The sequence below is a fragment of the Leptodactylus fuscus genome, chromosome 7, assembly GCF_031893055.1.
Source record: "Leptodactylus fuscus isolate aLepFus1 chromosome 7, aLepFus1.hap2, whole genome shotgun sequence".
NCBI lineage: Eukaryota > Metazoa > Chordata > Amphibia > Anura > Leptodactylidae > Leptodactylus > Leptodactylus fuscus.
In genome coordinates, this window is record NC_134271.1 from 51,218,481 (window position 1) to 51,362,659 (window position 144,179).

The 144,179-nt window shown below is 41.4% G+C and overlaps 1 protein-coding gene across 1 annotated transcript; it reads right to left on the bottom strand.

Annotated features, from left to right (window-relative positions):
- Positions 1–14,786: 14,786 nt before the first annotated feature.
- CDYL2 (chromodomain Y like 2) lies at positions 14,787–89,744 on the bottom strand. The gene is made up of 7 exons (XM_075281915.1): positions 89,646–89,744; positions 32,170–32,746; positions 25,307–25,524; positions 20,216–20,388; positions 19,540–19,750; positions 18,991–19,134; positions 14,787–15,730 (listed from the first exon to the last, which is right to left on the bottom strand). Exons 1-7 carry the CDS (start codon positions 89,667–89,669, stop codon positions 15,572–15,574), a joined length of 1,506 nt encoding a protein of 501 aa, XP_075138016.1. The 5' UTR covers positions 89,670–89,744; the 3' UTR covers positions 14,787–15,571.
- Positions 89,745–144,179: the final 54,435 nt, after the last annotated feature.

A 144,179-nucleotide genomic window follows, 5' to 3' on the forward strand; every position in this document is an offset into this window, starting at 1 on the left:
TGGAAAGTCAAGAGCTTGGTTAAAATGATTAAATTGTGTGTCAAACCTTGGATAACGTCAGGTTGGCTTCTGGCTTTTAGATTTTTACTATCTGACTTTAGCCAAAATATATTGGACCCAATTTTATTATTTGGGAAGAATACTGATCTTATAGCCGATAGAGATGCCATGTGAGGGTGGATAAGAATCCAAGTACCGTATATACTCGAGTATAAGCCGACCCGAATATAAGCCGGGGCCCCTAATTTTACCACAAAAAACTGAGAAAACTTATTGACTCGAGTATAAGCCAAGGGGGGAAATGCAGCAGCTACTGGAAAATTTCAGAAATTAAAATGGTCGGAGTTTTTGGGTGCAGTAGTTGCTGGGGAAAAGAAGGGGGTGTTTTGGTTGTCTGTCTGCCCCTTCCCTGAGCTTGAGGACTGGGTTTTTCTTCCCCCCCCACTTGGAATTCAGTCTGGCTGAATATAGGGTATCTGCGGTGCTCCTATTAACCCCTTCCCAACCAAACAGGAGCACTACAGATCCCCTATATTCAGTAGACCGGGCACTTTCAGACACAGGGATACCTAATGTGTATGTGTTTCACAGTCATTTTCTACTTTTATATGTATTCTAGGGAAAGGAGGGATTTAGAACTTTTATTCTTTTATTTTTTTTAAATCTTTTTTTTTTTTTGCACTATTTTATGGGAGTTTTTATACATTGATATTGTGGCTGGTCATAGACCCCCCCCCCCCCCCCTTAAAGAAAAAAAATAAAAATTTTTTTTTTTTGCTGACTCGAGTATATGCCGAGGGGGGCTTTTTCAGCACAAAAACTGGGCTGAAAAATTTAGCTTATACTCGAGTATATACGGTATACAGTGTTTTTTTTTATTGGATTTCCAGTAATTTGATCTGAAGTAAATGCGGCTAGGTGTCTCACAGATTGTGACTATTGGGATCAGCCCTAGTTTGCACCTCTATTAGGCTCAATATACATTCATTTACTGTAATGTTCAACACAGAAGACGTTGATATGTTTGCAATCTCCAAATGATCTGAAATCAGAAAATTCTTCCATGTTCTATTTCTGAACTTGGGAGATTCTTATCCCATTAGTTTTTCAGGCAAACAATGTTTAGATGTTATCTGCACTTTTACTTTGTCTGCACCTGTATAGTGAAGTCATCAGTTAGGCCACTTCAATCGCTGCTTTCTGAAACGTTTGATATCTTTCAACAGGATTTTTATTTATTTATATTTTTAACGCCACCTCATCTATAAATTAAGATGGAACTGTGGGTTAACCCTTCATTTTGTGGGTTGGTACGATTATGGCAATATCAAATTTATAGGATTTCTTTTATGTTTTACCTGCTTTAAAAAATACAAAATTTAGCAAAATTCAAAAAAGCTCTAGGAGTCACCATATTCAGACACATAACTTTTTAAAAATATTTTTGTATACAGGGATGCATAAGGCATTTTTTTCTTGCAGGGTTTTCCTTTTTATTTACACCAGTTTGTGCGGGTTCACACCTGCGCCCGCGTGTGCATTAGGCAATCCAGCTTGGTTTCCGTCTTCTGTCTTGAGAAACTGGACAGGAGACGGAAACCCGGCAGTCAGTTTTCAAACCCAGTCAAGTGAATGGGTTTGATAAAATGGGAGCCAGTGAGTGTTTTGTACCTCTCCACTGCGAAACCCTGCATGTCTGAGTTTTGTGTCCGTCTAAAAAAACCCAAAAACCCGGTTTCGCCACAGACAGGTACAAAACACTCCCGGGCGCTCACTTTTTCAAACCCATTCACTTGAATGGGTTTGAAAACTGACTGCCAGGTTTCCGTCCCCTGTCCAATTTCTCTGGGCAGAAGACGGAAACCCAGCTGGATTGGCTGAAGCGGACACGGGTGCAGGTGTGAACCCTTCCTTTGGTGAATGTTTATTGTATTAATCTCATTTTATTCAAATTTTAGCAGGCGAAATATTAAAAAAATACAGCGGTTTAGATTTTTTTTCACTACGGCGTTCACTGTGTGGGAAAAATATTTTTGTAAGTTTGTAGACTGGCCATTTTCAGACACAGGGATACCTAATGTGTGTGTGGGTTTCACTTTATTTTTATAGGTGTTCTAGAGAAAGGGGGGTGATTTGAATTTAAAAAAATACATTTTTTTAAAACTTTATTTTACTTTTAGACCTCCTAGGGGTCTATAACCCCAGGGGGTCTGTTCACTAATTCAATACAATGCAAAGTTTTGACCAAAGCATTGGGGAGGGGGTTAATGGCCATCAGTGTGGTAATTGCTGCTGGGTATCAGCTGTATAATGTAGCAGAAATTCAATAGAACTGGTGTTCCTGTGTGTCTGCCATATTTAAATACCTGGCATTTACCATAATAGTACAGATGTTGGGAAAGTGTTAAAGGGTACGTGAATTTTTCATGAAAAGTTGAAGTACTTGCAGAGAAGTCTGCTATCTGGCTGTATAAGCCTTCATACATGATGTTCTATAATTTTTTCTACTGTGAATACCCCCACTATAGCTTCAGCACATTTACATTTGTCTTTCAGGGTGTGGATGTGTAGGACCAGTATGTCACCCTCCCCTATCTACTACTACTACTGGTGTAATTTACATGTAATTTTGCCAGGAGTAACTGTAAAAAAAAAAAAAAAAAAAGCAAACAAATAGCTGAAAAAAAGCTCAAGTGACTACTATAGGAGATCCAGGAACACTGAACTGCAAATACAGGGCATGATGCAGCTGAAAAGACGCTTGCCACAGACAAAGAAATCTATAAGCACAGTCAGGAAAGCTGCTTGCTGTCTGTGATTATCATCTCATGAGCACTTGGAAGTAGATACAAGTATGTAAAGTAAACTTTTCTTACATTTGTAAGCTGTAAGAACTTGCAGAATGCTGTCAGTCCAGTGTACAAAGAAAACTGTTAGCAGAGATGTGGAGAACGTGTGGAAAATCAATCTCCAGTCACTTTGTGAACAAAAACAATCCCTCCCCTCCACTCACTGTCTTGTTTTTAAAGATTACTAAAGATAGAAATCCCCTAGTAACAGAGAGTGAACAGCAAATTAGCTAAGAGATACAAGAGTTCCAGGTTGCTGAGGTATGGTTGTGCAGCTATTTGTCTTCACACTGGAGGGCTATTGGTCACTTCTAATTCTCTCTCAAACTAGGAGATTCAGTTCCTTAGTGGGAGAACCCTGTTAAAGATCTTACCATATCTGAGCTTCCTGGGATAATGTATGATATTTGTGGGCAAAAACTCAGACCTAAGCACTTCTGAATGTCTACCTGTCAGCTTCTCATCGGTGCCCATATATTTCACACAGCATGGCCACAGTTACTGTGCAAAGTCCTCTGAATCCCCCAACCAGATACTCTATGGTCCATGCTGAGGCATACCCAGGGCCGGTGTTGGGAAATGAGGGCGGCGGGGGCAAACTGGGCAATTGCCCAGCGCCCCACCACTATTAGGCTCCTTACAGTGGGACACTACTCCAACTGTGAATATAGTACATCTAGAGGATAGGACCTGAGCAGCAGCTGCAGCATATGGCAATCGCTGCTTGCACTTAAGATTGTTTTATGAAGCTGGAACTATCTATGCGCAGCTTTAAGAACATCCCCTCCTTCCTCTTCACACACAGAACTAACTGGCTATTCAGACGAAGTGTGGAAGAGGATGTGTACGGGGACAACACAGTTATCAGTCCTACCATTCAGCAAGTTGCACTCATCCTCAATGTATATGACTTTTTATTGTATAAAAACATGTATATTTATTATTTATGTGTGCAATATGTAAATTTGTTTACAATTAGTTCTATCTCTCTCTATGTGTGTGTGTGTGTGCGTATGTACAGTATATATACGCACCTTAGTAGTCTGGATGTACACCCCTCCATTACCTGACCAGCTATATATATTTTTTTACTGGGAAGGACATTTGCCTTGCTGCTTGTGCCAGTGATCTTTAAATGCCCCTGGAAGCACCAAAGATCAGCAGTACAAATTGAGAGAATGTGACAGGGTGGTAGGTACAATATGTTAGCATTTGGGGCCCCATTTTTTAATTTTGCCCAGTGCCACACTTAGTCTTAAACCGGCCCTGGGCATACCTGGGACAGATTCTGTTCTAATCTTTAGAAATAATATCTACGTAAATCTCTTCTTTTAGCTGCAAGGAATGGTAACCTACAATACTTACTTACCTACAAGCTTTAAGAAATAATCCGGTATTGATTTGTGTTACAGTCACAAGAAGAAACGTGCACTTTCTGAAGTATTAAAGCTTACCTGCAGGGTTTCTAGGATGACTTGAAGCATCTTTAGCTTACAACATCTTGCAATAACAATTGAGATCTAAGCTTCAATTGCCTCCAAGCCTTACTCATACCACCTTCCAGTGCCAGCTGTAAATTGCCCTTTTCAAATGTTTTTTTTTTTTTGTATCAAGCAGTTTATATTCTTAAATATATCCTTGGGGGTGGACATTAGAGATATATACTTCTTGCCTTGTGTACTGTCAGTAGATAGTACAACAGGGGATGTGCCATGCTTTATGGGAGATACAATGAATGAGAATGAATGGACCACTCCAAAAAGTGTTTACTAATACAATCTGTAGGAAGTGAAGAAATACAGCCCCTCCCCTAGAGACCATGGAGGGACAGTCCTGTTTTACCTGTGTATAACTATATACTATCCTGCCCTATCTAGAACTAGGCCGGTGGGAAGGCTCATGATGTCATAACCTGCACAGTCCTCAGGTTACTTTTCCTCCTCAAGTCAATAATGAAGTGTTTTAAAGATCTCTTCTTGCATTCACTCAATGGTTTATTCTAACAGATAAAAATCTGTTCTGTACATGAGGCGGACACACCGATAAAGCACTGAATACAGTTAGGGTGCGTTCTCACTGTGCGTGCAATGTATGAATTAGGAAGGCAAACTTATCCATAGACCCCTATAGACCCAAAGTGAGTTCTTGAAAACCGTGAAGAATTGAAAAATAAGTAAATTGGAAAATTGTGTATAATAAAAAAATATCCTTAATTTTCTAAAGCCAGAATTCCCTCCAAAAATAAATTCAGGTCAAAATTCACCATGTTATAGTGCAATTGGGTTGCAATTGTGTTCCAAATCAAGCAAAAAATGAGTGAGTGGGTGCTAAGATTCACAGGTGGCCACCAATTCCCTTTCTCAAACCTCAAATATCAAGTGAATATAAGCAGCACTCCAATATAAATCAATCCAGAAAGGATTTATTCACCCAACGAACACCGATTTATATTGGATGGTTCCTTCTACTCAGTGGACATTTATATGTGTGAATGAAATATTCAAAACCTCTCCCCCTAAGGATTCTATTGAGGACAAACCACTGGTTCCTGGGCGGTTTCCAACCCTGGATCTTGTAACAGTACTGAGCCCCCGAGTCGCTTTCCCTCCTTTCCCATGTTCATTGCTAGTTACTTGTACTATGCAAAATGGGAGGCTAGAAACCAGGACAGAACCTGATAGATCTCATGGTTTCTCTCATTCAACAAATGTGTGCACCTCACTGTTGTTTAGTTATAAACAGAGTTTCTTCACAATTCATAGAAATTTTATGAAACCATCTAAATCAGGGGTGCCCAATACGTTGATTACGATCTACCGGTCGATCGCAAAGGACGTATGGGTCGATTGTGGGATCGGTGTCTGCTTGTTGACAGCGCAGGCTGAGAATCATCTCCGGACACTGGCAGGCCGAGGCCTTGCACTCGTTCGCAGTCAGGGCTGCGACGGCCCCGCCTGCAAGTGTCCGGAGATGATTCTCAGCCTGCGTTGTGAACAAGGAGACACCGGAGAGCTGTCTCCTGCTTTCACGCTCTGCCCCACCCACAGGCCCGCCCCTGGCCCCGCCCACAAGAAGTGGGTAGTAGATCTTATCCCTTGGTCAGTTTAGAAAGTTGCTCACATGCTGAAAAAGTGTGAGCACCCCTGATCTAAATTATTGCTAAAAATGGACTTTCCCTTTGATTCAAGGCATACAGACACCAATAAAACACAACACTCCATTAACATTGATTGGAAAATATTAATACATTCTGCTTTCAAAATTGTACTTCAAATAAATATATTTTTGACATTGAAACAATGACAGTTGCACAAAACACAACTAATCGGCCGTCTCAGCTTCACCGCTGGTTTGAAAAATAAACATTTTTTAAATTTTTTAACTTTTTACATTTCCATCAGTACAACTGAAGACCAAAGGCCTCTAAAGCCTCAAATATCTAATCTAGTTATATGCACAGAGCAGACAAGTAAGTTGGTTATACAGAGAGATCTGCTAACAAACTGCAAAACCTACTGATGGGAACAAGATTTAAGAGGCAAAAGATTTATTTTACAATTTTGAAAATTATTTCATCAGAAAAACAAGTATTACTTTACATAAGAGATCTGCCTGACACTTCCCTGGGTTGTTACTGGTTTTATTTATTATTTTTAATCAGGATCTAAACTTTTTGGGCCTCCTCAGGGCTTAGGCCCCACATTGCGGAAATGCAGCTTTTTTTGTTGCAGATTTTTCTGCAGTGTTTTCAGCCAAAGCCAGGAGTGGATTGAGCAGAAGAGTAAGTATATTTCACATTCATTTTGATGCCATTCTATGTTTTGACTCAAAAACACAAGCTAAATCTGCAACAAAAACAGCTACGTTTCGGCAATGTGGGGCGTCAGCCTAAAGCGGTGTCCATACCTTGCATATTTACCATAATTTCACATCAAAATAAGTCATACAGCTACCGTATATTAACAGTGTCTATTTGGTGCTGTAACTAACTACTGGAGTCCTGTAATGAATTAACTGTATGGGGAAAATAAAATGTGGTTGTAAATGAGAATACCAATTTCCTCAATTCTGAGACATCGTCTCCTTAATGAAATAACTATACATTGTCCAGCTTTCCTGTTTTAATCACATTAAGTGAAGCCCATTGTCGATGGCACAATATATAATAAAAACAATGATCTATTTATTTCATGGGTTCAGTATAATGAAAGCCGATGCCACAATAAAATGTGCATACCCTATTTTTCTGTTATGAGCAAATAAAAAAAAAAAAATCAAAAAGACTACATTGAAGTTCAGGCTATAATCACACTGTCATTCGGAAACTCTGTTGGCAGGGACGTCAGATTCAACAACAAGACTAGAGCAGCACACAGCACAATTCTTGCTCACAAAATGATGAAAAACATGAAGGAACCCTACTGTAAGTCAATGGGATCAGTCTAACAATGGATAACATCAGCCACAGAGTTCTCTCCTCTCCAATTATATGTAGCGGTGCCAGTTGAGATACCTACTTTGCAAAAAGCATAAGGTATAACTCTCACGGAACTTCACACAACTTCCATAGACTGGGTGACAAATCTATCTAGTTATACTGCCCTAGAAACCTAACAATAGCCATATACGGTTGTCATTCAGCTTTACCAGAACCACTGAGTAGAGATTTGGGTCGGTCAAGGTCAGATGTGTTTAAGTCAGGAGGATGGGTTTACTAGTTATCTATGCAATCATTCAATGACCTGCAAAGTAGACTTGGTCAAATGTGTTATTTGGGACTAATCCCTTGGACTAGATCTATAGGGGTCCAAGTCTAAGAACTTCTGATGCTCAGCTGTTTGAAAGGGCTGCGACTCTCCGGAAAGCACTAGGTCACCAGACACACCTTCATACATTTGTCAGCAGATGCATCTGATATTACAATTCACTACAATTCAATTCAAGTGAACAAGGACTGAGCTGTAATACCAGACATAGCTGCTACTGAAAGTGAAGGTGATGTTTGCAAGAGTGCTACCGTCCCTTCACACAGCTGATTGGGGTGGGTGCAAAGAATTGGATCCCCACATTATTACTGATGGCCTATATATATTTTAAGACTGTTTTAGGGTCCCAGAAGCTTCTTTTAATATAGGATCCTTATTACCGTCCATACCATTCCATCATTTATGTAAATTGATATAATAGCAAGGCAAGAACGACAAGCAGCATATTACATATATTCTACTGAGATTACATTTTAGGGTCTCCAATAATGAATGACTGTCAAATTGAAAATATTTAGATCAACTAATTTAAAATGCTTTACTTTATTATTTGGGTAAAAAACCTTTAAAATTTTAATTCAACTGCAATGTACCGGATGCTATATGCAACACCCTCCACCGTTTTCTATAATAGCTTTTATTCTAAAGACCAAGTATCTGATAACAGAATATATTGCATATATAAAAATTCCCGATTCCAAGCCTAACTTTATGTAGGAACTTGCTTTTTTATGCTTGGCAGTCCCAGCATGTGAGCTTCATTTAGACTTTTATGAGCATTTTATATATAAAATTATATATTAAGTGAAATGTGGGAAATCACAATACAAATTTAGGGCTAGTTCACACGTGGGCAAAGGGGCGGATTTTGACAGTGGATTTCGCTTCAAAATCCACCCCTTTACAATGGTAGTCTATGTAGACCACCGGGCTTTTTTTTTCCGCTAGCGGCGGGCTGCTGCTAGCGGAGAAAAGAAACGACCTGCCCTATCTTCAGGTGGAAGCCGCGCGGGCTCAGCTGCGCGGCTTCCGCCCCCGGCAGCTCCCTCCTATGTCAGCTCATTCATTTGAGCTGACAGCGGAGGGGAAAGCCGCGACCGCGATGGTCGCGGCAGGTGGGTTTTGACAAGAGAGAGATGCGGCTCGGTGTCAAAACCCGCACGGGCAGTTCACGTGTCAACTGACCCTTATGGCTCCAGTGACTATTGGCTAAATTGTTATAACATGGCAGGTGGCAGACTGGGAAGTAATGTGATTACTGTGGCTATAAAATCGTGTATGTATTCATAGTCATTAAAGAGTTTGGCCACTTTCAGACCAATATTGAGAAACAAATATTATTGTTTGTACAATAAAAAGTTGTACAATTTTCCAATATACTTTCTGTATCAATTCCTCACGGTTTTCTAGATCTCTGCTTGCTGTCATTCATTCTGTTACTTCTAGTGGATAAAACTCTGACCATGGTCATGTGATTTACGGTCCATGGTCATGTGATGAGGACAGATGATTACCAGACAGATGTCTGATTACTGTGCTGTGACTATAACAAGCAGCACCTGTGTCCTCATCACATGACCATGGTCAGAATTTCATCCACTAGAGGTAAGCAGAATGAATGACAGAAGGCAGAGATCTAGAAAACTGAGAGGAATTGATACAGAAAGTATATTGGAAAATTGTACAACTTTATATTATACAAACCATAACATTTGTGTCTCAATATTGGTCTGAAAGTAGCCAACCCCCTTAATATAACATTGAAGCCCTGTATTCATTTGTGGTCATATCTGTATATTTAGCAAAATATTTTACAGGATCGCAGTTTACGGGAGGGTAATTGTGTATTAACATGTGCATTTCTATAAAACAACTAAACATACATACATGAGCAAACAAAGTCCCACACACCTACAGTAGTGGAGATTCACACTCTTCAGTGGCTTGTTATAGAAGCTCTGATAATTAAAAGATCATGTAAACATTACATACCGGTTACCTAAAGTGATTAGCTTATGTCTATGGAAAATCTGGAGGTGCTTGGCTCTAGACCTTGATGGATCTGTATTCTGACTGTACAATTTGGAACTAAGTAAGGTAAAAATAGAGTCCCATTTGCCAGATTTTTTTCAAGTCCAAACCAAAAGTTAAAACAGTAGGTATGAAAGAGTGTGAAATTCCTTGAAGACGTTAAGCAAATGTCCACCTTTGTGCTTCTTGGAGGTTGAAGCTCTATTTTGATACAGCGCTGTAAATTCACTGCATAGAAAACAGGCTTACCCCTCGTTCACATCTGCGTTGGTATTTCATCCGGGGAAGTCCATATGGGGATTGTCAACTACTTTCCTCTCCGCATGTTCTGTGTGGAGATCTGGCGGCAAGCACACAAACCCCATTATAGTCTATGGGGATCCGTGTGCTTTTACTGCACAGCACCTGCAATTGCGTTTGGTATTCTGTTCGGGGGGGAAGGGGTCCCCATGAGGACTCCCCTGAACGGAATACCAACGCAGATGTGAACCAACCTTTAGAATAGGCTATGTAAAACAGAAGAAGTCACCTCACCAATTCCCTGGAGCTCCCTTTCTGATAATTACACGGGGCTCTAGGTTCTTAGCCTGTCTCAACACACAAACATACCACCTGCGCCAATCACTGGTTGAGGTGGGCCATTGATGTTGCCAGTGATAGGCTGAGTAAGCTTTTATTGTGAGTCAAGATGGGGCGAGAAGAACAGACTAAAGTTAGCTTGGGTATGCGGTGCGGGGTCGCTGAGGTTAGTATTGCTTTTTTGTGCCTTTAACCCATTTTGCATCTGTTTTAAAAAGATTTTTGCATGCTACAAAACCCCTTCATCTCTACAGAGTGCTATGAACCTGTCTCAGAAAAATATTGTTACTATAATGATATAGTAAGAAATCAAATCAGCATAGAACATTAATCCTAAAAACAGCATTGTGATAGAGATTCGCTTTAAGGTAGAAAGCCCATTCAGTCCGGATGAAGGATCATTGTACAATAGAACCACTCATGGATAAAACCTTCTGTTAAACCTATATTTGTAGAATGAAAAGGACAAGTTATATCTATTGTAAAGGCAGCTAAATATACATTCCTGACATGATCAGTACATACTAGCACAACAGAGCAGAATAAACCTAAGGAATAGATGCATTTTTTTTTTTTATTTTTTTTTAGGCAAGACACTACAAAAATACAGTACTACAAAATTATATTGTGAGGTCTATTTCTAAATAAATTCTAGCTTGATTGCTTCTCACAAAAAACTAGAGAATTTCTTCATTGCATCACAATGGTCTATATATTGAAGACAAGACACTATCTTGTACCATGAGACCTCTCAATGTAAACTCTGCTCAGGCTGCATCTCTAGGATTTATTTTACATGTTAAAAAGGGAAATCAGAGTATTTTATCATGGACGAAAAGGGCTATAACCTGATAGTAGATACCATCAACATATTAACTAATACCCAAGACAATGGAGGCAGCCATCTTGTGACTTTGGCAAATATTCTTGGAAATGCGGCCATTGGAATATGTGACACTATAGAATGTTATACACAAAGTACAGAGTCGAGTCACATTATTATGACCACTTCCTACTTTCGGCATGTTGCAGATATCACTGTTCTTGTCATGGGTATCAGAGTTGCAAAAATTATTATTGATTGTCAGGCCGGGAGTGATGGTATTTCTGAAACGGCAAAGTTTTCAGTTTTTTTAGTGTGCTGCTGTCTTCGAAGTATGTTGTGAGCGGGCAAATGTCACCATTGGGAATGCCAGACATAGGAACTGTGGAGAACCAGGTGCCAGTGATGTCAGGGGTAAACATTGGCTACACAGGTGTGCAAGGACCCACATGCTACAATATAAATGAACCAGGGGGCTACCAGACAGACATATGTTTAAAACAACAGTTCAGTAAACCTTACTGCGTATGGGGCTCCCAAACAGATGGATGGTCAAGGTGCATTGGAAAATAAGGCTTCAATTTGCATGACAATATTGGACTTGGACCACCATTGGCTGGGACAGCATAGCCTTCTACAATGACTCACATTTTCAGCTTCATCCTACATGTTGGGTGAAAAACAACAGAAAACCAACACCCTGCAACCATTGGTGGAAGAAGATAATCTAGAAGCAGCAGTTGGAATTTTTTCATGGAATTCTCTGGGTCTATTCACTGATGTGGAAGGAACTGAATTTATCTTGGACCAACCTTGCACCCTACAGTAAATATAAGATGCACTGTAGACAACATTGCTCCAGATAACCTACCAGCATCTTATTGAATCGCCCCCTGCCCATCCAGCTGCTGTCCATGCTAAATTATACCTACAGAATCCAGTAATACAAACCTGTAATGGTTCAGTAACAAAGAAAAATTCTACATTGTTTGCTTTGTCTTGCAAATAAGAATCAAAGAAGGTTCCTTTTCGGTAAGGGGCATTTGTATGATTGTTGAACTAGTGGGTAAAGTTATACTCAGTTAAATATTCTATCCAAGTGCCAGTCAGGGAGCTAGAAGAATTGTGCCCTGCTCTTTTGACTCCTTAAAAAAGGACTTTTCATAATTTGAGCACTCAGAGCCACAGGAATATAGATCCTATGGGAAAGGCCCAGATCTCTCACATAGGGGCATATTTAGGGTTATTGTCCAGACCCCTGAATGGCACCTTGGAAAGCCTTGTAGATGTGACCGGTCTTTATAACTCAATAGGCCATATTAACTACTATTTAAAGGGGCACGTTATCAAATATCATCTACCAAAAATAAAGTTTTACCCTCTTGCATCATTAATAGCCTGCCTTACAAATCTTTAGGAGGTTTTCAGATTTGCCAAAGGCTTCAGGTAGAGCTGTCTGATGTCATCTTTTAAGGATTAGTTATAACCTCAAGTACAGGTGAAATGGCTTATTCAATAAGATGAACACAGACCAGTGCAGTAGAGAAAAAAAAACCAGCAATAACAATCATTTCAAGAATTATCAAATCCCATTAGATCTGTTCATAAACTTTGTAAAAATACAAATATAATAAATAAAAGGAAAAAAACGAAAAAAAAAACAAACTTGCACTCACGCCCATGTTTCTTTCCTGGCAATAAAAAGACTTCACTTGCATCTCAGCATTAGGATTCCCTCGGATCAGACTTTCATGGAATAACCAGTGGATACACCGTAAAAGTAATTTGTGTAAACCTCTAAGTCCTTTTCAGCCCTTGTAGCCACTGTAGACAGTGTGGTCTTTAATGGATGTATCTTGCACGGGTATGTCCTTGTAGTCAATAGTATACACATTAAAATACTTTGTTGCTATATTTCCTTATAGATATGGATATACCTTTGCAGAACATAAATAAAGTAGACCAGGTTGTTTACTGCAGATATGTAGTACAGGCTTAAAGTCACACTCAACTCATTGACCCCCCCATTCTACTGTCTGCTCACTCTTGGCACCAGGAAACAACCACTTAGCCAATCACGGGAAACAGCAGTAAACGGGAGACAGAATCTGGAGTAGAGCCGAGAAGTGTTAGAATAAGAGCAGTGGGGGACTGGTGGGGAGAGTAGGATCCCTTCATAATTTTTTAACTAAGACTTTTCTAAATAACTTATTGGCAGGTAACCACTAAGGGTGGGTTCACACCTGCGCCCGATCTCCATTTTCAGGTTTCCGTCTTCTGCCGACAGAAGACAGAAACCTGTCAGACAGTGTCCGGCCGCGAGCGCCTGTGAGCGTTTTGTGCTCTCTGTGGCGAAACAGTTTTTTTTTTAAACCGGACAAAAAATCCTGCATGTCCGACTTTGTGTCCGGTTAAAAAAAAAAAAAAAACGGCTTCGCCGTGGAGAGCACATAACGCTCAAAGGCTCTCATAGCCGGACACTTTCCAAACCCATTCAAAATGGGTTTGAAAAATGACTGCAGGTTTCTGTCTTCAGGCCAGTTTCAGGCAGGAAACGGAAACCTGCAAAACGGAGATCGGGGCGCAGATGTGAACCCACCCTTCTTTAAACTCTTTGACGCTAAGGCTCCATGTAGTAACCCACAGCAAAAAAGTGCTGCAGGGAAAACCGCGGCGGCAATGCATCACTGTTTTTCTCGCAGCGCTTTTCACAGAATGTCCGCAGTGTTTTCCTATAGGGAAATAGCTGGTGTTTCTGTAGGTATAATTGACATGCTGAAATTTCCAAAACCATGGTTTTGGAAAAACTCAGCATTTCTGATGTGCATATTTTCCTGCAATGTGGGGATAGGATTTGCTAGAATCCCATCCACTTTACAGGAACTGTAAAACACCGCATTTTTTTCTGCTGCGTTTCCACCGCAGGCAAACCATGACATTTACGCCATATTGCGCCCTGGCCTCACTAAAATACTACTCCTTGCTCATTTCAGGTCAGTGGTGATGTGTGTAGTGGTCCATCATATAGTCCTCTCACACGGGAAGAGAAGTCCATAGGGACAATGCAGAAGACTGCACTGTACATACAGACAAGAGATGGGAGGGCAGGCAGACAATCCTATTTTTGGGAAACAATGGTGAATGGCTGCAAAAAGTCATCACAGTCCATCTCTGTTTACACCAGTCTGTCACTTGAGGCAATTTTCGGTTGCCAGTAGAGAGATGCAGACTGTTGCCAAACTGGTTGGATCTTATGACAGCCAACTATGGCTTACGAAACCAGATGCTGGTACTGGACCAAAAAGATGTAAACTTGATCATCATGTAGACCTTGTATAGTAATGCAATGTATTTTTTCACCTGGGGATGTCTTCATCTTCTTTAACCTGTATCAGTATCAGTTTGCATTAACAGATACCACCATGGCAAGCAAGTACCATGGACGTAGGTACAACAGTTTTCTTCTGTTTGCCTGCACAACTATAGGGTGTGCTTTTCTGTCTTTCTGGCTATAATATTTCCTTGCAGATACTTTTTTTTTTATGGCAGTTGTCTCCTACTTTTAACTCTTTCTGTTGACAAACTACAACTTCTAGTGCACTGGGAGTTGTAATCTCACATAGCTAAAGAACCATAGTTGAGAAATTGGTCTATAGGTACCTTCAGAAGAACAGAGAGCAAAAGGAGGCCTTGGACCTTGTTAAAAATACAGACCCACAGACCGGTACATCAGTCCCTTATTGTACCTAAACATAAATCCTTTATGTTTTGGGCGGTGTTCTCTTAAATAAATACAAAAACATATTTCCTCTTTACTAAACATGTAAAAGGTGTCCATGTCACTTCATGTAACAGGTCTCCTTTTCAGTCCTGTTTTTGGTGGTACAACATATGTCAATACGTACTGCATTATTATCATTAATATTATTATTACTATTAAAGAGGTGGGCAGAACTGTAATAAAGTAATTACGGTATCAAAGTAATATTTCATATCTACCCATTGAAAGCAAAAAAATTCAATAAATTATCTGGTTACATGACCAAACAGGAAAACAAAACCCAAACAGCAGAACCAACTATATACACAAATCATCCAATACCTAAGTACGAGGAAGAAAATAATTAAAAAAATAGATACAAAGTGCAATTCTCACATTATTACTTCAACTATGTTTGCGGATGTTTGTCATTGTATTTTAAGTGAAAAGACGGTCACAGTAAGAAATTCTGCTGAAAAGAAGGTGCTTTGTGGCAGATGGAATGTTACGTTTTTTTTTTGTAGAGATGGAAGTTTCATTATTGAGTACATTGTATATGGTTTCGATATCCTATACCACTTAATGTGACTTAACAAAAAAAAAAAAAAATTACGTGGAAGCAGTAGGACAGATTCCGTGGAATACCTCATTGCATAATTCTGGGCACCTTCACAATAGTGTCCCAAACCTCATTCAAGGTTACCGCAGGCGCGAAGACGGAAGTGGGAACAAAACCCTTTCTCTGGTCTGACTATGCTTGGAGTCAGACTTCATAGATTTTGTCCTGTAAATAGCTGAATAAAGAGTCCAGGCCTTTGGGAGAGCTCCAGAGCTGTTTCAACATCTGACACTCTCGTTCGTTCACGTCCTCCAGTACAGATTTGAGAAAGCTTCTCACTAGACATTTGGATTCCTCTAATACCTGAAAAACAAAGAGGCGCTCCATTTTTATATAAAATATGGTTGTCCGTTTTATACTTGGTGACAATATACTACTGATGGGCACAAGTGAAAATACTTCAACTGTCCATATCATTCAGAACGCATGCAAACGCCTATAAGCCAGCTAATAGTGCAGAACTTTTCACTTCTATAAGATATGGAAACAGCTGATATAGTCATCCACAGTTGTGATAAGAATAGATCAAATACCTGATACTTTTGCATGTTATACAAAAGTCAATCCATTTGTAAGCACGCTACATTACTGATATTGTAGTGATTTTGAGTTGCGGCCTGTGTTGCAGTAGTTGGGGGGGGGGATCTGAAGCAATGTCAGGAAGTATTATTTCACTGGAAGAATAGCTGAAATGAGAAACAAACTTCCAACATATGTAGTTGAGAAATCTACAGTAAGTGACTGTAAGCATGTCTGGTATAAAGACACGTCCATCCCAAGATAAAAGGGCAGACTAGATGGACCATGTGGCCCTTCCTGCGGTCAATCTTCTATGTTTCTATGTAATCTATTCATATGTCTGTTGGTTGCTATTGAAAACTGTCAACAAGTTTGTCATCAGAAACATTTAGAATATCTTGGCTTTGTTTCTATACTTCATTGGGACATTTATTTTTATTGAGCACTGCAAAGTGTATGATGCAGAACCACCACTTCCCATAATGTAAATTGCCTAAGCAGACTCTATACTAACACTGAACCAGAACAGAATATATGGCGATTCCAGGGTAAATTTTATTGATAATGGCTTCAGGATCATCAATATTTTTATATTTGATATTACAATTTAAACAGAACTGTATATTGCACCAACTTGAGGTTTTAACTTGTATTACGAGGGTCCTCAAACTACGGCCCGCTGAGGCCATTTATCCGGCCCGCGCGCTGTTGCCTGGATCGCTCACTAACGGGGAATCCGATTTCCTGATAATGAGCTGATCACTGCTTTCAGTTGTATGTGCAAATGAAAATGCGGTTGCGCGGCCTACACTGACTGCAGAGAGTGACCTCTGCCCCGATGCAGGCGCGATGACGTCATTGCTCCTGCAATCTGGAGGAGAAGGACGCGCAGCAGCGCTCTTCATGGAGTATATAATACAGTGTATGTGCGACCACCCCGGGAGAACCGTGCAGGAGGCTGACTGTCACGGTGACCTTATAGGCACCAGAACTCCCAGGAGAGGTGCACAGGGTAATAGGCAGAGTCAGTTAGATGTGACGCCAGTTGGAGTATTGAGACACCCGCTGGTCCCTGGACTGGAGATGGTGATGTGGGTGCCAGTGCTCTACTCCAACAAAGAGCATTTGCCCAGGGCTTAGCTACAAGGAAGGCAATGTCCAGGCCAGGATCAGTAGAAGTGCTCACTGCTTTATTGTAATAGGCATCTGCTGGTTCACTTGTCCTGTAGCAGTGAGCTGTGGCACAGTGGCTTGTAGCTGGATGACACCTTCCCATGTATTAGCAGAGAGTCTAAGATGGCTGCAGATCCAGTTTCTGGAACTTCTGCAGGAGTTCAGTTACCTTGTAGAGGTAGGTGCAGGCTGCCAGGGTTATAGCTCTGCTTAGGGCTCGTTCACATCAGCGTTGTGAACTCCGTAATTCAGGTTTCCGTTTCCTGCCTAAAACAGAGGCAGGAGACGGAAACCTGCAGGAGTCTCTCTCACCCATTCATTTGAATGGGTGAGAAAGCTGTCCGGCCGTGCGCGGCAGTGAACGTTTTATGCTCTCCGCCGCGAAACCGGGTTTTATAATCCGGACACAGAGTCGGACATGCAGTACTCTGTGTCCGGATAAAAAAATCCGGTTTCGCGGCGGAGAGCAGAAAACGCTCACGGCCGGACCCGGTCTGAGCTTTCCGATTTCTGGCATGCAGAAGACGGAAAGCTCAGAACGGAGACCCTGAACGCAGGTGTGAACCTAGCATTAGCCTGATATAATCCTGTCCTCTTACTGATAGTGATGGGGGCGCTGTCACACAGCTTCTCTGCCCTGCTGCTGCTGTGGCAATCCTCACAACACAGCGTCTGAAACACAAGATGGCCTCTCCACACTTCTCCTTGCTTCTCCTTCCCTGGCTCTTACAGAATACTACTTCCTCTCTCTGCTATGACTATTTCCTGTCCCAGCTACAGATCCACTCACTATAGTGTGTGTTGCTATGGAGACCACAGCTCACTAGGACAAGTGATACCAGAGAACAATAGCTTAACAACATTACACAAATGAATACAGAATAAACATGGCAACATATACAATCCATCATAACATGTAAGGCACTTCTATGGCCAAATAACCATTAGTAACTCCTGTGAGGGGGTTACATATGTGTGTGTGGGTGTGTGTGGGGGGGTACTGAGGAGTGTATAATACAGTGTGGGGGACGACGACGACTGAGCGGTATATAATACTGTGGGGGGGGGGGGGGCGTACTGAGGAGCATATAATACAGTGTGTGTGTGTGTGGGGGGTACTGAGGAGTATATAATACAGTGTGTGTGTGTGTGGGGGGGTACTGAGGAGTGTATAATACAGTGTGGGGGACGACGACGACTGAGCGGTATATAATACTGTGGGGGGGGGGGCGTACTGAGGAGCCTATAATCTTAAATTTATTTTAAACTATATTTTGGCCCTCCAGTGGTTTGAGGGACAGTGAACTGGCCCCCTGTTTGAAAAGTTTGAGGACCCCTGTTGTATTAAATATTTGTAGTAGTGAGGTAGATTTTTTTGTGGTCCACTTTTCCTGTTGTGCCAGTGGGTTGTGGACCCATTGTGTCACCTAACTAGTCTAAATGTCTTAGTTTTCAATCTTTAACCTCCATATGGGGCTTTGGACTTCGCTATGAAGTGGTCATATCTGGCCAAATCCCAAGAGACACGCACTGTAGTATTTTTCTGTGCAATATCAGAAACACTAGAAGCATAGCCTTATTGTACCTATATAGTCACCACTCAGCATACTCCCTGCATCTCTAGTTCTCAGATCAGACAAAGGTACAAAATGATAAGAACACTTTAACCTAAATACCCCCAAGTATTCAAGTATTTTTAGTGGGAAGAAGCTACTGTCAGACCCTTCGCAGCAGCATATCTCCCAATGGAAGAATGGATTAGGCAAGTTGAAATCCATACATAGATACCTAGGCACACATAAGATAGTGGACCATTGTTACTGAAATTGTTGGATTTGGGCAAGTTTCATCTACTGTGCAAACTCTCTTACCACAGCACTGCAGGCAGCCATTTCTTTTACTCTGAGCATAACCTCCTGACTGAATGTTGTAGGCCAGAAGACCTGGGACACCAGCCCTCTGCTACAAGCCTCTTGTGCGGTCAGCTTTCTTCCACAAAACAGCATCTCATTGGCCTATAGGACAAACATTTCATGAGCGCAATATACATGACATATCGGGAGAGAATATTGAATTATCTATTTCCATGGCACAAACCCATTACATATAAAGATATGTAGTATCTTAATTTGTATTAAATGTTGTTTTTGTATTCCTATAATTTTAGACCAAGGAATCATAGTCTTTACATGAAGAAAAAAAATAACAGATACCAAGATAAATAGATGATAAAATAGAATTGTGTGAACAACCATGATAGTACCTGGTCACAATGATAAAAAATGAGCTAAAAAAGGAATGAACTAATTAATATTAAGCTTTAAATAAATGTGTTACTTATTATATATGTAAAAGAAACATTCCATTATTTCCACTGACTTGTAAGGAAAAGAATAATATCCGAGTTATAAGGAACTCACCAGAGCAACACCAAGTATCTGAGGAAAGGTATACGAGGAGCAACCAGCTGGAGTCAGGCGGATAGTAGCGTATGGAGTCTGGAACCACGCTTTCTCACTTGCCCATACTATATCACATAGTGGCAAAATAGATGCCCCTAGGCCAAGGGCTGGGCCGTTGATAGCCACAACAATTGGTTTCTTGAACTGGATAAATGCTTTCACAAAATCCCTGAGGAAACATAAGAAACCATCATTGGTTCTAGAAATAAGACGACATATTTGATAGCATATTGTTGATTTACTGTGTGTTTTGTTATGAAAAACTTTCAATAAAAATAAAAAAATAAGACAACAAATGTCAACTTCACGTACAGCTCATTAATGGGGCACCTTTTTGGGGATGCTGCATTTACAACATGCTGTTCAGTCTGATTAGTAGCTGGTTACTAAACCAGTTGTGATAGCTTTGATACAATATGACATATCTAAGTGGATTTCCCTTCCAAGAGCTTTGAAAAGTTCGGTGACAACCCGTTACAATTGTAATTTTGGAGATACTAGGTTTTAACCAGTTTTTCATGAAACATATTGAATCTATGGCACTGCCACACCTTTAAGACATAAAAACACTCAGAGCTTGGCTACAGGATTAATGACCAGATGTCTTGGGATAGAACAGACAACCTTTGAATACCTTATAGCTTCTGCAATTCTTGAACTCTCTTTTCTCCTGTCTGTAGATAACTTCCCAATAAGGTAGGAATAATCTAGACCACTGCAGAAAACGCTCCCAACAGCGCTGAGTAGCAGGAGCTTACTGTCATCGGATGAAGCATTGCACAAAGCCCGTCGGACCTCTTTCATAATCTGAAGACAAAAAAGTTGAATGTTACCACGTGCACCTCAAGACTACAGCGCTGTGAGATATGGGCCAATGAGCAGAATCGGCGTATTAAGTTATGTCACATACATGGAGTTGCCTGCTATGGGCCTCTCTGTGAAAGATGGCAGAAACACAGTTCATGGTCGCTGCTGTTGCATCGAGTAATTTCCTGGCAAATCAGTACTGGGATATTTGACAACATCAACATTTTTACTGTATATTCACTGGCATGTACAAAAATTCTGGGGCCCCACAACATAGAAAGAAGAGATTTCCTGGTACTACTGTCCAAATCTTGTTTGTTACCGTAGAGATGAGCGAACACTGTTCGGATCAGCCGATTCGATCAGCACGCACCCATAGAAATGAATGGAAGCACCTGTGACGCCGGCCGGCCGCCGGCAAAGTCAGCGTCACAGGTGCTTCCATTCATTTCTATGGGTGTGTGCTGTTCGGATCGGCTGTTCGCTCATCTCTATAAAATTGTTAGCAATTCAGCATCTGTAGAAACCACATCCCTGTGCAGTCTCTCAATACCCATTAAAATCACGACTCCATCATTCTGGAATAACCCAATCACATCGACTTCATGGGTTGCCTCTATAGTACATATGCTTTTGCTGGTTCAATGGCGGGGAATGATAAAGTAGGATGAAGTTATTTTACTCTACGATGCCATGTCGATGACACGCTAATTCCATTTGCAGAGCAATACAAGAGAGGAGCTGCTGACAGATTGCTTTACAAATACCACGCTCCTTGTGTGATCACGACAGTGGTTGTTAAGGATCGTGAAAAATCCCAAGAGTGCTTGTTGTCATGGAAACCTCACTTGTCTTTTATACAGAACTTTCATGTATTTAGACCAATTCCCCCATTTCATTCAGTCGGTTTTCATCCCATGTGTGCAGCTCCCTTTAAACCCAAAGTAACTCTGCTCTATATTACAATATTCCAGGCATTTGTGTTAGCTTTTGAGACTGGTAACGCTTTTGGATTTGGTTGTGTTGTTAAACACTGTCCTATAAATCAAGATGAAGATACTTTGGAGAATGTGATCATTTGCATTCCTAGTGATACAAATCCTCCTTTAACATTTAGGCAAAGGGATTAATTATACCTAATGGAATACGAAGTTTATTCATTTTGAATTAAAGGAACAGTCCATGTTATACTGCTACACTGTGTTACGACCAGTGCAAGGTATTCGGGGGCAGAACTTAACAGTGGTTCAAAGAAAATCCCTTTGTCATGCAGGAGTTTGGCAGGGCTTTAGAGGCTCAAGTCTACTGCGAGAAGTTAAAAGTCAAAGTACATAGAGGATTATGTCATGTGAGGACATATGTGTTTTTAGTTATATCTGAAGAAGAAGCTCAGAGGAAGCTTCGAAACGTCATATTCTGTCATCATTATGAGTTAGCCATTAAAAAAGGTATCACCTACTGAAGACTTGCAAAGTTTTTTTGTTTTTTATGTGAGGACATGTCATATACATAGTTTGGCCTACTATTGCCCTTTTTGTGAGAGATGGTGGACATCTAACTCATGGCCACTGCTAGAATATCAAGTGATTTACTGGCAATTTTTGGGCTGGGCTTTTCCGCCCAGAGGCCTCTGCCCCCTTCTCTATTCAAGCAGACTTCTGCAAGTCTGATTCGCGAAGAATACAGTTCTGGCAAGATCACTCAGTTAAAGTCAACTATAAGACTGGACTGTATAGTCTCACACAGCTTAAAATTGAGAAAAAAAGACTCTTGTGCTTTGTTATCCTGCCTGTACTACAATGGATTTAACATAGTCTTTCAGGGCTCCCTGCTTGTAAGACTGTTTAAAATAATGTGATTTCTAGTGGTTTAAAGGGGTTTTCATTTTCTAATACTAATGGTCTATTCTTAGGTTAGGCCAATAATATTAGATGTTTGAGGTTCTTGGGTGCCGGGGTCCCCATCTGCTCTGTAACAGCGTGGCTTCTGGTAATGTTTATATAGCGGGAGCCACATTGCTCACGTGCCATAACAACTTAAGCAGTGGCTTTAGATACTGAAGTGCTGCCCCAAAGACAAAGTTACCACTACAGTTTCTGTCAGACTCTTGCAGATCAATATAAGAAAGTGGAGAACTCCTTCAACAAACAGGCATAAAGATATAGCATGGATGAGCGCATCAGTTTGTTTTGAACTGGTTTTGCTATGAATTTTTGGAAATATTCAGATGACTTCAGAGACTAGGTTGCCTAGTCTAGTTTTTTTATAAACATAAAATGATCAAAGAGGGATGGGGAGTTTTTATTTAATTATAAGAGTTTGTACTTTTTTAATACTTTATTACCACTTTAGTGTCCTTGCTAAAGTGCTGCTTACTATCATCTTAGTAATGCACAGCATCCAGTACTAAGGGAAGCTTAGAGTTGCCCATTTTTGCTATTTAACACTCCCCATTTTTACCTCAGCAATTACTGCCATCAGAGGTACAAGGAATAGCCAGGAAGAAGCCAGTACCCCACCTTCTGATGTGATGGTTGTACACTGGGGCAGCTGCAGGCTGCTATTATCAGGCAGAGAAGGAACAAAAATGATGGGACTTCCCACCCTGGTAATGATAGGCTTTGGCTACTTGCTCATAAACAGCCAATAACAACCAACAGCAATAGCATACCATGAGCAGGGTGGGAAGGCCCTCATTTTTGTCCCTTTGCCATTGTGGACTGTACTGCGGCCTATGTTTTTTTTTTTAATGTGAATGACCCTCAGTAACCCTTCATAGTTCATAGTGCAGGGACTCTTCATTGCTGAAAGAGTCCCTGCACCAGCTGTGACCAGAGATGCATCAATATCATTATAAATTATTACTAACTAGCTGGTACCCACGACTTCGTCTGCAGTGATTGTAGCAGTGGGTATATACAGGCATGGGTAAGGCTTTCGTACTGTGTATAAGGTATGGGATATGAAATGTAAGTTTGTATATTGTTGTTGCTGTAATTCAGAGAATACGTGAGACTTTTGTGTTGAAGGTAATTTGTATTTGAGCTGCTATACGGTGTTGTGAGAAACTTTACATAGTGACTTTGGGACAGAGGTATTTGAAGTTAACCCTTTCCCGCCGATGGCATTTTTTGATTTTCGTTTTTGACGCCCCTCCTTCTAAACCCCATAACTTTTTTATTTCTCCGCTCCCAGAGCCATATGAGGTCTTAATTTTTGCGGGACAAATGTTTCTTCATGATGCCACAATTAATTATTTTATATAATGTACTGGGAAGCAGGGAAAAAATTCAGAATGGGGTGGATTTGAAGAAAAAAATGCATTTCTGCGACTTTGTTACGGGCTTTGGTTTTACGGCGTTCAGTGTGCAACCAAAATGACATGTCCCCTGTATTCTGTGTTTCGTTACGATTCCGGGGATACCAAATTTATATGGTTTTAGTTACATTTTGACCCCTTAAAACAAATCCAAAACTGTGTTAAAAAATTTTTTTTTGAAAAGTCGCCATATTCCGACAGCCGTAACTTTTTTATACGTGCATGTACGGGGATGTATATGGCGTCTTTTTTTGCGGGAACAGGTGTACTTTGTAGTTCTACCATCTTCAGGAAATGTTATTGCTTTGATCACTTTTTATTCAAATTTTTATCAGAATCAAAACAGTGAAAAAACAGCGGTTTGGCACTTTTGACCATTTTTCCCGCTACGGCGTTTACCGAACAGGAAAAATATTTGTATAGGTTTGTAGAGCGGGCGATTTTGGACGCGGGGATACCTAACATGTATGTGTTTCACAGTTTTTAACTACTTTTATATGTGTTCTAGGGAAAGGGGGGTGATTTGAATTTTTAATCCTTTTTTTTTTTTTTTTTTAATTTTTTTTTAAAACTTTTTTTTTGCATTTATTAGACCGCCTAGGGTTATTGACATGGGTGGGCGGTGTCGCGGATTGTCAGAGCGGTGGGGGTTGGCAAACATGGCTGCTCCGGAGCGTTAAAGAGGTAGCCTCCTGGAGTATCGGTAAGGTGAGGGGCAAAGTGGTGAAGTATATGTATATGTGATTGTGTGGTGTTAGGGGCGAGGCTGCAGAGGGCAATATGAATTTTGTGGCTTGCTATGGTCCAAAGTGTGTGAGATTGCAGAGATAGTGATGTGAGTTTGGGTTTTGTGGGGGTCCTGGGAAAAACGTATGTGCGCTATTGTGACGAAAAGTAGCCTATTGCGCAATGGGGTGTATTAACTATGTTTGTGGAAAATTTTAGCCAAATCGGTCGAGCGGGTTTTGCGTGATTGACTAACAAACATCCGAACACACAAACTCACAAACATCCAAACTCACAAACTTTCACATTTATAATATTAATAGGATATCTGTACTACCTTGTCCTGTGAAGGTTGTTGTGACATGGGAATGTAACTGGTAACAGCAGTAACCTGTTACAGCCATAGACTGAAGCCATCTTGTACTTGAGCACTGCTCATTTCTCATTATTCTAGCAGGACACATAAAACTTCAACTGGCCAAATCAAAAGAGGGTCATCAGATCAGAAGAGCTAAAGTCACAGGGCTGTGCTAAAACGGATTGCCATATTTACATCTCAATGGATATGACATCGCTACTTGGAGGAACAACTCAGTTTAAACAGTTGTTTTTAAAGATCGTAAGTGTATCTAAAATGAAGACATTCATCCACAGTATAGTGTCTTCCAATTTACTCATTATCATAAGGAAGATGGTCTCAGGATTCGGGCCTTCACCCATCAAATACAGTTGATATCTTATCAATGTTTAAAACACAAAACTCACTAAAATGATACAAAAAGTTTTAATATCCCAACATAGACTATGCCAAACTAGCCCCATTAAAAAGATAGTAACATTTAATTAATCACAAAGGATTCATGCACTCCTTACATCAGGTGTCAAGGAATTATTGTCCGATGTCTGACTCGACAGAAGGATGTGTGTGAAGCCATCTTCCTTTCTGACGACTATGTCCCGGAATCGGCAGTTACTTTCATTCTGACGGACGCTGTACCTCAATCTTTTATCAAATACGCAGTCTTTTTCCAAGTCTAATTTCCGCTTGACTGGACTGTGTGGGGTTAGTCCTCCATTTGTCAATGACTCTCCTTTAAATTTAAAAATATATTTTAGTAACATGTAAAATATATGCACAGCTTGTATCCTGCACTAGTAAATATACAAATGGATCATTAAATGCAATATATACATAACAGCTATTCCCGTATTGTTACAATGTATTTTGGCCTAGAGATAGGTGTTGAGGTAGAAGTATGTGATGGTGTTAAGGGGCTCGACCACCCTCATTTTATTCAGAATATTATGGCCTAGATAGACATTATGAAGTTGCACTAATGTTTTACTGTCTGAATTGCTTTTAATTGTTAATAGAATCTCTATGAGAGGGTTGATCCTTTTTTGGGATGTTTTCTGTAATCCAGGTTGACGCATTGATTCCTTAAATGGTCAGTATGATTTCAACAAACTTTGCATAAATCAATAGTACAGATAAGAATAAATTTGTAATAAATCTAATAAGAAAAAAAACAAACTTCTTCCTCTTCTTATCAGGCTATTTCATTGACTTTCACTCTGAAATCTCTGCTAGATTTGTCCTGATATTGATACATGTGACCAGCAGTCTGATTCTACAATCTATAAAAGACTATGGATAGGAAAGCGTTAGTATACGATGAATGCAATATCCCCCAAAAGGGCCATTTCTAAGGTTTATAGCTGAGGGAACATACTAGATTGTAAGATACAGGCCTCGATTAACTATTTTGGTTACAACTAGACATCAAAATAAATATGGTGTATCTTTGGCACAATGTGGAAAATTTTTGCCGCATCTAGCTGGGGTTAAAATTTTTCAACTTTCTAGAAATGTGGCTGTGTATTCTCAACTTAGATGCTCCAAAACGGCACTAAAATTTTGTAATAAATTTCTGGCTCAAAGTAAATCAAATGTGGAATAAATTTAGGCTAGATTTAGATAAATCGGATACATTTTCATGGCCTATCTAGCGTTATACTGTGTAACTGTTGGTAAATCTGGGCCATAGGCTGCAAACAGATTTTATTTCCTTCTTACAGATTCCTTATACCCCAACAGGATAACAACCGGATGCTGCACCTCACTTGATGCACCCATTGTATAAGTTATTACGCACATTATTTTAAGTTACATGGAGTTTGGGGTATACGAGTTGGCCAAATGAATGGCTTGTGACGTACAAATAAGTAGTGATGATTTCCGAACCTAATAATACTGCAGCTGTACCAGTCATTGTGTATCGATTTTCAGGTATTTTCCACAGCTTGAAGCAAAATCTTTGGACGAATTCCAGTTTGTTCTGCTGCTTCAATTGCATCATTTAAGTAAAAAATCATTATGACACAGAAATCATTTTATTCCTTGTGTTTAGTCTGTGAACACAACTTTGCCGCAAGAGTCGCATGGCATGGAATTCCCCGGCATATCAATAGTATTTGTGAATCATAATTTTAAGACATTGTATCTTGCTTGGCAATTACAAATGACTACATTAACTGGAAAGTAGATTAATGAACAGGTCAGAACACCATAGAGCTACAATACAGGGTTTGCCAGGAAATGGTACCATTATTGTAGATTTACTGTGAGGTCATCATTTGGATATAGATGTTGGACTATATGGTATTTGCTATTAAAGGGGCTCTATCAGCAAAATCATGCTGATAGAGCCCCACGTATGCGTGAATAGCCTTTAAAAAGGTAAATGTTATATTAAAATACCCCCCCCCCCCCCCGTTTTAAAATAATACCCTAAAAAAGAATGTGATCTACTTACGCATCGTGCACGCCGGGCGGGCATTCAGGGTGCGCCGTCTTCTTCATCCACGCCTCCTCTTCCTCCAATGTCCTTGGGTCCCATCCTCCTCCGGCGCTCGCGAACTGACATTGATTTTAAAAAAAATGGCCTGGGCACATGCGCAGTAGCCGTAGTAGAAGCCGCATGCTACTGCGCATGCGCCCAGGCCATTTTTTTATATCAATGTCAGTTCGCGAGCGCCGGAGGAGGACGGGACCGGAGGACATCGGAGAAAGAAGAGGCATGGATGAAGAAGACGACACACCCTGAATGCCCGCCCAGCGTGCACGATGCGTAAGTAGATCACATTCTTTTTTAGGGTTTTATTTTAAAACGGGGGGTAGTTTAATATAACATTTACGGTGCCTGAATAGCCTTTTTAAAGGCTATTCACGCATATGTGGGGCTCTATCAGCATGATTTTGCTGATAGAGCCCCTTTAAGAATTGTAGTTCTTTCTAACTATTATTTAGAACCATGTTCTAAACTCAGCTTAAAAAGGTTTTTATTTTTTTTTTAATTTTTTTTAATAGTTGTTAAACACTTGGGAAAGGGGAGAATGTGCAATAATAAAATAAACTATAATGTTTCATAATAATTTTCCAATGATTCCAACATAGTTGGATTTTTTCTCTAGCCCTACCATGGCGCTCCTCATCTCCAGATTTTGCTGGAATGATTTTCAGGTGTCATCTGCTCAACCCAAGTCTGGTTTTGGATCAAAAAAAAAAATCGAAACAAAAAATCTGCTTTTCTGCAACATGGGCTTAGTTATCATCCCAGGTACCAACAATGCCCTATCTGAGGGTGTAAACTGCTGTTTGGGAACACAGCTGGGCCTAGTAGGGAAGAAGAGCTGTGCTTTATGTAGATTTCGAGGAGCTGGTTTTTCAATGTCATGATAATTTTGAAGACCCCAGTGGTGCCAGTAAACTGGAATTTCCAGCGAATTGATCCCATTTTGTAAGCTATACTCCTCAAGGAATTTATTAAGGGGCATAGTAAGCATTTTGACCCAATCACTGCCTTTGTTTTTAGCATTTGCTTCAAAGTTATTTTTTTTACAAATGTACAAAAAGTGACAAACATAACAAAAATACAAAAATATATAAGTATGTGATTTATCAGTGTAATGTGCTCGGCAACACAGTGGTGACAGCTGAATATGCTCGAGGAAGTGGTAGATATTGTTCATCTATGTATGACAGCTAAGAGGCTGCTGATTGGCCGCCTGACTGCCATGGCAACCCCTTGGAATCCTGCGATCTCACCACAGGAGTGGGGGCGAGGAGGTGAAAGGAGGGGCTGCTAAGCACCCAGATGCCATGATCAATATTGATCACAATGTCTTATGGGTTGATCTGCTGAAGTGAGAGTATTTTCTGACTCCAGCAGTTAGTTCCATTGTACATTTGTGTAATACAGCTGTAACGTGGAAGCGATTTAGCAGATACAGCTGCTCTCACCACAGGTAGTCAGTGACCAGAGCAAAGAGCTGGCGATGCTGAGGTTAGGTGATGCCTATCCCAAGGATATGCCACATCCAAGTACAGTGGTGTATTGAATTGCTCCCTGAAATTAATCTCTGGTTTCTATGCTCTAAAATGGTAAAACTTAAAAAACAAAACAAAAACCACATGATCTGCTGCCCCTAAACTGCCCCATCTTAGAATTGGAATCCACTTCTATTGCAGTTTGGAAGTCCAACCACAATTTCCAGGCAGCAATCCCTAAATTGCACAGTAGGTGCAGGCCTTATTGTGGAACACTGGGAACAGAAGATAAGGTTAGGTTCACATCTGCCACAGCCTCCGTTGTCCTGCACGTAGGACTTTTCTCTTCAATGATTTCAATATAAAAATGGCAGGCACCTCCTTTATTCAGGTCCTCTATTGGACCATAATGATGGAGACCGATACACAGATGTGAACCTAGCCTAACTCAACAGTTAACCTTCTTTTGACAATAGACCTTTGCGTCTAACTCGAAGCCCAGGAGATGTCCTTGCCAATTTATTGTTTTGGAATTTAGCCTACATGGCCACTGGGAGTGCTTTTTTGGGGGGAATTACTTCACATCATCATTGTAAAACAATGTAAAGTTAGCTTTCATATAACATGTAAAGAATCACTTAACTCTATTAAAGGGTTTGTCCCATGAACATAACCATGCTTAAATGCTTTGAAAATAATAATTTGCTGCATTTTAAAGATTTTCTGTTCCCATCTTGGACATCTGTTGTGTTTATCAGCAGCTAGTTACAGCCATAAATGCAGGAACTTTCTATGGTCTGCAACTTGTCAGAAACCCAGCCACGATTTCTTTATTGTGGTTGGGTTATCTTCTCATACATGTAGTGTCTTTGCCTAATAACCTGTCCACAATAAGGAAATCATGGCTGGGTTTTTGACAAGTACCAGACCTTACAAAATTCTTGCATTCATGGTTGTATCCACTGGCACACGATCAAGCCAGCACACTATCACCACTTAGATGGTTAAAGAAAAATATTTAAAATTCTGCACATTTTTAAAATTATTTAAAAAAAATGTTTAACTTTTAATTCTCTAAAAATTTAAATATGGTTATGTTCATAGGAATATTCCTTTAAGAAAACTGTTTGATTTTCTATTATAATTTCATTACTAAAATCTATTCTGGTGGGAAAGGGGTAGAAACACTCCCTCAGGATGAAGACTGTTTTGTAACAATTCAGCAGCTTGTACCCATTGGCAAACCATTGTATTGGTCATTAGGTTACAATGGCTTCTAAGGGTAACTGCAGGACCAGGATTTGCCTGCAGCTGCCATTTTTAAATAGGATTCTGCTTAGGGCTAAGAGTATTAAAGGGGCCAAGTGTTTACTTACTGGGATTACCTTTGCTGAGATCTCCACCAATTACAAGAAATGTTATTTCCTGTCCCTGTTTAAAGGGATTCTACCAATATATATATTTTTTTTTCTTGTGGATAAGACGTTGGAATAGCCTTTAGAAAGGCTATTCGTCTCTTACCTTTAGACGTGGTCTCCGCCACGCCGTTCCTTAGAAATACCGTTTTTTACCGGTATGCAAATGCATTCTCCCGCAGCGATGGGGGCAGGCCCCAGCGCTCAAACAGCGATGAGGGCATCCCCACTGCTGCCAGACAAGTGTCTCCAAGCGCCACCTCCTTCTTTGTCCACCGCGTCATCTTCAATGTGTTCTGCGCAGGCTTGTAACTTCTAGCAGAGCAGAGCAGACTGCGCAGGTGCACAGGTCACGGGAAAATGGCGGCTTGCATAGTATTGTTAGCGGCCATTTTCCTGTGGCCTGTGCGACTGCACAGTCTGCTCTGCTAGGTTACGCGCCTGCGCCGGAAGAAGACATTGAACATGACACGGTGGGCGAAGACGGAGGCGGCGCTTGGCGACACTTCTCTGGCAGCGGTGAGGACGCCCCCATCGCTGTGAGAGAACTCATTTGCATACCGGTAAAAATTGGTATTTCTGAGGAACGGCACGTCAGAGACCACATCTAAAGGTAAGAGTCGAATAGCCTTTCTAAAGGCTATTCCGATGTCTTAACCACACACACACACAAAAAAAAAAGTTTTAATGGTAGAATCCCTTTAAACAGAACAATGTTCACACATGAATGTTGCCATTCAACTGTTTTCTATAGGACTGCTATTCGGACAATACCATAAAGATAATCTGCACAACTGTCACTCAATTTAAATTGTTTCTAACTTTATAGACTACTTAGTCTCATTAAATAGACAATGTGATTTAGCCGTTTTTTTGTTTACCTTTTTCTAAAGTTCCTGACACTAGGTATCTCCCTCCTTCCTAAGTTGTTGTTCACTCCCTGTTACTAAGGCAAGTCCGCCTTTAAAAAGCAACAAGTTCAAAAGTAATACAGGAAAGTGGGAGGAGAGTGACAGATCTTTTTTCATAGCCTCTACAGGTTTTCCTGCCTGTACACTTCACAGTGCCTGCATCTTCTGAGTTTTAGGACAGCCTATGTGCCACAGAGAGCACTGACTGTGCTCAGATTTCTCTTGGGAAGGATTGCACTGTCAGGGAGTATACAGAATGTCAATCTTTACAAGTCTTTAATATTCTAGTGGACCTTCTATTCCTTGGTAGATTGAAATTCTATCCAATAGTATCAGGTCTTGTAAGGTGTCTTTGATTGATGACGTAAGATTTTCCATCCGTATGAGATGGGGCTGAACCTGCTTCCACTTAAAGTGGACCTGCCACCAAATACAAAAAAATAAATACCACATACCGTACGATTTTCACTCTGTCCCTTCATTTTTATTTTTACAATCTGTACATTCGTTCAAAAAATACGGCCCCTGGAAGATTATATATAAAATAGCTCTTATTCACCAAGTGGGCGGTAACCCATTATTTTCAATGAGAAAATCAAAATGTTTCGATCCACTTAATGAATAAGAGCTAGTTTACATAGAATGTTCCAGAAGCCATATCTTTTGCATATGTGACAGATTATAAAAATAAGAATGCAAATTTTAGAATTGAATGATGCATGGCATTTAATATTTTGTACTTGGTGACAAATCCTCTTTAAGAGGTTTCAACTTTTGTTGAAAACAAAGGTACCCTTTAAATGGGGGTCAAGGAACACTTGGTCAAACATCAATTCCCTATCCCATATCAATTACTGATCCGAGCCACCCGTGATGGTAAGATCATTGCTAACATTCACATTTCAATTATCTTACTATATACATTCCATAACTACACTGAAACAAAAGGGTTAAAAGTAACACTTGTTCCTGGAATCTTCATCTACATTGAGCAGATAGGATTTCTTTTTGTCTATTCTGATAATTGCATCGTTTTTCAGATTATTAATAGAACATATTATTAATATAAAAAATCCTTACCAATTCCATTGACTATGGGCGAGTCATGGACTTCCAGGCCACTTGGTAAAACTTGTCTTCCTTTGTCATCCTCAAGGTCATTTTTTTCTTGCTCCGTGCCATTCTCAAAGTGTATATCTTCTGTGTGGTTAGCAGGGTCCCCATTCTCCAAGGGTTTGTTCAGTGGCATAATCTGCAGTCCACTGGGAGTAGTTCTGTATGTTAATGTCTTTGTAGATCTGTCCCCGGGGGAATATTTGGAAGTGCACACCTTCTTCTGTTTCTGAAATGAATGCATCCTCCTCCTTTTCTGTGATGTCCCCCTGGCTCTCCCCGTGTCGGGTGACCTGTGTGGTATTTTGTCCACAGAAGTCCCTCGTAAGAGCTTTGAAGCCACTGCCTGCTTTCCAGCTTTGGCTCGCCTGTCTCTGGTGTCTCTAGTTAGGTGGAGTCCATTAAATTCATCAATAAATTCCTCGCAGTGTAGCAGGTGATGCTCCGGCTCCCAGGTGTCTTCACTACTGCCATATCCTTTCCATCGGATCAGGTATTCCCATTTCCCTTTCTTGTTCTTCCTTTTATCCACAATCCTTTCAACCTGGTGCAGAAAATGACAAATATTCGCATCAGAAAATATGTCTATTATTTAAACCGTCATTTCAATTATCCATTGGAAATTGAAATCATTATTTCAATTGTTATTAAAATGTTTAGTGATGTATTTTTATTTTTGACTATGCTCATTAGAAAACCCCCCCCCAAAACATGTGCCAATAATAAAAACAACAACAATAATAATATTCTAGTTCTTACACTATTCCCTATAGCAGGCATAGGCTGACATTTCCTGTAGCTCACTTTACAGCTATTCTGTGTAGACTGGCAAAGAATGAGCAGAGTCAGCTCATCATCATCATTATTAGATGACAGGGAATTAACCCTTTCAGGACCAAGCGTCGTTGATGCCCCAATGCTCAGGCCAAATTTAGCACTTTTGAATGCACTACACAGTAACATCTTTTTAATGGCTTTGCATATCTCAACAATTTTTTCTATGTTTTTTTTCATGACACAAGTAGAGATGAGCGAAAATGAAATATTCGTTTCGAGTAGAGCCTCAATATTCGACTACTCGATCGAATATCGAATTCCATTATAGTCTATTGGAAAAAATGCTCGTTTCAGGGGAAACCAATATTCGACTAGAGAGTCACTAAGTCCACGAATAGCAGAAGGAGAGTGTTTAGGAGGAGCGCTGTGCAGTTAACCCCTTCCCGCCGATGGCATTTTTTGATTTTCGTTTTTGACTCCCCTCCTTCTAAACCCCATAACTTTTTTATTTCTCCGCTCCCAGAGCCATATGAGGTCTTAATTTTTGCGGGACAAATTTTTCTTCATGATGCTACCATTAATTATTCTATATAATGTACTGGAAAGCAGGAAAAAATTCAAAATGGGGTGGATTTGAAGAAAAAATGCATTTCTGCGACTTTCTTACGGGCTTTGGTTTTACGGCGTTCACTGTGCAGACAAAATGATATATCCCCTGTATTCTGTGTTTCGGTACGGTTCCAGGGATACCAAATTTATATGGTTTTATTTACATTTTGACTCCTAAAAAAAAATTCCAAAACTGTGTTAAAATTTTTTTTTTTCTAAAAGTCGCCATATTCTGACAGCCGTAACTTTTTTATACGTAAGTGTACGGGGATGCATAGGGCGTCTTTTTTTGCGGGGCCGGGTGTACTTTTTAGTTCTACCATTTTCGGGAAATGTTATTGCTTTGATCACTTTTTATTAAAATTTTTATCAGAATCCAAACAGTGAAAAAACGGCGGTTTGGCACTTTCGACTATTTTTCTGGCTATGGCGTTTACCGAACCGGAAAAATATTTTTAAAGATTTGTAGAGCGGGCGATTTCGGACGCGGGGATACTTAACATGTATATGTTTCACAGTTTTTAACTACTTTTATATGTGTTCTAGGGAAAGGGGGGTGATTTGAACTTTTAATTCTTTTTATATTTTTTTATATATTTTTTTACTTTTTTTAAAAAATTTTTTTTGCATTTATTAGACCCCCTAGGGGTGTTGAACCCCAGGGGGTCTGATCACTAATGCAATGCATTACAATGCTAATGCATTGCAAAAAAGCATCCTTTCTTTTGCAGGCTGCATAGACCAGCCTGCAAAAGAGAGGATTTGCAGACAAGCCTGGGAGCCTTTACAAGTCTCCCGGCTGTCATGGCAACGGGACGTCAGCCCTGGAGCATGCTCCAGGGGCCGGTGATCCCGGCCAAAATAACGGCGCCCATGTGCCGCCGGGAAAATGGCACCTCCGGCGCCTTTGACCGCGGCGCCGGAGGGGTTAATGCCTCTGATTGGTCCGGGGACCGATCGGAGGCATTAGAGCCGGTTGTCTACTGCTTAAAGCAGTAGACACCCGGCGGCTATGGCGGCCGCCCGGCTCCCGGGCGGTCGCCATAGTTACAGACCCGACATGTGCCGTACTATTACGGCGCATGTCGGGAAGGGGTTAAAGTGCATGGACCTCATTATAGTCTATGGGAACTGTGCGCTTTAACTGAACAGCACTTGCAGCTGCGCTGACAAAAAGTCAGCTCCCTCGTAACAGCAAGCTGCCAGCTCTCCTGACACGCAAGGACGAGCCTGCTGCAGAACCTTGATTTGCCGAATGCTATACACTGAATAGCATTCGTCCAATCAACGCTGGCTCTGAATCTAATATTTACTGCGAATAGCTAGTAGTATTCGATCGAGTATGAATATTTCGAATACCGTAGCCTTATTTGTTAAATAAGTTGAATATTTATTTTCGCTAGAAGTAGAAGAATGGTATACAATGTACACAAAAAAGTAAATTTTGCTCCTTTTACCTAAAACAAAATTGTTTTTATATGTACTATTGCACGTAAACATATTAAAATTTGCTTTCCTAGTTTTTTTGATCACATGAACTACACATTTATATAGTTTTTCAACAAAAATGAAGTTTTATACAGTTTTATATTCATCAAGGCTTATTTTCTGGAAGAAAAAATGAAGTCCAGCAGAGCTTTTGATTCCTTAAAACCTCTGTTTATTGGTAAATTCTTAAAAACATTCGGATGATCAAGTCAGGAGTGTTTCTTTATGGAGACCATCCATTTCCTTGCATGATCATCCGAATGTTTTTAAGAAATTACCAATAAACAGAGTTTTTAAGGAATCGCTGGACTTCATTTTTATTTCCTTTCTTCGTGTGACTACATTCCAAGTCGGTGGAATATCCAGAGCCCATGCGACTGAGCTCAACCAAAGAGATGTGAGTCTACCCTTCGTTCACATTAGAAAATAATAGTTTTTCTTTTGGGCTGTGTTTTCCCTTCCCCTATTCCCTGCATTTTGTAGTTTTATTTTCTGGACCCCTGGTTCATGTGTAAATTAGCCAGTAGTTTAGTATAGTAGAGGGCTGTAAACATTTTTCTTTTTAATTTAGCTAGGCTCCCTGCTGAGACTGAGCAAACATTCAGGAAGTAGTTTGATGGGAGGGGGTGGCAGGGAATTACTTCTGCTCACATAGTGTAAATGCAAAGACGGTTTCACGTTATATTTTGTAGATATAAGTGATGATACAAGTCCTAAATGCTTTCCTTATCACAGTGTAACTCCCAAACAGTCATTTCAGCATGGAGATGCTGGTACTTGTCACTTGTCGAGGAGCAGCTAGAAATCATAGGTGTGACTTTAATTAACGTGACTACAGCATCAGGCATCAGATAAGGCAACGTAAAAAGGTAGCTTGGCGACGTCTAGGGGTTAAAAATATTGATGACCTACCATAAGGATATATCAGGTCGGACCCTCCCCAATTAGCTGTTGTCAGCAGTCAATACAGAGAATGGAGCAGTACTTGCAAACTCTGAGGGCACACAGCCACCCAAAACTATGTGTCACCTATAGTAAAGAATTACTTTTTTTTGACTCTTCAGTCTTATCAGTCAGTTTTATCTCCTTGTACTTTAACATACATTAATATAATAAAGTTGCGCTGATTATTTTACTTTTAGTTTTGTATAGGTATTTGTTGTTGGACTAAATAGTGGAGCACACTATGGTTGATATGGAGTAAACTAAAACATACAAACCCAAGAGAACTACCAGAAATAAACTGAAAGAAGAATATATTCCCATTTTAAATAGTTCATAGGGGATGTCTTGGTTAGAAACCATTCATATAAATGCTGCATTAGGTTCTATTGAGAAGGATGGCACACTGCAATCCGTTTTCTAACGTAGTGCCAAGTAGCTCCCTGCTTATGTCAGCTTTGGACTTCAGTGGATACATGGCACATCAGTGGGCTCTGGTTAAGGTGTCGTTACCCGTAGTGACATTTGTCACGTACGATGAGTCCCCTACTGATTTGAGTACCAGTCATTTTACCCAGTGATGTATTCTTGTTTCGGTCAGCAGGATATATTAAAAAAAAACCTAAAAGAAATAATAACCTGCGGAGCCCTCCCGACTCTGACTGCTAACACCTAAGTGTGAAAACTGTTTGACAGTTAGAGTCACTGCCAGCAACTAAAGAACCAGTTTTGCTCTGTTAAATTCACAGAGCCACCTGTGCAGGTCAGAGCAGCCGCTACAACAATTAAACTGTCTAGCAAGAACTCCTGGCGTAGACAGAGACCGCCTAAACCCTGTGTGCTGCAGTTTCACCCAACCACAAGGCAACTACTGCCAAAGCAACTAGCTGTGTGAACCCAGATTTAGACGTACACAGCTAGCTAAGGCCTACAGAGATTTTCCCCACTCAAACACACAAGGTAGCATGCTGCCCAACTAACAGTGGCATTGCTATCACTGGGGGAATATTGCTAGCTAGGCCAACTAACATTTCTTGAGGCTGGAACCCGTACACGTGCGCGCACACGCACGCACAGCAATTAGGTTTTGTGATTTGATCTTAGAGCACCGGGAGTCCAGACCAGCCCCCTTATATAGGCAAGGGGCGGTCACAAGTAAAGAGCCCAGCTGCCCACGCCCGAGAGTCCATTGGTCGACAACTATGTCAGTCAAACAGTCGCCCACACCCGGCTGTTGCAAGGCAGGTTAACCCTTTCCACGCTGGGCTGTGCAGAGGAACAGGCTGCGACGTCCATATCATGGCGGCACCTGCTGCACAATCTTAACAATTCTCCTTTTCAGTCCGCCTTGTGTGTTGTGATTTTTAATTTACTGTCTCTATGGTTCTTTAATTCCAGGACTGAAAACAGGAACAAATAAAGCTGCTCCCTACAACAAGACGGCAGTCAATAGGAAAAGAACTGCGTACATAAGAGAAAAGGCTACATTCATCTGTACAATAGGAAAAGGCCTGAAAGCAGCTTCATATAACACTGAGGTCTCGCTCACTGTCCATGCAGCCAACAGGATTCCACCAGTAGACATCTAACAAGGTTACACAGACAATACAGTCAGCTTTTCACAATGTGCTATACCAACAGTATAAATGAGCCATACAGATTCACCAAGTAAAGCAGAACTTTCAGCAAGAAGACAAGTATTGGAAACCTTCAAATAGTTCTCTGGAGTTTAAAAGCTTGAGAGAGAGCAGTTGTCCCAAGGCCCCATGGATGCCATCTCCTGCCATGTCAGGATCACTTGAATGGGGCTGTGTTGCAATTGGCCAGTATCCAACATGTTTTCATCAGTAGCGGGGTTATTCACTCATGATAACATTATGGCATTTCCTATAGATTAGTGGTTTTCGTGTATTGCATAACTACCGTACTACCCCACTCTACTAACATACATGAACCTATCCCCCCTTCAGCAGTAGTATGAATGAGCAAACACTCAAACCAAGTAATACAGATAGGATTAACCTTTGTACCTGTTGAAAACATTGTGAGAAATCCATAAACAGAAAAAAATGTCTGGATATGCCTTAAGCCCAGGGAGAAAACCTAGATCACAGAAGCAAATACGAAGTTATCTGTATAGGATATATCTGGACATTCCCTAGTACCGCAATGATCAGACTGACCAATGAACAGCATGTGTCCTCAAATATAAGACAAAACTGCTATTGTCACCCTAGTTAAAAGTATCTATGCGGTGCAACTACAGACGGACACATAGGGGTATACTACGATTAGAGATGAGCAAACAGTGTTCTATCGAACTCATGTTCGATCGGATATTAGGCTGTTCGGCATGTTCGAATCGAATCGAACACCGCGTGGTAAAGTGCACCATTACTCGATTCCCCTCCCACCTTCCCTGGCGCCTTTTTTGCTCCAATAACAGCGCAGGGTAGGTGGGACAGGAACTACGACACCGGTGACGTTGAGAAAAGTAGGCAAAACCCATTGGCTGCCGAAAACATGTGACCTCTAATTTAAAAGAACAGCGCCGCCCAGGTTCGCGTCATTCTGAGCTTGCAATTCACCGAGGACGGAGGTTTCCGTCCAGCTAGCTAGGGCTTAGATTCTGGGTAGGCAGGGACAGGCTAGGATAGGAAGGAGAAGACAACCAACAGCTCTTGTAAGAGCTAAATTCCAGGGAGAAGCTTGTCAGTGTAACGTGGCACTGACGGGCTCAATCGCCGCAACCCAGCTTTCCCAGGATCCTGAATGGAATACACTGTCAGTGTATTCCCGTATACCCGATATATACCCCGATACCCGTTCCAACGGTGTGCCCCCCCACCTTCACCCCAGAAATACCCTGCAAGTCCCCTAGCAATAGAATTGGGGCTATATACACCCACAATTTTTACTACTGGTATACAGTGCCATTGTCTGACTGGGAATTCAAAGAATATATTGGGGTTATAAATACCCTCATTTCTTGCTACTGCCATATAGTGCCAGTTTCTGACTGGTAATTCAAAGAATATATTGGGGTTACGTGCACCCACAATTTTTACTACTGGTATACAGTGCCATTGTCTGACTGGGAATTCAAAGAATATATTGGGAATACAAATACCCTCATTTCTTGCTACTGCCATATAGTGCCAGTGTCTGACTGGGAATTCAAAGAATATATTGGGGTTACGTGCACCCACAATTTTTACTACTGGTATACAGTGCCATTGTCTGACTGGGAATTCAAAGAATATATTGGGAATACAAATACCCTCATTTCTTGCTACTGCCATATAGTGCCAGTTTCTGACTGGTAATTCAAAGAATATATTGGGGTTACGTGCACCCACAATTTTTACTACTGGTATACAGTGCCATTGTCTGACTGGGAATTCAAAGAATATATTGGGAATACAAATACCCTCATTTCTTGCTACTGCCATATAGTGCCAGTGTCTGACTAGGAATTCAAAGAATATATTGGGGTTACGTGCACCCACAATTTTTACTACTGGTATACAGTGCCATTGTCTGACTGGGAATTCAAAGAATATATTGGGAATACAATTACCCTCATTTCTTGCTACTGCCATATAGTGCCAGTGTCTGACTGGGAATTCAAAGAATATATTGGGGTTACGTGCACCCACAATTTTTACTACTGGTATACAGTGCCATTGTCTGACTGGGAATTCAAAGAATATATTGGGGTTATAAATACCCTCATTTCTTGCTACTGCCATATAGTGCCAGTTTCTGACTGGTAATTCAAAGAATATATTGTGGTTACGTGCACCCACAATTTTTACTACTGGTATACAGTGCCATTGTCTGACTGGGAATTCAAAGAATATATTGGGAATACAAATACCCTCATTTCTTGCTACTGCCATATAGTGCCAGTGTCTGACTGGGAATTCAAAGAATATATTGGGGTTACGTGCACCCACAATTTTTACTACTGGTATACAGTGCCATTGTCTAACTGGGAATTCAAAGAATATATTGGGAATACAAATACCCTCATTTCTTGCTACTGCCATATAGTGCCAGTTTCTGACTGGTAATTCAAAGAATACATTGGGGTTACGTGCACCCACAATTTTTACTACTGGTATACAGTGCCATTGTCTGACTGGGAATTCAAAGAATATATTGGGGTTATAAATACCCTCATTTCTTGCTACTGCCATATAGTGCCAGTGTCTGACTGGGAATTCAAAGAATATATTGGGGTTACGTGCACCCACAATTTTTACTACTGGTATACAGTGCCATTGTCTGACTGGGAATTCAAAGAATATATTGGGGTTATAAATACCCTCATTTCTTGCTACTGCCATATAGTGCCAGTTTCTGACTGGTAATTCAAAGAATATATTGGGGTTACGTGCACCCACAATTTTTACTACTGGTATACAGTGCCATTGTCTGACTGGGAATTCAAAGAATATGTTGGGAATACAAATACCCTCATTTCTTGCTACTGCCATATAGTGCCAGTTTCTGACTGGTAATTCAAAGAATATATTGGGGTTACGTGCACCCACAATTTTTACTACTGGTATACAGTGCCATTGTCTGACTGGGAATTCAAAGAATATATTGGGAATACAAATACCCTCATTTCTTGCTACTGCCATATAGTGCCAGTGTCTGACTGGGAATTCAAAGAATATATTGGGGTTACGTGCACCCACAATTTTTACTACTGGTATACAGTGCCATTGTCTGACTGGGAATTCAAAGAATATATTGGGAATACAAATACCCTCATTTCTTGCTACTGCCATATAGTGCCAGTTTCTGACTGGTAATTCAAAGAATATATTGGGGTTACGTGCACCCACAATTTTTACTACTGGTATACAGTGCCATTGTCTGACTGGGAATTCAAAGAATATATTGGGAATACAAATACCCTCATTTCTTGCTACTGCCATATAGTGCCAGTTTCTGACTGGTAATTCAAAGAATATATTGGGGTTACGTGCACCCACAATTTTTACTACTGGTATACAGTGCCATTGTCTGACTGGGAATTCAAAGAATATATTGGGAATACAAATACCCTCATTTCTTGCTACTGCCATATAGTGCCAGTGTCTGACTGGGAATTCAAAGAATATATTGGGGTTACGTGCACCCACAATTTTTACTACTGGTATACAGTGCCATTGTCTGACTGGGAATTCAAAGAATATATTGGGAATACAAATACCCTCATTTCTTGCTACTGCCATATAGTGCCAGTGTCTGACTGGGAATTCAAAGAATATATTGGGGTTACGTGCACCCACAATTTTTACTACTGGTATACAGTGCCATTGTCTGACTGGGAATTCAAAGAATATATTGGGGTTATAAATACCCTCATTTCTTGCTACTGCCATATAGTGCCAGTTTCTGACTGGTAATTCAAAGAATATATTGTGGTTACGTGCACCCACAATTTTTACTACTGGTATACAGTGCCATTGTCTGACTGGGAATTCAAAGAATATATTGGGAATACAAATACCCTCATTTCTTGCTACTGCCATATAGTGCCAGTTTCTGACTGGTAATTCAAAGAATATATTGGGGTTACGTGCACCCACAATTTTTACTACTGGTATACAGTGCCATTGTCTGACTGGGAATTCAAAGAATATATTGGGAATACAAATACCCTCATTTCTTGCTACTGCCATATAGTGCCAGTGTCTGACTGGGAATTCAAAGAATATATTGGGGTTACGTGCACCCACAATTTTTACTACTGGTATACAGTGCCATTGTCTGACTGGGAATTCAAAGAATATATTGGGAATACAAATACCCTCATTTCTTGCTACTGCCATATAGTGCCAGTGTCTGACTGGGAATTCAAAGAATATATTGGGGTTACGTGCACCCACAATTTTTACTACTGGTATACAGTGCCATTGTCTGACTGGGAATTCAAAGAATATATTGGGGTTATAAATACCCTCATTTCTTGCTACTGCCATATAGTGCCAGTTTCTGACTGGTAATTCAAAGAATATATTGGGGTTACGTGCACCCACAATTTTTACTACTGGTATACAGTGCCATTGTCTGACTGGGAATTCAAAGAATATATTGGGAATACAAATACCCTCATTTCTTGCTACTGCCATATAGTGCCAGTTTCTGACTGGTAATTCAAAGAATATATTGGGGTTACGTGCACCCACAATTTTTACTACTGGTATACAGTGCCAATTTCTAACTAGGAATTCAAAATGCGCAAGGCTCCCGGAAAGGGACGTGGACGAGGCCGTGGGCGAGGTCGGGGGAATGGTTCTGGGGAGCAAGGTAGCAGTGAAGCCACAGGGCGTCCCGTGCCTACTCCTGTGGGGCAGCAAGCATTGCGCCACTCCACAGTGCCAGGGTTGCTTGCCACATTAACTAAACTGCAGGGTACAAACCTTAGTAGGCCCGAGAACCAGGAACAGGTCTTGCAATGGCTGTCAGAGAACGCTTACAGCACATTGTCCAGCAGCCAGTCAGACTCTGCCTCCTCTCCTCCTATTACCCAACAGTCTTGTCTTCCTTCCTCCCAAAATTCCGAAGCTTTACAGAACAATAACCCAAACTGTCCCTGCTCCCCAGAGCTGTTCTCCGCTCCTTTCATTGTCCCTCAACCTGCCTCTCCACGTCACGATTCCACGAACCTAACAGAGGAGCATCTGTGTCCAGATGCTCAAACACTAGAGTCTCCTCCATCTCCGTTCGATTTGGTGGTGGATGACCAGCAACCCACCCTCATCGACGATGATGTGACGCAGTTGCCGTCAGGGCATCCAGTTGACCGGCGCATTGTGCGGGAGGAGGAGATGAGACAGGAGTTGGAAGAGGAAGTGGTGGATGATGAGGACACTGACCCGACCTGGACAGGGGGGATGTCAAGCGGGGAAAGTAGTGTGGATGTTGAGGCAGGTGCAGCACCAAAAAGGGTAGCTAGAGGCAGAGGTCAGCAGCTTAGGCGAAGCCAGGCCACACCCGGAATCTCCCAAGATGTTCCAGTTCGTACCCAGCCCCGAAAAACTCCCACCTCGAGGGCACGTTTCTCGAAGGTGTGGAGTTTTTTCAAGGAATGCGCCGAGGACAGATATAGTGTTGTCTGCACAATTTGCCTCTCGAAATTGATTAGGGGCTCTGAGAAGAGCAACCTGTCCACCACTTCAATGCGCCGTCATTTGGAATCCAAGCACTGGAATCAGTGGCAGGCAGCAACGGCAGGACAAAGGCCGCCTGCCGTTCACGCCACTGCCACTGCCTCTGCCACTGCCACTGCTGACTGTGCTGGCGATGCACTCCAGAGGACGAGCCAGGACACCACTTCATCTGCCTCCGCCACTTTGTTGACTTCTACCTCATCCTCCCCTGGTCCTGTCTTATCTCCTTCTCCTGCACCATCAAAGGCACCATCAGGCGTTTCTTTACAACAACCCACCATCTCTCAGACATTGGAGCGGCGGCAGAAATACACTGCTAACCACCCACACGCGCAAGCCTTGAACGCCAACATCGCTAAACTGCTGGCCCAGGAGATGTTGGCGTTCCGGCTTGTTGAAACTCCCGCCTTCCTGAACCTGATGGCAACTGCGGCACCTCGCTATGCCGTCCCTAGCCGTCACTACTTCTCCCGGTGTGCCGTCCCCGCCTTGCACCAGCACGTGTCACTCAACATCAGGCGGGCCCTTAGTTCCGCGCTTTGCACAAAGGTCCACTTGACCACCGACGCGTGGACAAGTGCATGCGGACAGGGACGCTACATTTCACTGACGGCACACTGGGTGAATGTAGTTGAGGCTGGGACTGCTTCCCAAACTGGCCCGGTGTACCTCGTCTCCCCGCCTAACATTCCTGGCAGGGACACGAGAAGAACACCCCCCTCCTCCTCCTCCTCTACCGCCTCCTCCTCCGCCACCGCCTCCTCCTCCGCCACCGCCTCCTCCTCCGCTGTTAGATTGACCCCAGCTACGAGTTGGAAACGTTGCAGCACTGGCGTTGGTAGACGTCAGCAGGCTGTGCTGAAGCTGATCAGCTTGGGGGACAGACAGCACACTGCCTCCGAGGTGAGGGATGCCCTCCTCGATGAGACGGCAATATGGTTTGAGCCGCTGCACCTGGGCCCAGGCATGGTCGTTTGTGATAACGGCCGGAACCTGGTAGCAGCTCTGGAGCTTGCCGGACTCCAACATGTTCCATGCCTGGCCCACGTCTTCAACCTAGTGGTGCAACGTTTCCTAAAGAGCTACCCCAATGTTCCAGAGCTACTGGTGAAAGTGCGGTGCATGTGCGCCCACTTTCGCAAGTCGACAGTAGCCGCTGCTAGCTTAAAATCTCTCCAGCAACGCCTGCATGTGCCACAACACCGGCTTTTGTGCGACGTCCCCACACGCTGGAACTCAACGTTTCAGATGTTGAATAGAGTGGTTGAGCAGCAGAGACCTTTGATGGAATACCAGCTACAAAACCCTAGGGTGCCACAAAGTCAGCTGCCTCAGTTTCACATCCATGAGTGGCCATGGATGAGAGACCTTTGTGACATCCTACGGGTCTTTGAGGAGTCCACAAGGAGGGTGAGCTCTGAGGATGCGATGGTGAGCCTTACAATCCCGCTCTTGTGTGTTCTGAGAGAATCCCTGATTGACATCAGGGATAACTCAGATCACACAGAGGAGTTAGGGATAGCATCCGATCCGTCACAGCTGGAGAGTAGGTCCACACATCTGTCCGCTTCACTGCGTTTAATGGAGGAGGAGGAGGAGGAGGAGGAGGAAGAAGAGTTGTCCGATGATGTGATGGTGATACAGGAGGCTTCCGGGCAACTTCGAATCGTCCCATTGTTGCAGCGCGGATGGGTAGACATGGAGGATGAGGAGGAAATGGAGATTGAACTTTCCGGTGGGGCCAGAGGAGTCATGCCAACTAACACTGTGGCAGACATGGCTGAGTTCATGTTGGGGTGCTTTACAACCGACAAGCGTATTGTCAAAATCATGGAGGACAACCAGTACTGGATCTTTGCTATCCTTGACCCCCGGTATAAAAACAACATCTCGTCTTTTATTCCGGTAGAGGGGAGGGCCAATCGCATCAATGCTTGCCACAGGCAATTGGTGCAGAATATGATGGAGATGTTTCCAGCATGTGACGTTGGCGGCAGGGAGGGCAGTTCCTCCAGTAGGCAACCAAGTTCTCACCGGTCCACACAAACGAGGGGCACACTGTCTAAGGTCTGGGACACCTTGATGGCACCCCCTCGCCAAAGTGCCGCCACGGAGGGTCCTAGTGTCACCAGGCGTGAGAAGTATAGGCGCATGTTGCGGGAATACCTTTCCGACCACAGCCCTGTCCTCTCCGACCCCTCTGCGCCCTACACGTATTGGGTGTCGAAGTTGGACCTGTGGCTTGAACTTGCCCTATATGCCTTGGAGGTGCTGTCCTGTCCTGCCGTCAGCGTCCTATCTGAGAGGGTGTTCAGTGCAGCCGGTGGCATCATCACTGACAAGCGCACCCGTCTGTCAGCTGAGAGTGCCGACCGGCTCACTTTGATAAAAATGAACCACCACTGGGTAGAGCCGTCATTTTTGTGCCCACCTGTGTAAAGCACCCCAACATGAAACTCCATGTCTGTACTCAACCTCTCCAATTCCTCCGCATCCTCATACTCATCCACCATAAGCGTTGCACAATTCTGCTAATACTAGGCTCCCTCCACCCTGATTTCCCCCAACTCTGCTGGTTAGAGGCTCCCTCCACCCTGATTTCCACCAACTCTGCTGGTTAGAGGCTCCCTCCACCATGAATTTGCCCAAACTGGGCTGTTTAGAGGCTCCCTCCACCATGAATTGGTCCAAACTGGGGTTTTTAGAGGCTCCCTCCACCATGAATTGGTCCAAACTGGGCTGTTTAGCGGCTCCCTCCACCATTAATTGGTCCAAACTGGGCTGGTTAGAGGCTCCCTCCACCATGAATTTGCCCAAACTGGGCTGTTTAGAGGCTCCCTCCACCATGAATTGGTCCAAACTGGGTTTTTTAGAGGCTCCCTCCACCATGAATTGGTCCAAACTGGGCTGTTTAGAGGCTCCCTCCACCATGAATTTGCCCAAACTGGGCTGGTTAGAGGCTCCCTCCACCATTAATTGGTCCAAACTGGGCTGGTTAGAGGCTCCCTCCACCATGAATTTGCCCAAACTGGGCTGTTTAGAGGCTCCCTCCACCATGAATTTGCCCAAACTGGGCTGTTTAGAGGCTCCCTCCACCATGAATTTGCCCAAACTGGGCTGGTTAGAGGCTCCCTCCACCATGAATTGGTCCAAACTGGGTTTTTTAGAGGCTCCCTTCACCATGAATTTGCCCAAACTGGGCTGGTTAGAGGCTCCCTCCACCATGAATTGGTCCAAACTGGGTTTTTTAGAGGCTCCCTCCACCATGAATTTGCCCAAACTGGGCTGGTTAGAGGCTCCCTCCACCATGAATTGGTCCAAACTGGGTTTTTTAGAGGCTCCCTCCACCATGAATTTGCCCACACTGGGCTGGTTAGAGGCTCCCTCCACCATGAATTGGTCCAAACTGGGGTTTTTAGAGGCTCCCTCCACCATGAATTTGCCCAAACTGGGGTGTTTAGAGGCTCCCTCCACCATGAATTTGCCCAAACTCTGCTGGTTAGAGGCTCAATCCACCCTGATTTTCAAAACAAATGTTGGTGCCAACCTCAACTTACTACAAGGGCCAAATTCACTGCTGGTGACAAGCTCTCCTCACTGCAAGTGCCAAATACACATGTTTCAAGGTGTTTTCCTACTGTCAGAGAGGTGGTATTGAGTGTGTAAAGTGTGTAGTTGTTAGGCTGTGATGTTGGGGTAATAGAGGGTCTTTGGTGTGTTAGATGCCCCCAGACATGCTTCCCCTGCTGTCCCAGTGTCATTCCAGAGGTGTTGGCATCATTTCCTGGGGTGTCATAATGGACTTGGTGACCCTCCAGACACGGATTTGGGTTTCCCCCTTAACGAGTATCTGTTCCCCATAGACTATAATGGGGTTCGAAACCCATTCGAACACACGAACATTGAGCGGCTGTTCGAATCGAATTTCGAACCTCGAACATTTTAGTGTTCGCTCATCTCTAACTACGATCTGTAAATATATTTTCAACAAACTGTGACACACACCTATACTATATAAGTAGAGATGACGAATTGGCAAAATGAACTTTCATTATACGCTTACACCATTGCTACACAGACAAGCTGAGACATCAGCTCCAATTCAGAAGAAAGATCAACCATCTACAAAGTGGGGAGGCGGGAAATGGGAAGCTCTCGAATGTGGGAACTATCCCAAGGACATGATCGAGAGGTTCAGATACTTTCTTTCTATATTCATGTTTATTAATGTGTCATGTTCAAATATGTTACACTGAGCAAACAAAGGAAAATTGTATGATTAATGCAACATATGATATTGAATCATTGGAAGCTGTGTAAACTTGTCTACATTATTAATGTAAGTGCAGCAGTCAGGAAATTCAATGGGTAAGTCAGTCAGCTGAAATATTGTACTCACAGAGTCCAGGCACATCCTAAAATAAATAAATAAAATAAAATCAGCCCATAATACTGCTGCTGTGAATGCACAACTCTCATGTCGCCACCTTCTGACTTCCACCAGGCCATCAGAATGATGGCTCTAAACTCTTTAGAAGTAGAGTAAATGAGCTTTCACTTGGACGGAAGAGTTTGCAGTTCACTATTAGAGTTTTCTCCTTTGGCTAATACAGTAATTATAGGTAAGAAGAAGATATAAAGTGTCATTACTACCTGTGTGCTCGAAAGTCTAATCTGAACAGACCTATAAAGAATTAGAAAGAAAGAACCAAGAAACTGATACACTGGTAACTAGCTTGTGTTCCCATGAAATTTCTTAACTGTGCTGAAATATAAGGTGGATGCTGGCTATATACTACAGATACAAACAGTCGTGACGACATTCATGGCTGTTAACCCTTTACATGCCATAGTGAAGTGCAACCATAGCCATTGGTGCCACCATTTTGGACCTTCAATGTCATAGTGTATTTTACAATCCACTTTAATAAAGTAATTTTGAAATATTGTATCAGCAATCTGACTCTGCTTTTCCCTACAGAACACATAAAAATAAACATGTCAAGTCCACACATCCAAAAATGTCTGAACTATCATAATAAAATAAGTATAGCTCCCATACAGTGAATGCTGTAGCGGCAAATCAAAATGGCCAAATCAGTTTTTTCACCAGTTAACCTAGTAAGAAAATACAGTAGAATAAAAAGTGATCAAAATAATAATAATAATAATAATAAATTTTATTTATATAGCGCCAACATATTCCGCAGCGCTGTACAATTTATAGGGTTCAGATACAGACATACATAACAAAGAACGTCATTTCACACAATGGGACTGAGGGCCCTGCTCAAAAGAGCTTACAATCTATGAGGTAGAGGGGGTGACACAAGAGATAGCAGGGGCGGCATTGCTTATACAGTGTTCAGACAATTTTGTGCATTAGGAATTGTGATAGGCTTGTCTGAAAAGATGCGTCTTTAGTTTGCGTTTGAAATCTCATATATTCCCAAACATTGTATCAATAAAAGCAACGTCTTGTTCCGCAAAAAAGGACAACTTACCCTGTTCTGGAAATGGAAATATTAAAAAAGTTCAAGGTGTCACAATACGGCGGGACAAGGAAATTTTTGTATTCTTCAAGGTTTTTAATTTTTTTATTAAAACATGAAATATCCCGTATAAATCTGGTGATTCCAGGTGCAGCCAAGCAAAAGACAGTATTTTTTCTTTTTACGCCTGTGGATTGACTGCACATGATGTAGCTTTCTATCTTTTTTTTTTAATAATTTGAATTTCTTGGTTTCCTAATCTCATATTATATTGTTGAGAATTCGTTCTAGATTATCAGACTTTCAAGAAGATCAAATTCTGGATTAAATTGTACCTAGCCTTGACCCATTAAGGATGCAGAATAGTTTGGGAAACCTGACGGACCTAATTCAGGTCAGTACAGGTTCCGTGGGTAACTGCTTTTTAAGATTCGGTTTCCGTTTTTTGGGTTCCCAAGCGGACCTGAAGAACAGAAACGCCAATGCTAGTGTGAACCTAGTGTAAGACGTCTTATAAAAGGTGTTTATATTGAACTCTACTATAGATTTATGCACAGCTTGTTAGCTTTTTTATTCCATCTTGTTGAAGATCGTTTCATAATATCCTCATAATTATTTTCATTGTGGCTTCCTCATGACTTCCTTAACTCATTTAATATCTATCAATAATGAGGCTACGTTCACACTGCAATTGCCTGTCATTATTCTGATCTACCAAAGGATCTTCTGGGTGGTTTTGCTCCCCCCCCCCCATTTAAAAAAATAGAAGGTAGATGAAAAGCTCATATTATATATATATACAGTCCTATGAAAAAGTTTGGGCACCCCTATTAATCTTAATCATTTTTAGTTCTAAATATTTTGGTGTTTGCAACAGCCATTTCAGTTTGATATATCTAATAACTGATGGACACAGTAATATTTCAGGATTGAAATGAGGTTTATTGTACTAACAGAAAATGCGCAATATGCATTAAACCAAAATTTGACCGGTGCAAAAATATGGGCACCTCAACAGAAAAGTGACATTAATATTTAGTACATCCTCCTTTTGCAAAGATAACAGCCTCTAGTCGCTTCCTGTAGCTTTTAATCAGTTCCTGGATCCTGGATGAAGGGATTTTGGACAAACAATTCAAGTTCAGTTAAGTTAGATGGTCGCCGATAGGACTGTATATATATATATATATATATATATATATATATATATATATATATATATATACACACACACTGTTAAAACAGTTGTACCAATCTTAGTGGTTTATGCACTATTGACAGAGTAAGGGAAAACTTCATGATTGCATGGAGATCCAATTGATCATGAGCCCCCACTGATCCTGAGAGTGGGGTCTGATTCCCCTATCTGAACATGTGACCTGCCACTGCATTCATTTTATATTGTAGAGCTGGTGAAAAGAAATGGAGCAACAGGGCGCAGGATCAGCTTCCATCAGGAGAGGGGAACTGGAACCTGTTCTTGGGATTGGTGGAGGTCTTTTAAACCTGGTAAATCCCTTTAGGCTAAGGCCCCACATTGCAGAAACACAGCTTTTTTTGTTGCTGATTTTGTTGCGGTTAGTTAGAAGTATAAGAGCTTTCTATATATTTCTGATTCCATTTGCAGCCATTCTTGGTTTTGGCTCAAAAACCCCAACAAAAAAAAGCTGCGTTTCTGCAACGTTGGGTCTTAGCCTTAAGGCCCCACGTTGCGGAAACACAGCTTTTTTTTTGTTGCAGATTTTGCTGTGTTTTTTGTTAGCCAAAGCCAGGAGTGGACTGAGCGTAAGGTAGAAGTATAAGAACTTCTTTTAGATTTCCCATTTCTTTTGTAGCCACTCTTGGCTTTGGCTCAAAAAAACCACAGTAAAATCTGCAACAAAAAAAAAGATGTGTTTCCGCAACATGGGGCCTCGGACTAATAGAGGAAACCTTGAAATCCATTGTACTGCTGCTCTGATGGCTCAGAATAACAGAAAAGCAACAATAATGTGAATGTAGATAAAAAATTGCATTTCATGTACTATTTTTGCCCAGTCTTTTCCAGTCATTTTTAAAGATAAAACAACTGAAATCTCAAACCTGCCAAGAGATGAACGCACAGATGTATTTTCTATTTTTGCAATTTCACATGTGTTTTTTAATTAAACCATAACAAGTATAAATAAAGCAGATATTTTGGTATCTGGATTAGTCTTAAAGATGCAATATATTAAAGAAACTCTGCACTAGGATTAAAGGGAAAGTGTCATCAGAAAATCACCTTTTGTTTAAATCATGTTTCTATGTTAAATACATTTTTTAAAAATATTTGGTGATGTTTTTAACTTTATACATTATTATGCATTTTCCTAAGGATGGATCCTAGGACATATAAACAATGGTCTGAAGCAGACCCTATTGACTTGCATAGGAGAGTTTTGTAGACAGGGAGAGGTCATTTTACAGAGATAGAAGTATCAAGTAAAATTCCTATTGTGACTGGTGGATTCTTTTTTTTTTTTTTTTAATGTAGATTGTGAGCCCCATATAGGGATCACAATGTACATTTTCTTTTCCTATCAGTATGTCTTTGTAGAATGGGAGGAAATCCACGCAAACACGGGGAGAACATACAAACTCCTAGCAGATGTTGTTCCTGGCAGGGTTCGAACCCAGGACTCTAGTGCTGCAAGGCTGCAGTGCTAACCACTGAGCCACCGTGTTGCCCCATGACTGTGGATTCTGTGTCTTATCTACATATACATGATAGCTGTGTTCACCAGTGCGCTGATGAGTTAGGTGACTGCTGCAAAGAAATCTACAGCAAATAGGAAGTCCGTATATTTGGCTTAGTGGTCAGTGTCAGAACTTCAGGATTTTTAAAAATATAAATAACATGGTCTAAAAAAAAAAAAAAAAAAAAAAAAAAAAAAGTCCCAAAAAATTCTTAACATAAAACTTGATTTAAAAAAAAAAAAAAAAAAATAGGTCATTTGTTGGTGACACATTCCCTAATCTATGTTACGAAACGCTATTTTCATAGCAAGTTTATGTTGCAGCTTCTTTGTCCAGTTGCTGTTATTGGTAATCTTACCTGTCTAATCTCTTACATTGCAACAAACCTGTCGCTCAGTCATAATCACCCACATTGCCAATGTCAGAGAAGTAAACACTGCAGTGTCCCACAAGGAAACTCCTTGGACTACAATGTTGCATTAGTCTTCTATTTTGCACGTTTTCTACAGTTTTATGATGGTCACTGCGTTATTCCAGCTTTACGTTGGTTCTCTAATACTGCATGCCTCATAAATTCAGTACATTCTCTGGCCGTGCGCACTTGCACTACACTTGTGAAAATTTTAGTTGGCCTTTAAAAAGCCACAAAATGAGGTTTGCAACCCAATTTATGCCACAAAAAAGCCATAGAATATTAGTAAATGTGCCTCATTGCTTGTCAAGCCGTCATTTGGTGCTTACTCATAAGTCAAACACATACAACACCATAGAAGTTACAAGGAAGATGCTGCTTTAGTTGTTTGGGTCGGGGGTCAAAGATTTTAAGCTGTAGATCTGCATTGACAACAGAAGTGTAAAATTAATCGTACAAAGCAGGAAACATCGTCATACATGTCAATGTAGGGACTGCAAAATTTCACAATTTTATGAAGACTGTTATATGGAAAAAGCATTTAAAAATAGATGGAAATACATAAAACGTGGAAACATGAAAAAAAAATTGAAAAAAATGTGAACTAACACAATCCCAGACTTTTTTTCCTACAAGTGTAATTTCAAGACAATCACTTTTAGAAAGGAGCCGTTGTCGCCCTGATTTTGCTGGGGGGTCATGGTAAGGTATTTCTCTGTAATGGCCACCTCAGTGGAAATATAGTACTACACAATGATGAAGCCTGAAGCAGCACATAATGGGAGAGGGTACGGACACACAACACATGGCAGGAGCCTCAACAGATATGTCAACCACCAGACCCCAAACATGTTGCCACAGACCATCAAGGAGGCGGACATTACCCCTAAAATACCTGGGAATGAAAAGGTTACCCCTTGTGACTTCAAACCCTCATTTCCTTGGACCACCAGCAAAAACATTTTTTTAATCAGAAATATTTTTTTCTTATTTCTTTAGTCTAAACTTGAACTTCTTTTATGATCTAGAAAATATAATTAAGTATTAAATAAAAAGGTAAAATGTATAATAAAAAATAATGAATATTTAGCAGCTTTTAACTTGAGTGATGCTAAACGAAAGAAAAGAGGACGCTGCACAGATTATACATTAAAAACATAGGAATTAAAATTGTATGAGGTTGGAACGGAGTACACAGATAGTGATGATGTCTGAATATACAACTGTGCATAAGAAAAGCGAGTGGAAACATGCTCTAGTATCAGCCATTTACATAGAGAGGGTGTATTGTCATAAGAAAGAGCAATAATAAAGGAGCTGTGCACCATTGGGTCTGTAGACCTGAAAGCATTTTCTACAATTTACAATATTCTATATTACATGTAATGATTAAGCAAATAAACATTTTTTGTCTTCACTCCCGTAGCTATTTCTTTACAATACATATTGTCAGAATAGCTGGGTAACAACCAATCTATTCACCAATATTGTATAAAGGGCAGACCTCTCTGTAGGCAGTATACATGAGTCTGTAACTTGCATTTGAAAAAGAGGCTTTGAAAAAGGAAGAGTATTCCGAAACGCGTCAGTCTGACGCATACACTTCTATGATTGAAATATGCGTGTGCAAGAATTTTAATTGATGTACCAATAAAAGAGGAGTTTTAATATTTCCGACATGGCCGTGCTGGATGTCCTTTTACCGCTGATTAATTACCTTGCTCCGAGCCGAGGGAGTTGTTTTTTCTGTGCAAGAGCCAAGAAGGATATAAAGTGAAAGAGACGCATGGACTGAACTACAAATGGCCGAGTATTCCCTTTTTCCATTTATGCTGTAACTTGCATACATTTGTTTTTGGAAACTGTCATTTTAAATTCTGCAACATATGGCCAATGCTACCAGCAAGGATTCTAGTGAGATTTATGATAGGCAAACTCCTCCAATCGCTGATTGACCGATTTCTCCCTCTTTCTCCACATTGGGAGAAATCTATCAATCAGCAGCTGGAAGAAATGGGGAAGTGTACATATCATGATTGTCAATTGACTCATTTATTTCAAGAGGTTATCCATGAACTAAATTGAATGACTGGCACCCAGCTCCAACATCGATCAACATTTCTGAGTCTAGCGTACACAGCTGGAAGCAGAAGGCTTGGTACATTCTGCAGTGGCTTAGCTGTGCTATAACAGCTCAATATTAATTCATTTAAAGAGGACTTTTCACCTCCTGGGGCACATGCGGTTTTATACACCACTAGAAAGCCAACAGTGTGCTGAATTCAGCTTTTACATTCTGTGCCCCCAGTGAAGAGCTACCCTGTTTCCCCAAAAATAAGACATCCCCCAAAAGTAAGGCATGGGGGGAGGTTTTGTTAAATTGCCTAATATAAGGCACCCCCCGAAAATAAGACATCCCCAAAAACACTGTGCACGATGTTCCATGTGCACAGGTATGCCGGCTGCTGCCTCTGCTGTGATACCACTGTTCCTGCTGCTGTAAGATGAGCTGGGAAAGCATCGTATGCTGCGGGGAGTCCACTCTCCCAGCTCATCCCACAGCAGCCGGAACAGTGGTATCACAGCAGAGGAGGCAGACAGCTTTCCTGTGCACACGGAGCACAGCGTTCAGCCGGCTGCAATGCCCACTAAGTGAGGCTCTCCGGCACAACCGCCGGAAGCCTCGCTAATCTCTGCTAAGCCCCGCCAACCACTTCCACCACCATGACCAACAGCAGCACCAGCGCTGCTATGAAGATGGGGAAGGTAACTAGCATACCTCCCCCACCACCACCACCTCTTGCACCACCTACAACTGGCAGTCATGCCGGCACTCCGTTAAGGAAGCATAAGACATCCATAAGACATCCCCCGAAAATAAGACAGGTCATATATTTCGGAAGAGAATTTAAAGGGATTCTACCACTAAAACACATTTTTTTCTAGTTACCACGTCGGAATAGCCCTTAGAAAGGCTATTCGTCTCTTACCTGTGGAAGTGCTCTCCGCCGCGCCGTTCGTTCAAAATACCGGTTTGTACCGGTATGCTAATTAGTTCTCTCGCAGCGATGGGGGCGTCCCCATTGCAGCTCGAAAACCGACCGCAGCGCCGCCTCTCTGGTCTTCTGTATCCTCCCCTTGCCTCTTCAGCGTACTGTCGGACGCTTGCGCAGTACGCTCTGTTCGGCGAAGACTGCCGAACGTACTGCGCATGCGCGAAATTGCGGTCCCAGCCATCATGCGGGCACCGCACTTTCGCGCATGCGCAGTACGTTCGGCAATCTTCGCCGAACAGAGAGCATACTGCGCAGGCGTCAGACAGACGCTGAAGAGGCAAGGGGAGGATACAGAAGACTAGAGAGGCGGCGCTGCAGTCGGTTTTCGAGCTGCAATGGGGACGCCCCCATCGCTGCTCCTACGATGGGGACGCCCCCATCGCTGCGAGAGAACTAATTAGCATACTGGTACAAACCGGTATTTTGAACGAACGGCGCGGCGGAGAGCACTTCCACAGGTAAGAGACGAATAGCCTTTTTAAAGGCTATTCCGACGTGGTAACTAAAAAAAAATGTGTTTTAGTGGTAGAATCCCTTTAATATAAGACACTGTCTTATTTTCGGGGAAACAGGGTATTGGTACCGGTGCCATAGTTCTTCTCTGTCAGCAGGGCGTTTCTAACAGTCAGTCAGGAACGTCCTTCCTCTCGGCAGCGTCTATAGTTTTGCACTGTGAGAGGGAGTGTTGCTTACCGCCCAGCAATACCGTCCTCAGGCACATGCGGATTTATACACTGCTAGAAAGCAGACAGCGCTGAATTCCCGTTATGTGCCCTGGGGCTTGAAATATTGGTGCCGTTATCGATGTCTGCTCACTGCCAGATGAGCGTTCCTGACAAGCTAGCTGTGCTGTGAAGAACACCTCCCCCCGACAGTACTCGTCCACAGTCCTATGGGCATTCATTATCAGCCAGCGATGGCGCTAAGCTGTGAAACCCCCCTCAATACTAGTCTATGGACGAGTACAGTCAGGGAAGGCCTTCCTCACAGCTCAGCATTATCACTGGGCGAAAATAAACGCCCCCTCCGACAGAACAGGGCTATGGACGAGCACTGTTGGGGGGGGGGGGGCGTTCTTCACAGCCCAGCTAGACTGTCAGGAATACCCTGAATAAGTTTATCATGATTGTTTTTTTTTGTCAGGTGCTGGGCTATAGAACGTTTCTGCATTCACGGTCGTATCCATTGGTAACAGATCAAGACAACAGATTGTCACCACTAAGATGCAATTTTTTTTTTATTTATATTTGCAAAAATGTATAACTTAATTGTCTACAAACTGTTATATGGTTATGCTCATGTAAAAAAAAAAAGAGTTATGCAAGTTATAAAAGCAAACTCTGTGCAGACATTGGGTCGGTAAGGAAAGGTGAGAAATGTCAGCTCAGAAGTCTGCAGAGCTGTGAATGTAAAAGTAGACCGCAATCCATTTTACTCAATAATAATTACTATTACTACAACTAAGAAGCAAATGTCATCCAGCTCTCCCAGGTACAGATACAAAGAGAAAATTCTGACAACGTAAGACTATAATTACAGTATTGTTTAATGGAAACAAAAAAGCTCTGCACAGAAACACAGGCAATGGACTGGTGCCAGGTTACCTAGAAATTGCTGGTAGAAGCTAAAATGATTTAACATCTTTGCTTTCGTGGACTCTCTTGGAAAGCAGAATGGTCAGTGCCAGCTAAGATTCTTCAGATCGCTTACAAACCTAAGACGCGCCTATACAAACTGGAATAGTAAGTTACTGCTCTGATACCAACAAGATTTGTACCGGCTGCGAGCTTCTCTGCCATGGCTTCTGGCCAGATGGATTCTTTAATCCAGCTTTTCTATTCTCAAAGTAAACGTGCTATAAAACCATAGGCCTCATTTATCATACTTGTTGTCAATTCTAACCAATAATGTGATAGTCTGTCAATGGCAACAAGGATTGCTTTTATATGTTTACAGTTGTTTCTGGAAGGATACAGAAATCACTATTGTTAAAGGTTCCCATGAGTTTGAATAGATCCTACCAACGTCATGCAGCTGGCAAGGTCCCCCATTGTATCTACTGGTGGGAATCCCAGTAGGCAGGCCCCCACACATGCAACAATTATCTGTTCATTTTTTTTGGCAGGAATAACCCCTTTAAGGCCAAATACACACCAGCTTTTTTAGTCAGAAAACTTGGTTTGTACAATACATGGGTATCTATGATGCTGTGAGTTACTGCCTACTGTCCCATAGTGTAATGATGATAGGACAGTAGTCCAACACACAGCATATATACATATCACATCATATTCACATCTGTGGTACTGTGGATCTCCAGACAGTGCAGTCCAGGAAACATGGCTGACATACAATTGTATTTTCTGGATGAAAAAAGCCTGTGTGTAGCTGGCCTTAATATGCGGTCTGCTTTCAGGGGAAAAAAAAAAAAAGTATCTTGCAGTTACAATTGGCACCATATTACAGCTCTCTCAAGAATTACAGTAGCGCCAATTGTCACAAGTGGCCAGCGTCTCCCTATACCCCATGACACTTAGAGTCTTTTTTTATTGTGGTCATCACTGCATCTCTGCTCTGCCTGCTGTCCAATTGCCATAGGGCTTGTGCATGCTCTGTGACCACTTCTTAAAGGGTCAAAACATGCCCACTACAGTCTCTCCCCAGGGGAAGGAGCCTCAGCCTCAGTTTTAGTTAGTAGTATCCTATATAAGGTTTGTTATTGTTTATCTTTTTTCTGACCTTTAGCAGCTTACCTGTTCAAACCTCTTCTGCTGCCCGAACCTCTGCGCCTTTACTGACCCTGTGCCACCTGCCCTGACCTCTGCCTTAATATTATAACAAACTTACTTTACCTGACCATACCATGTTTCTGCCTGTTCCTTCAGTACCACGTACAAGCATCTTTTGATCTATTTTGAACAATAAAGTGAGACTACACATGGGATAGCAACCTGGTGGGTTACCTGCAACAATGACTAGATCCCCATACAATGCTTAAATGATCAAAACTAGGAGACCAATGTGGATATAGTTGGCCATTTATCTTTATTGCAGGCAACAAATACATTTTTCTGAACTCAGCTGTGGCAAGGAAAAATAACTGGCTGTGGCTTTCCCTGGTACATTCAGCTGTTGACATGATGCCACCAATTGCCATGATGGCTCCAAAGTGAAACGGATTACTAAAGCTTCTTTCCTTTGATTTTTTTTTTTTTTTTTGCTTTGAATCTGCTATAGGATCATGTAAAGCTTGCACCACATGCTGATGATGGAACCATAGATAGTTCACTCGATGGAGGATTAAGAAGTAAGCTGCATTATTCCAGGCATTTGCTTCAAGTTTTTTAAATAAAAATATCACCTTATGGTATTATATTTGCGCTTTTTTTTTTTTTTTTTTTTTTTAACATGAACATTTATTGGAGACTGACCCATTTTTTTCAATCAGTTTAACACATCCGCTGAGAGCTTTTCTGGCGCGTACATTAAGCTGAAAGAAAAACCCTTCATCTTAAAGTCCTTAACCAATTGTAAGACTCCTCTGAAGGATATGTATCCCTTTTGGTATACTGTTAAACCTTCAAAATGACCATCGGATAAAACCTGGCAGCTGTCTTGTCAATGCTGGAATTAAGGAGTCTAGCCAGTTATTATAACTTCTACACTTTCAATGATGCGTCTTAAATATACTGTACATGAAATGGTGAAAAATGGCTACGCAGCTGCTGAACTCGGAGATAATTCCAATTATCTGTCATCGAAATCATGGAGCTCAAATAATGCTGTGCTAAACACACTCATCCTCCTTCATAGAACATGTCAATTCATTTTATTGAGTTTTCATAGTTTATTGAGGCTTTTATATACTGCTTGGACAATTCCATTTTAATTGATTATCCAATCAATATGGTAGCAGAGCTGGGAGAACGGCCTGCATTACCATCATAGACCACAATGAATGGAACAATCAACTGGATACATTATTGGAAACAAGCAGGGAGCTATAAACAGTATATATATATATATTTACAGTTCTAAGGACTAAGGAGAATACTCAGCAATACTTATTGATGGGGAAGCACTGACTGGCAATGCACTCCTACCTATGTGGTGCCCAAATACAAAATGTTACACTGTTAAATACACCCACTGTTAGGGCGGGGGTGGCGGATTTTGGCACCGAGAGTGACGCGGGGAGCCTCGTCACTCTCAGGCCAAAACCCGCCTGCCAAGACTAACGCGGTTTCCCCCTCTGGAGTCAGCTCAAATGAATGGGCCGACTCCGGAGGTTGCTGCCGCCAGGCTGACGCAGTGGCTCGACAAGCCGCGGAATCTGCCTGAAAAAAGGGCAGCTCGCTTTTTTTCTGCTAGCGGAAACATGCCGCTCGCGGAAAAAAGAATCTTGGTAGTCTCCATAGACCACCATTGTGAGGGGGCGGATTATGGCGTGGATTACGCACCATAATCCACCCCCTCTGTGCCCGTGTGAACGGGCCCTTAGAAGGCATTCACACTACCGTTGGTGTCCACTCAGCAGTGTCCATGGCTATTGTCTGTACAAGATTTTAGCCGTGGACACTAGCTGGTCCGTTTGCAATTTCCATTCATTTCAATGGGATTTTATCTTGTGTCCTTTAGTGTCCGTTTACAACCATGTCCGCTTTTTTAAGTGGAGAAAAAATCCTACATGCTGGACTTTTCTATCCGTTTGAAAAAATGGACAGTAAATGTCCGTTTTTGATTGTTTTTTTTTTTTTTTTTTTTTTTTTTTTTTTTAACATTGAGGTATATGGGCAACAGACATATAACGGACAGTAACTGATAGCCATCATTTACTGTCCGTTATGATAGGTGTCCGTTTTTTGGGTTATTTATAAAATGGACACCTTGTTCGTGGACACCAACGATAGTGCAAATCCTAACTTAGTGCACAGATGTCCTTTAACTCACAGCTCTTCTGGTTGTCAATAGAAACTGTCAACCACCTTGTTGTTAGACATATCGCTAAAGGTCTTACTCACACTACCATGAAAAACAACCAAGTGAGGCGGGTTTTTTTTAACTAAAAAAACCACATTGATTTCAATGGCGCTATTCACATATACGTTTTTTTGCAGTCCGTTTTAACACAAGTTCGAAAAACAAGAAATCACGAATCCCTCAACCAAATCCATGAGAGCTCTGTGAATACGGGTGTCCCACTGATGCAAATCAAATGGTTTTATCCATTTTGTCACGGCCATTTCTCTTTAAGCACAATTGTACAACCATAGCTTCACAGTGAGCTCGTGTAATGTAAAGAGACGCTTTCTCCTATATCACATTACTGTACGGTGCTTGGGGTGAAGGATACATTTACTACAACAGACACTAAGACAATACTGAAAAGGCAAGGAATGCTGGGAGATTTTAGCTCTGAAGCCTGCAGATTTCTGAATGCAGTTCATGCACTCTCTCAAGTTAATTAAGTTAATGATTAAGAGAAATAAGACTTCTCGTTACAATCACTGTATTAGCTAATTCTGCCGCTAAGCTCCAGCATGGAACAGCCTAAGTCTTCTCTGCCCTCTGTGCTAAACTAGAACAAATCCTGCTCCGCTCCTCTGGTTCCCATCTGCAGCTTGGCAGCCATTACTAGAGAAGCTCTATGAAACACATTTATTAAAACAATCTAAAAGCAATATTTGCCCTTATTTGCGCACAGTAACCAATCGCATAGAAGTTTCTATTTTTCAGGAGCAGAATACAAAGTGAAGGTGGTTGTCTAGTAACTACAGCTAGTTTAGCACAGACAGCTGGGCAGAATTAGCAAAATTTACAAATGCAAGAATTAAGAAAAATTATTAGTAGAAAGCCTTGCACTAAAATCCCTTTTCTATTGAAACTGGAGTTACGCTTTAACAGTATGTTCACATGGACTAACGAGTGGAAAATCTGTAACCAGAGATTGCAATAATGTCTCTATAGGCGTCATAGATGGTGCCTATATTATGCTTTTAAACAAAGTTTCATATGTATTCCTAGGCATGAGACTTTTCCTTGTAGTTGCAAACATTTGCTGTACATGTATGATAGATGCTGACACTCAGAAGCTGAGTCGGCGCCACAGCTGCGGAATCTCTGACCGCAGGCACTTTAACCCATTAGATGCATTCATTAGATGTGACCACAGCATCTGAGGTGCTGAGAAGACTTTCACTTACCCAACGGCTCCTGAGCAGTGAGATCATGGTAGGTGTTCGGTAGCTATGGCAATATTACTACTGAGGCCAGTTTGTGGCACATAGATGGCCGTACAGAAGTATTTAAGACTATAGAATAAGTGATCTAATTATTGCAGGTTAAACTCCTAGAGGAATAAAGTTGCGGGTAAAGAAAAATTGTACAAAAAAATAATAAATAAATAAAAAAAACATGTCTTAAATGTAGAACAATCTTTTAAAAGAAAGACAAATCTGAAATAACTCCCTTTCCCCTACAATACAAATAAAACAAAATACATATACATATATATATATATATATATATATATATATATATATATATATATATACACACATACACACACACTAGCCTTGCCTGCGACTTCATCTGCGTTTTGTTGGCATTGATGATCCACCTATACTCAGCAAATTGCTGCTGTCGATGGTTACCTGCTTCGGCATTTCGGCAATTCTCAAGAAGTCCTGCTGCTGAACTTGTTCCTCAAACCAAGCCTGCGATTGTTCCAGCATCTCAGCAGCTTGCTGGGATGCTATATAATGAGTGTGTTGTTGGCATCGATGATCCGCCTGCTCTGGCGTTTCAGCTGCTCTAAGAGCCACTTGACGCCTAGCTTGCTCAATCCTCCTGAGCTCCGCTTGAGGAGAACTTCATAGCTCTCATGGTTTTAGAATTTTGTGACAAATTAGATTTTCTTTTCCCTGGCGTGTTTAAAATTGGCAAACTGCCAATTTGGATTAAAGGGGTTTTCCCATCCACTGTGTCAGCAGTGCCTGGAGCAGATCAGATAATATGCAAATACTTGTTCACAATGGACTCAGTGTTATCTGTGTGTTTACACAGAGAAATAACAAATCTGGCTTTATCAGCAAACTCCAATTAGCTGAGATAGTGCTGCTGCAAGAGCTGTTTAATATAGTGTATGAACATAAATTCATAACAGTCATGAAGCCATGTCATTTAACGGGATATGCCTATGTGTTAATTCAGGTTACAAACTATCTATGTGCCAAATTTCATCCAAATCCGTTCAGCTGTTTTTGCGTGAAAGAGTAACAAATACACAAACATCCAACCTGTCACATGTATAATATTAGTAGGATCGATCTATCTATCTATCTATCTATCTATCTATCTATCTATCTATCTATCTAGAAACACCAACTTGCAGTTTTACCTCCCAAAAATCTAAGTGATCTTATAGTCATCAATTTCCTAGAATGGGATCAATAAAATCTGCAAAATGACAGGAAGAGGGAAATAAAAAAAACGTTACAGGTGTGAACAAATAGCAAACAGATATTTGTTTCTTTCAAAGTTTGTCTTCTAAAATATAGTAAAACAAGTTAAAAAATAAATAAAATTTTGCCATCACCACAATCACACTGATCAACAGAATAAATAGCGCATGTCAATAAGGAATTGCTGCATCTGAAAATGGGCAGACTACTAAAATATTAAATATTTGCAATAGCAGAGGAAAAATAAATCAAAATGTTCAAACTGCTTAAACGAATTTGCCATTTATGAATGGAAGACAGTTATAGTAATAAATGTATTTTGTTAGCTCCTGCCTAACTCCGCCCACTTGACAATACAGCGATTAAATAGTTTATCAGGCACCAAAACTAACAACAGTGATAGCTCAGGAACAGTGGGGGGCTAGACAATATATTCCATCAGTGCCAGAATCAGTGGCGGATGGCTAGTAAATGATGCAAACAGGTTCTTCTTCCTTGGCTTAAAAAAAACTCTTCAAAAATGATAAAAGGATTATTTTTACACTAACATACAAAAAAGTAGTACGATCTCAGTCTGAAGCTTAATAAAGTGTGTGGAAAGGGAATGCTGAGGAGAAAATCAGAAGAAATTGACAATGGGAGTAGATTGTAAATTTGCAGTATGTCGCTTTATGAGAGGATTTCCAGACTTTACAGTTTGCAATGCTTAGGGTGAATTACACATCATATTTTTGTTTGTTTTTTCTGCAGATTAATCATGGATTTTGACTGCGACTTGAGAGCTTGTAGTCCTGGCCCCAGACCATTGTGCACATTGGGCTTTACAGTAGAAGACTATGTCCACATGGCTTCCAATGATCAGTGAATGAGTAGTCTATTCTTAATATACATCTTTCATTTGATAATAGGATTGCAGTCCTTCCTTTATTGTTGCTAGAGATATCAGCGGTTGATGCATATAAATATTCCAATCCTGACTGTATTGTCAAACAGTGATATCTCCAGAAATAGTAAGGTAGACCTGCAGCCTAAGTGTATCTTCTTTCATATGACACCAGGAACAAGTTTCTATATTTTATAATGTTCGACATGTAACTATTTGAAGCAACCTTCCTTATTCTCTCAAGCACAGACACCATAAACAGTGAGAAGCAAAGGGAATAATAAAGAAGTGCAGAATTTCACAGAAAGGAGCCAAAATTTGTTTATAAAGTATATTGCAAAATGTATTAACACAACTACTGCCAGAACATCAAATATTTTTGAAAGTTTAGTTATGCTTTAAGTGACAGCCTGTTAGGCCAGTATATTGTTGGTGAGATAGTTCATACAAGCAATCTCACAGATGATGGATTTTATGCATTATGGCCAATCAAAACGTTGTGGCAGCTTAAAATGTGATACAAAGTATCTCAGTAGAAGTTGTACATGGGAAGAATATGCAAATCTGTCTCCCAAGATGTAAACAGGGAGACAGTGCCTCTGTTATGCCGCCCTCTATGGGAAGCACCCTGAACATCATGCCCGACTTTCCCAGAAGTCTTTACTGCATAATGCGGGGTTATAACCAAATTAAAACCAAATAGAAGTTGTAAACTGTGTAATAAAATAAGACTAAATTATTGTGTTACAGCTTTTATACATATTATGGCACAAACTCAGCTGCCAGCAGAGAGATTATTGCCAACTAGAGATGAGCGAGTACTGTTTGAAACGACAGTTTTGAATAGCACGCACCCATAGGAATGAATGGAGCCGGCTGGCACGCAGACGGGGCCGGCGTCCTGCCGCTTAACCCCCTGCATGCCGGCTGCGTCCATTCATTCCTATGGGTGCGTGCTATTCGAAAGTAAGGTAGCCCGCCCCTTCTAACAAACTGGGATAACCAAGAGAGATAATCATAGTGACCATTTCATCTCCAGATTCTAGCAAACTATTCAAGGCAAATATGGAGGTTGAAAAATCCACCATGAACTGTACAAACTACTTTCTGCATCGAAGTCCAACTTAGTAATGGGTAAAATTCTCCACACGAGGAATTCGATCTAAGTAGAAACCTAACAAGGCCATCAATAATCTAGAACAAGTATCTGAATGATTTTCAGGTCATTTATATTGTTCCATCACCTGTTCCAAACACCATTTTATTGAGGTTACTGGAGCATATTAATGAATGGTGTTACTATTACATAATAATTTATATTACATATTATAATGGCGATATTGTCGCAACTGGCATTTTTGCACTTTCCTTACCACTTTCAAGAAAGTGAAGGAGGTGTGGGAGGTGCGGTACATTTAAGATCACATTTGCTGGCGAATATACCATGGCCCAGCAGAGCACTTGCCTCATTTGTGTTGAGGAATGCACCTCCTTATAAGTCAGGTGGCTCTTTTGCTGTAGCAAGGGTTATGAAGGCTGGCATTCAATACACCAGTCTTCAAAAATATTTCCCACTGACTTTATTGATTTTTTTAAAACTCTGGTGCACAGGTTTTTATCAGTTTGAGTAAGTCTATAGAAATATTTTTCTTCAAAGTAACAGACCATGTCTGGCAGTGTGCGCCGGTGAGCGTTTTATGCTCTCCGCGGCGAAACAGTTTTTTTTTTTAAACCGGATACAAAGTCCTGCATGTCTGACTTTGTGTCCGGTTTAAAAAAAAAAAAAACGGTTTAGCCGTGGAGACCATAAAACGCTTACCAGCGCTCACGGACGGATACTTTTCAAACCCATTCATTTAAATGAGTTTGAAAAATGCCTGCAGGTTTCCGTCTCCTGTCCAGTTTTGTGCAGGAAATGGAAACCTGCATAACGGAGACCCCGGGTGCAGATGTGAATGAGCCCTTATAAAGATTACACTGGACTATTTTGTTCTCAGTTTTTCCAGTAAAATTAGTTTACTTAGAATTTAGAGGACACTTATAATGAAAAATAATACCGAAAAGCAAACTATGAAGGGTTGTCTACAAAGGTTCAAAAAATCTTCATGCCTGAGCATAAACAAGCTTATTAGAAAATCTGCACAAAAAAAGTTGCAAATGGTCTAACTGTGTGAGCTGTTTGAACTGGAAAATTCTTATCTCTGACCAGACTGGATCCTTAAATGTTCTAACTGGCAAAAGCCAACAGTATGTTGTCCCTTGATAACACAGAGTGGGGTTACTCAGTTCGAAGAGACAGGTACCAAATATGCCAAAAATATTTGCTACTGGAGCTGTATTTATGGGTAGTTCCCTATCAGAGCAGTCTGGCTGAAAGACTGAGATGGGAGAACCCCTTTAAATTGGTGGAGGTGGTGAAAGGTCCTCTTAAAAGATGTTCTTACAAACTAATCTAAAGCTAATAAAAAAACATTTCAACTGTAACAACGTTTTTCAGGTGAAATTTTGCAATTAATCTCCAAAATGACCAACACCAGACAGTCATCATCTGTAAAGAAGCTGGCCATGCTTGATGTATAGACAAAAGATCCTTACCTTGGAAGCGCGTTCCTGCTTTACGTAACTTCAACAAACATTTATGGTCAGTTTGATCAGTAATGATCATCTAACTTCTATCAAATGTGCATGTCTGGCTTATTAGGATTCATTTAAGAAATTGGCAAAAAGAATGCAAGTAAAAAATTATAACTCCAGATTTCCACTGAAACCGTTGTGAAACAATATCAGAAAAAAAGGTCCATCTGAGTATGTAACATGTATTTTCCACCAGTAGGATTAGCACAGTTCCAGTGAGTACTGCAAAATGTATTGTCTAAGTGTAGTGTCAACCCCGGGAATGTTACACAAGATAGTCAAATGTATTTACTTGTATATATAGGCTTGATATAGCTTTGTGTATTTAATATACACTTGTGAAAGAGTGAACCATTTGAGCTAAAAGCTGAGTAATTGGTATGAGCCATGATTTAGGAGTCTTTGAAGGAAGGAGAAGAAGAAGACGATAGTCTCTTTCTCCGTGCGCCTAGAGGTGTTAAAGGGATTCTATCATTCAAAATTGTATTTTTATATAAACTGATGTTGGAATAGCCTCTAGAAAGGCTATTCTAATCTATCTTTTCTGTTCTTCTCCTCTCAGCCATTTTTAAATTATATAAAATTTTTAGCTATTATGCTAATGAAGCTCATGGACCACAAGGAGCACTCAGAGCACAGCAACGTCATACCCTCCCTGGTCTTCATTCCGCCTCCTAGACCTTTCTTGCCCACCCCCTTCTATGTAGATCAGTTGACGTCAGCCTCCTCTTCGCTGCATCAGTAGCAGAAACTCACTTCCGCAAGATTGAAATCATGTTGTTTTACAGCCAGGAGATGGGAGTTATCCCTGCTCAAATGGTTTGCTAGCACGTCAGTCAGTATAACCCTTTTTGGATCTGCACACTACAACCATGGTATTACAGACATCTTTTGAATTTAGAGAGTTTGGCACACTGCTAAGGAGGAAAGCTGCAAGGGAGAAACAGGCTGTCATTGGCAAGTGCCATCTTAATGCTCAGCTCCAGCCTCAGTAGATGTAAGCCTTGTATTTCCAGAATATGGAAGAAATTGTTGTATTATTCCCCATTCTTCATCAGTAAATCACGAGTAAGGTCGGTTGCAGACGACCGTGCTGCAAATGGCCGGCTGTGTATTAAAAGCACACAGGTCACACAGGTGCTGTGCTTCCACGGCTTTTTTCATTACATAAATAGGAGCCATGGAAGCAAGGGCCACAAAATAGGACAAGAATAGGACCTGTTCTATATTTTGTGGCCTGGACTGTCAGCCCTCACACAGGACCTTGAAATTCATTGTCGTGTGTATGGGCCCATTGAAATGAATGGGGAAGTGTGTTATCTGTGAAATACATGGATAGCACACTGAACAAGGCCACGATTGTCTGCAACCAGCCCAACTCAATTTGCAAGCCTATCTCCTGCACCTAAAATGAAGTGAAAAGCGCTTCCAAATCACCTCAGGCTCAAATATGTCATCTATTAGGAAGTGCTCCAGGGGGAACACTACCACCACCATCAAATACAATGCAGGCCCCCTCAACACTGCACCAACCTAGGAAGCACGCCATAGGATTTGGTAGAAATCCTTGACTCCATGACCACAACTCCCAACCTACAGTTAGGGCCAGAAATATTTGGACAGTGACACAATTTTCGCGAGTTGGGCTCTGCATGCCACCACATTGGTTTTGAAATGAAATCTCTACAACAGAATTCAAGTGCAGATTGTAACGTTTAATTTGAAGGGTTGAACAAAAATATCTGATAGAAAATGTAGGAATTGTACACATTTCTTTACAAACACTCCACATTTTAGGAGCTCAAAAGTAATTGGACAAATACACATAACCCAAACAAAATATTTTTTTTTTCAATATTTTGTTGCGAATCCTTTGGAGGCAATCACTGCCTTAAGTCTGGAACCCATGGACATCACCAAACGCTGGGTTTCCTCCTTCTTAATGCTTTGCCAGGCCTTTACAGCCGCAGCCTTCAGGTCTTGCTTGTTTGTGGGTCTTTCCGCCTTAAATCTGGATTTGAGCAAGTGAAATGCATGCTCAATTGGGTTAAGATCTGGTGATTGACTTGGCCATTGCAGAATGTTCCACTTTTTTGCACTCATGGACTCCTGGTTAGCTTTGGCTGTAAGCTTGGGGTCATTGTCCATCTGTACTATGAAGCGCCGTCCGATCAACTTGGCAGCATTTGGCTGAATCTGGGCTGAAAGTATATCCCGGTACACTTCAGAATTCATCCGGCTACTCTTGTCTGCTGTTATGTCATCAATAAACACAAGTGACCCAGTGCCATTGAAAGCCATGCATGCCCATGCCATCACGTTGCCTCCACCATGTTTTACAGATGATGTGGTGTGCCTTGGATCATGTGCCATTCCCTTTCTTCTCCAAACTTTTTTTTCCCCATCATTCTGGTACAGGTTGATCTTTGTCTCATCTGTCCATAGAATACTTTTCCAGAACTGAGCTGGCTTCTTGAGGTGTTTTTCAGTAAATTTAACTCTGGCCTGTCTATTTTTGGAATTGATGAATGGTTTACATCTAGATGTGAACCCTTTGTATTTACTTTCATGGAGTCTTCTCTTTACTGTTGACTTAGAGACAGATACACCTACTTCACTGAGAGTGTTCTGGACTTCAGTTGATGTTGTGAACGGGTTCTTCTTGACCAAAGAAAGTATGCGGCGATCATCCACCACTGTTATCATCCGTGGACGCCCAGGCCTTTTTGAGTTCCCAAGCTCACCAGTCAATTCCTTTTTTCTTAGAATGTACCCGACTGTAGATTTTGCTACTCCAAGCATGTCTGCTATCTCTCTGATGGATATTTTCAGCCTCAGGATGTTCTGCTTCACCTCAATTGAGAGTTCCTTTGACCGCATGTTGTCTGGTCACAGCAACAGCTTCCAAATGCAAAACCACACACCTGGAATCAACCCCAGACCTTTTAACTACTTCATTGATTACAGGTTTACGAGGGAGACGCCTTCAGAGTTAATTGCAGCCCTTAGAGTCCATTGTCCAATTACTTTTGGTCCCTTGAAAAAGAGGAGGCTATGCATTACAGAGCTATGATTCCTAAACCCTTTCTCCGATTTGGATGTGGAAACTCTCATATTGCAGCTGGGAGTGTGCACTTTCAGCCCATATTATATATAGAATTGTATTTCTGAACATGTTTTAGTAAACAGCTAAAATAACAAAACTTGTGTCACTGTCCAAATATTTCTGGCCCTAACTGTATGTTTTATATATGTTTTATGTTTCTTATTATTTAAAGGGGCTCTATCACTGGGAAAAGTCATTTTTAACTAAACACATCCTTGCATAGGCTTTAGAAATGCTATTCCACACCTACCTTTAGTATGTAGATTGCCTCAGTGGTGTCTGAATAAATCTGTTTTTATTCATATGCTAATGAGCTTCCAGCCAGCACAGGAAGTTCCCAGCAGCACTTGTCTCTCCTATTATCTCCTGTGTTCGTGAGGCAAACAGGAAGCTGAGTCATCAGCAGCAGCAGCCTCCCATAGGAAACAATAGCAAAGGGGTGCACAATGTATCGTGCACCAGTCTAATTAGCATATGAATAAAAATGGACTTAGTCAAAAACCACTGAGGCAATTTACATACTAAAGGTAGGTGTGAAATAGCATTTCTAAAGCCTATGCAAGGATGTGATTAGTTAAAAATTACTTTTCCCAGTGATGGAGCCCCTTTAAGAAAATGGTGCTCTCATGTCATTTGTCCCCTGCCCTAATTGAAGGGAATAGCATATCAAGATGTTAATAACTTGAGTTGAGGGAAGTGGAGAAAGGTCTTCCTTAAGTACTGGGTCTAGAATAATACATAATGCTATAAAATTCCAGGAATAGAACCAGGGACATTTTCTCGGCATTACACTGACTAGCACTTTATATCTCTTCTGACCCAATGTAATTTATGTAACTCCTCCCATATAAGATTTCTATAATGGCAGCCAACCCTTATCTTAGTTTTCTGTGGGAATGGACAATCAGTTTACCATATTTATACAAGTTTACCAAAACTATTAAGTGGAATACTCTACTTTTCAGGAAACCTAGATTATTATGGAAATCTTGATTGCGACACAGAATACGAAGTGTCTTTCTTTATCTACTTTAAAATAGGATATTGAAGTTGCCATATTATGTGCTGCTACCTTATTGTGCTGTATAAGCAACTTGTTTAGATACCACACATCTTGCCATACCATATTACAGAACTGTTCTTCCCTAGAAGTGTTGTTTCTTAATGTAAATGTGGTGCCTTTATAAGGGTCATGGCATGATATGGCGATAGAAAGTAGGACTCGAGAAATGTACTGTGATTTTGACTTCATGATCAGACACCTTAAGGTGCACCTAAACTTTCTAACAACTTTTTTTATAATATACTTTATTAACAGATTTTGGCTGTGAAAATCTGAATTTCAACTGAAATCACGTTTCTCTATTGAAGAAAACCTCTCACTGGAATACATTTGGGTGAGCTTAACGGGTCACTTCAAACAGTTATATAGTGGACATTAAAAAAACAACAACAAAATCAATATACAAGAGCTGTGGTTCTGGTATAATAGGCATAACTGTTTAAAGCGACCATCCTCCACTTCTCTGTATTGTACAGGGGGGACCAGTATAAGAACTTCTGGCAAAGAATAAACAGGGGAAGGAACACAAAAGAGACAGAAACCAGATTTCGGCTTAGGTTTTAGTGAAAAGGGGCCAAAAAAACATTGATGAAACATTGCTGCAATGTCATATAATGCTAATGGGTCAAGCTCTTGCCACACCCAAGGATCCAGGCATCAAATTCTGCTACATAATTGCTGTTGGGTTCCTAATATTTTGGTCTTTTACAAAATGAGTCTTAACTTATACATACTTGCCCAGCCAACAGCTATCTTCAATGACTGCCCATAATTATATGCTAATGGAAGGTTTGTTTTTCTAAGTTTTCACAAAAAAATGTAATCTTCGTAATACCAGGAAACAGGCCCACATCCTATTAATATTATAAATGTGAAAGTTTGTGAGTTTGGATGTTTGTGGGTTTGTGTGTTTGGATGTTTGTTACTCAATCACACCCGAATGGCTGAATAGATTTCTTACAAATTTCACAAACACCTACATATTGGCCAGGAAGGGGTAATAGGCTACTTTAAATGTGTCTCACTCACCCCAAAACGCCACCACGACCCTGAAAAGGTTAGGGAGGGGGCCTGGTAGGGGGGGGGGGGGGTAATGGGACCACAGGGCCGAAGGTGAGTAGAGGGGGGCCCGGATTGCACATGGGGAAGAGAGGGGGGGAGGTTAGGGTCACCGGGGTCACGGGTGGCTGGTGCTGGGGGGAAGGGAGAGATGTAGGAGGTCACTGTAATCTCTAAATGAGGGCAGGGGGCCGGGGCAGGAGGTGGTGGGTAAGGGCAGGGCCAGGGGCGTGGGTAGCGGGAAAGGGGGGGCCTGGGCCGCACTGCAGGTGGTTTATGCCAGGGTCAGGGGGGCTGCGGACTAAGTCGCGGGTACAGCTAGTTGGTTCTATAAATTCCCTGGTTAAGTTGTTGTTAGGATCTATAAATAGTAATGTGTTGGCAGCTTTATGGGTCCTAACATATATAACACCTTAACTACCCCTATAATATTGATAAATTAAAGTCGGTCAATACCTTTTAACATTTCAAAAAACAAACATTTTTCTAAATAAGTAAAAGATTAATAGTGACTAAGACTAGATCTAAAACAGAAACGTCTTGAAATTGTGATGTACAAAGTACTGGTAGAAGAGATAAGGAAGTATCAAAAGCAAAGGAAGTGACAAGACAACTCCACAAACAAGACTTTTGGAGAGACCTCTAGATTTGATTAGAATTTTCAAGGTTAAATTCTTCTTTCAGCGGAACATACAAATAGGAAATAAAGGCGCAGAAAGGAAGGAGAATAAGAAAAACATAGCATGGTCAAAACCATGAACATGAGTCATCCTCGGGAGAAAGATGAGCGTGATCAGTAAAACCATGACTTTCCTGCCAGTGGGCTGAACATAATGTTATGTTTCTGGTAATATTATTAATACAAATTGGAGGACAAGTGTGATAGTTCTATCTTAGAAAAAAAAGCAAGAGTGACTTGTTATCACATATGTTAGCATTGTGTTCCTTTCAAGGCCTAAGTTAATGGGAACTTTACACTGGAACTTTCTTTGTTGTCCAAGATACTTATCTAACTTATGCCACATATGCAACAGCAACTGGGTATTCTGCCTTGAGAAATGCAAAGGTATTATGTATTGAAACTTTTACAAAGAAAAAGTTGGGTAGTTGACCATGAGAATCAGTCAAAGCAGCACCCTGATTGTCAAGGGCTGCTGTCATGTCATAGGAAGTATCCCATAAACAGGACTATAATGTGGGATGGAGAGATAGACATTCGAAAGAAAGGGTTTACTCCTGCCATTCCCTTGGATAAAATACTCTATCTTTTATAGATTATGCCTTTGAAAACATCCCTGGATCAGTGGTCACTATAGACATTCACTATGTGGTGCAAGGTCTGTCAGATGAGTTACCGGTAAGTTTAGGAGGAGGTAGGAGATCCGGGTGGAGCACAAGAGATGATGGGAGATCTAGGTGGCGGGCTCATCCCTTCTGGCTCCAACTTATTGGTAACCTGGACAGGATTCCCGACCAGCTGAAGAGGGTTTTTGGAGTTACATAAGTGCAATACTAACCTCGGCCTGCTCTGGGAAATTTTTACTCCTTCCTGCCACAAACATTTTTTAACTCCCCGCCTTTCAAACCCCATAATTTTATTTTTCCATTCCCAGAGCTTAGTGTTTGCGGGACAAAAATGTATTTTGTAATGGTACGAATTAATATTCTATACAATGTACTGGAAAGCTGGAAGAAAAAAAAATCAGAATGGGGTGGAGAAAACTGTGTTTGTGTAACTTTCTTGTAGGCTTTTGTTTTTAGAGCATTCACTGTACAGCTAAAATGATAAATATACACACTTTTTTTTTTTGTTTTAACCCCTTTTAACTTTTTAAAATATTTCCGTATATGGGGAATCATATGGAGTCTTTGTTTCGGGGCCAGATGTAGTTTCTAATGATACCATTATGACGAATGTTTGAGCTTTTGATCACTTTTCATTCAAGTTTTCATGGGAAGCAAAACGACAAAAAAAAATGGCAATTTGGCGCATTTTTGGCGTTCACCATATTGGAAAATTAACAGGTTTCCAAGCCTTGACAGCACAACCTATATTGACCTGAGGAAGACGCCAGCTCGACGTCGAAACGCATAGCCATTCCTGTGCCATTCCTGTCTGTCTTTTGGAACCATAATTTATTTTTGGCGCTCTCTACACATCCCGTTTTTTTTTTCTTTTTTTCATAATACAATCAGGAATAAGAGGGAAAATAACTAAGAAGAAAGCAAACTATATGGTGGGGAATAGCTGTAGAGAAGCAGACACTTAAAATAAAATTGAAGTTACACTTTGTTTTTGGCTATTGTGTCAGGGGGTTGTGATAAACATTGAATGAACGGTGAATCATTTCCCAAAGGGGATTTAAATTCAAATGGCTGTATTTCCAATTTTACCCATAAAATAATTAGAGATATCACCAGTTAAAAACACAATTAGGAATGTGATTTTATATACAGCATGAACGGACACATATTAAGATCAAATTCCCGACTGTGTTTTTAATTAATGATATCTCAGGTTCTGTTACAACCTGCAAAACAGGAGATATAGCCACTTTAAGTGACCTTTCCCCCTTTTAGTAAATGCTTCAGCTTTGCATATTCACAATCCAAATGTTTACGGACTTTCCCTAGGAGCAGCTCAGTTAGAGGGTTTCTAAGGAAAATATTACAGTCTGTTTTATAATAAAAAAGGAAGGTAGATAGGTTAATAAAGTATATTACAAAAATTATCATCAAACACCCCCGACACAATAGTGGAAGTTACATTTATACACTAAAGTTGAACTTTAAAGGAAGGGCGATATGGTGGAGATGGAGTAGAAGAAAGGATAGAAAGATGATCTAAATTTGTATATTTTACAAATCAGTCAAGGCATGATGGGGACAAGGGGTACTTGTAAAATAATAGCATTAAGTATGCAAGAATATGTAGTTGTATAAAAGAATGAAAGTATGCATTATTGGTTAAACCCATTGAAATAAATTACTCTCTGGACCGAACGGAGAGCAAGCGGCCATCGTTTACACTTTGTGGTGGTGCAATTTCTTCACATAGCTCGGAAACATTAGTATACAGTCCAAACTATTATATTATTTTACATCCTACTGCCGAATTTGGTAATGACAGAAAGTGCAGCAAACTTTAAAAAAAGGTTAGAGGTCTAATAAGGACATTTCTGGGATCTAATTCTTCTCGATAGAGCAGATTCCTGCATCGTGCCATAATTGGTTCAGAAGACTTAAAATCAGGGAAGTTAGCTACTTCCTGTGTGACTGATATCATGAATACACTTACACTCATAACACTTGCTTTCCCAAGAACAAAAAAAATAATGAAAAATAGGTAATGGCTCTGATCACCCTGAAAAGAATAGAAGAGGGAATCTCTCACTTTCCTTTATTGTCCGATGAGTCCTAACATGGTCACCCATGATATCTCCCAGCTACAGTTATTCCTAGAAAGGATAAGTGCTGCTACACGACATGATTCAGGTTGCGAATGTACGGTATATGCGGATTATGCTTTCATACATGTAATATACTCTTTGTATAGATCACACGGACTGCGCCAACATGGACTCTGCTGTTCAGAGACTATATTAAACGACAGAAGCTTGTACTGTGCCCCTTTCAATAAACTTTATTAACTGTAAACTAGACAATTCTTATCTGCTTGGCAGTCGTACAGTTATTGCAGAAATACACTATATTAGGATCATAAAAATCCCAGCCTGCGCTCCAACGCAATCTAATTAACAACCACTTAATTAGTTTTCTCTTATATTAGTTTTTAACTTGTTTGTTACTTGTTGAAAAGTAAAAAGAAATAGTACAGACATACTGAAACAGAAAAGAAAAAGCATCAATCATGTAAGGCAGTAACCTGCACAAAAGAATGAGGCTCTGTTCCCACGGAGTAACGCGCCGCACATATAGAAACGTATACACGAGTCAGAGTGTGAGCGCATAAAACAGATCCCATTCACTTCAATGTGTGCCGGCGCACGCGCGCTACACATTGAAATAAAGGGGTTGATAAGCCTCCCATTGATTTCAATGTGTAGCGTCCGTAAGCCGGCACACATTGTAGTGAATGGGATCTGTTATGAGTGCTCACACTCTGACACGTGTATATGTGTCTGAATGCGCGGCGCGTTACTCCGTGGGAACGAGCCTACTGATGTCGGTACAGAAAGCAAAGAATAAGTATAACACACCTAGCTGAGAAACAGCTTCCTGCTAATGGCCGATAAATCGGGTACATGTCAAGCAAGAACACTGGGTCTGAAGGAATGTACAACAGGAAAATCTATGGTGAGCACTACGGTCATCAAGGCAGGAGCTCACAGATTGAGGGGATCTTTGTGCAGAGTGGAAGAAGAGGTTGTACAGACCTTCTGGAATGTTTTTAGGACATTTTTTGTGGATAAATTTAATATGTTCGTAGGAGGCCATTACACTATCTTCAAAAGTCATCTTTTCCAAAGAGCCTCTTACCTAGTTCTATACATGAGTCATACTGTATTCATAAATGGTGAAGAGGACATTTCCCCACCTCCACTGATTTAATTTGTTATCTGCTTATAGACACCATTCCACTGATTTTGGCAAAGTTTTAATTTTCTCTGTAGCCTCCGCCGTTCCTGAGCAATAAGCGCAGTTAGTTTTGGTGCCTATGTTCTATTTAAGCTCTGTAATGTCAGAGGGGTAGTGTCAGGCAGGGGGCGTAATTCAGAGCTGCAATCAGAGGCAGCCAGTGGTCATAGCTCACAATCACACTCCTTGCCTTCTCCTGCCTGACACCGCCCTCCTGACAGTACAGAGCCTAAATATCAAATCAAAACTAGCAGCATTGATTGCTCAGGAATGATGGAGGCTAGAGAAAAAATCCCAACTGGGTCAGAATCAGAAGAACAGCGCTTATTAATTTTATGTAAAGAGCTTGACTTGGAGGTGGTGAAAGCCACATTTTTCAAAATGGATGTGTTATTATGGCAATAACTTTGAGTCAGAATAACTACCCAAGTGATTTTGAGATTGTTTTTTTTTGTGACACATTGCACTTCATGTTAGTGGTAATCTTTGCTCAGTATCTTTTTACATTTAATTTATTAAAAAAAAAAAAAAAAAGGATTTTGGGAATTTGATAAAAATGTACAATTCTGTATAATGTGTAATGTTCTGTCTTTCAGACAGTAATACCCCAGAAAATGAGTCAATTTAATATTATTTACCATCTTTTAAATCGTCCTTTTGGATGAAGCCTAAGAACAAGTAATCAAATTCAAAAGAAAATAAAAAAAAAACAAACATTTTTACAGATCACTTTAGTTTTGAAGGGGATTTTAAAGGCCTATATATTAGAAACCCCCCACAAATCACCTCATTTTTTAATCAGTGTTTGTGAAGTTTGTTAACTTTTTAAGCATTTATTAAAGAATTTCATACATTCACCAGTGAAGTCTTTGGGTATAGACAGATTCAAGATGCATATTCTGCTATGAAGGATTGTGTTGATTTTAATGTATCATTTTACAATCTATAAAACTTTTAGGTGAAGAAGAATGATATAAAGGGTATATATCTTGAGTTTACAAGCCCTTATTGAAGAAAAAAAAAAAAAAAAACTAAACTTTTTTTTGCACCAGGATACAGCAAAAATGTTTGAGAGATATTGATCTTATTACAGTTAAAGAGGACCTTTCACCATATCTGGGCACAGGCAGTGTTATATACTGCCAGAAAGCTGACAGTGCGCTGAATTCAGCGCACTGTCGGCTTTCCCGATCCGTGCCCGGTGTAAAGCGCTATCGGTCCCGGTACCGTAGCGCTTTACAGTCAGAAGGGCGTTTCTGACCATTAGCCAGAGACGTCCTTCTGCCTCGCGGCGCCAATCGCGCTGTGCTGTGGAGCCGGGAGGAACGCCCCCTCCCCCTGCTCACACAGCTCGTCCATAGACGAGCATTATCAGGAGAGGGAGGGGGCGTTCCTCCCGGCTCCACAGCACAGCGCGATTGGCGCCGCGAGGCAGAAGGACGTTCCTGGCTAATGGTCAGAAACGCCCTTCTGACCATAGAAGAGCTACGGTACCGGGCCGTAAGCTCTTCACACCGGGCACAGATCGGGAAAGCTGACAGTGCGCTGAATTCAGCGCACTGTCAGCTTTCTGGCAGTATATAGAACTGCCTGTGCCCAAAAGTGGTGAAAGGTCCTCTTTAAGCAATGGAAATCTATATGTAAAAATATTAAGAACGTATCTCATAGATTTACACAATTTATGAATCTGCATAGAATTCTTTATATACTAAATGACAAAATAGATTTTTTAATCATATGTTAGGCTGTACAAAATGTAATCTTCTTGTATTAAATGTGATCTTAAGTGGGATGATAAACCTGTGTCTTCCAAATTCTCAGTACGACCCAGTGAAACAAAGTTTACCAGACTAAAGATTTTACAATACAATTACTTTTTTGGCTAAATTAATCATTAATCATGTTACAGATTTGAATATCTCATCACTGGGGCAAAATGGTGGCTCAGTGGGGGGGGGGACGGGGACACTAAAATGACTAGTAAGAGTGATTTTTCAAGTATTTATCCCCTATCCATAGGATAGGGGATAAATACTAGATTGATGTTGATGGGTGGGTTGGGGGTGCAGTAGGTGCTGCGGAAGGAGGGTGGCATTTGGTTGACTGTCTGCCCCTTCCCTGAGCTTGAAGGGGCAGACCTCCCCACTTGGAATTCAGCCGGACTACAGCCAGGCTGAATATAGGGTATCTGCAGTGCTCCTATTCCGTAGGGAAGGGGTTAATAGGAGCACTGCAGATACCCTATATTCAGCCAGGCTGAATTCCAAGTGTGTGTGGGGGGGGGAAACAGTCCTCAAGCTCAGGAAAGGGGCAGACAGACAACCAAAACACCCACTCACCTTCCCCAGCATCTACTGCACCCAAAAACTCCAGCCATTTTAATTTTTGAAATTTTCCAGTAGCTGCTGCATTTCTCCCCCCCCCCCCCACCCGCCTATACTCGAGTCAATAGGTTTTCCCAGTTTTTTGTGGTAAAATTAGGGGCCTCGGCTTATATTCGGCTTGGCTTATACTCAAGTATATACGGTAATAACGATGATAAGAAAAAATAATAAAATAGTCATCTTATTAAGCAAGTACTCAGATATTCCCACTTTGTGATAAAGGGACAATGGAAGTTCTCCCAAAATAAGGTAAATCACAAAAAACAGCTGCTGGGTTTACGCTGCACAGTGAAACCTGGAGCTAATGCCCGCAATTAGAGTTCACTTAGTCCCCACAGGCCCCATACCTTTACTGAGGTCGGTTGTGGGAGCTGACCCATTTTAATATCTGTTCCCTCATTTCATTCAACTTTCTGTTCTTAATTTCCCAAGAATTTTTTTCCCTCAACTAACCTCATATGGAGTTAGTCGTCGGTTCTTGTTCCCAATTTACCATTAGCTCAGAGTTTCTTATCCCATCAGCTGGAGTCAGATTATTTCTCAGGCCTTTGGGCACTCTCTCATTTTTATGTAATTTTCCAGTGATTGCATTTCCCACCATGAGACTATATAATCTTAATAGATTTTTGTCAATTCCTTAAATGGTACTCTGTCATTAGTGGTAATGGACTGTTGTACAAATTCCTTGTCTGAAAATATATCCAGAGCCACTGTACTCCATTTAACAGGATCTGGAGCATCATTCATGAAGCTAGACAAAATGTGCTAGAAATTTTGTACAATTAAGTGCTATAAGGTGATTGTGACTTTCAAATTTCAACATCTAATGATAGTGTGCGATAGGTCTCATAGGATATTATATGAGATAAAGTTAAAACTTAACTTTTAACGCAAAAAATACGACAAAGTGGAGGTGTGGCTTGTGCCTTCATAACTTAGTGTATTGTTAATGCTTCGCGCCACTGCCATTCTGTTTTCTGCCCAGAGCAAATCTATATAGTCCTCTGATGAACCAGTCAACTTGGAAAGATGTTGGGATTTTTGTTGGTTTAATTCTCTGGGATTTTTCTATGCTCCTTCTTTGGGTGCTCTATTTAAGGAATTTGGTCTCTCTACTCTTCCTTTGAGTCTACTTTTTCTTATTTTTGCATGGGACAACTCCTGAGATTACTAAGTACGATCAGTTCATAGCGCACCCTATCTACGGGTAAATTTAAACTCCATCCCAGAGGTCTGTTCCCTAGTATACCCGGAGGTAATTGAGACTAGTTACCTATTTAGCTGTTTTGAATGCCTTTGTATTCCTTTTGTCTCTCAAGAGAGGAGAGACTCCCCCCTCTTTTGTAACCCTTATAGGGGTAGACCCTGAATAATCTGGAGAGATATACAAGGACATCATTTTTTGAGATTTTATCACTTCAATGTGAGCATTTATTTGGAACTTTAAAGTACTTTTTGTCCCTATTTATTAAGACTCGGGCATTCATGAACCCCCGACCCTGTGAATATCACATTATAGGGGTGCAGAGCATTTTGAAATTATATCTTTAGCCAGTCTTCTACAATAATAGGAAGGGACAATCTAGACAGAATTACCTAAGGAGGAAATGTTACAAACCTCTGGAGAGAATCTATTTATTTTAAGATAAACTTTGTATATTTACTTATTTTTTCATTAAAAGTTAAGCTTTATTTGCCTTCCCCTGGATCAACACTGTAGGGATTGTAGGGTTATAGGCTGGACTTGATGAACTAATGTCTTTATCCAACCTCATCTACTATGTAATATCTTCTATAACATCCTTTGAGACCTATCATATACTAGCACTATATGATCTTTTTAATATCACAACTTTGGGTTGTCTTAACTTATTAACTAATTTGCATTAACTGTTTCCGGGGGAGGGATTAAAAAAAATTTGAGTATTGTTTTTTCACATTTGATTTTTTTTTTTTTTTTTTATTGTTGCCATTCACCATATAGCATAAGTAACATGTTACCTTTTTTCTATGGGTCGATATGATTATGACAATACCCAATTCATATTTTTTATGCATTACTAATTTTGCAGAATAAAAAACCATTTGGATAAAAAAAAGATCAATTAATTTTGCATCTTCTGAGAAGTACCGTATTTTACGGACTATAAGGCGCACTGGACTATAAGGCGCATTGCCCATGAGCGCCTTATAGTCCGTCTCGGTTCATATATAAGGCGCAGCGGACTACAAGGCGCAGTCCGGTGCACCTTATATGTTATTGAAAGCGGTGGCACGCAGACTTTGCCAGCGGCCGCTTAACCCCCCGCGTGCCAGCCGCTTCTATTGGAAGCGCTCGGCAGGCGAGGAGTTAAAGGGGCTCTATCAGCAAAATCATGCTGATAGAGCCCCACCGTAAAAGTTATATTAAACTACCCCCCCCCCCCCCCCCCCCGTTATATTAAACGGGGTAGTTTAATATAACTTTTACGGTGTCTTTTATGTATGTATGGAAGCGGCACGCAGACTTTGCCGCCGCTTCCATCCATATATAAGGCGCACCGGACTATAAGGCGCACTTACGATTTCTGAGGAAATCGTAGGTTATGTGCGCCTTATAGTCCAGAAAATACGGTATATTTTTCTTTTTCTGTTGACAGAGCTATCTGAGGGCTTATTTTATTGCAGGATGAGCTGTGCTTTTTGTTGTTACCATTTTGAGCTACAGATGACTTTTGGATCACTTTTCATTCCATATTTTATGTGGTGAGATGGCTAAAAATCATCATTTTTTTGTTTATTCATTTTATTGCACTGATTGTTATTGACGTGACAATAAGGATGAGGTCCTATGTTGTGGAAATGCAGCTTTTTTTGTTGCAGATTTTGTTACATTTTTTTGAGCCAAAACCAGGAGTGGATTAAGCAGAGGTAGAAGTATAAGAAGCTTCCTATATATTTCCCATTCCTTTTGTAGCAATTCTTGGCTTTGGCTCAAAAAACTGCAGCAAAATCTGCAAAAAAAAAAAACAAAAAAAACAAACAAGTTTCCACCGTAGGGCCTTAGCCTTTATGCTGAGTCATTATTGACTGTGGCATCTAAGGGGTTAGCACATTCGATCGGAACTTAGCTGATACTGGCAGGTGCCATTACCGTGACATAATAGTACATCACGGTGTTGCAAATTACACTGCTCCATCATGTAGTATTATGCCATGTGCAGGAAAAGGTTAAGGCAGCGTTTACATGGCGCTTTTTTGCTTCAAGAACTGCATGCAGTTTTCAATTAAAGTAATAAGTAACATTTCTACTATACCAGTAAAATAGAGGATTTCAATGTAATCGTTGTTAATATACAGATGAAATGTATAGCAACATGTGCTATACATTACTGCACAGCCAGCCTTAGAAATAGCCTGAGAATAATTGTGTTTCATTTACTCAAATTAAAACACCCTTGACCTAGGAACAGAATTCAGTTTAAGAGCCCGTGCACACGATATAACGCGGCGCTCATTCTGACACTCAAACACGTGTCAGAGTCAACACTTCAAAACAGAATCCCATTGACTTCAATGGGTACTGTTTAACGCGCGTAACACATTGAAATCAATGGGTTAAAATACCTGTCATTGATTTCAATGTGTAGCGCGTGTAAGACGGAACCCATTGAAGTCAATGGAATCTGTTTTGAAGCACCGACTCTGGCACGTGTTTACTAGAGATGATCGAACACTGTTCGGATCAACCTATCCGAACAGCACGCACCCATAGAAATGAATGGAAACACCTGTGACGCCGGCCGGCCGCCAGCAAAGTCAGCGTCACAGGTGCTTCCATTCATTTCTATGGGTGCGTGCTGTTCGGATCGGCTGATCCGAACAGTGTTCGCTCATCTCTAGTGTTTACGTGTTTCCACAACATTGGGCCACAGCCTTAGTCTAAGGCCCCACGTTGTGGAAAAGCAGCATTTGGAAACAATGATGTTTGTGATTATTTTTTATTTGGAATCTATGGAAGGGGGCGATTTAAAATTTAATATATTTTTTTAAATATTTTAAAAACCCCCACAGGACTTGAGCCTGCAATCAGCAGATAGTGTGCTTCATAGAGTTGCAACACAACTGTATTGTACTATATGGTAAAATGCCTACAGTGGGGCAAAAAAGTATTTAGTCAGTCACCAATAGTGCAAGTTCCACCACTTAAAAAGATGAGAGGCGTCTGTAATTTACATCATAGGTAGACCTCAACTATGAGAGACAAAATGAGAAAACAAATCCAGAAGATCACATTGTCTGATTTTGTAAGAATTTATTTGCAAATTATGGTGGAAAATAAGTATTTGGTCACCTACAAACAATCAAGATTTCTGGCTCTCACAGACCTGTAACTTCCTCTTTAAGAGTCTCCTCTTTCCTCCACTCATTACCTGTAGTAATGGCACCTGTTTAAACTTGTTATCAGTATAAAAAGACACCTGTGCACACCCTCAAACAGTCAGACTCCAAACTCCACTATGGTGAAGACCAAAGAGCTGTCAAAGGACACCAGAAACAAAATTGTAGCCCTGCACCAGGCTGGGAAGACTGAATCTGCAATAGGCAACCAGCTTGGATTGAAGAAATCAACTGTGGGAGCAATAATTAGAAAATGGAAGACATACAAGACCACTGATAATCTCCCTCGATCTGGGGCTCCACGCAAAATCTCACCCCGTGGGGTCAAAATGATCACAAGAACGGTGAGCAAAAATCCCAGAACAACGCGGGGGGACCTAGTGAATGAACTGCAGAGAGCTGAGACCAACGTAACAAAGCCTACCATCAGTAACACACTACGCCACCAGGGACTCAGATCCTGCAGTGCCAGACGTGTCCCACTGCTTTGATTGATTTCTTCAATCCAAGCTGGTTGCCTATTGCAGATTCAGTCTTCCCAGCCTGGTGCAGGGCTACAATTTTGTTTCTGGTGTCCTTTGACAGCTCTTTGGTCTTCACCATAGTGGAGTTTGGAGTCTGACTGTTTGAGGGTGTGCACAGGTGTCTTTTTATACTGATAACAAGTTTAAACAGGTGCCATTACTACAGGTAATGAGTGGAGGAAAGAGGAGACTCTTAAAGAAGAAGTTACAGGTCTGTGAGAGCCAGAAATCTTGATTGTTTGTAGGTGACCAAATACTTATTTTCCACCATAATTTGCAAATAAATTCTTACAAAATCAGACAATGTGATTTTCTGGATTTGTTTTCTCATTTTGTCTCTCATAGTTGAGGTCTACCTATGATGTAAATTACAGACGCCTCTCATCTTTTTAAGTGGTGGAACTTGCACTATTGGTGACTGACTAAATACTTTTTTGCCCCACTGTATGTCACAGGCAAACCTCAATAGATCCAAGAATATGCCGGGCCTGGGAGTCTTCACACACCCAGTCATCCTGGAAATCGGATATGTTCTTCCCCATAAATTGAAGAGGAGGCTGGGGAAAGGCATGGAAGTTTACTAGGCCCAGTCTTTGTCCGGTCGGCAGCCGTCTTTAAAAGGTTTGCTCCTAAGCACCACCAAACAATTACAATTTGACACCAGGGTTGCCCTCACAGGCGCTATTCTATTATCTTTTCTACACAGTGATGATCGCTCTGCCTGAGTATGCGTTAAACATCACAGTAGTTCTATCACGCTATTCATGAATCCGGCTGGTCCCTCTTATAATGAAATGAAACAATGAATATTATTTTATAACATCTGGTCAGTCAGCACATGCTGGGAGCCACAGGTTACAGACCCTTGGTGTAAGGTGTCTATTTAGCATATTGGACATCTATAATGTAATTATGTTCCCCTGTAAAAGCAGGCCATGTCAAATATGTAGCGACACCGCTCAGCCGCTTAACCAGTCAGAACCGTAAACCATTTATATGATAAATTTGGTCACAGACAAATTGATTTTTTTCCCAGCCTATTATAGCGTTTACTGAACATTTCAAGGTAAAAATCAATCCCGTCCTGTCCCTTTGAGTTTCTAAAATAACAACAGACACATCATCTTGTCAACAGAATCTCTTTGTCAGTGCTTGCCGATAGAACAGTGTCGGGAGGGCGTATGATGTATCACCCACATAGGAAGAGACTATCATTTACCAGTTACGCTCATGAACACGATCTATGTAGCCATGGCTTATCCATCATTCTCCAAGGTTCAGCAGGAGGAGTCGGCTAATGCTCTCTAATGGTCGCAGACTGGCCCTTTAAGTACAGAATTGACTTCATAATGTCTGATTTTGTATTTGCCCTCTTCAGAATATCTTACTTCTATATAAATAAATATTAATATTATCACATCTATTTCAAACTTCAGTCCAGTTCTTTAGGAAAGCTGGGTTGCAACCTCAGTGGGAGCTGTGATGGCGTATCTGTAGTCATGGCCAAAAGTTTTGAGACTGACACCAAATTTGGTATTCACAAACTTTGCTTTTACATCCTTTATTCTTAGTCCCACCTGGATAGCAGCAGACTACAAACCATTCTTACCAAATCATTTCTTGGCGTTTATCAGAATGTCTGTATTTGTATTTGTCCACCTGTTTTTTTGGGGATGGCCACAGGTTCCCAATGGGATTGAGATCTGGGGAGTTTCCTGGTCATGGACCCAAAATTTCAATGTTTCATTCACTGAGACACTTATTACTTTTGCTTCGGGGCATGGTGCGCCATCATGATGGAAAAACATTGGTTCTCACCAAATTGTTCCTGGTTAATTGGAGGATGCATAGATACCATTTTTATTTATGGTAGTGTTCTTAGGCAAAATTGTGACCGAGTAACCCCACACATGAATGATCTCAGGAAGATTTACTGTTGGCATAACACAAGACATATTGTAGCACTTCCTTTGATTCTCAAGACTTTGGGTCAATCTCTAAACTTTTAGCCACAATTGTATTGATGGATTCAAAAACTAGGCCAATGACAATTTCCTGGTAACCTTTGTAATTTCCGGAACAATCTTTAAATGCATTAGAAAATCATAGTTCCCAACATTCTAAAAAAGTGACAAACCTATCCATGAGCCATCTGGTACCTGAACAGTACCTGAACCTCCGGATGACTTTTCAGAATATGATTGTGCGTGCAACACTATACCTGACTTATAGTGTGTGTGTATGTATGTATATATATATATATATATATATATATATATATATATATATATATATATATATATATTTATCCTCTAATTTTCAGTTGTTGGAGACTAGCTGCTATGGTATCTTCCATACACCACACAGAAGAGCAGATCCTTCTTTGGAACTCTCTGTCACATACTCAGGAGCAGCATCACCAAACAGTACTTTACAGAGCAGTCTTAAAGAGAGTCTATCACTGTTCCCAGCTACTTTAAACTGCTCCCATAGTGCTGAAGGTGCTGTTAGCAGAATAAAAACAATACCTTGCTTAAGTTTCAGAGTCCCAGGGATGCGTAGAAAAAAGCACTTTTATTCTTTATTCAAATGAGGATGTTGGAGCACAGGGGGAGTTTTCTTCTATTACTGAGCACTACTGCATCACCACTAAACATGCTGATCCTGCATCACCACTAAACACGCTCATCCTGCATTCAGCTCCTCCCCTGGGTAGCGTGAGTTGATCCAGAGCAAGTTGATCCTCATACTGTACAGGGGGATGAGCTCAATGCAGGATGGGCATGTGTAGTGATGATGCAGCAGTGCTCTGTAAACTCCCCCTGTGCTCCCAGATCCACATTTGAATAAAGAATAAAAGTGCTTTTTTCTACGTATCCCTGGGGCTCTGAAACTTAAAAAAGGTATGTTTTTTATTCTGCTAACAGAATCTGCAGTACTCAGGGGGTGGTTTAAAGTAGCTCAGGGGAGTGAGACTCCTTTTAAATAATAGTGACCTGAATAAAACCACTTGGAGTGAGATAGAAGCATACTATTTCTCACAGGACCATGTCCGCGTATTTCTGCTTCTCTTTCACTTAACAGCTCCTACTCCCCATCCCCTCTCCATAGATTTCTATGGGCACTTGTAACTGAATACTTTACTGAACTGACAGTCTGCCTTTGGATATAGCGGATTTCAGAGTATGTGAAAGTTTTAGGGAGAAGAAAAGGAAAAAAAAGAAGCCTGACTGGTAGAGAAATAGGCATTTTTCTCATGTAATTTACCATACAGTTTATTACATTCAATTTTGCTATTCACTTCTGCAAACTTTGTCAAAATATTTGAGACCATATACACCATTTTTCAACTTATTATGCAAATTGGATTTACGTGTTATAAAGATTTTTTTTTTTTTTTTTTTTCAATAAAACGCACGGCTGGTTTTGTGTCTCAGGGATCTTTAGATCACCGAAATCAATCTCAAACACCTGTGATAATTAGTTTACCATGTGAGCCCAATTACAGGAAACTCTTTAAGAAGGATATTCCACATTATTAAGCAAACCACAGGTTTAAAGCAATATGGGAAAATAAACTCTCTGCTGCTGAAAAGATTCAATAGTGCAATGCCTTGGACAAGGTATGAAAACATTAGATATTTTTCACAAAAACTTGCGCGTGATCATCGTATTGTGAAGAAATTTGTGGCTTTCAGTGCACAGATGGGTTTGTGCAGATAAAGGCATACTGAAATAAGATTTCTACTATGTATCAAATGAAAAGAGCAGCTGCTAAAATATCATTACAAATCAGCAAACAGGCATCTGAAGCTACTGGTGGCTTTGGTTGTGCATAAATCAGCAGTTCTCAATTCTATATGCAAGCAAAAAAAACAAAAAAACAAGAGACCTCCTGTTTGTACAGCAATCCATGCTTAAAATAAATAAATACAAATTGTTACTTATAGAAGAAGGTGACGCACAGGACCGACACTGTGAGTAGAAAATTACTACTATTGAGCGGATAGTCTTTAAGAAAGTAAAAGTCTTGGAAAAAATATTCACAGGAATGTCTCTTTAAGAACCATGGCATCTGCACAGTTCAAGACATAAGGCCAATATACTTTTCAATCCTGAAGCATCTTTTCTTATAACTCTGCTTTGTTGTATTGACACCTGTACCCTGACTGACAACAGAGTTACCAGTCGGAGGTGTACTTGTCAATGGTGACTGTATAGGGAAACGCCACTTTGATTTTTGAGAGTGGTAACACCCAGTTGTCAGTTTATTCATACATTTCTAGTAAGAAATACAGAGGAACATCATAATGCAGGTTTATAAGAAAATATGCCCAAGAATTGGCAAATATTTAGTAAAATAGACACGTCAGGAGAGGTGACGGGTCCTCTTTAGCCCTAAGAAATGCCAGTACTGAACAACCAAAAAAGAGGATATTCATGGGGTCAAAAAGTGACCAAAGTACAATTCTGCCCTTTAAGAACGTGTGACTCACCTAGGAAGCTCTCATGAGTGATGTCACTATGGCTGGTGGGCTGTCAAACAGCTACCGAGTCAAGAGCTGCTGCTGCAGTACTACATGTAGCTGCCAACCAGTAGCCCACAGATAGATAGATAGATATGACGGGTGCAAACTACACTTCTATCAGGTTCATCAGTAATGAGAAGATCTCTGTCAGGTTGACAGACAGCAGTGGTTATAGCCCCTTGTAGTTCACAAACGGTGGGAATTCACATCCATGGTATATTATAGTGAGACTTTATAAAGTTGGCATGTGACTGGCCAGCATGACTTACCACCACTAGTAGACTTGTTCACCTATCTCCATACTGGTACCTTCCTACAGTACCTATCTATGTAAGATAACCAATAGGCCAACTGATGCCTCCTACAACCATGACAGCCACCCCTAAACCATTTAAGTACCTTTCCCCCCATCCCTTAACTAGTCTGTTAAACCCTTCCGGTTCCACATGGACATAGGTGCGCCCAACCTTATAATGCTTGCACATGGTTGCTGCAGCACTTCTTTCACCATGTAGGAAATTCAAAGATACCAAATCAACAACACGCTGCTCAGAATTCACAACAATGACAAAAAACTTCAGATAGCTGAAACTTATAAGTCAGGCTAAGGTTTTAGAAAGACGGAAAACGATTGGCAGCCATGACCCTGCAAGAGGTGCAACAACAGTCAGATTTGCTCATATACATACAGGACTCAATCTAACTTGTGCATGGATAGAAGACGCACCTGGTACCTCTGCGTGCCAACATCTAGCATATGCAACCCTCCATGATTCTAGTAGCATCAACCACTAACTTTAGCTCCTAGTTTACCTGGCTGTGTAACCTTCAAGACCATCCTCACTATTAGGAGCTGTGCTCTCCAAGGCCTGCACCCAGCTGCTGCAGCATCTCTTCTCAACTGTCAGTCTATATAGCATGATCCAAGGCAGTACATCATCCATGTCCATTAGAGAGTCACCTGCTGTTCCTGCAGCACCTCTTCTAAGCTGTCAGTCTATAATATGTTCGAAGGCAGTACATCCTCCACGTACATTAAATGTACAAGCATAGATTCATCTGCTGCTGCAGCATCTCTTCTAAACTGTCAATTTACAGCGTACTCTGAGACAGTACATAATCCATGTGCAGTAGAGCTTCACCTGCTGCAGCACCTCTTCTAAACTTGCAATCTATGACATGCTTCAAGGCAGTACATCATCCATGTCCATTAGAGTCACTTGCTGCTGCTGCAGCACCTCTTCTAAGCTGTCAGTCTATAACATTTTCAAACGCAGTGCATGTTCCATGTATTGTACATTAGTGATTGACCTACTGCTGCAGCACCTCATCTAAGTTGTCAAGCAACAGCATGCTGAGGCAGTACATCCTCCATGTGCAGTAAAGATTCACCTGCTGCAGCACCTCTTCTAAGCTGGCAATCTATGGCATGCTCCAAGGCAGTTCATCCTTCATGTGCAGTAAAGATTCACCTGCTGCAGCACCTCTTCTAAGCTGTCAAGTGACAGCATGCTCTGAGGCAGAACATCCTCCATGTGCAGTAGAGATTCACCTGCTGCAGCACCTCTTCTAAGCTTTCACTGTATAGTATGTTCCAAGACAGTACATTCTCCATGTACATTAGAGATTCACCTGCTGCTGCTGCTGCTGCAGCACCACTTTGAAGACCAAAGCTAGGGATCACCCTCAGAAAGGATGGAGATCTGTGGAGCTGGGGACTGCTCTAATACACAGAGACTTTATAAAGTTGGAATATGACAGACCCCCATGCGATGAAAGAGGTTCTGCAGCAGTCAACAAGTCACCTTCTATAGACTACTTCATGCACATTCACACAGGTCTCCCTCTGCCTTGCACATGGATAGAAGACCACCTGGTACCCCGACGTGCCAAGCAGTGTCACACTCGGGCACCTCTAGCCATGCCAGCGCCATAGCCTCGCCACCTTCACCTCACCCTGACTTTGCCAGGTTGTTTAATCCTCAAGACCCCCCATTAATGCCATAGGTGTCGTCCCCTCCCAAGGCCTGCACATGTAAAGTGCAACGAGCCCCCTCCCCTGGCGCAGCTGCACCCTCCACCCTCAATAAACGACCCCTGAACGTATAAGCGGAGCAGAGGGCATAGCGTACCTCGTACAGGTCCCCAGAAGCCATGCCGGGACCGGGGCGGGCTGTGTGTGTGCAGCAACAGAATGACAGGGACTCCGGGTGTCAGTGTGCGCAGAATCACACAGCAGCGGCGGCGGCGGCTGCCAGAACCAGCGCTGGAGCAGAGCGGAGCGGAGCAGTCCCAGCTCCTGCCCTGCTCACTGGACGAGGACGGCCACCAGAGGGCGCTCTTGCAGCGGGGCTAACGTGGGAGGCGTCTGTGACATGACAGCTAGGGGGCTGTCCGCCGGCAGCAGCATCCTGATAGGGGGCGGGGAAGAGGAGGGAGGCAATGCTTGTCCTCCTCATACTAGTCCGGTATATAAGACGACACAACTGTCAGGAGAAGCTCAGAGCTGTGCCACTGGCCGACCCATAGGAGCTGGCACCTGTGCTCTAGCCTAATGCTTTGTACCCAGCTGGCACTGCTAACAGAGCAGACAATGATCCAGGATGATGTCCTCTAGTAGTTAGAGAGCCTACTCCTCACACCGTCTTCACTAGTCCTTGGGGTGTCCTCTCACTTCAAGGTGATCCCTATTATATTCAGCCACCTCTTACTTTCATCACTTTCTGGGAAAGCAGGGTGACAAGAGATATGGCGGCCACCCCTCCTGGAGCCCAAAAGTCAACTCTTCTATCTATGTATGTCAGGTTCCATTACCCCATAATAATGCCAGACACAGACTCCCCCCAAAATGATGTCAAAGTGGCCCCATAAAGATGACATCTACATTACCCCCATAATAATGCCAGGCACGTTACCCCATTATAACATCAGACGCAGAGCTAACAAATTGATATCAAAGTGGCAGCGTAATGTTGACAGCCCCATTACCCCCATAGTAATACCAGACACAGAGCCCACAAAATGATGGCAGCCAGCCTTAGTACCACCATAATGATGCCAGCCTTAGTACCACCATAATGATGTCAGCCTTTGTACCACCATAAAGATACCAGCCATAGTACCACCATAATGATGCCAACCATAGTACCACCATAATGATGCCAGCCTTAGTACCACCATAATGATGCCAGCCATAGTACCACCATAATGATGCCAGCCATAGTACCACCATAACGATGCCAGCCATAGTACCACCATAATGATGCCAACCACAGTACCACCATAATGATACCAGCCATAGTACCACCATAAAGATACCAGCCATAGTACCACCATATAGATACCAGCCATAGTACCACCATAAAGATACCAGCCATAATACCACCATAATGATGCCAGCCATAGTACCACCATAATGATGCCAGCCACAGTACCACCATAATGATACCAGCCATAGTACCACCATAAAGATACCAGCCATAGTACCACCATAAAGATACCAGCCATAGTACCACCATAAAGATACCAGCCATAATACCACCATAATGATGCCAGCCATAGTACCACCATAATGATGCCAGCCATAGTACCACCATAATGATGCCAGCCATAGTACCACCATAATGATGTCAGCCATAGTACCACCATAATGATGCTACTTACTGTGGCTTAGGATAATGGCAGCTATCGTGCTCCTATGTCTACCCCAGTATTTCCAGTGCTAGTTACAGCCACAGTGTTCTAAGTGCCGCTATAATGTTTTCATTCCAATCAACATGTTTCAGTAATGACAACCACAGAGACTGTCAGCTGTAAGTGCCCCATAATGATGCCAGCCACAATGCCCCTGTACACACCATGTTTTCAGAACTATTACAGCCACAAAGTATTTACTTCATGATGCTGGTATAGTGCTGACATATTCCGCAGCACTGTACACAAATCGTAATGACTCACATCAGTCCCAATCCTCAGTGAAACTCTTAATTTAATTTCCCTATCTCAGACACAAACACTGAGGCAAATTCACAGGAAGCCAATTATACTATCAGTATGTGTGGGGGAATGGGGGAGGGGGGGGGGACCAAAACAAGACCACAGAAATTCTAAGCTGATCGTGCCCTTGGTCAGATTCGAACCAAGGATCTTGTACCAACCCCCACTGTCACTGTCATATTATGGACTAGACTCTGCCCGCGACTTCATCTGCGGGTTGTTGGCATAGATGATCCACCTATATTCAGCAAATTGCTGCCGTTGATTGTTTGCCTGCTGCGGTATTTCGGCAGCTCTCAAGCTGTGCTGCTGCTGACTTTGTTCCTCACACCGTGCCTTTGATTGTTCCGGCATGTCAGCAGCTCGCTGGGATGCCATATAATGAGCGTGTTGTTGGTGTTGATGATCCGCCTGCTCCGGCGTTTCGACAGCTGTGAAGCTGGCCTGCCGCTAAACTCATTCCTCGCGCTGTGTCCATGATTATTCCGGCATCTCAGCAGCTCGCTGGGAAGCCATATAATGAGCGTTGTTGGCAATGATGATCCGCATGCTCCGTCGTTTTGGCAGTTCTCAAGCTGGCCTGCCGCTGAACTTGTTTCTTGCACTGTGCCTGTGATTGTTCCAGCATCTCAGTACCTCACTGGAACATCTTATAATGAGCGTGTTGTTGGTGTTGATGATCCGCCTGCTCTGGCGTTTCAGCAGCTGTCAAGCTGGCCTGCTGCTTGTTCCTTGCGCTGTGCCTGTGATTGTTCTGGCATCTCAGCAGCTCGCTGGGACGCCATATAATGAGCGTGTTGTTGGCATCGAAGAACCTCCTCACCTGCGCTTGAGGAGAACTGTGTGACTTATTGGCTACCTTCATAGCTGTCGTTGTTTGCGACAAATTAGATTTTCTTTTTCCAGGCATGTTTATAATTGGCAAACTGCCAATTTGGATTAACGGTGTTTGCCTATGTCAGTTTGTCAGCACTGGAGCATATCAGATAATATGCAAATGTATATACACACTGAGGGTTAGCGTGTGTTCACACAGAGAGATAAAAGCCCTGGCTGAGATAAGGTGCTGCTAAGAGCTGTTTAAAATAGTATGTGAACATAAATTCATAACAGTCATGAAGCCATGTCATTTACCGGAATAAAAAGTAGGCTATATTTTAATCGAGGTTACAATCTATCTGTGTGCCAAATTTCATTCCGTTCAGCCCTTTTTGGCGTGATTGAGGAACAAAGATCCAAACACACAAACTCACAAACTTTCAGATTTATAATATTAGTAGAATTTATAAGGCCCTGAGATGTACAATGTTGAATTTGGGCCCCCATAGCAGTCTATAATTCACCTACTATAGATCCTTAAGTTTCTGATTTCATATAGAGGCGTATAGGGGATACAATGCCATATAATCCAGACTAGAACAACAATATATCAGCTTTGTGAAACCATTTTTGTTATTGAAAAAATTGCAATTATTTGAATAGCCTTTGCAGGATCCAAATCTATAAAATACTAGCAGGAGGACCCGACTTTGTATGGGTATATTTCATTTTTTGTTTATGTACCGTAGTGACCTCATAAGATTTGGCCAGTTTTGCACTGGTCTAATTTTGTATGTTGTTTGTGTGTCTTGTCAGTTCAGAGACAGGCTTGGGTCTGCTGGGTAGTTTCAGCAGCTTGCTGTTGCCTGTGACATACCTTGTCAGATTGGAGAGCGGATTGGGTCTAGTGAGAGTTTTCATTAGCTCGAGTAGCAGCCATGCGTTTTGCTGCAGGAGTCCAAGTGCAGTTTTCCTTTTTGGAGGCATGAGTAGTTTTTATACATTTCAATTTCTAAGAATGTTGACATCCAGTATGGCAGTCATGGCAGTTATGGAAACATGGTAAATGAAATGTGAACTCATATTGGCTGATACACGTCATACAACTAAATATTTAAGGACCTGCGAATTGCTAGTGACTAGACATGAGCGAGTACTGTTCGGATCAGCCGATCCGAACAGCACGCTCCATAGAAAAGAATGGATGCACTTGGTACTTCCGCTTTGACGGCGGCCGGCCGCTTAACCCCCCGCGTGCCGGCTACATCCATTCATTTCTATGCGAGCGTGCTGTTCGGATCGGCTGATCTGAACAGTACTCGCTCATCTCTACTAGTGACTAATCCAGATCATAAATATCTGGGATGCTATGGAAAAAAAAAACCTGGTGTAAAGATGTGTGTATGTTAAGACTGAAGAACCTGCGAGTTTACATTGGTCCATAAGCGTCATGTGATCATGTATATCTCAGTTTGGATATCAGTGTAAAACCTGTGATCGGTTGGTATGGAAACCTAGAGTAAATTTGTGTGTATGTGACCCTGTGTAACAGTGTCATCCACAGTGCCCTGCCCCTTTAAAGCTGACCTACAGCAGTGAAGAACCATGGCTGGATTGTTATGGAAACCTGTAGTAAAACTGTGTGCATGTGGAGACTAAGCTGCTACGAGCTTCTTTTGGCTTATAAGTGACATGTAACCGTGTGTATGGCAGTCGGAATTGGAATGAAAGACCTGCAGGCTTCTATTGACTAATGCAGATCATTGTTTTGGGAATACTGTATCTCCGGAATGGTACGTCCTAGAGAGCTGAGACCCATTCTAAAACCTTTCTGGACACCTAATGTACCTGTGTGCCACATTTAGTGAAGATCGGTCCAGTCGTTTGATCGGACATAAAGAACAGACAGACTGAAACTCATTTTTATGTATTTTAGAGCTAAAATCCTGTAAGGGCTAGTTAACACGGGGCTCCGCGTGTACACATTCCATCGCGGCTGCCGCGACGGCATGCCAATGCAGTGCACTGGCATCCCTTCGTGGCATTCCACAATGGATTAGGCCCAAATGAATGGGCCGGAGCCTCACGCTGCGGCCACCATGGCTGATTCAGCCACGGAATCCAAGTCAAGATAGGGCAGCTCGCTTCTTTTTCCCATTACAGCTTCAGCGGATTTTGAGGTGGATTCAGCATCAAAATCCGCTGCCAACTTGCCCCGTGTGAACTAGCCCTCAGCTTTCAGAGCTCCAGCCGAAATGAGTCCTTTGAAAAATGGAATAAATGCACAAAATGAGGACAAATTGTATAAAGGTCAAAGGAGATTTATCCTGTAAGATGCCCAATATGATGGAGTATACCTCAGTGACATTGCAGGGCATGATCAAATGACTTCCATCCAACAAAGTCAATAAAAACAAAAAGTCTTTGAATTAGCCCATAGTGAAATATATACAGTACATGTGGACATTTAGTTCATCTCTAACATATTCGTACTGGATTGGCACATTGTAACTCCAAACGACTTGTCCAGTCCATATCCTATCATTATACGCCTCTTACAGGAGTGGTATGTTTGTTAGTGTACTCAAAGAACCTGCTTTTGAAGTTTTTAGGCTATAAGATTGAATACGAGAGGATTTACCAAAAGAGTAAAGTGGTAGAAACACGATTGACATGTTTTGATGGGAATTTGTATAAAAGATATGGGACATTGGAGGGAATTTATTAAGACTGGTGTTTCCTGGTATTTTGTGAGGAGTTCCTGAATTGTTAATAGGCTCCAGTCTCTTAATAGATCAGATAAGATAAAATAAGATAATCCTTTAATAGTCCCACAGTGGGAAATTTCAGTGTGTAACAGCAGCATAGTAATACAGATATAGGATAATACACAGTAATATATTACAGACGTAGACACACATATGCTGAGAAGAGAAGATATACTAGGAGTCCATAACAACTAACGAACAGAAGAAGAAAGAAGGAAGACTTCATAATCATAATCGTTAGTTTTCTGTGCTTGGACTTTGCTTGGACTGATGTAGATTATACAGCCTGATTGCGGTTGGAAGGAAGGACTCGCGATAGCGCTCCTTCTCACACTTGGGGTGAAGCAGACGGTCACTTACATTGCTGCCAAGTGCCATCAAGGTCCCATACATGGGGTGGGATTTGTTTTCCCGCATGGAGCTCACCAGGGACAGTATCCTTCTGTCACCCACCACCTGTACTGGGTCCAGGGGGCTCTCCAGGACAGAGCTGGCCCTTCTGATCAGCCTATCAAGTCTATTTCGGTCCCTGATTGATATACTGCTCCCCCAGCAGGCCACACCGAAAAAGATGGCTGGAGCAACCACAGAGTTGAAAAAGGCCCTAAAAAGTGGCCCCTGGACTCCGAAGGCCCTCAGACTCCTGAGCAGGTAGAGTCTGCTGTGACCCTTTCTGTGCAGCGCACCCATGTGATCAGACCAGTCTAGTTTATTATTGAGGAGCACACCCAGATACTTATACATCCTGACTATCTCAATGCATGTCCCTTGGATCTCCACCGGGGTCAGAGCACTTCTCCGTTTACTAAAGTCCACCACCATCTCCTTGGTCTTCCCACCATTAATCCTGAGGTGGTTCTGCTGGCACCATTCAGCAAAGTCCCGATTTAAGTCTCTGTATTCCCTATCGTTGCCATCAGTGAGATCAGGTGCACTCCTAGGCGCCAGAATGCAAGTCTATGCCTTCTGGCATGAGTTATTATAAATTTGTGGGTTCCAGGTGCCACTTGTCCTGCACTCTGCCTATAGATAAAATTAGTTTTGATATCTCTCCCAATGCCTGAGACAACAGGGAAGCACCTGAAATCTGGGACTGTCCCACTGAATCCGATATGGGTAGAATATATGTGAAGATATATGTCTTTACTAGTCTACTTCCTTCCATAGAAGTGATCATTGTTGTGAAAAGTATCTAACCTTCTTCCTGTAGATACTGTAGCAGATGCTTCCTCATTTTATTATACTTCTATATATGAGTTGGTTGTTGTCAATTTCCACAAAGCATTTCAACTCTGGGCCTTTTTGCATTGCAAATACTGGAGCACCGCTTTGCCAAATCGAATGACTGTAACCAATTCACACAGTAGTAAGAGACATTTTCTCTAGAAGGGTTTGAATGATTTCACAGGAGTATTACTTGTGTTGCTCCATTGTCTCTTTATCATCCTATTTTAGATGTTTGGCATTTTCTCTAAATTGGAAGATCACAAACTCCACTAGTCCTTTTTCATTCTAAATGATTGTCCTTTCTCAAGACACTGTTGAAAATGTGTAGGCACAACTTCTGGGTCCTCTAAATATCACGTGCCATATAAAGAGATGGACAAACAGGTTCTTAATTAACTGGATTTGACCAGAACATTGAGCTAGGATCACATGAGCTTGGGGATCATGTCGGCTTCCACATAATGCATTGCAGGTATCCCTCATGACAAAGATAGTGAAACAATATGGTCTATTGGTCTGAGGTTACTGATGAGGTTACAGCTTCAAAGGCATTATGAAAAGCCCAGATAGGGAGAGAAAGTTTCAGTTTTGTGTGTCTTATCTTTCCATTGTTCTGATGTGTGGGGGTCACCCAAACAATGGTTAGGAAAACTGCTGTAATAGCAATTACACATAGAGACTGGCGGACCCCATTGACTACAATGTGACCCATTGGGTGTCCATTGTTTTAAAGCTAAAATCAGCTGAGCAAAGAGTCATCCAACTAAGACTCCAGAATGTAGGTGAGAGATAGGAAATACACAGATACAGAGACAATACAGTGTGGAGCATTAGAACCTGAGAAGAAAACTTGGATTTAATTGATTGAGGAGATTTAATTGATAGACGAGCAGGACAGGCTATTTGTGTCAGTGTGCTACAGCTACAGCAACTATATCAATCTCAATCACAAAGTGTCAATCTCAGAGTGAAAATATTCATATTCAATCTGAGCCGGGTCCAAGAACAGATAATTTAGTGACAGCGCATAGCACTCTTTTTGTTTGTATCAGATGGAATTTGGCATTTTTTTTCCCCTTGCCAAACACCAAAACCCAGTGAAATTGTATACACTGCCACTGTAACTAAGTTTTTGTTATAGCAAAGTGGAAAAGTAGAATTTGATATTTTTTTCTTTGCCAAACACCACTATAGTGCCTTTGCAATTGAGTTTTGGTTGAATAAAAGTGCTACAGTAAAATTTGGCCAACTTTTCTTTCCTTGTCAACCCCCCCAAAACCTCACTGAAGTTATGTTTACTACCTCTGTAACTGAGATCTTATTATATCAAATTAGTATAGTAATATTAGGCCTGTTCTTCCCCTCTAAACATAAAAAACCCAGTGAAGTTATATATTCTATACTTGTAACTCTGCCTTTGAGTTGTCATTTACAAAATTTGGCCAGATTTTCCAAATCCAATGAATTTGGCTATTTTTGTCCCTAGCCAAACACTAAAACCCAGTGAAGTAATACACACTGCCTCTACAACAGTTTTTTATTTGTTGTTTGTTTTTTACTGATTTTGTAGCAAGGTGGTACGGTAGAATACGGCATTTTTCCTTGCCAAACACCAAAAACCCCGGTGAATTTACATACACTACAATAGTACATATACAATTGAGTTTTTGTTGTATAAAAGTAGTACAATAAAATTTGGCCTGCTTTTTTCCTTGCCAAATCCCCAAAAGTGCAGTGAAGTTATATACTACCTCTGCAACTGAGATTATATCTACCGTATATACTCGAGTATAAGTCGACCTGAATATAAGCCGAACCCCCTAATTTTACCACAAAAAACAGGGAAAACTTATTGACTCGAGTATAAGCCGAGGGGGGAAAATGCATGACATTCTGTTTGTGCTCATGTTAATCCTAGCCGGCTTCAGGCCTAGCCTGTTTTTATCTTTGCCAAATATAGAAAAGTTGAATTATACACACCTGTAACTTCAATTGAGTTTTAGCTGTATTAAACTGATGGAGTAAAATTAACCAGCATTTTCCATAACTATATATATGCTAACACCAAACTAATACCTCTGCAGTTGAGTTTTTGTTGTATCTTTAGGTAATTGATGGCATGCACTCCTTCTCGATGGAGAATATCCAGCTACTGCTGTCTCTCTAACAAAGATGCCTCGTACTCTCACATAGTGGACAGTGTGGGGCTATCCTTGTAAGTGTTACTGGGAAGCAAGGTGCACACCCACGTCACCACGTGGCACAGCAATGATGGGTCGGGTAGTACATGTCTTTCACTACCTAGTGTGTAAATTGTTTGAGAGACATCACTGGCCCCTGAAATAATGCCAGGTTCTGGTAGTTACAAGTCCATGTCTGTGCAGGCCTAGTTCAGAGGTTTCCACTACCATACTATGTTTCCTTCTCCTTCCTCAAAAGCAACAAGGAAGAGCCTTGCTTCCCCTCCTTGTATGTCATTGTCTCTCACCTACTGTCTACAATATACCTCCGTTTCTTCATAGACTGTAGAACTTTGCAGGAGAGCAGTCTATTATATTAGTTCTAGTACTAGTTGGTCATTTTGGACTTGTTTTTGTCTATTTTATATTTTGTATGTAAACTCCTCTTCAATTGTAAAACACCATGAAGTCAATGATGCTATGAAAATACACAAACAATAATAACGGTGCATGCCATAAATTTGGTGTTGTGATGTTTTATAAAATGTACTTATTGGCTAGAAGGCAGTGCAACATCAGTCAGGAAAGTTTCTGGTCATTATAGTGGAACTAATGTGACTAAAAATGTCCTCCTAGATTTGCAGCGACACCACTTGTTCTGTGACAAAAAGTTGCTGGAATTCCACCATTCATATGCTACGAGCAATGAAAACGGTTCATCAACTACTGCATGCAGAAGACCACAGGGACAATGGGTTATTATTTTGAGATCAAGAAGTGAAAGATCATGAGGGAGGTGTATTTCTTTATGATTCCCTTTACGGAGGCTGCCAGATTTGTCTGTAGGGAAAACTTCAGTATCAGTGATGTCAGCCCCCTGATATTTATATTAGAAAAAACCCTTGCACTCATGTAACAGGAGATGGAGAAAGAACAATAGTTTCCTGAACTTTCTTACTACACAGGGGCTTTTGGAGACTAGCAGCGACAATGTGACATGTAGAAGGAAATGGAGGATCGAGAACTTGATCTTGGCCCTGGACTTGAGGAGGAGGAGAAAGAGCAGGTCTTGGAGGACGTAAAGGCGGACCCATATTATAGGGATAATGATGACTATAGTCTCTTGCCATGTTTGTCCTTTACTGTACTGTCCTGCCACTGCAGCCACCACTGCTACCACCACCACCACACAATGGGACATCATCTCCTGCCTTGATCGTCCTGTTCTATACTATTCTGTCAGTTCTGCTACCACTGCTACCTCCACCACACAATGGGACGTCATCTCCTGCCTTGATCGTCCTGTTCTATACTATCCTGTCAGTTCTGCTACCACTGCTGCCACCACCACACAATGGGACATCATCTCCCCAGGTGGCATTGATCCCACCACCTACCATAGCAATGATCCCCTCACCAACCGCACTTCAGACTGTCCATTCTCATCTTTTGAACCTGTTACAGAAGAGGAAGTCTCCCAACTACTTTCTTCATCTTGCCCTACAACCTGCAGCAGTGACCCCTTCCCCTCACACCTTCTCCAATCTGTGTCGCCTGCTGTCACTACTTACCTTACTAAAATATTTAACCTCTCTCTCTCTTCTGGAATCTTCCCATCATCCTTCAAGCATGCTGTTATAACCCCGCTATTGAAAAAACCCTCCCTGGACCCATCCTGTGCTGCTAACTATCGACCTGTCTCTAACCTCCCCTTCATCTCTAAACTCTTGGAACGCCTGGTCTATTCTCGTTTAATCCGCTATCTCTCTGCTAACTTTCTGCTTGACCTCTTACAATCTGGCTTCCGCGCTCTGCACTCTACTGAAACAGCTCTCACAAAAGTCTCCAATGATCTCCTAATGGCTAAATCCAATGGTGACTTCTCTCTTCTTATTCTTCTGGACCTCTCTGCAGCTTTTGACACTGTTGACCATCAACTCCTCCTCACTATGCTCCGCTCAGTTGGCCTCAATGACACTGCACTCTCCTGGTTCTCCTCTTGTCTCTCAGACCGCACTTTCAGTGTATCATTTGCGGGCTCTGTTTTCTCCCCTCTTTCCCTTGCTGTTGGGGTTCCTCAGGGCTCGGTCCTAGGCCCCTCCTCTTTTCTCTGTACACAGCCCCCATTGGACAAACCATTGCCAGATTTGGCTTCAGGTACCATCTTTATGCTAATGACACCCAATTATACACATTCTCCCATGACATCACCCCTGCACTCATACAGAACACCAGCAACTGTCTCTCTGCTGTCTCAAATATCATGTCCTCACTCTATCTGAAACTAAATCTCTCCAAGACTGAACTACTACTGTTTCCACCATCTAATAGATCTGTCCCTGATATATCCATTGCAGTCTCAGGCCTTACTATAACTCCTAGGCAACAGGCCCGCTGCCTCGGGGTCATGTTTGACGCAGACCTTTCCTTCACCCCTCATTTTGAATCACTCGCACGTTCATGTCACCTCCACCTCAAAAACATCTCCAGAATACGCCCTTTCCTTACCAGAGATACACTAAAGACACTTATTGTCTCTCTGATTCATTCTCGCCTTGACTACTGTAACTCCTTACTAATCGGTCTTCCCCTCACTAAACTCTCCCCTCTACAATCTATTCTGAATGCAGCGGCCAGGCTCATCTATCAGGCTAGACGCTACAGCGATGTCTCTGGTCTGTGCCAGTCACTACATTGGCTGCCTATTCAATATAGAATAAAATATAAAGTTATCACTCTCATCCATAAGGCTCTCCATAATGCTGCACCTCCCTACATTTCCTCCCTCATCTCTGTCTACTGCCCAACCCGTGCTCTCCGTTCGCTCAATGACCTAACACTTATATCCTCTATTATCACAAAGGCAATTACTGTATCAATTCAACATTAGGACATACTGTATGGCTATGATAGAAGTGCATGCCCCACTTAGTCTATCCCACAATAAAGGCCTTGCTTTAACTTCATCTTTTTTGTATCATTTGACATTCAACTGCAGTGGCCACATGTTGGTTCTCCTGGTGATAGTAGGAGAACTGGGGTAGAAAATTAGGAAATATTAAAATAAATACCAAAGAAAAGGTTTAATGCAAAGAACCACCAAATCCAAGGACCTTTAAAACCTGTTATTACCAATCTATGCATTTATGGTAGGGACTAAGATTGTAAAACTATTAACCAGGGTCAAGATTTGTACAGTTCACCAACTCAATGGTGAGGAAAATTCAGAAAAGATTCTTATAACTTTCAACCAACTCTAGAGTTATAATAACCCAACATACACAGTCCAGTCACATTAATGTGACCACCTGTCAAAATCCAGAATAAGCACCTTTCGCAGAGCGGACTGCTGCAAGGTGTGCAGGAAGAGAGGGGATGTTGTGATGATGTTCACGGGGATGTTGAGCCATGCCAACTCCAGTGCCGTGGCCAGCTGGACTAGGTTACACCGTTAAGCATCCATGGCGCGAACAACCTGATCGAGTTGGTCCCACAGATTCTCGATTGGGTTCAAGTCCGGGGAATTTGCTGATCAAGGGAGTATGGTAAACTCATCCTGGTGCTCCTCGAAACACGCACGTACCCTGCGAGCTTTATGACACGTCGCATTGTCCTGCTGGTAGATGCCATCATCCTGAGGAAAACCAATTCGCATGTAGGGTTGAACATGGTCCGCAAGGATAGATACATACTTGTATTGATCCATCGTGCCTTCCACAATGATGAGTGCACCCAGATGACTGATGACACCTGCCTTCTGCGATTGGTTATTTAACGTTGACGTCAAAAGTAGGTGGTGATCACATTAATATGACTGGACTGTGTATATAAACAATGTAAATTAGTACCAAAGTCCTACTTGTCCCTAGGAAGGATGTAAGAGTGACAAAAAAAATCCATCATTTGTGATCCTTTTATTACTAACACAAATTTGATATGCATAGAAAAATTTAATCTATTCAAACCTCATCCTCTGTATAGTGGGCCATTCATAGGAACATCATAAGAGGAGAAAACCTCTGTAGACTGCCACTGTCTGCAATAACATTTTACAAGCAATTTTTTTTATCTGCATAGAATGATATATTTTAATAAAACAAAATACTAATTTATTTGACACAAGATCAGTAACAACAAGGGTAATACAGGGAATACTGATGTTTTCCCCAGGGTACCCTGCTGTTGACTGCACTTCATTGTGACACTATACAGCCGACAATGACTCATAATTGTATGCACTGTGTGAGAGCATGAGATATACCGGCTAAGAGGCGGCTCTGGCAAATAAAAGAGAATTGATGACTCACTGAGCTGATTCTATGGAACACCATGATGTCAGTAACATTACATTGACTGTGATGATGTACAATAGCTTATGGGGAAATGGAACAGTATTTCATGAGCTAAGACAACATGAGTTACATAAAATAGCATGCATGCGTTATTAATTGAGATCACCTATATTGTGTAAGAGGCTAATAGAAATGTAAGAGCCACAAATGTGCTGCCACCTCTTCATTCACAGCAGTTGTGAAACCGGGGTTGAGGATCCCCCATTCTTGAGATGAGTGCAGGATCCAGAGGCAGCACCTTCATCTAACAGACATGCGTGTATTGTGGGCCTAGATGGGGGAAAAAAACCTAAAATATTATCACAGGCAGCTCCTCACTCTGGTTTGAAGAGTCAGCGAATATGCAATATAATTCCACCAAAAGTACCTGGTGACAGTCATCGTCACCAGAAACAAGAAAAGGGTATATAAGGGTCTATACATAAAACATTCCAAAAATTGATGTGGGTTTGCTTTTGCTATTTTTTTTATTTTTCAGGTCTGGTTTCAATTGTTATTAAATAGGCAATATAATGTTATGTCAAGGAATATAGCAATAAATAATGATAATAATGTTTCTAAAGTTTAAAAACTAGAATAAAGTATTCTTGCTAAATGATTTCAGGATTTGGGTATGTATGTGAATGTACTTTGCTATACCAACCTACATTCATCAAGACTTGGGTTAAATTTTAGGTGGACACCACCAACGCACATATAATAAAAGATACATGACATTAAAAATGACTCTTTGTAAGCTGTCATGAAACACCCTTTAAGAATATGGACTAGTTTAATGCTTTAGGCTAAAGCCCCACATTGCGGAAACTCAGCTTTTTTTGTTGTTGCAGATTTAGTTGCGGTTTTTTGAGCCAAAGCAAAGAATGGCTACTAAAGAATGGTAAATATATAGGAAGCCCTTATACCTCTCCTTTCTGCTCAATCCACCCCTGGCTTTGGCTTAAAAAACCGCAAGAATTCTGCAACAAAAAAAGGTACATTTCCACAATGTGGGGCCTCCACCTTAAAGGGGTTTTGTTGGGACTAAGAAAATGTGATTAAAGACAGGAAAAACTTGTTACATGAATAAATAAATAAAGAACTCTATGCCTATTTGGGCCATTTTTATCATTCCTCATATTTTCAGGGTTAAAGAGGGCCTTTCATGTCCCCGGGCACATGCGGTTTTATATATCGCTAGAAAGCTGACAGTGCTCTGAATTAAACGCACTGTCGGCTTTTCCATTATGTGCCCCGGTGGAAGTGTTGGTGCATTTACTGATAACTCTTCACTGTCAGAAGGGTGTTCCTTACCTCCCAGCCATGATGCTGAGTGGTGAGGAATGTGTGTGCGTGTGTGTTTTGGGGGGGGGGGAGGTTGTTCCATTCACAGAAGTACACCTTCCGATGGAGACAGCAAAGAAGCTAACAACTGAAGTCATGTGCACATGATCAGCACCAGTAAGGTATTGATTGTAACAGACACCATGTTGGTTGCATACTTCTGCAAAAGGGTAAAAGGGTAGGAATCTGTTAAAAAAAATATATATAAAAATATATACACACACACACACACATATATATTTATAATCTCGGAAAACCCCTTCAAGGATGCAGTTTTTTTTTTAATTGGTCACATCTTAAATCAACTGTTTTTATAGAATGAGGGCTTATTTTTGTGTGACAAGTTGGATATTTCTATTTTACCATTTAAAAAAAAACATGTAGCCTATTGATTAAATTTTATCAAATGTTAAGCAGGATTGAAAAAATCATCCATCCCTTTTTTTATATTCTTAATTTAGCATTTTGCCAAAATCTAAAAATGCTAAGTTAAAATAGTAAATGAAGAACTTGTCATGTATAATGCAGTACTCAAGCTGGTTATACCAGGTTTTAAAGTACTTTCCATAAAATTTGCAAGCACTAATTCCTGATGAGACATTTCCCTCCTCTGTTGGCATCTTGAGCAGTGCTTTACTACTGCTGCAGTTCAGAAAGCATCAGCTTATTAAGAAAATTAGCATAATAAAATTGCCTATTTTTTCCAATGATTTATTTTGGCATTGCCATATTCTGAGAGGCCTTTTTTTTCAGTTGACAGGGCCGTAAAGCTTGTTTTTGTGGGATGACCTTAAGTTTCTATCGGTACCATTTTGATCAATTTTATTAAATTTGTTTGAATGTGATGTGACAAACTGCAATTCTGGTTTTGTTTTTCATAGTTTTTTTTTTAAATAGCTTTCATGGTACAGGATAAATACCACGTTATTTGGATGCGCATGTGTGTGGTTCATTGAGGTGCTTGTGTTTTATGTGAGCTCTGTAGCAGTTTTTTGGACCTTTCTATGTGCTGATAAGCAGAAAGTGTAAAACAATCTGCTTACTTTGTAGAGTTGCTTAACTATGGAACAAACAAGGAATATCGACAGTCTCAGCATCATTCACATAAATTTCCAGAGATATTTTGAACAAAGTAGTCTTCCAATATGCCGTACGCCTTCCCCGCAGTCTCTGGATGGGCCTCCCCTCCAGCACAACCTGATGACCAGCACGAGCCTCCTAACCAGGATGACACTCTGACTCCATGCTTAGGTACCACAACATCAAATGAATGTTCAGGGAATAGGTGGCTAAGATGGTGTCAGACTTCTCTAGACAACTGCAGGAGATGGGTCAGTATGTCTCTGACATGGAGAGGAATGTGGACAAGATTACAGTGGCTTTAGAAAATAACTGTCATGACAACACAACTATTATGTCATTGCCACAATATTGGAGACTACTAAGAAGGAGGCTATCAGTGCCCTATTCCAGGTGCTGATTCCTAAGAAATATTTTGCTGATCACATCATCTCTCCAAAGAGAACAAATCTGTACATATGGCTTTTCATCTTTATCTTGAACTTGCAGCTGTTCCCACACAGCATTCCCATGGCATTGTTGTAATCCCACAAAACTTTACAATAAGAAGGCTCTACCCCCAAAACTTTTCCCAGACAAGTCTAAATGTGGACCATGGCACCACCTTCTTCCTAGGGCCGTCATGGCACTAGGCCATAGTCTACTTCTTCAGCATCTTAACTTCTGCAACCATTTGGAGATCCTGAGAAGTGTTATGTTTTTGCACACTTTAGCTCTCCAGGATAACATGACAACCTTTGTGACATTATAACACTACTAATTACTATCTCAGAGGTTCTCAAACTTATTTTGTCTACCGCCCACTTCGAGAATTAATTATTTTCTAGCGCCCCCCCAATTTTTTTAGCGGCTAAATTCACTTGTTTTCGTAATATCGTCGAATGACATGACTGGCTGTGACATGATGGCGCGTGCTCTTTTATATGAGGCAGCGGGCGGGCCTAGTACTTTCGAGAATGGACTAGAAACTTCTCGCTTCGCATTGGAGCTTATCGCCATCTATGGTACAGATTGACAACTTTTGGACAGGAAATAGTTACTGTCTAGTCCCCTAGATGGCGTTACACGAGGAAACGCGCGTTAAGCGTAAAGGAGCAGTAAAGTTTGTGTTAAAAGCAAAAAAAACAATTTTAAAGGGGTAGCCTCATGAAGCTTGATCTGCCTTCTAAGCTGCCTAAAAATCTTCTTTCTTCCTGTTTGCTTGCGTCAATTAGCCCCGCCCCCAAATTAGCGTGTAGCTCTGCCCACCACATAGCGTGATCCTATGGGATGACTGAAGGGCCTGTGATGTCATCAAAAGGTCCTGTAGACTTGGATTTACCTTGTACGGAGTTTCCTAAAGGACCTGGCTCCTCTGCCCACTAGCAGCCTGCTCTATATAATAAAGCTTTATCCTAGTGAACAGAGAGACTAGGTCCTTTAGCCCAGTAGGATTTAGACTGCTTTATATAAGAAAGCAGCACTTATTCCACACATACCCCTCCATCTCACAGCAGGGAGCTAGGTGATGTGTATGTGATGTGTATGTGTGGTGCAGACACAGGCTGGCTCCGTACACTCAGCCCCCACACAGCAGGGAGCTACGTCATGTGGCTCCCTCAGCAATGAGCAGGGGGCCAGGTGCTAGTGTCCATAATGAAGTGAATAAAGTAAGATAGTGGACAAACAAAGCAGTTTTGCTGAAGCAGTGTATTTAGGAAAAGTCTTAAATCCACATTAACAAGCAGTATAGATAGAATCATTATTATGATACCACCCCTTTAAATTAGCCGCTTCAACGCCCCCCCAATCTTCTCTGTGCCCTTTACTGCCCCCCTATAGGCCTCCAGCGCCCACAAGGGGGCGTTATCGCCCACTTTGAGAAAGACTGTACTATCTGATGTGAGTGCTGTTATGCCACCCGATTCCTACCCCACCATAACTCAAGCTATCTTGATGCCCTGTTGGCTACCTTCCCCTTATCCCCATTTCCCTCTTTTTTCTGTCGTCTGTTCATGAAACCTTTGTCCTACCCCCTGGTGCTTTTTGCAATTAGAGTGGTTAAATCTCAATCGACCTCAATTAATGTCTGCTCAAAGGAGATTGTTTAAAATTGTATATTATCCACCATTCTAGATGGCCTATCTGTGACTTGGAATTTATGTTATCTCCTGTGCCGAATGCCCCTTTGGAAGATGAGTAGCCTACCCACACTACTGGACTATCTTTCCATTGTGACTGCCTTTTGTGTGTTGTTATTCTGTTTAACAGTTGTGTCTTGTGTCTTATGGTATGTTGTTAAGTGACAGGTAAAGTCCTGGAAGGATGCTATATCTCATCCAGATTCTTCACGTATATGTGGAGAGTGAGGTTCTGCTACAGGGTCGAAGCAAAAACCTCACCTGTAATTTTTAAGTACTTGTTATCCTACAGCAGGAAGGAGCTCTCATGTACAGGTGGGAGCTGGGTCTCATTACAGGCCTATAAAGCCTGACAAGACTTCAATCCTGAGCAGTCCCTGGGGGAGAGTGGAGGAGCCGGGTTCTGTCTCTACAGCCTGACCTCTGGTGAGAGACCAGTGTGAACCACAGCCTCTGTTTTGTGTTTTTCAGTGTGGCTGAAGCAAGCCACATGTATAGTTAGAGTACTTGTGTATAGTTAGCAGCTCAGTCAAGCAGGTTTTGTTTTATTGTTTTTGCCTGAAGTTAAGGCTTGTTTATTTTTGCCAGTTTTGCCAAATAAACATACAAGGTAAAACCTGATTTTTGTATGTCTGCTGCTGCTATTGCTGAGCCTATTATCCCACAAAAGCTATGGCCCCTGAATTCCTTGATATGATATGGTATTAACAGTTATACCTAAACCCAATAAAGATCCCAACCTTTCCAACAACTGCCAGCCTTTCTTCTTTATTCATCTAGAAACTAACATTCTCACTTCCATTTTGACTAGGAGAGTCAATGGATTTCTATGATTGCAATGTTAATCCTCCAACTTTCACTTTGACTCCTTTTTTCAATCTCTTTTTGTTGGTCACCACGTTGCTCAGTCTCCCGAGAAACGTTTTTGGTTCATTCGGACTGGTAAGTGATTGCGAATTGCAAAGTGTATTATGTTTCATCACAAGAGGTTGGAGGGGAAAGGGGGCCTCTCAGTGCCCAATACACTTAAATATTTTCAAAGTGGCCAGATTGGCCCAGCTGACTATGGTGAAAGGGACGTCAGACCTGTGAGTATTTGCTAATGCTAACAAACCTGGAAAGCAGATGGCATTTTCCCACAAATTAGTTCCCTCAACTACAACTATAGACTGACTAGAACAAGAACCAACACTCTGGCTAAGGTTGGGGTCTCCTAGCAACTACAAATATTTTCTAGAAACTTCCAAGAAGAAACCAATTCCTTATATATAGCAGCACAGAAATGGTTAGTTAACTCCTGAGTAACCAGCATATAGCTGGAATATATGCAAAGCTGGTACCCCTCCCGCAGAAACCAGGAAGTATCAGGAGAGCTGAATATAAAGCATTGTCTGTGTATATAGTGTTACTGTCTTACTGTATCTAGGACTATCACAGTACAATAGAGCTGTCATAAACTCAACCAACTTCTAAACCTCAATTCATATGATGGATGTGCAAAACGGCTATAAAAAAGGACTTTTTTATGGATCTCTATTGAGGGGTCAGTGAAAATGGGTAAAATTAGGACACATCCAATTTTTTTCATGGTCTGTTAAAACAAATAACACCTTTCACATTAATTGATTTTAATGCAGACATGTTAAGGCTGTTAAACAAATTCTGCATCACAAAGCTGAGATAATGAGAAGACTCTGTTCATCCCTATCTGTGTATACAGTAAAGCTGACAAGTGGGCTACAGAAAACTGGAAAAGGTTACCTTATTGTGTTTGCATTAGTGACAAGTGTGCAAAGTGAAATATTTCAATATGTTTTTATGTGGATAGTCAGATACAAATACAACGAAATGTATTAAATCAATCTTCAATAATAACAATCAGATTCCTATATAACAGTATATAATGTTCTGATGATGCATTCCTTTTAAAGACCTCTGAGAAATTTTGTCTGTCAAGTGGGTGTAAGATTTCAGACACTACAGAAAATTCAGTTTAGCTTAAAACAGACCAAGCACCTAAAGACGATTGCTTTCGTAGTGGAATAAACAGGTGGATGCTGCAGGCAATATTGCCAGTCACCACAGATCTAATCCCCAGGATATTAGAGTAGTGACATGCTTTCTCAATTATATTTGACGTCTTAATTCTAATAGAGTGGGAACGCTTTAAGAGCGGTGATAAAAAGAAATTGTCAAAACCTAGCCCTTCGTAAACAAATTAAGACATAGATAAGGTTCTTTGTTTTTTTTTTGTTGTTTTTTTTTTGTAGACGGTCTTCATGAGAAGTGAATCTGTGGAATAGTCAACCTTAGGAGCTGCAGGGGAATACGGGAGAATTTTGTTATTTTAGAACAGATTGATTTATGCCTTGTGGGCTTCCCTTTTACTTTTTTCCCTTTTACCCTTGTGGGTAACGATCTTCTAAAGCACTAGTTTGAAAACTGTGGGTCACGTCACCCTGGGGGGGTTTGTGTGAAAACTGCCTGGAGGTCACAAGCCCTCATTAGTATTTATGCAGTTAGCACTTCACTATAGTCCCAATATTGCTGCTGATATAAGATATAGATCAGGAGTAGTATTAGTAGCAGGGCATTGCATAGCCATCAGTGTAGAGTCAGGGGAGGTGAGTAAAAATAAACAGTATATTATATTCACCTCTGTGGGGCATCTGGCGATGTCCTCTTCAGGCATTGTCTATCTTTTGACTGACATTAGTTGCTGGGGCTCAGCAACTAAGAAAGGAGCCAACACCTCTGCCCAGTGTTGCGGTGGAAGCCTCTCACGGGTGGCCACTCTTTCAAATCCAGTCAGATAGGCCTCTACGTCGTCCTTTGACGACATCTTGGTCAATGCTTTACGGAACTCTTTCCTGGCATCCCGCTCTGGCTTTGCTGGCTCAGCCTTTTGCTGAGCAGCCAGCAACATGGACATCTGCTTGGCCAAAAGACGGTTGGTTTCCTGTTGTGCTGCATTAGCTTGCTGCTGCTGCTGACAGGCCTCTGCATGTCTCTGCTGCAACAGTCTGTTAGCCTCTTGTTGCGCTGCATTAGCCTCTCGCTGTACTGCAGTGGCCTCTGCATGTCTCCTGTTAGTCTCTTGTTGCACTGCATTATCCTCTCGCTGTGCTGCATTGGCCTCTACGTGTCTCTGCTGCTGATTAGGCAGTATCATCTGTTTCACAATGTCCTCCATAGCTGTGGCTTTGTATTTCAGTTTGCGTATGTCTCACTGCACTTATGCCCGCATCCTCCACCATATGTAGGGAACTGCTCAGGTAGATGCTTGTAGCAGTGAAGGAAACAGGGACACAGACACTGGATTGCAATTACAACCAAAAAATAAAACCCTTTATCGGGTGAGAAAACTAACTTAAACATAAGGAAACTTTTCCCTGACTATACAGGAGACTGGCTACCAGTCTCCCACTTTGGCAACAACAATGGGTGGCATAGTACCTGCTTTGGAGGTCCGGTCTGGACAGTTCAACTCTATCTCTGTGGTGCCACACTGCTATTCTTCACACTCAGACTGTTATTAGGGCCTGATTAGTCAGCTGATCCCCCTGGTGTGTGTCTCACCATACATCCTTTAGGTGCCTGGCTGGAATGTACCTGTCTTCCCAGACCACACCTATCACTCTCACACTTCTTACATTTGGAACACTTCTTGTTTGCCTACCTGCAACTAACAATGCAGTGTGAAAGTAGCCTGAGGCTAAGTTCATATGTGTGCTGGAGTTTTCTTTGGAGACTCTTCCACAGAAACCACCAGAAATCAGCAGAGAAAAAAGTCCTACACAGAGTCCTATAGAAACCACCAGACACCTGACGGACACCTGGCGGACCCAATTATAATTTAGGTTCACCAAGTCGCTGGTGTCCGTGAATAACTGCTGTTTTAGCAGTCTGGCTCTCCAAACTTTTGGACCTAAATGATGGAGAGCAGTGCGTAGATGTGAACCCATGCAGAGTAATTAAAGTATATATTTATAATGTTTTTATTAGAAACTAAATTAATAAATAACATACATTAACCCCTTCCCGACATGCGCCGTAATAGTACGGCGCATGTCGGGTCTGTAACTATGGCGACCGCCCGGGAGCCGGGCGGCCGCCATAGCCTCCGGGTGTCTACTGCTTTAAGCAGTAGACAATCAGCTCTAATGCCTCCGATTGGTCCCCGGACCGATCGGAGGCATTAACCCCTCCGGCGCCGCGGTCAAAGGCGCCGGAGGCGCCATTTTCCCGGCAGCGCATGGGCGCCGCCATTTTGGCCGGGATCGCTGGCTCCTGGAGCATGCTCCAGGGCTGACGTCCCGTTGCCATGACAGCCAAGAGCCTTGTACAGGCTCCCAGGCTTGTCTGCAAATCCTTTCTTTTGCAGGCTGGTCTATGCAGCCTGCAAAAGAAAGGATGTTTTTTTGCAATGCATTGCAATGCATTAGCATTGTAATGCATTGCATTAGTGATCAGGCCCTCTGGGGTTCAACACCCCTAGGGGGTCTAATAAATGCAAAAAAAAAAAAAAAGCAAAAAAAAATATAAAAAAATATAAAAAGAATTAAAAGTTCAAATCACCCCCCTTTCCCTAGAACACATATAAAAGTAGTTAAAAACTGTGAAACATATACATGTTAGGTATCCCCGCGTCCGAAATCGCCCGCTCTACAAATCTATAAAAATATTTTTCCTGTTCGGTAAACGCCGTAGCGGGAAAAATAGTCGAAAGTGCCAAACTGCCGTTTTTTCACTGTTTTGATTCTGATAAAAAGTTGAATAAAAAGTGATCAAAGCAATAACATTTCCCGAAAATGGTAGAACTAAAAAGTACACCCGGCCCCGCAAAAAAAGACGCCCTATGAATCCCCGTACACTTACGTATAAAAAAGTTACGGCCGTCGGAATATGGCGACTTTTAGAAAAAAAATTTTTTAACACAGTTTTGGAATTTTTTTAGGGGTCAAAATGTAAATAAAACCATATAAATTTGGTATCCCTGGAACCGTACCGAAACACAGAATATAAGGGACATGTCATTTTGGCTGCACAGTGAACGCCGTAAAACCAAAGCCCGTAAGAAAGTCGCAGAAATGCATTTTTTCTTCAAATCCACCCCATTCTGAATTTTTTTCCTGCTTCCCAGTACATTATATAGAATAATTAATGGTGGCATCATGAAAAATTTGTCCCGCAAAAATTAAGACCTCATATGGCTCTGGGAGCGGAGAAATAAAAAAGTTATGGGGTTTAGAAGGAGGGGAGTCAAAAACGAAAAACGAAAATCAAAAAATGCCATCGGCGGGAAGGGGTTAAATGTGATTGGCATCTTTTAATTGTTCATTTGGTTACATAAAAAATTAAAGCGTAACTAAACTTTTAAGCAATTTTTCATATTCTGGCCGAATTTTGTCATTAATGTTGCTACTAATACTTTATTAACAAATTCTGTCTGAAATGCTGCATTTCCTTTATTCCTGTACCCTGCTTATCACTGTGTATGGTGTAGGTGCTTGTGTGTGTAATAAACAGAGAATAAGGTTAGGGGAGATCACGTCAAACAGTTATATCTCAGGCACTATAAAATGTAGAAACTTGGTTCTGGTGTCACTATTGCTCAAATATGAGGGACATTTCATAGATATGATTATTAGAGTGCTGAATGCTATTTTGTTTATTCACTACACTGTTCTTCGTGTAAAAAAAATCCCAGTTAAGGATGTTGTATGGATATGCCTATCTCAATATAGAGGTAAGACTACTAGGATAGGTTATTACAGAGACAACTTGTAATGGGGAAGGTGCCTCGAATAACCCAGAGGTACAGCAGGTTGACTGGGAATGGTTTACTATGTGTGCACCTTAACACTAGATCTCAGAATCATCAGGTGCAGGGACAGAAATGGGAGTTGTATAAAATCAATTAGGAATGAGAGACATACAGTAGTCGAGTTATATATATTGTCAGGGTCTGGGGTTGCTAGGTGGGGTGGCATAGACACACAAGTTCAGTTTGTTTTGTCCAAAACAAAAGTACAGTTTTATTTTCACTCAAAAAAGGTAGTGCAGCAACAAAGGAAACAATACAAAAATAAATACCTGCCCGGCTAGGCTCTAACTAAACATAGAATAGGTTACCTCACCTAGGATAACAGAAATCAAAAGCCAGTATTATCACTGAGGACACAGCTCCAAAAATATGACCTCTCTGTCAGCTCTCCAGCCAAACTCTGCCAAAGTGTTGTTGCTGGAGCTGGCTTCTTAAGCCTCCTTGACGAGGAGACTCTCTGCAGCTGTGTCGCTGCCGGAACATCCCCAAAGTGTGGACTGGAGGGAGGAATGACAGGTCCCACTACCAATCCTACCTGTCATTCCTAAAAATCCTGCCCAGTACTGAGCATTTACCAAAATGCTCAGCAGATGAAAGTTGTCTGCTGAGAACAAACATTCCTGGAGTTTTCTCATCTCACCCACCTGAGTAGTCTGGGTGAGATGTACACCCCCTCCATTACCTGACCAGCCATCGGCTTACAATAGGCAGAGAAGGTAGAAGGCCTAACTTGTGGCATGTTGGGTTTATCAGCTCTGGAACCTCAAACAGGCCCAAGAAACATTGTGCATATTTGTAAGAGAGAAGCATCATACAGATGTTCTTGGAAAACAGCCAGACTTAACCACCTGAAGAAAAGTAAGAAGGAGGACTGTGTCTCTGGCACTTTAGAGAAAGCAGAGACAGAAAGATGAACCCAAGGATGTTATCCACTTATCCACTGTTATTAACAGGATTATCTCAAGGATTGTTGTCTCCTCAGATATATGAGCACTTTTTGGCACAAAAAGGAAAGTCCAGTCCAGCCAAATGTGGGGCAACTGGCCACAACCAGTTTTATTAGAAGTTGTGCAGGCAAAATAACGCAAATCAAATACAATACAAAATAAAATCCTAGCCATCCGACTTCTACCTACAACACAGGTTACCTAACTACTGAGAGTTGGGCCTACTGCACAGCTCCCTAAACACAACACAGCAATGCTACTCACAAATGGTTTCGCAGGAGCAGAGAGAGCCATATACCTGTGTGCTGTCTGCCCTTAAATACATATTTCAGTTTACCAGCAATTAGCCCCACACATCCCAAAACCTGGAGTGGATGAATGGATTAGAGACACACCTAGTACTCCTACTTCAGCAGCCAGACCTTTACCAGGGTTTTGGTACAACCCTCCAGCAAGGGACACCGCTTTTCTCAGCTGCATCTAGATCACATATGACAGGAACCTGTGAGAAATGTACACTCCTTCTACCACTTTGCCCCTGGTCCTGTCACACCACATATAGTGTAGAATAGAGAAAAACCAGTGAACTCACCAGTGTGATTACTGCAGATAATGACAAGAGAGTAGAGGAACCCAGATGTTGTTGAGAGAGAAGATAAAGTGATGTAAATGGTGTAGTAGGAGGAACTGAAGGATCTGGTTTATAAGCTCTAATTGTTTATTGGCTAGTGGGTGATATGCAAATAAAAAGTCCAACTTGACATTCTATAACCCAAATAGATGGTGTCAGGAACTGAGCTCACTGGGTTTGAACCCTTGACTTCCTGACCATGTTCTTCAGCCTTGACTCTATGCCATTGAAGAAGCCTTTCTGTTCTTTGCCTTGCATAGTCTGGACTTTTCTGTTGGAATGATTAGCTTTGTGGTCAATCACAGGGTAGCTATCCATATATAAACTCACAGCTTACTCCATCTTGTACCTGATTATTTTGGCTGTTTATTCCTTGTTGACTCTGAGAATCACCACTACTCCACTGCTCCTATGTTCCAAACTCTGCACACGTCTTACTATGGCTGATCCACTGCCCTTGTGTACCAATCTCGGTAATCATGGTTTCTTCTACTCTTGAGGCACTATTCCTATATCTTCTACTATTAAAGTTCTATACTATTTGCCTCCTCAGTTGGATTCCTGATCTGAGAACTAGCATTGTTACAGATGGGTTCCAAAACCTTAAAATGAAGTAGACCCCAGGACTAGAGATGATCGAGTACTGTTCGGATCAGCCGATCCGAACAGCACGCTCGCATAGAAATGAATGGACGTAGCTAGCACGCGGGGGGTTAAGCGGCCGGCCGACGTCAAAGGGGAAGTACCAGGTGCATCCATTCATTTCTATGGATCGTGCTGTTTGAATCGGCTGATCCGAACAGTACTCGCTCATCTCTACCCATGACATAATGTTTTGGGGTAAACCATGTAGGTGGAAAATCTCCTTAATGAAGAGATTGACTAGATGGAGTCCATAAGAAAGAACAGTCAGTTGGCTGAAATGTGCCACCTTGGAAAATCGGTCCAAACTACCTACAAAGAACAGCCTAAGGAACAAGGTAAATCTATACCATAATTTTTTTTGCCATGGACACTCATGCAAAGTAAGTAGAAGACCTGCAGTTTTTGCTTTTGTTTATTGTGCAGATGGGACAAGTAGCAACAAACTCACGGACATCTTGAGGAAGCCTATGCTAACAGAGATTAAAGGGGCTCTATCAGCAAAATTTTGCTGTATGAGCCCCACATATGTTTGAATAGCCTTTAAAAAGGCTATTCATGCACCACTAATCTTATTTTAAACCCCCGTCCCATTTTAAAATAAAACTATAAAAACATATATGTAAATCATACTTTTGCATGCACGCTGGGTGGTCGTGCACAATCCGACGTTGTCTTCGGTCTCGTCTTCCTCTTCTTTGTTCTTCCAGCGAAGTCCTCCTGTCCTGGCTCTTCTCCACCAGGTTGTGTTCAAATCCCTCCGGAGCGCTACTGTGCACGCGCCAATGCCATTTAAGTATCCCTTAGAACTACGCTAGCATGCGCAGTATGCTCGCGAACTTCTTCACTCCGGAAGAAAAGAAGATGAAGGCGGAGAAGAGCCAGGACAGGAGGACGACGCTGGAAGAAGAAAGAAGAGGAAGGCGGGACTGAAGATGATGTCGGATCGTGCACGACGGCCCAGGGTGCATGCTAAGGTATGATTTACATATATGTTTTTATAGTTTTATTTGAAAACGGGCGGGGGGTTTAAAATTAGATTAGTGGTGCCTGAATAGCCTTTTTAAAGGCTATTCACGCATATGTGGGGCTCATACAGCAAAATTTTGCTGATAGAGCCCCTTTAAGTTACTGGGATGGACAGCAAAACTGGAGTTATGTCACCAGGATATTATTTGTTTTCTCTTGGCAGCAAGGATGAGTGTCTTACTAGATAGTGTCAACAGAGGCCCAGAAACACTCCAAGTCGGGTATAAGACATGTCCAAATGTTATGCTGTAGGTGTAAACACACTGTTCTACAAAACTGCTTTTGCTTAGGGCTACTTCTGAGGCAGTTGTCTAAGAATTCCCCTGCTGCAGCATATACAGCCACCACCACTGACTTGACAGGTTTAGTAAAAACCTCACTTACAAATAAATGCTTCCCTCTAACTTTCAGTCACAAAACCAGCTCCCGGAAAAGCCTCCTGAGCGGCTCCCATTGATTTCAATGGGAGCCGTCTTTTTGGTCCGGGTTTTGAGGAGTTTACGGCCTTAAAACCCTGACCAAAAAACTCTGTGGGCCCGCGTGGGCCTGGTTCGCTTAGTTGGTAGCTATCTGTGATTGAGATAACTGATTTGTGAGAGAATACTTCCAGCTGTCTAGGTTATTCAGTTATAGTAAGTCTACAATGGGCAGTTCCATGTCACCAGACCCCTTTTCATCACAGAATAAGCATTCATGTAACTCTTTGTAAATGACCATCTCCAAGTCTACATCAGAGAGGAAACCTTGTCCATGGCTCGAATAAGCCCTGTGTTTCTCAAATACTGGCTGGAAAGACAGGGTTAAGTCGCAGGGGTTGCTTCTGATCACTATAGTGGAAATGGTCAGCGGATTAAAGGAGGTAGTGAAAAGCAGGTGCTACTTCCATCTGTTTGTGGATATTGCTTATAGTCATTTATAGTGTCTCCACATTACTACGATTCACAGAGTAAACTGTGCCATGAGCATTGCCCGTTCAAGTGCCACTATGTCTCTTTTGCACCCACCATCAAGAGCACCCTGAAACACCAATACACAGTAGGCTCACTGTAAGGAGTGCCCTAAGGGATCCTTTAATATTAACCAAGCATGACCCCATCATCACTTTGCTATCTTAGGTTCTGTAAGAGGATTTGGTGGCAAAACCACTATGACCAGAGAAGGTTCTGTTAGTACAATAAACCTCATTTCAATCCTGAAATATTACTGTGTCCATCAGTTATTAGATATATCAAACTGAAATGGCTACTGCAAACACCAAAATATTTAGAACTAAAAATGATTAAGATTAATAGGGGTGCCCAAACTTTTTCATAGGACTGTACATAGCACCAAATGGACAGACAGGGACATAGTCAGTTGAGAAGTCAAGATTGGGGAAGGGGGAATTATTTCACAACAGTACAACAAGCAGAGGTCAAGGTAGGTGGAACACATCTATATATGTATAACAAGCAGAGATTAGGTCAGATGGAATATGTTCAGATATGTAAATATAGGACAATAATACTAGGAATCTTTATGAATACGTACCTTCTAATGAGGGAACTGACCTTATATAAAGAGGGGGGGTCCAGGACATTGGCTATGGACAGATTACTGGATGTATGCCATAGGACATTTCTATTGGCTGGAGGCAAGATGTAGTGATGACCTCACAGGGGAGAAATGCAATAGGTAGAGCAGGAATGCTTGTGGCTGCAGCCTGTGGCTAGAGGTGAGAAGCCAAAGTCCACCAGCACTACACAGTGCTGAGATAAGAGATTAAATAATTTAATGTGTGTATGTAAGATTTAATGTTTAGACAAAGATATATTTTAAGCACATCAGAGGTAGCTATTTTAACTGTGCCAGGCAGAATTATTTCAACTTTATCTGCATCCCCAGGACATAGATACATTTGAATACACCGGAGGAGCAGAGAGCTTTCAGCTCCCTTATCCACCATTTATTCTGTGACCCCTGCTGTATTTGGCATGACACGGGCAATTGTGTGATATGATAATCGTATGCCTCATACAGTAAGATACAAGAGAACAACCTCTAAACCAACACGCTCCCGTAGGAACCTCAACCGTCATCCGCGTGCTCTCAGACTCACTCCTACCACTCGTTGACATATCCTCACTCCAGGACACAGATGCCGCTGCTAACTTCTATAATACCACCATCACCTCAGCCCTTGACTCTGTGGCTCTGTTAGGATTGTGCAGAAGCTGCGGCCATGATATGGGCGTCGCTGCATTTTCCCCTGCACAGTTCAGGGTGGCAGGGATTAACCTGCCTTGCAACAGCCGGGCGTGGTCGACTCTTTGATGGACTGGTGTGTCGACCAATGGACACTCGGATTGGGCAGCTGGGCTAATTGCTGGTGACCACCCCTTGCCTATATAAGGGGGCTGGTCTGATCGCACAGCGCTCTAAGATCCATTCTCAAACCTGAAGTGTGTGTGTGTGTGTGCGTGCACGTGCGCGCGCGCGCACGGGTTCCAGCCTGTAAATCCTTAGTTGGCCTAGCTAGCAATTTAACCCTGAGATAGCAATGCCACTATTAGTCAGGCAGCATGCTGCCTTGTATGTTGCATGGTGAAGAACTCAATAGGCTTTAGCTAGCATTACTTCTCAGTCAGGGATTACTGGAAGTGGGCTTGGCAGTAGTTGCCTTGGTGGTTGGGTGGAACAGCAACACACGGGGTTTAGTTGGTCTCTGGCTAGTCCAGGAGTTCTGGCTAGCTAGTTTGTTTATTTGTAGCAGCTGCACTAACTGCACAGGTCTCTGTGATTGGTAACAGAGCACACCTGGTTGTTTAATTTAGCTGGCAGTGACACCAACTGTCAGACATTGTTCACACTAGGTGTTAGCAGTCAGAGTCCAGAGGGCTCCGTAGGGTTTTCGTTTATTTAGTTTTTTTTTTTTAAATAAACCCTGCTGACCATAACACCCCCTTCAAAACTACTAGAGCCCGACCTATCAATAGGCAACCCTGGCACACTGACCTAACTAAAAAACTGAGATGTGCTGTGCGGGTTGCAGAGAGCCTTTGGAAGAAAAGCCACTCCCAGGAGGACTTCCTCAGTTACAAAGAGGCAGTTCTCGCATTTAAGAACACACTCACCTCCGCAAAGCAGATCTACTTCACCACACTCATATCTGCACTCTCTCGCGATCCCAAACAGCTATTCACCACCTTCAACTTCCTCCTCCATCCTCCTGTGCCCCCTCCGACATCACTTATCTCAGCTGACGACTTTGCCTCTTACTTCAAAACTAAAATCGACACCATCAGAGACAGTCTCACCCTACTCCCCTGATAACCCCTCTACCCAACTACTTGCTGCTCCTCATCCCTGACCTGTTTCTCCACCATCACTGACGAAAAACTCTCCTCCGTAATCTCTAAATCCCACCTCTCCTCCTGCGCACTTGACCCGATCCAGTCACATCTCATCCCCAAACTCACTGAAGTCATTACTCCGGCCCTAACCCTTCAACCTATCCCTAACCAATGGATCCTTCCCCTCTGCCGGCCGGACCGGTCTGACAGCTTTCCGTCTTCTGCATGCAGAGTAACGCGTCACTCATTCTGACACATAAACACGTGTCAGAGTGAGCGCTGTAAAACATAATCTCATTGAATTCAATGGGTGCCGTCTTACGTGCGCTACACATTGAAATCAATGAGCTAAAAAGCCTCCCATTGATTTCACAGTGTAGCACGCGTAAGACAGTACCCATTGAAGTCAATGGGATTCTGTTTTCCAGCGCTCACTCTGACACGTGTTTACGTGAATTGTTTCAAAACTTGGAATGATTATAGGTGTAGTCTGTAGCTTATATTTAGGATATCTTCATTTAGATATATTCTCAATGCCAAAAAAGAAACAGATATAAAAGTTGAATTGTTTCAAAACTTGGGATGATTATAGGTGTAGTCTGACGAAACAGTAGGCACTGCCAAAAGTGGGTAAAAGGACTACTCCAGCTTCTTTTGGGTAGTGTACCTCTTGTTGAGAGATTATTGACTTATACTCGCCTCTCCTGAGCTCAGCATCCTCTCTTGGGCTCTTCTGGTCCTTCACTTAGGTCAAACGCCTTTTTTTTCCGACATTTATCCGGATATTAAAAAATAAGATTAAAACGGGACAAATGAAAAGAGTATATAAATATAAAGCCCTATATACCACTGAATAGAGAAAAAGACGCTAAAATAATTTGAATAACATGAACAAAAAAAGTTACAGCCTTTCAAACTGCATGTACCAAAAAACCCCAAAAGCAAAACAAACAAACAAATATATGTTCTCCCACAAACCAGGGAAAATCTTCCAGTCATGCAGTGGTTAAAGACATTTTGCATATTTGGTACAATGTAATTGCTAATAAACTCCAAAGCATAGTCATAGTATATTATTTTTACCACCTCCCATAAACAGAATTTATTTTCCTGAATATATGTAACAGTAGTTGCAAGTTTTGATGACAGTGTCCATTCCTGTCATCTGTGATGTCAGCTACTGTAATCTCCAGCTCACAGACACTTAGCAGATATAAATCAAACTGAAACTGGACACCATCCAACATAATAAAACAACCATTGCACAAATTGTCAGGAAAGACTACATGCACGTGATCCCTGCAGTCTGACTACAGTGCAGAGTACTTTTCCTGGTGGAATAGTAAACTTTAGTCCATAAAACCTGTCTTTGTCTGATCTTCTTATTACACTGTGTATACTGTGGCCTAATCACTAAAGCACTTTTGGCTTCCTCATTTGCTCTTTTCTCCTAGTGAAGGAGAAACTTTATCGTTTTCATCTAAACACCACCTACAGTCTCATAAGAGCCCAACAGCTAAGAATCAACCGGAAGATAGTAAAGCTTATATTTAGGATATATTAATTTAGATATATTCTCAATGCCAAAAAAAGAAACACAGATATAAAAGTTGAATTGTTTCAAAACTTGGGATGATTACAGGAGTAGTCTGACTAAACAATAGGCACTGCCAAAAGTGGGTAAAAGCACTACTTCACCTTCTTTTGGGTAGTGTACCTCTTGTTGAGAGATTATTGACTTATACTCACCTCTCCTGAGCTCAGCATCCACTCTTGGGCTCTTCTGGTCCTTGACTTAGGTCACACGCCTAAGACGTCACTGTTTGGGCTTGTAATTAAGCCCAGCGGTCACATGGGGTGTGTCGGTATAATGACGTCATCCTGCCTCATGTGACAACTGAAGCCTAATTACAGACCCCAGCAGTGACATCTGGGGCACCTGACCTCAGTCGCCAGACAGAACAGGACCAATGAAGATGCAGAAAACAGCCTGACCTAGGAGAGGTGAGGCAAAGTGAGTATAAGTGGTTCTTATTTTTAATCACTTCTCCTGGACCTCTTCTTATTATACTCTGGCTGATGAGGAGACCCCAGAGTATAATAGTACCAGCTTTAGTGAGGGCTCTTGGGAGCAGAAAATACTTCATGGGGACCACTGTGGAGTATATAATATTGTGTGGGGGCCACTATGGAGCATATATCACTGTCCCAGTATTGTTTACATGCTGGGCACTGCGCTGTTCACTCACTGTATTCTTGATAACTGTAGTTGTGGGTACTAAAGCTGTATCCCTTTCAAGTATCACTTCAGCATCTGTAACATCCACTATTAGAGAACAGCGAATCGATTCTGCAGAAGTGGAATTCGATCTGAATTTCAGGAAATCTTTGATTCACCAAGAATCTGGATTTCTTCATGCTTTGATGCATGTAATTAAATTTTTTAATGAAATGGCTGCTGCCCTGTGATGTCATAGTCGTATAAAACCAGCAGCAATTTTAGGTTTAGTCATTTCACATCGCTTTTACTGCAAGGACAGACATCAACAGGAGCTAGGGACAGTGATAGAAAACATATAGAAGTTCAGGAAAAGAGGATTGCAAGTGAAGGTAGGAAATCAAAGAAGAATTTGGGGTGGTTGTAACATCATTAACAGAATCTTAATAGACACTGCAGTGCTCACTGCCATTATACTGCTGCTCATTACTCATAACTGTGAGTTCAAGGTGGAACACAACAAGCCTTTTACAGTGCAGTACAGCAAAAAAAAAAAAAAAAAAAACAGTGACAACCCATTTAACCATTTCTGCAAATTAAAGATAGAAATCTATACCAACTCCCGTTTGTTATTGCTCTTCTTTGGTGGATCTCTAGTGTGCCTGATTGCTAAGACTGGCATACTACACACCAATGAAGAAAAATTCTAGACATGGTGTGTGACCTGTGCAGATTGTGTGACCTGTGTCAATTGTTAGGGCAGGTAATGTGTGAGCTGTAGCAATACCCTCTTTTGGTGAGCCCGATGATTCAATTAGTATTGTAACTCAAGAATTTTAAAGTGTACAGGGTTCAAATGCTGTACTACTTACAGTCTGTTTTTGGAAGAAAAAAAAAATAAACATTTTGCAGACTAGAGAATAGGTTATACTTATTTTCCAAAAGTTTCGGTTTCAACAATACCAAAACTTTTGCAATTTGTTGTGGATGAACTAAAATGGCTGCTGCCACATGTAACACGGTGTAGAGCAGCAAAGGATGAGGCTCACCTGGTCTTTGTAGCCTAGTTGGGCTTCTGGCATCACTGGACAGCTGGTGAGGTTATATTGATGATGTCATATCAGCATATAGGATACTGGGCATGAAGAAGGAGAAGCTTAACCACATGAGGACCGCCGTACGTAAATTTACGGCCTCATGTGCTGGTACCTAAAGACCGGACTATTGCCGAAATACGTCCGGCCTTTAGGTACCTTTCTGGCGGGGGGAGGGGTGCGGGGGGGACAGGGGTTAGGTGTTACTAACACCTAACCCCTTCCTCCATAACGTCCAGTCGGAACTGAGTCCGACTGGAAGTTTTAACCCTTTCGATCGCGCCGTGAAACATCACGGCGCGATCGAAAGGCATCCGCCGACAATTAAATCAGATCGGCACCCCCCGCGGCGAGATCGGAGGGTGCCGATAGCAGTAAAAGGTAGTCTGGGGTCTGGCCAGTGACCCCAGACTGCCCGAAGCCCCCACATACCTGGTGATCCTGCCAGGACCTTCTGATGTCAGGCTGTGCGTCTACACAGCCTGACATCCTGCTACGGAATGCCATGTGGGACACCTGCAGGCTGTGTCTCACATGGCATTCTATATCAGCAAAGTATTGCTGATTGAAGTGTCCTAAATGGACACATGAAAAAGTAAAAAAAAATGTAAAAAAAATAAAATGAAGTGTATGAAAAAAATTAATAAAGTTATAAAGCCCAAAAATCCCTTTTTCTCAATAGAAAATGAATTATATAAAAAAAGAACTCAAAAGTAATAAAAACAATGCATATTTGGTATTGTCGCGTCCGTAACAATCTGTACAATAAAACTGAAATAATATTTAATGTACACGGCGAACGCCGGAAAAAAAAAACGGAAAAAACTCGCCGGAAGTAATGATTTTTCGCCATCTCACCATACAAAATATGCTATAAAAAGTGATCAAAAAGTCATATGCATCCGACAACAGTACCAATAAAAAGCGCAGGTTGTCCCGCAAAAAATAAGCCCTCAACCAACTCTGTCAACCGAAAAATAAAAATGTTACGCCTCTTAGAAGATGCGATGCAAAAAACATTGATTTATGTCCCCAAATGTGTTTTTCCTCTGCAGAACTAGTAACACATAAAAAAATACTATAAATGAGGTATCGCCGTAACCGTACCGACCCGCAGAATAAAGGGAACATGTTACTTATACTGTACGCTGCATGGCGCAAAATTAAAAAAGTAAAACTCAATGCCAGGATTGATTTTTTTTTTTTAAATCCAGCAAAAAAGGGTTAATAAAATGTATTCAATAAGATGTAGACACCCAAAAATGGTGTCATTACGAAATGCATCTCATCCCGCAAAGAATAAGCCCTTATATGGCCACGTCACCAGAAACATAAAGAAAATATAGCATCTCACAATGTGAAGACAAAAACCCTCAAAAATCGCCAAATTATTAGAACACAACTGGGTGCGTCATGTAGGGAATATATAAGCTGTGTGAGCGGATATCAGGGGACACCCCAGATTTACAGCTTATGAGGGAACAGACACCAGAAGTGACCCCTAAAGTGACCCCCAGAGTGACTCCCCCAATCATAGGAGCTACGGGGACATAGTAGGGAATTTGGTGTTTGCAATGTCCTCCGCACAGCTTATATATTCCCTCTTCGCCATCCGCTGTGCAGTCACGTCCGGGATACTAATACTCACTACACCCCCTGATAAATTCTTTGAGGGGTGCAGTTTTCAAAATGGGGTCACTCCTGGTACCCCATGGAATCCACTTTTCTGGTACCTTACAGGCTCTACAAACATGACATGGCGTCCAGATACCAAACATCTGAATCTGTGCTCCAAAAGCCGCATAGCGCTCCTTCCCTTCTGCACCCTGCTGTACGTCCAAACTGCAGTTTATGACACATGTATGACACATGTATGACACTGGTGTACCCCCGGATAACGGACATAATGTCATATGTGGGTATAAACTGATACTAGGGCACAGCCGGACACAGAAGGGAAGAAGGGTCATTTGGTTTTTGGAGCACAGACGGTTTGGTTTTTGGATGCCATGACACTTTTGTAGAGCTGAAACGCCAGTAATTTGGAATCCCCTGATAAATTACCTTATTTTGGAAACTACACCCCTGAAGGATTTATCCAGGGGTACAGACAGCATTTTTAACCCCCAAGTGTTGCTATAACTTTATATATATAACTATAACTGTAGTGGATTGTGAGAGGTGAAAATGACCATTTTTCCAGGAATACGTCCTTTCAGTGCGTAATATGTTGTGCCCACCTTGTATCAGAGATGAACGCTCTAAAAGCTGTTGTGCCTGGGATACCCATTTAACAGTTTTTGGAGTGTCTCTGCTGACATAAGTCGGGCACAACATGTTGCACACTGAAATGGCAAATCTGTAAAATTTTCATTTTTAACTTCTCTATCAGTTGCGATTTCATTTCTGGAAACTAAATAAATGCAACACTCAAGGGTTAAAAATTCTCGCTACACCACTTGATAAATCCCATCAGTGGGGTAGTGTCCAAAATAGGGTGACATGTCTGCGGATTCCACTTTATTGGCAATTCAGGGGCTTTGCAAAAGTGGCATGGTGTGCTCCAAAAACCAATATAGCGCTCCTTTCCTTCTGTCCCCGGCTGTGCCCAAACAGCCATTTCTACCCACATATGGCATTAAGTACGTTATCCGGGGTACACCAGTGTCATACATGTGGGCATACACTGCTATTTGGGTACCCAGCAGGGTGCAGATGTGAAGGAGCAATATGTGCTTTTGGAGTGAAGATTTAGATTCTTCGTTTTTGGACACCACGTCACATTTGCAGAGACCCTAAAATTGCCCCTACAAAATGGGGTCACTTCTTGGTGAATTCCAGTTTACTGGAACCTCCAGGGCTCTGCAAAAACATCATGGCGCCCAGAGGGTCCCTCTAAATCTGTACCCCAAAAGCTAAAACGCACAGTGGTCCTTCCCTTCTGAGCCCTGCTGTGTGCCCAAGCAGCAGTTTACACCCACATATATAATTTTTTGACCCCCGGGATGGCCCACTTAATAGTTTTAGGAGTGCAGGTCTCTGACAACACAAAGTGGGTGCAACGTATTGGGCACCGAAATGGCATATTTTTAAAAATTTCAATTTTCATTTTGTACATTAATTTTTGGGAAGCATTTTAGGCTCAAAATGATAATACCCCTTGATACATTCCTTGACAGGTGTAGTTTCTAAAATGGGGTCACTTTTGAGGGGTTTCCATTGTATTGATACTTTAGGGGCTCTGCAAATGCGACATGGCACCTCAAAACTATTCCAGCAATATATGCCCTCCAAAATCCAAATAGCGCTCTTTCCATTCTGAGCCCCAGCATGTACCCATACAGCAGATTTTGGCCACATATGGGGTATTGCCGTGTTCAGAAGAAATTGTGTAACAAACTGTGGGGGGCTTTTAATTCTTAAACTATTTGCAAAATTAAAACTATGGCGCTAAATGGACGATTTATTGGGAAAAAAAGTAATTTTTCATTTTCACGTCCCAATGTTAATAAAATCTGTGAAACACCTGTGAGGCCAAAATACTCACTCTACCCCTAGACAAATTCTATGAGGGGTGTAGTTTCCAAAATGGGGTCACTTATAGGGGGTTTCCACTGTATTGGTACTTTAGGGGCTCTGCAAATGCGACATGGGACCTGAAAAATATTCCAGCAAAATCTGCCCTCCAAAAGCCAAATAGCCCTCTTTCCATTCTGAGCCCCGCCATGTTCCCATACAGCAGATTATGACCACATATGGGGCATTTCTGTGTTCAGCAGAATTTGTGTAACGAACTTTAGGGAGCTTTTTCTCCTTTATCCTCTTGTGAAAATTAAAAATTTGGGGCTAAATTGACAGTTTGTTGGAAAAAAAGTAATTTTTCATTTTCATGGCCCAATGTTAATAAAATCTGTGAAACAGCTGTAGGGTCAAAATGCTCACTCTACCCTTTAATATGTTCTGTGGGGGGTATAGTTTCCCAAATGGGGTCACTTTTAGGGGGTTTCCACTGTATTGGTACTCTAGGGGCTCTGCTAATGCGACATGGCACCTAAAATTATTCCAGCAAAATCTGCCATCCAAAAGCCAAATAGCGCTCCTTCCATTCTGAGCCCCGCCATGTTCCCATACAGCAGATTATAGCCACATATGGGGTATTGCCGTGTTCAGGAGAAATTGTTTAACAAACTGTGGGGGGCTTTTACTCCTTTATCCCCTTGTGAAAATGAAAACTTTGGAGATAAAGTGACATTTTAGTAATTTTTCATTTACACATCCCAATGTTAGTAAAATCTGTGAAACAACTGTAGGGTCTAAATGCTGACTATACCTCTTGATGAATTCTGTGAGGGGTGTGGATTCTAAAATGGGGTCACTTTTGGGGGGTTTCCATTGTTTTGGTACTCTAGGGTCTCTGCAAATAAGGCATGGCGCTGAAAATTATTCCAGCAAAATCTGCTGTTCAAACACCCAGTGTCGCTCCTTCCCTTCCATGCATTGCCGTGTGCCCAAAAATCAGTTTACACCCACATGTGGGGTATTTCTGTGCACGGGAGAAATTGCACAATAAACTGTCAGATGCATTTTCTCCTTCAACCCTTTGTGAATGTGTTAATTTTGGGTCTAAATGAATGTATTAGTGAAAAAAAATGAAATGTCTAAATTTCACTGCCATATTATTTTTATTCTTATGAAATGCTTAAAGGGTTAACAAACATCCCAAATGCTGTTTTGAATAATTTGAGGGGTGCAGTTTTGAAAATGGGGTAATTTATGGGGGTTTCTATTATACAGGCCTTTATAATTACTTTCAGAACTGAAGTGGTCCCTAAAAAATTGGTTTGGAGAATTTTCTTGTAAATCTGGAAAATTGCTGTTACACTTGTAAGCCTTGTGACGTCCAAAATAAATTAAAAGACAATCAAAATATGATGCCAATATAAAGCAGAGATATGGGAGATAATATTTATTCATGTATTTGGATGGTATGACTATCTGCCTGAAAAGCAGATAATTTCACATTTTGAAAATTGCAATTTTTTTCAAATTTCCATCAAATTTCCTAGTTTTTTTATAAATAAATGCAAAAATATTGATTAGTGTTTACCACTAACATGAAGTATAATGTGTTACAAGAAAACAATCTCAAATTCATTTGTGTAAGTTAAAGCGTCTCAAAGTTATTGCCATTTAAAGTGACACATGTCAGTTTTGAAAAAAGAGGCCTGGTCTTTAACATACTTTTGGGCCTGGTCCTTAACCGGTTAAGGAAAGATGTCTAATAACTGCATGATCTAAAGCAATTGGAAAAATCCAAGCTGAGTCATATCTGAGTGTATTTTACTCTAATAGTCCTGTGGCCTGGCCACCCTTTCAATGCTAAATTTCATTTTCTGTTATATATTTTTTGAAATAGTGTTTTTTGTTAATGTAGTTTTGCTGTATTTGTTATCACTGAAAATACAGGCTGTCTCACGCATGTATTCTATTCTAATACTAGTGTCAAGCCACCCTTTCAGTGCTAAATTTCATTTCCTAATTTTTTTCAAATCCTTTTTTTTTTCAATAAAAAAACAAAAACAAAATATATAGTGTCAGTATTTTTGCCAATCACTTTTATATAAGCAGTGAATTAAAATGACTGTATATATACAGGGTATACTACTGTCACGCCATTCACCAGTGCAAATACTAACTAAAAAAATGGCTGGCAGCAGTACCTGAAGTTGAACTTCCTGCGAATAAAGATGACATTTTTTAATTACTTTTCTTGCTTATTTCAGTCATAGCAGGATATAAGATCTGACAGCAGTGGAACACAAATGTTGAGTCAGGATTCTGCATGTTCTTCTTCCTTATACACTCCTGTTGAAACAAGTAATTTACTACACTGCCTTTCTACACTGTCAAGCATGTCTTTTTCATCTTTACCTACACACTTTCCATTCCATTGTAGTCATGTGACATCTGTTGAGAGATATACCACCTAGTCCAAGTCTTTCTTTTCTTGATAAGTTGAATGAGAACAGGCAATGTTTTTTGGTTGTGGAGGACCTAGCAACAGTGTCAGGGTGACATCAGTGGAACAGGGTAGTGACTGCTACAATAGTAACAATTCCATCCAGCGCCTAGCCCTAACATGAAAAAAAAACTTGCCCAGGGTAGATCTAAAGCAAGCTTGAGTGGAAACGGTGATGCTGGTGCAACTGGCAGATACGTTTCCACTGCTACTAATATTAGCAAAAGCTCTGTATGGTCATCTTACTCATAGGAACATTTTTGTATATTACCAAATGAGAATTTCATGACAAGGTCCAATATCTGCAAGCAGAAAATAAACCATGGCCATGCAGGCAGATTTATAGGAACTTGGTCTCTTTGTACTCACATGAAGTAGCATCACCAGCTCATTTAGCAAAATAGAGTGGTCAGCGACCCTGGCAGGCAGTGTGAGCAAGACTGTTCTACTCCTTCTCTCTCTATTTTTGTAGGAAGTTTGCTTCTCCTTCTCCATGCCAATGTCACTCATCCAGTTAGGCACACCATATGTTAGAAGCAGAAGCTCTTTTCTGCGCTCCCGAGTCCCCTGCTTCCAGGTCTTGGGAGGCAGGCCGGAACCTCTGCAGCGTTGTGCGGGGGTTGCCAGTCTCCTGTGCTGGACAGGGGACTTCTGGTTTTTGGCTTACCGGTGGGCTAGAGCCTATTTAAGGAGAGCTCTAGCTCCGGACCACCGCTGGCTATTCAGTTGTACTGTTTGTCCTGGTAGTAAGCCATTTCTCCTGTTCTTATTGCCTTTGTTATGACTCTCTTGCTTTGACCTCAGATACAATACATGACTTTCATGGCTATTCAAAGTGAAGTGCATACGGTTGGTGTGGAACATGCTGGAGCAGCTGTTTGAGCAGCAGCAGAAGATGGTGAATGTCCCTGTGGTTTTCTGTACACAGTAAATGTGTTAATTTGAAATCTGAAGGCTCATGAGTGTGTTGCCTTCTGGAGCCCTTTGAGGAGGCCAGCAAATGTGTCAGCAGCAGTGACAACTGCAGCATCAATGTTTCATCTTTTTAATATATATCTTACATGAAACACTTATTAGGCAAGGAGAGGTGGTTACCTCTTGGTCACTGTTGTGGCCCTGGGGTGATGCAAAAGGAACTGAAGGAGGATGCAAAACTGTTGTTGTTGGAGGACATGGGACTCCTAGGGTGGAGGGGGAAGAAGACTTTCCTTTAGATGCAGAGGGGGAAGCAAGGGAGAAGGCTGACCTTTATTTGTTTTTCTTGAAATTCTGTAAATTGGCATTCTGCCAATACTATGATGTTCCGGCATTTGCTCCCATAAATGGATGACGGACAAGACAGTCCAAGTTTTCAACTGGTTACCAGAGGATGATATAAAAAAACATGCGTCTGAGCCAGACTCTCATACACGAGGTATGGACACTATTCATCCAACATAACCCCAGGCAAGCATACTCACACTCCACCTCATATGTCATCAAGAAAGAGGGACTGCATGGATAGCCAGTGAGTCTCTGGTTAAGGAGTAAGGGATACACCAGGTAGTGTGCAGCAGTGTGGCATTTGCGCCAATAAAGGGATGTTTGGTACGACAGTCCAGTTTTTCGTCTGGTTTACCAGTTTTTGTGGTACTTGGTTCTCTTCAGGTTACCAAGTACAGTTCTCATAATCAGAGAATCCTTTCCATTTCAAAAGATATTCTAGCTCTTTCGGCTCACAGCCTGTAATTGTCGCTCCTTCATCTCCAACCCTATGTTGCTGTGGCATCTTCTCCCATATATGAATAATATTTAAAAGCCAATTGCCTCTAAGAAATCCAAGCATGATAACAGTCAGCAACAATTTTTTCTTCTAATTCTGTAGCTGCCACATGGTATAATAACACAAAAATATATTTTCTTCTTCCAATATCAATGCCATATTGGATTCTGTTCTCATAAAGGGAAATTGGCAGCTTTTTTTTTTTTTCTGTAAAGCCACTTATTCATTTCTTTTCAAAGAGCACAATGCCTCAAATTTTTCTTCAACATATCAAGTCTGTTGCACTTACAAGTCTTTGTAAATTTTTGTATAAAACCATTGCTTTTCCCAATATAACCACTGTGTATATATGAAAAAAGGACAAGCATTGTCTTCTAAACAGACTCATTTTTGGAGCACTTTAAATGCTAAAAAGCATAAAGTAAAATGGCAGCACAGTGGTTAAAATAACAGCTTCTTTCTGCTGTTTACCATACGTTTCCCCACAGACAGTGTCTTAGGAGCCCCGACAGTATCCTACACTATGTTTTAAGACAATTTAAACTCTGGTTCATGATGAACTTATTCAACCGAAACAAATCTTTAGACCAAACCACCGGAAACAAATCTTCGGAGGTTTGTCCATCTCTTCTGATGAGTCATCGCATCTACCTCAGTCTGGTACTTTCTAAAAGGAGGGTGGTGTATTGATTCTCCAACTTGATTATTGCTGCTATTGACTATGGGAAGAATATGCAAATCTGACTTCCATGATGTAATTAGGAAGCCAGTGCTTCAAGAATGCACACCAATAGAGGGCACTCACTGAGAATGTGCAAGTCTATCTTCCATGATGTAATTAGGAAGACAGAGTCTCAGTCAAGCAAACCAATAGAGGGTGCTCCCTTTAACATCATGCCAACCTTCTCAGAGGCCTTTGTTTGCAATGATGTTGGGATTTTACCAGGTACAGTCTCTCAGCCAAGGACAGCTGTTTCAATGTTCTTGCATCTCATCAGCTTGGCGCAGAGAGGACTGACCTGGCAGAGGTGAGAGGCTTATACAGGGTTTAGGGGATATCGTCACTCCATAGGGAGAGAACCACCATTTAGGTGTGTGGAGTCTTATTAAGCCATGAGCGCTCCACTGTGCTATTGACTATGCAGCATGTCCCTTTGGTGCTGCTCACTGAACAGTCTTGACACCATGTAGTCATGCTGGGCATAAAACCTTTCATATAGGAGTAAGACTTTCCAGTGTCCATGGTTCTGCTATTCAGACCTCCGTTGCATTTTTCAGTTCAAAGTTTTTATTGCAGGGTTTTTAAATACAACAAAGTCTGAAGTAGACCAATAAGAATACAGTAAAACGCAAAAGGAAAGACACAAGTATGAACGATACACAACAGTAAAATAAAACAACAACAACACCGGACAACCAGAAAATCCCGGGAAGGTCCAGCCATAATAGGAGCAAAGGGGTGGGGAGAGGGGGAAGAATGGAGAATAGAGAGGAAAAAGGAAGAAGGGCACAAGTAGGAGAGATAAAATAAAGGGGGGGCGTGGGTAGGGAGCAGATGAAAGACAAACCTTGCCGTGTCGGCAAGCTACCAGCCCCGAAGGCCCTTACCCTGACTATTCCTGCAGACTGCAGCCCGGCAACAGACGCCAGAGGCTGCTGGACGGCACTGAATGTGTTAGATGAACCTTATAAGATTCATTGCATCAGATTTGCCCAGCGGTCTCCCTTACAGGTCCTACCCGAAACTGCTATTATATATGCTGAGGCTTAAGAGAGGTGCTCAAATATAATATACAATGCTACCCAACTTTCCTGGGCTCCAGTGTGGGTCTTCTGACCTCTTCTGGAGAGAGACATCATAAATGCAAAATTACATTACACCATCATCTTTTTTGCATCACCACTGAGGTCCAATCATAGGCCTTAATAGTTTTTGATGCCAATTCTCTAAGGGTTCTTCTGTCCGCTTGAGAAGTCGGACATCTTCACTTGTGGACAGGGAAGGACAGGCACGGAGTGCAAAACAACGCACCCGATGCCCATTGAAATGAATGACAGGTGTCACGGACACAGCTAGTGTCTGCTCCTAATGTCCGTGCCAGATTTTGAGCGGACACTAGGAGCGGACACTACCTGTCATACACCGACGGTAGTGTGAACGCTCCCTAAGATGAGAAGAGGCCGGAAGACCCGCACCAGAGCCCAGGAAAGGGGAGTAACACATTTTATTATGTTTAATCACCTAATCTACGATTCTGCCTGTAAAAAATATATTCTTAACTAGTGTCAGTGGAAAATAGAGTTAACACTTTTAGAAGATGGTAAAATACAATTTTTTTTTCCAAACAAAGATTTCTATTATGCAAAAGTATCCAAATGTTAAAAAACTACATAAATTAGGCATAGCTGCACACGTAATGACCTGTATTATAAATCTAACTCATTATTAGCCACATGGTGAATGTTGTTTAAAAAAAAAACTAAATACAATCAACCAATAAACCTCTCTCTTGGGCCAGTTGGCTCTAAAACAATAAATAAGTATACAGTTTGTCTTGCACAAATAGGCTAGCACTGTCAATTGAAGAATGAAAAAACTATGCCTTTTAAAAGATGGCAATTCAAAAACGAATTAAAAAAAAATGTTATTGTTTAACAAAACACACACACACACATATATATATATATATATATATATATATATATATATATGTATACACATGTGTATGAACAATATAATTTAGTAATGCTACATACACAAATGGGCTTCTTTCATCACATTGGTCATCTCCATAATCGTACTGAACTGCAAAATAATGGCAGAGTATTTTTTTATTATGCCATTGATAAATTGTCCAGCAGCTACTGTACATCAATGGACAAACAGAAAAGTTATGGCTTTCAGAATACAGTAATGACAAGTTAACTGAAAAAGTCATCATGTCCTGAAGGCCTTAAGGGGTTAAAGTCTATTAGAGTACACAAAGTCCTCTTATTCTCTACCGCAGCATACACACCAGAAACTCCACCAGTACTTCCCATTTACATTTTCTTACCACTACACCCACCCATATGTCATGTTGGTTCCTTTCAACCATGAACTTTGTTCTAAGCACCACTCTGAGATTGGTGAAGCTGAAAAACTCCCTAATGAATAATTGAAATGGGAAATTCAATTGTGTGTCATAATTCTATTAAATACATATAAAAATAGGTTTACCAGATATCATTTTAATGTTAGCATCTCATATAACTTGCTCTTACAATATTTTGGGCAACAATCTTTTGTAGACTATTACACCTAATTAAAAGCAACTAATCCCATTTATGAGTAGGCCACCCCCGGGCAGAAGCAACATCTATACCTACATTTATTTCTGAAAAAAAAAAAATGGTTTGGCAGTAAGAGAGGAAAGGGTTAATTACCTTCTTAAATAACAACATATTTAGCATCGATATACAGAGATTCTCTGCATTTCTCCATACTAGCTCCAGTCCTCGAAGGCACAATGCAATTTTAGAAACACACTATGGCCAATTCCATGGGAAGCCATTACCAGTGTGTTTTTGGATCGTTGGTGGAAATCAGACTACCCAGATAATATCCACACAAACCTACAACATGCAAACTGAGCAATGTGGCCAACACTTTCGAGGGGATTTATAGCTGACACATTTATGTGAGCTTTGTTACAGGAGGACTGATGATACATTTGTCTGTGTGTGTCAGTGTGCATGACTGTGCCATATTACCGATAACACCGCTGTACTAAATCCTGTGTACTTCCTTGTTTATCGAGACACATTTGTACTGCACCTGGAGATTTATGATATGTCTTGTATTGTCAATTTGTACTGTAGTGCCTACTTGGCACTTCTATCTGCTTTTAATAAAGTTTACATGTTTTATACTATACATACTCCTGTACTAATTGGCTAATTGCGCTATATAATGCACTAGAGAAAACAGATTTACCTAAAATTTTGCTGCGGACATATTTGACATGTCCTCAATCTGTATCATATAATCATATAGACAATTCCAAATATAACCACATAAAACAAGAAAGCAGAAACTTCAGCCAAACATATTAGGCTGGTGTAACTCCCAGTTCTACAAAGCTGACTGTAAGGCCAAATGCTGCGTACATAATCCTGACCATAGGCCCATCTGCCAGTTGTATACTAATTAGGTGTCAGTAATGCTATGGCATCTATGGTCTTCTCAGTGTAGAATAATGTCTGTAGATGCCGACAGCTAAAAGCCACATGCTGGAGCCCAGGATCAACATACGGCTTCATGGAACGCTGCTGTATGCTAAGACGGGATTGCTGTCTCGTGATTTTACAATGCCCAATGGACCTTGGTACCAACAGCATTACCAGCTGCTTGGGCACACAGTCCAGTGTACAAAAGAATTGAAAGGGGAAGTTTGGTTTTGTAATCCATAAATTCTGCCAGGTCCTCCTTGAAATGACTATGAAATGAAATATAAAAATTATTTTAAAAATAATATAAAATAAAAAACCTAATTAAAATGTACACTTTGTTTTAATAAAGTTTTTGCACAAATAACAATGGTAACTAATAATATACATATAATTGGTAGAATAAATTGACCAATTAGTTATGGTGAACTGCAGAAAATAAAAAGTAAATGAACTTAAAACTTTTATTGAGTTGTGTAAGAAAGTAATCCAATTTTTTGTATTACTTTATTACACAAGTAAAAATTTATCATCAAGGAATTTATAAAGAGGACCTTTCACCAACTCTACCAACTCCTGTACTTTACACCCTTCAATAGCTCCTCTACTGATTCCATCACAGTTGGAATTTTTTTCTCTAGTCCCCTCTATTCCTGAGCAATTAGTGTAGTTATTTTCAGCACCCAATATGTTAATTAGACTCTCTGCCAAGTGAGCGATCCTACGGTGAAGCATTAAGTCTGGGACCACCCACTTGACAATTAAAGATCTCTTTTAAAGTCAGTTTTTCTAAAGTCTGCATTGCTGTAATTTTCACCAAATTTTTATATGTGAACCATGGTTTGGTAAATTTTGAAAGTCTAGTACTTCTGTCTTCAGATGCTACTTCTGCTATAGTTAAGATGCAAGGGCAGATTACAGCAAAAGCAGAAACTGGCTGATAACAATGAGCAGAACAACAAGCTATTCAAAACCAGTACAAGATAAAGACAGACCTCCAAATGTCTTCACCAGCACCAGCTGCCAGGCTAGATGGGCTTCACTGAATTTGGGCTTCCGAATTACCACCACTAGAAAGTGTACAGGAATGGAAACTAAACTAGAACCCACAATTAACCTACAGGGTAGATTAGAAACAGGAGAATAATCGTCCAGGCAAAAAGTCAAAACTAGGAGAAGTTGTCAAAGGCAGACTCAGGAGACAAAAGTGATAACCAATAGAAAGCTAAGGGTCAAATCCAAGTGGGTACATCATTGGCAGAATCAACAGGCAAACACATAACCAGAAAACAAGCCAAGTGTCAGATAGGCAATCCAATATACATGATCAAGTTCAAGCCAAGCTAGAGAACTAAATTAGCAGACACCTGGGTCAGGAGGGAAGGGTCTTATACAGTAAACTTTAAAGGCATGGCATCTGAATTGAGAATCCAAACAATACCCTTTTATGAGGGGCCCCTGGACCCTTATTTCTCAAACAAGATCTATGAATTTTCTATAGCAGATATTACCTATAAAACTATCCTATAAGCAGACTGAGATTATCTCACATGCGACTGGTCCTGATCATAGACTGTATATAGTTTAGACTCTATTTCCACCTCAGAATTACTCTGTATATGGAAAGAGAGTCATAGTAGGAATATTAGTGCAAGTAACATCAATAGAGCCATTGGTCTTATTATAAGACTCAATGTAAGGTCATTTCTAGAAGAGAAATTCCCCAGTAGCTGCTGGTGAACCCTGGGAGAAAGGGCATGCAAGACTGAGTGAGCTCTAAGCTAAAGACTACCCTGTCCCTGCCAACTTGCCTCACTGCCATAGGCGACAGAAGACAACTGGGTGACAGTCCCTTCTTAGATATAAGTGATGACTGGTGGAGTGGCATATTTAACTGGGCCTTGAGACAGTGGGGTACAGTCCACAGAGGTAACATTAACAGGAGTCATAAGTGGAAACATGGACCTTCTCATCTGCCTAGCAACCCTAGAGGGTAAAAGATTACCCACAGAACCACATTCAATAAATGTATTACCAGCAACTGTTTTACCATTAGCTCATACCTGAGAAGGTAACAGTATTTTCTGAGACAAACAAGGAAATACCTGGTCACCTAGGGTTGTTTTCCCGTAAACCACCTAGGTGCTGAAGTCTTTCGAGACACAGACATTTAGGACAGTTCTTAAGCCAGTGATTGCCGCATCCAGAATAGAAACAAAGTCCTATTTACCTTCTGTCAAGAGACAACAGCGAATTCTAGCTGCATAGGTTCTAATTGTGACTCAGGAGTGGACTTGAGTGGAGGCAGAGTGGAGTCAAAAGATTGTTCCTTCTTATGTTCCCATAAATGTCAGTCAAAATTAATAGCAAGTATCAGGGTGTCATCCAGAAGGTAATTTATCAACAAATATTTTATAAACCCAGCACAGCAAAAAAATGGTCCACAGAAAACTATTCTGGAGCTTGGATTTAGTGAAATGGCCCATGCTTGGGGGTCAGCCTGCAGAAGAGAAATAATAATGGCAACCTGTTGCTGCTCATCACCGGAAGAGTAAGGCTGGAAACGAAAATACAACCTGCAGCTTTCACGAAAAATAGCAAAAAATTTTCTATTTCCAGAAAACTGATCAAATAGATTTATGCAAGACCTGCAAACAAGGAGACTCTTTGCAAAACAGGATCCACAAATATGGATGACACACTGATGCAGTACTGAATATCCTTGCAGACATAGGGAACTGATGATGAAGACATACTGAGGAGAAATGGACCACAAAAACTGAATACTAAGCAGTATTTTTCAGACTGCAAATTTCACATAGTTGTATGCATGAGGTTTGTTCGCATACAGTTCACAGTGTGTTCCTAGAAGGGGCCATATAGTACATGTATCCTGTAAACCCTGCATCAAGCCAACACATTCTAAATCAAGATGCTAGCTACTTGCACCTGGGAAAGGGCCGTTCTATGAGCCTGAAACGCATGGTACGGATTTGTCTACTAAAAAGTGTTTAGTGAACACTCGTGGTGTCCTCCCTGCTGATTGGTCCAGTAAGCGCGGTTCTCTCTATAAGCCTTGATGCTTTTTGATCTATAAATGCAGGGAGGCAGTCAACAGGCTTTAAATGTAGTGAATGTAATATAAGCTGTGGTGTATATAACTACTTTCCTACTGTTAACCAAAGGAAACACACAATTTTACTAAACTAATGAACAACCTTTACGGAAAAATGCAAATAGGTAGAGTATGTAACTACATCAGGCCAGGGCCCCACATGGCTTAAATGCCGGGGTTTGTTTTATAGTCTGCGCAAAGTGGATGGAATTCTATTGAATTCATGATGTTTTACCGTCACTGTGAACCCCATCCATACATGTCAGAAAAATATGCGCAGCAGAAACAGTGTTTTCCAAAAACAATGCAGTTTTGGAAATCGCGGCATGTCAATTATACCTACAGAATCGCTAGTGGTTTCCCCATAAGTTTAACATAAGCAGATAGTCAGAAGGTCATTGCTGTCCTTCATTATTATCTGTGGCTTATCATAAGGGCTGTTTGCAAGGCATTGTGGGGGAGTGTGTTTTCCACTAATAAACACATCTGCCTCAGCTCCTTACGACTTAGTATTGTTATTGAGGTAGACCGCACAGGTAGCACTGTGTAAGTCAGAGCAACACCATGAAGCCCAAACCTGCTACATGTAGCAAACTCTTCATAGCAAACATTAAATTCACAATTTAATGTGTTACATACAATTGAAATTGAAGGCCAATGTATTGTTTGCAACATTATTTCTAGATAACTATATATGTACAGTGGGGCAAAAAAGTATTTAGTCAGTCACCAATAGTGCAAGTTCCACCACTTAAAAAGATGAGAGGAGTCTGTAATTTACATCATAGGTAGACCTCAACTATGAGAGACAAAATGAGAAAACAAATCCAGAAAATCACATTGTCTGATTTTGTAAGAATTTATTTGCAAATTATGGTGGAAAATAAGTATTTGGTCACCTACAAACAATCAAGATTTCTGGCTCTCACAGACCTGTAAGTTCTTCTTTAAGAGTCTCCTCTTTCCTCCACTCATTACCTGTAGTAATGGCACCTGTTTAAACTTGTTATCAGTATAAAAAGACACCTGTGCACACCCTCAAACAGTCAGACTCCAAACTCCACTATGGTGAAGACCAAAGAGCTGTCAAAGGACACCAGAAACAAAATTGTAGCCCTGCACCAGGCTGGGAAGACTGAAACTGCAATAGGCAACCAGCTTGGATTGAAGAAATCAACTGTGGGAGCAATAATTAGAAAATGAAAGACATTCAAGACCACTGATAATCTCCCTCGATCTGGGGCTCCACGCAAAATCTCACCCCGTGGGGTCAAAATGATCACAAGAACGGTGAGCAAAAATCCCAGAACAACGCGGGGGGACCTAGTGAATGAACTGCAGAGAGCTGGGACCAATGTAACAAAGCCTACCATCAGTAACACACTATGCCGCCAGGGACTCAGATCCTGCAGTGCCAGACGTATCCCACTTCTTAAGCCAGTACATGTCCGGGCCCGTCTGAAGTTTGCTAGAGAGCATTTGGATGATCCAGAAGAGTATTGGGAGAATGTCCTATGGTCTGATGAAACCAAACTGGAACTGTTTGGTAGAAACACAACTTTTCGTGTTTGGAGGAAAAAGAATACTGAGTTGCATCCATCAAACACCATACCTACTGTAAAGCATGGGGGTGGAAACATCATGTTTTGGGGCTGTTTCTCTCCAAAGGGGCCAGGACGACTGATCCGGGTACATGAAAGAATGAATGGGGCCATGTATCGTGAGATTTTGAGTGCAAACCTCCTTCCATCAGAAAGGGCATTGAAGATGAAACGTGGCTGGGTCTTTCAACATGACAATGATCCAAAGCACACCGCCAGGGCAACGAAGGAGTCGCTTTGTAAGAAGCATTTCAAGGTCCTGGAGTGGCCTAGCCAGTCTCCAGATCACAACCCTATAGAAAACCTTTGGAGGGAGTTGAAAGTCCGTGTTGCCAAGCGACAGCCCCAAAACATCACTGCTCTAGAGGAGATCTGCATGGAGGAATGGGCCAACATACCAACAACAGTGTGTGCCAACCTTGTGAAGACTTACAGAAAACGTTTGACCTCTGTCATTGCCAACAAAGGATATATAACAAAGTATTGAGATGAAATTTTGTTACTGACCAAATACTTATTTTCCACCATAATTTGCAAATAAATTCTTACAAAATCAGACAATGTGATTTTCTGGATTTCTTTTCTCATTTTGTCTCTCATAGTTGAGGTCTACCTATGATGTAAATTACAGACGCCTCTCATCTTTTTAAGTGGTGGAACTTGCACTATTGGTGACTGACTAAATACTTTTTTGCCCCACTGTATGTTAGTCCTAAATATAGAATTCTACATATAGAATTGTTACATATTGCCAGTCTCCATGCCATTATAGTCTTCCTGTTCATAACTGGTAAACAATCTTAATGGGCTGGATATTCTGGAGTTTCCTCCTTGGTGTTATACACACTTTCCATTATGTACACTTCCTCTATTTTTGCCGGTTTCTTACTGTTATCATTACAATTACATCACCAGATTAAAAATGACCTGGTTTAAATGACCTCCATTTATCAGAGCATAATATGAGCAAAATATAAAAGGGAAATAAGCTGAGATCTGTTATATATAGGTTTATACGATTTGGAACAAGATTTGAGTAAAAAGCAGAGTAAATCCTGAAAGGACTTCTAAGAGAAACAGTGGGAGTCCTGCTTACCCCTGCTTACAAAATGATGGACAGATTTTGCTTTATTAGTATGTACTGTATATACAGGGTGTCAATCAGGGAGTGTTCCCGAGATAGGCAGGAATCTCATTGTATCTCCAGTAAGTCCTGTAATGTTTTACTCTGTGTCATGTCTCTGCCTGTTTGGGTCTCTGCGCCACCCTCTGCTCGCACACTGTGGCACAGGAGACATGTTCAGTTTGATTACTTGCTTAGAGTTTTTAGTTCCTCTGTCTGAACACTGGTATATTACCATTCCTCTGTAATTGAATTTCCACCATACGCATCTACTGCACCTTGTTTCCCTTTGTCCACCAAATAGTTAATCTTAGCCTTGCCTATGTGACTGACAACCTGTCTACCATTCAAGTCCGGGCCAGGTCCTGGGCTTCCTATATACAGGTCATAAGCCCATACAGGTTTGCTGGCTATTTTGACTCTGTCCTCTGACTTTGTCCTTGCTAGCTTCCTACTTGCTCTTTCTATTGTATTATTGACCTTTGGCTTGCCTTGTAACTATTGTTTTAGATTACCATTTTATACTGCTTTGCCTCGCTGGCCCTGACCCTTGTTTGCTGACTTCACTTCTGTGTTGTTTTGTCCTGTCTTGTTCTGAATGTCACTTATTTCATAGTAAGGATCGTCGCCGAGTTGTTTCTGTCATTAGGACAGTGTGGCAATTAGGTAGGTACAGGGGCTGGGTCAAGTTTAGGGCTCACTGTCTGTCTTCCCCGTCTTCCATTGTTCCAGGGAATTGCACAACTAGCTTTCCCTTACACTCTGCCTCAAATCGTATACGCCTATATATCACAAAGTTCTTCTCTTCCTCTATTATGACCTGCTTTTAAAAAGTAGAGCATTTATCATCTGACAGTTTTTTTTCCCCAGAAACAGCAGCAGTCATGTACATCGGCAATGTTTTCTGTTGCAGCTGACACACATTCAAGTGAATCATGTATAGCTGTAACACTAGACACATGTTAAAGGGAATGTTTCACTAGAAAATAATCAATTCAATTACTTGTGTTTGATGCTAAATGTGTTTAGAACACTTTTTGGTGAGTTAAAGAAATGTAATTTTTTTTATTTATAATAATATCCTAAAAAATCTTGCGGTTCCTACTCTGGTACCTATGCTAAATAATATACTAATACATGCAGTTTTCTTGTAGGAGATTTCTTTTCAGCAGACACTTCAGTTGTCAGCACCTTGATGATCCCGGCTCTCATGTAAATGTAGAAAATAAACATAATCCACCAGGCACAATAGGTGATTTCACATCTTACCTACTTCCCTCTCTGCACAGGTCACAGAGCATGCCTAGAAAACTCTCCGAAAAAAGTCAGTAAACAATTGTGCCTATGACCTATGGTCCATCTCCAGGAAACAGAAAATAACATTTTATGCTTACCAACAAAAGTTGGATTTGCATGATTTTAGGACTTTTATTAATTTTGATAACATGGAAAAATTAACCAGTACTGCCATAACACCGTAAAATATGTTTAATATAAAAATATGATTTAAGGACTAGGTCATTTTCTGATGACCCTTTCCCTTTAAGACATATTCCCCTTCTGAAAAAAACAAAAAAAACATAACAAGTAGAGATGAGCGAACACTACAATGTTCGAGGTTTGAAATCCGATACGAACAGCCGCACACTGTTCGACTGTTCGAACGGGTTATGAACCCCATAATAGTCTATGGGGGAAATGCTCGTTTCAGGGGTACGCAACATTCGATCAAATTCAACTTACCAAGTCCATGAGTGAGGGTCGGGCTGGATTCTTCTCCCTGCACAGCGTCCCCGCGTCCTCTTCCGGCCTTGAATTCACTCTGCTAGGCATCAGGCCTAGGCAGAGCTGACTGTGCATGCCCGAGCCCGCGCGGACATGCGCAGTCGGCTCTGCCCAGGCCCGATGCCTAAGCAGAGTGAATGCAGAGCCGGAAGAGGACACGGGGATGCTGGGCAGGGAGAAGACTTCTAAAGGTAAGAGAAGAACCAGCGTTGATTGGCAATGTATAGCATTCTGCCAATCAACGCTGGTTCTGCATCGAATCTTAACTTCGAACAGCTAGTAGTATTCGATCGAGTACGAGTATTTCGAATACCGTAGTATTTGATCGAACACCTACTCGATCGAATACTACTCGCTCATCTCTAATAACTAGAGATGAGCGAACAGTGTTCTATCGAACTCATGTTCGATCGGATATTAGGCTGTTCGGCATGTTCGAATCGAATCGAACACCGCGTGGTAAAGTGCGCCATTACTCGATTCCCCTCCCACCTTCCCTGGCGCCTTTTTTGCTCCAATAACAGCGCAGGGTAGGTGGGACAGGAACTACGACACCGGTGACGTTGAGAAAAGTAGGCAAAACCCATTGGCTGCCGAAAACATGTGACCTCTAATTTAAAAGAACAGCGCCGCCCAGGTTCGCGTCATTCTGAGCTTGCAATTCACCGAGGACGGAGGTTTCCGTCCAGCTAGCTAGGGCTTAGATTCTGGGTAGGCAGGGACAGGCTAGGATAGGAAGGAGAAGACAACCACAACAGCTCTTGTAAGAGCTAAATTCCAGGGAGAAGCTTGTCAGTGTAACGTGGCACTGACGGGCTCAATCGCCGCAACCCAGCTTTCCCAGGATCCTGAATGGAATACACTGTCAGTGTATTCCCGTATACCCGATATATACCCCGATACCCGTTCCAACGGTGTGCCCCCCCACCTTCACCCCAGAAATACCCTGCAAGTCCCCTAGCAATAGAATTGGGGCTATATACACCCACAATTTTTACTACTGGTATACAGTGCCATTGTCTGACTGGGAATTCAAAGAATATATTGGGAATACAAATACCCTCATTTCTTGCTACTGCCATATAGTGCCAGTGTCTGACTGGTAATTCAAAGAATATATTGGGGTTACGTGCACCCACAATTTTTACTACTGGTATACAGTGCCATTGTCTGACTGGGAATTCAAAGAATATATTGGGAATACAAATACCCTCATTTCTTGCTACTACCATATAGTGCCAGTGTCTGACTGGGAATTCAAAGAATATATTGGGGTTACGTGCACCCACAATTTTTACTACTGGTATACAGTGCCATTGTCTGACTGGGAATTCAAAGAATATATTGGGAATACAAATACCCTCATTTCTTGCTACTGCCATATAGTGCCAGTGTCTGACTGGGAATTCAAAGAATATATTGGGGTTACGTGCACCCACAATTTTTACTACTGGTATACAGTGCCAT

What these genes read in the sequence shown, in the direction of transcription:
- CDYL2 (XM_075281915.1), bottom strand. Translation starts at nt 89,669, where the DNA reads ATGGCTTCTGGGGACCTGTACGAG. An exon ending in ATAATTCCTTGACACCTGAT is followed by an intron (nt 20,389 to 25,306) that starts GTAAGGAGTGCA and finishes TTTTGTCTTCAG; the next exon opens with ATTATGAAAGAGGTCCGACG. An exon ending in TGGCTGCCTGCAGTGCTGTG is followed by an intron (nt 15,731 to 18,990) that starts GTAAGAGAGTTT and finishes TTTGTTTTTCAG; the next exon opens with GTATTAGAGGAATCCAAATG.